This window comes from Zalophus californianus, chromosome 9 (assembly GCF_009762305.2).
Source record: "Zalophus californianus isolate mZalCal1 chromosome 9, mZalCal1.pri.v2, whole genome shotgun sequence".
In the NCBI taxonomy this organism is placed as follows: domain Eukaryota; kingdom Metazoa; phylum Chordata; class Mammalia; order Carnivora; family Otariidae; genus Zalophus; species Zalophus californianus.
In genome coordinates, this window is record NC_045603.1 from 102,462,994 (window position 1) to 102,564,135 (window position 101,142).

At 37.4% G+C, this 101,142-nt stretch overlaps 1 protein-coding gene across 1 annotated transcript; it reads right to left on the reverse strand.

Moving 5' to 3' along the window:
• Nucleotides 1-1,549: 1,549 nt before the first annotated feature.
• Nucleotides 1,550-96,277, reverse strand: KDM5A (lysine demethylase 5A). The gene is made up of 28 exons (XM_027592596.2): nucleotides 96,113-96,277; nucleotides 93,548-93,625; nucleotides 92,050-92,172; nucleotides 83,718-83,888; nucleotides 81,572-81,706; nucleotides 76,280-76,385; nucleotides 75,014-75,105; nucleotides 74,256-74,414; nucleotides 72,421-72,540; nucleotides 71,576-71,734; nucleotides 63,457-63,638; nucleotides 61,808-61,970; nucleotides 60,273-60,392; nucleotides 55,621-55,815; nucleotides 41,295-41,476; nucleotides 40,810-40,934; nucleotides 40,173-40,323; nucleotides 38,730-38,844; nucleotides 36,053-36,408; nucleotides 31,431-31,569; nucleotides 28,412-28,591; nucleotides 27,668-27,829; nucleotides 24,927-25,478; nucleotides 24,414-24,557; nucleotides 17,760-17,919; nucleotides 16,223-16,443; nucleotides 13,663-14,073; nucleotides 1,550-7,397 (listed from the first exon to the last, which is right to left on the reverse strand). The coding sequence occupies exons 1-28, from the start codon at nucleotides 96,275-96,277 to the stop codon at nucleotides 7,191-7,193; spliced, it is 5,073 nt and encodes a 1,690-aa protein (XP_027448397.1). The 3' UTR covers nucleotides 1,550-7,190.
• Nucleotides 96,278-101,142: the final 4,865 nt, after the last annotated feature.

The following is a 101,142-nucleotide window of genomic DNA, read 5'->3' on the forward strand; positions in this document are numbered from 1 at the left end:
TCTATAATGCATACTTACTTATTTAGGTAATAATCTTTCCACCCATCCTGGGGTTTGAACTCACAACCCCAAGAGAGCCACATGCTCTACCAACTGAGCCAGCCAGGTGCCCCTCTATAATGCAAGAAATTGGAAGAAAGGGCAGCAATGGGACCATGAATTGGGGACAGTAGGTAACAGCAATGAAATACAAGAGAGGACTGATGACTGGATGGGCTATCATTTATTTTCTTTCTTCCTTTGCTTTTTCTTTTACTATAAGTAGGCTCCACACCCAACATGGGGCTTGCACTTACAACCCTGAGATCAACACTTGAGCTGAGATCAAGAGTCGGACACTTAACCGACTGAGCCACCCAGGCACCCCCCTGGACATCTATTTTAGATGGCAGCAATGAATCACTGGGATGGGAAGCCAAGTGTATTAAACCGGCCTTAATGTTCCAACTGGAACTCTGAAGTAATGTGTCTATAACAAAATAAATAGAAGCACTGAGCACTGCCCAAGACTAGGTGTGCTTGAACTGTTGTTCTGGGTTCCAAAGAGTATTAGTAATTATTCATTTTGTGTCTCGACAGAGCTTAGCCCCCAACTCGAGAGGATGGCAAGGTTAGGCCAAAAAGAAAACTAGCCTACTAAGACTAGGGATCAGTGAGTGACATACTGGTTTCAGCACAGTGCAGCCTAGTGTGGAGAGGGAGGGAGCCTTTGCTTTGAATGGTAGGAAAATATTACTAAGGCCAAATACCAATTCAGGAGGAGGGAGTGGTACAGTTAGGTCCATCAAAATGTGTCTGATACTATCACCTTACTTCCACAGAGTTGGGCACTGGATAGAATGGTGAGATGTCAGTCTTGGGGCATACATAAAAGCGCTTGAACTCTGCAAAATTCAGACCCAAGTGAAGACTATGGGTAAGCTCTAATATGTAAGTGATTAATATTTACATTTTCTAAAAATAGAATATTCACTATAGTCTGTATATTCCTTCATCAGAAGTACTGAATAGATCTATCATTAAATAGGGATTTGGACTACATGTCCAAAATCCCTCTACTATCTTCCTCTCGAAATTCTATAAAAGTTTTATTAGGAAACATCCTTAAAAATCATCATCTGGGGCGCCTGGGTGGCTCAGTCAGTTAGGGCGACTGCCTTCGGTGGAGTCCTGGGATCAAGTCCCGCATCGGGCTCCCTGCTCGGCGAGGAGCCTGCTTCTCCCTCTGACCCTCCCCCCTCTCATGTACTCTCTCTCTCTCTCAGAATAAATAAATAAATCTTTAAAAAAAAAATCATCTGTCTCACCTTCTCTCAAGGGAAGGGGCTATGACTTAATGTCTTTCTATCCACCTGAACCCACACATGGTAGGAAACTTAAGTCTCAAAGAAACTAATATAAGGTCATATACAGAGCTAAAACCCATTATTTATTTGATTCCTAAATCTATGTTCTTTACTTTATGTAATCCTAAAGTCCTCTTTTTGAAGTTTTTGTTCGTTTGTTTTTGTAAGCTACAAACAATTCTGACTTCATCCCAATATTCCGGGGGAACTCATCAGGGTTCCTTAATACAAGGTTTACCAGCTGGATCCATTAAGCCATTTTCTAGACTTTGTGTGGTGCCTTCTTTCCCATTAATAATATACTCAACCTAGCGCCAAAGACAAGGTTAGGGAAAATCTTTGGTAAAGAAATTTCATGGAACTTTACTAGATGGAAATGTGAATTACATCTTTCTTCCTCCTAAAAGTAGTGTAGAAATATACTTTAAAGAACAAGTAGGTAAAAAGAATCAAGAAATTCCAAAATCATTCTAAGTTTATTCATATAATATAGTATTTTTCTGTGTTTTGTTTTCTCTCCTTGTATCATGTGTTGACTTCCCAATTAATGGCTAATGGCCAAGATTCTGGATCTTCAGTTTATTCATAAAATCAACCACAATGGCAAGGCCCCATGAAATACTTGCTTAACTGGGAGGATCCCACATAATTTTTAAACAAAATCTGTCACTGTACGGAATTTCAGGGGTCTTTTTTTGTTGGTAAGAAAAATATTTTCCAATTTAATAACTAGATTTTTTTCCCTCCTTCTTCCTACCATTTTTTCTCACCAACACACATATATACACAGTCACATACTTCATATTTGAGGCCAATTTCATTGAAAGCAGAAACTTAACATTTTCAGCAATGACCGCAAGACCTGGTAATTTTGGCAATAAGTAAAAAATGCTATCTTTGAAGTAAGCTGCAGTTTGAACTAATTTAAGCATTAGGAGGCCAAAATTAAAGTTTTTTCTCGTTTTCCCTATTACTGGTTTGCTGCAAGGAATAAACTGCTCAAGAATCAAAGGTGGGGGGGCACCTGGGTGGCTCAGTCGTTAGGCGTCTGCCTTCGGCTCAGGTCATGATCCCGGTGTCCTGGGATCGAGCCCCGTATCGGGCTCCCTGCTCGGTGGGAGGTCTGCTTCTCCCTCTCCCACTCCCCCTGCTTGTGTTCCTGCTCTTGCTCTGTCAAATAAACAAATAAAATCTTAAAAAAAAAAAAAAAATCAAAGGTGGGGAAATGTCTGCTGGTCATCACTGGATTCTTGCTGAAAATAGAGGACAAGTGAAATCTTCGAGAATCACTTCTTCCACGTCACACTTTCTGAAAACACTATGCTCAGGAATAGGCTAAACACACCACTGAAAATTATTTGAGGCCAGTATTTTATTTTATAGAGAGCAATTGCAATATTAGAAACTGCTTTGGCACAGGTTAAAAGTGGCTCTCATATACTTGCCAGTTTTCCCCAGGATCATCAATACTCATTACCAAAATTGACCTTTATGTGGTTACCATTTAGAGTTGCCACCAATGTAATGACAGAGTAGGGGGGATCCTGAGCACACACACAAAACTTTTATTTTTCAGATGTAATGCAAATAACCATATCTAATATTCTTTCAGAAAACAAATGAAAAACATGCTCAAAAAAAACAAGAAATCAAGTTATACTTTTCATAAGGCACCACAAAAACCCTGGTAAATTAGAGTCCATATTATATTTAAGTGTCTCACTAACAGGTAAATAAATATGTAAGAGAATAATCAATAGAGGGTCTTGAGGTTTACAAAAGACATTCCTGTTCAGACATCTTGGAGTATTGCAAAAGTAAGAATAAGCAGGGTTATATCTGAACCCGGCATCTCCTTTCCCAGGGCACATCATTTGTTGCATAGTGGTGACTGGATATGATCCAGGCCAAGAGAAGACTGCAATTCCAAAATATATTCACATCCCATTCTTTCCTTCTCATGTTGTGAATATCACTTGGCACATCCATATCCAAAGAAGTAATGATATGCTTTAATTTTAAAAGGGGAGGGGTTCAAAATGTAAAAGACAAATCAGTTGCCTGCTTTTTAAAATTAATACTTAACAGACCTACTGCAAAAGCAACTTTCTACACACATATGAAGCTAATTCCATATGTAAACCTTTATTGAACCTGGTTATATGTGGGACTTTAACAGCTTAAATTCTTCCACAATTTACAGTTTTTAAATCCCACTCCAAATTGTCACTTTCTCCTTTAAAAAGTAGATAGTCCCACCGTTTGAAAGAAGAGGCTTCTCAATTTCTCCTTTCATCCTCCTATTTTAAGTACTGGCTGATATTCACACAAATGTACTACAGAATTAAAATATTGACAAGCAGGGAGTTTCTTTTATGTGCACTGAACTGCATCCAGAATCTTAAAATTAAGAAAAACAAATAAACTGACATTTTTTGGACACCAAAGACAAAAGCAGAGAAGAACAGAAGTGAAGCACAGGTAAAATTATTCTACTCTTACAGGTCTGCTAGCCTTTGCTAAGATTTTGATTATTAAATAAGTACATGGTGGGCAATCACAGATTTAATGCTTATCTTTTCAATTATTCAAAGTATGACATACAGTAATTTGTAATTTTACTGAGGCACAAATTTGAATCATGCAGTGCAAAGGTGGTTTGCAGCAACTCAGGAAGGGAGTCTTAGCATCTAAATCTCAACATGGCTTTGTTGCAATAATTATCTGTAAGTAAAATAAACATTTGTGGGAAGAAAATGTCCCCTCTTCTGCCAACAAGAAAGCGAACTACTAATGCTATAGTTGTAAACTTGGGGATTTGCATAGTTCCAATGACCTACCCACTTTGAAAATACTAAAGACCTACATAGCATTTTTTCATTTTTCTTTCTATAACCTTCCCCAACATAGTTATAATGAAGGTAGTAAGAAACACCTTTGATAGAATTCACATAGAAGTTAAAATACCAATGGTGAAAATTTGCAACTTTGGAGAGAAGGGTAAAGGAACATTTTAAATCAGGTTTTGATATGAAATGTTACAACGTTGAAGAATGGAATAAATTGTAAGTAATTTCCTCTAACTGAAAACAATGTTTTATATTATGACACCGGCATGTCTTTAAATAGATGAATCTTAGTTCATTATTTCCACAATTACAGACTTGTATATGTTCATTTTTCTTCCCCCCGCCCGCCTTTTTTTATTTTTTTAAACTACTTTCTCTTATCTGTTCTTCTCAGCCTTGGTCTAAATCTACGGTCAAGTCAGACCAAATCCTCTGTGACTTTCAAATAAATACAGAAAAGCTCATAGTATCAACTAAATCATATATTTAAGTTTCAGAATACCAGAAAGTAAACAGGGAGCTACTCATGGTTGGAGACTGCCTTGCATCCCTTTCTCATGTCTCCAGCAGGTAAATACCGTATTAAGGACATAAATTATTCCCTAAACAGCCACCTACATCCATCCACCATATTCCAGGAAGCAGAGCACCTTAGTCATCTTTCTCAGCATCTTCATGCCCCTCCACTGATGGCTGAGTAAGGTTAATAGGTGACTAGGAAGAAAAATGAAATATTTTTAAATGTATTCCACCCAGGCAGCCATCATTTAAAACTGCATTCAATTTTTTACTCACAAGTATTTGAAGATCTTTACAGAGAAAAGGCAAAAAAATATTGTGCTTTCTTTTACAACATCAACCAGATGAAATTTTTTAACTAAATAATACCTTTATATAGATTGGCAAAATGAAAACTTGTGAAACTGGTTAATAGTTACCTTGAATATCCACTGAAATCTTAAATCATATACACACTTAAGATCATGCACAGTGACACGTATGAACCTCTTAACAGGTCAAAACACTAAAAATACTATATAATATTAAGGGAAGAATGATCAAAAATTAGGTAGTATGAACCATAGAGAATGCATTTACAGAAACTGGGTTTTACAGGAAAGCTTTTGCTTTTTTGTAGTAAGATGCCTTTTGAGTTAAATCTCATACCCACTCAAACTGTAACTGGACAGTACATTTCACTTCTAGTTACTAGAAGACATTTCTTTAAGAGATTGGGGCCAAAAGGGAAAAGCTGTTCTCTAGGCTCACCCTGCTCCTCCCTTTTAAAAAGAAAACTGATGGATTAAGTCAAACCACAGATTTTTAACCAAAATAAAGGGACACAGGATAGTGAAGACCAAACACTACTTTTAGGTTTTTTTGGTTGGTTGTTGTTTTTTTTGTCCTTTAAAAAAAAGAGTCCCCTTCTAATAAACGTTTCCATATAGCTTACCTAACACCTTAACAAGAATAGAGAACACAACAGGGGGAAAGAGGACACAGCACCATAGTTTCAAACATTCACATACGAAAACAAAACAGCCACCACAGATAGAAACACCAAGTTTCCCAACAGACAGGGACAAGTTCCAACACACAAAGGAAATGTAATTATCTATTTGAACAAAAACAACATGGAAAATCTGGTCAGGCTAGGACGGAGAAGGAAGTGCTAACTCCTTGTACTACAAGGAAGGAATGGGGTTGATTAAAAAGCAAAAAAGAGAAAGCAAGCCCCCAAATGGATTTTTGATGCTGAAACTCTGTCATATGCTGCTGGTAACAGTAAATATATATATTTATATATTCATATATGTATATTAAAAAAGGAAAAATAATCTATTTATAGAACAGTCAGTAGTCAGAGACATTTAGAAAAAAGTAAAAACAAGTCCTTTTTTTCTTTTTTTAAAAATGGATTTACTAAAACAACTTTATCACCCAGAGGTGCTACAACCCCACATTCTCTGATGAAGCCATGGTGTTATTCAACAGCATCTGCTGTGGGCCACAATCAGAAATTGCCAGTGTTGGAAACAGCAGACATTGGGGTCAGGGCTGCAAGGCAAAAAGCTGTTATTTGCTGGTCTTGCTCATGGCCATGCCTGAAGCCTGGTGGTATCTGGTATACTTGTGAATGAAGGTTTCCCCGAAAAGCATGCATCACTGTGTCTCAGTAAAACATTCTGACTTGTCTTCTCTTCTTTTGCAGGAGGCTGGATCCATGTACCTGCTTGTCTCTAAAATGCAGACCCAAGACAGCAAGACTTCTCAAAGCCAAAAAAGGCTCCTTGACTTGAAATAAGAAAAACTCTTCTTCCCAGAATCCAATCTAGTCAGACTTCTCAACTAGAGGACATACTCCTCTCCTTAGGAAAATAAGGGGATCTGCCTCTCACTTGGGGTTTTCTTCTTGGTACAAACACACACAAGTAGCTGGGATCTAGACTCTGGCTACTATCCCATGACTAACAGGAGTAACTTTGGCCCTGTTGCTCCCATAGTTGTATCTGTAGGGCATTATATGCCAGGTAACAGTATAAGGAGAGTGGTACTCTCACTCCTCTCCAATTGTCCTAAGGAGTGCCAAGTCATCAGCACCTCCAGATGGTGCTGCCCCCAGGCTGTACACCACTAACTAATATCGACTGGCCATAAGCCACAGCCTACATGCCCCGCTAGCATACCAATGTATTAATGCCAACCAGCATTCTAGAGCTCAATCACATGTCTGGCTGTAAAGTAACAAACCATACTCAGAGGAGACATAAATTGAAATACTGGCTGCTGTACCAAAGACACCCTCTGCATAGATGTGTTGAAGAGAATGTAGGTCACACAGTCCATGCAAAGAGGAAGTCAGCTAAGAGGACTTTCTCTGAAGGCCATTCGTCTTTGGAAGCAACATTCTGAGTGGATCTACACCACTCTACTTGATGACTAAGGTCTCAATGTGGTCCATTTCTCCCCATGTCCCAAACTAACCCAGCAATTGCTAACTGGTCTCCTTAAGATCCTCCATTGGTAGTTTGTAGCTCATTATGAAGGAAGGAGGTGGTGCTTGACCTGGGCTATCTGGCCCTTGCTTCTTTGCACAGTTTATACAGATGTAATCTTCATTTTCAGCCATTTCTGGAGATACACCCACACAAACTTGATGAAACCACTCATCACAGCCACCATCACATTGTACCCAGTCTACCTGTAGGAGACAAGATTGGGGAATGTTTAGGTTACATAAACATTAAGCCTAGGAAAAAAAAAACAAAAAAACAAAGAGCTTTCTTGGCTTAAATGATAGCAAATTAACTGGGATGTCCAGAGATAACTTCTTATGGGGCTACTTTTTAAAGACAGAAATTGGGAAGTTAATACATCCCCAAATTCTATTTTACCATAATATGTCCACAAAATTGGGCCTCTTAGGTACTCCATTACCTCATAATTACCCGGGGCTCCTTTTGAGGCAGAAACATGTTTGAGAAAAACTTGACAAAAAAGGAACATCTAATAGAGCAGCCAAGTAGTTTTAGCTAATATTAACAATTTCTAGGCTCTAAGACAATGCAATTATCTTAGATCAAGAAAGGAAGAGTACAACAATGTGAAGGCAATCCTGTGTATTAGCTTTATTTCAAAGAGATAAGCCAAAGTACTAAGAGCATTAAATACCTTTTTAGAAAAGCAGTCACATAGGCCACTTTTAAAACTAATATTTTTTATTCTTCTCTTCTTCCGTTACAAATACAACTCCCTATAAAAAGTTAGCAAATATCAGAGGTCAAATCTTACAAATTAACCAATTAAAACAGTCAAAGTCACAGGTCAATAGATCACCCTGGGGTTTCAAATTAAAGTCATTTGTAAAATAGGTCAGTGGCAGATACTAGGCAAACTTGGACCCTCCAGAGAATATCGTGATTATAGGAGGCTAGAGAGCAACTGTAGTTTGGTGACTTTAAGCCTTGGGCCTAGGGTTAACAATAAGGTGATCTGGGGCTTTGTATCTGGAGGGTGACTGTTGGTACTTTTTATAGCTGACGTCACAGCAGATGAGAACCTTTAAGATTACAAATGAGCTACTCTTCCTCTCCCCAGCACAAAGTGGATCTGGATCATCTCACTGGCAACTTTCAAAGCCACTTAAAACACTGAGCTCTGCCAGATTTCAGAGCCAAGAGGCATGAAAGGATCAAATAGGTACCTCAGTGCAGCTTAGGAGAAAGAACAGAGGAAGGAGGTTTTGGCTAGGTAAATGAGTTTCAGAGAAAGGGAGTAGTTTCCAAAATTAGTTTCCAAGTACTATAAGTAAGAATCATCAAAATGATGATACTCATGTTAGTGGTTTTATGGTTGTGATACAGCGTGGGAAAAATCATTTGTCAAAATAATCTTTCTATTCCAGAGTTCTAGATCTTAAGAGATGGTGCTGTGCAAAATGAAGATTACTGAATTCAGTCACAAGTTCTGAGTTCTGATACGTATAATTTGAGGCCAATAACTTAATCTCATTAAGGCTCAATTTCTTCATTTGTAAAATGGAGATAACATCTTGTTTACAGGATTATTTAGAGGAACAAATGAAATAATGTATGGCAAAACAGTTCACTGCCTAGGATACTAGACGTGTTTTTTAAGATCACAGATTCACGGCTCTACTCATTATTTTATCTTATACGAAAATCATTTTGCACCTTGAAATAACTGCTGCAGCACTGTTTCTCAAAACGTGTAGACCACTTACATAGAATTACCTGTTGTGTTTGTTAAAAGTGTAGCTGAGACCCACCCCAAACCTACAGCCTCAGAATATCTTGGGGGTATAAACTAGAAGCCTATATTTTCAGTCAGATTCTAGGTAATTCTTGTATATTCTAAATTTGATCATCCCTGGCACTCTGTGATACTGCTTGCTAGTAAATTCAGAGCCATTTTACAATTCGTTCCTAAAACAAATTCTGTTTTTGTTCTGTAATTGTTTATGTAATATTTAGCTTCTGAAGTCTGTGTAGTGAAGAAAATTGATCAAAATGTTCCTACTGCAGCTAGTAAACTAGTACCTGAAAGACAGACAGGGGCAGATAAATGACTTCTGGGCAACAAACTAAAAATATAGGTACCGCAGCTATGGAGATTTATGAAGTGCCAATCTGATGGTGAGTGCTTTGGCTCTCTGGAGCTGGTAAAAAGAACTGGGAAGATGATCTGTTTCTTTGAGCTGCCCAAATCTGAGATATTACCCTCTTTATAATGCCACCCTGAACCAAGAGACAACTCTACTCCTACCTCCAACCCTCTTAATCCAGTCCAGTCCTCAGTCATGCTAATCCACAGGATAAGAAAGTTCCTAATTTATCAGTATTTGCTGCCAAGAAAAGTGGTTCCATGTTTCTTAAAATCTAATTCTGCACTATACTCACTGGCTTCCAGGTTTCCTCAAATTAAATCTATCAATCTCTCTCAAGTAAGTAAGAAACGTTCTCTTTTGTGATTTTGGCTACAGGTCCATTCCTAAGCCTAGCTCTCCCACCATTCCAAAAAAGTATAAACTTTTCTTGAGATATTCATCAGTACACAGATTCTATCCCAGTCTATAGATTATATAAAAATTCACCCCAATTATCTAGCAGGGAAAAAATTAGTCCTTCCCTTACTAGCATCTTTTTATCACATTCATGTACTAACAATCCAACTCCAGTGCTACTTTTGTTTGAAAAGGCCCGCTGGATCATAAAGCAAACTAACGTTTGGAATGTCAACTCAATCCACTGATGATTTTGACACAGGGCAACAGACTATGTAGTGGCCTGAAGACTCAAGAAGACAGAATGTGGTTAACTGCGTATTAAGTGCTAAAAGTCACTTCCCCTTTCATTATTTTTGAGAGATCTACTTATCAAATCACAAAAATAATTATTAAAAAACTTCACAGCTATGAGCTGTTCAAATATTAATGGATAAGAGGTTTAGAAGTATAGTACAAATAGGTTACCAGTTGGATTTGGGGAAATTTTAAGAGAAATATGTTAAATACAAGAAATAATGTTAATTTGGTATTTCATGTTTTGCTATAGGTTTCATATTTACACTTAAAAATATTTGGCATATTTCATCTTGTTCACTTCATAGAGCATATTACTGCAATGGGGAAAAAGGAAGGCCTGGAGATTTAGTGATATTCTTAGCTTAGTTCCCCCACGGAGCTTTTGTTATTTTGGCATTCAATCTCTACTGCACCAAGATTCCTTGCAAAAACCAGATATGAAAAATTAAAACAATCTACTCAGTGAAGTACACTTTAACAATGTTCAGAATCCTTGTATTTTTTGGTGCTCTCAACATTAAGTGACCAACCTTCCTAGCCAGCCCAAGATTGGTATTTCCCAAGACACAGGAATTTCAGTGCTAAAATTAGGAAAGTCCAGGCAAATTGGAACAGTTGGTTAGCCTATCTCCACATGGCTGAGACATCACATCACCATGACAATCTTTTAAAATCAGAATGACTAACAAATAATAAAAGTGAGAGACATAGGTTTATAAACTTAATCTCTACATCCCAAACTTCTTATGGAAATAGTAATGGGTAAGGAAAAGGCCCAGAGGAAGGGGGGGGAGGAGTCTATTTTCCTAAATAAGAGGATTATTTATTCTAATACAGAGGAAAAAAAATGTTACTTAAATGTTAGCTTGAAAGAATTTGCTCCTTCAAGTTAACTTGTTTTATTCTTGGTAACTGTATGATTGAATGAAAGGGACAGACCTCAGGGTGAAAAAGATTCTGAACCTTAAAACTAGTTTTTTGAAAACAGTTCTTAATATTTTATTTTTTCATTATTTTTTAAATTAATTTCACCTTGAAGGTAATTTGATAATGATGGAAGAGACAGTTTTTTTTTTAACCCCTTACAACATTATTCTGATAATATTTTTCTTTTCTCTTTCTAAAACATCCTGAAATTGAGCCTAGGTATGTTTAGGTAGCCCTTCAAAGTTTTCTCAATCTGCATGTTTTGGGGGAAAAGTAATAGTAATTACTGGTTAGAAAAATGGTAAATGTACATTTACCTAAATATGAAGGAATCCTAGAAGTTATTCTTTGCTGCATGTTTTAAGAACACAGACTTCTCTAAAAACATTATCATCATTTTGTTCTGAAGATATGTGTCATGCATCAATTGGTTTTCTTAGAGAAATACCATACTTCAAATTGAGAAAGTTGTAAAATTCTTTTACAAAGCAGTTAAAGAAATATACCTTTTCTTTAGTAAAACTAGTGCTGAGAACAAACTTGGAGAACCTTAAATATTGCAAAACAGCAACGATGGGCAAAATGTTTACAATCTGGAATAATTTCTGTTTAAAAATTAAACACATTATAGAAATACAACATTTACCAAGTTTCTTTTATGTAGGACGATGACAGGTTAAGGCACACCTTCCTCACTTTTGTATATGTTTTAATAGTTTGAAACAGACATTTTCTCTGAATGTTCAGCTAAGTCTCCCTTTGTTCTATTAAGACAACTTTGCAGATTTTAAAAAAATACCTTTAATGTTAGGAGCAAATCTTAGGGCTCACTTAAAAATAACCATCACATTTTAACACTGCATTTTGTTAGCAAATGCTTTCATATAGATTATCTCCTCTTATTCTCACAACCCCGAGAGTAGGCAGGGTATGTGTTAATTTAACAATTTTACAACAGATGAGGAAAAAAAAACTGCCTATAGTGTTTATATGCTACAGGAAGATAACAGATGACCTGAGCGATATTTAAAAATGCTGAGCAAAGGGGAGGGGAAAGATTAAGTGAAAAGGTGAAAAAAGAGAAAGCAAAAGGTTCATGATGGATATAAACATTGTAGAGGAAGGATAGGAAAGCTTGAAAAAGAACCACTACTTCTTGCTGCCAGTCTGAAACTACCATAAAATCAGTTAAAAAAGAAACAAAGGGAGAAGGTTCTGCCAACACTAAGTTGCCAATACTTCAGTACCCAAAGAGAAACAGTTAACCTTTCATCAACCTCTTTAATGAACAAATTCAGATGAGAATAAATTCAAAATGAAAGAAAAATACACACACATATATATAAGGTAGCTACTAAAATACTTTAAAATGTTTGTAAAATAGAAACATATTTAATCAATAAAGATACAAAAGTGAGTAGATAGTATGACATGATATAAAATTATATGGAAAAAGGACTAGAAGGAAACACACTAAAACATGTATAGGTATTGTCCTTGGAAGGTTAGACTATGGGGATATGTGTCTTACCAAAATATATTCATTTTCCAAAAATGAGTGGAAAACATTTAGTAAGTATAATTTAAATATAAGTGTCATTTAGTTTTGGAATGTGTTTTTGTACTTACATCTTAATTATCAGTGGGGTGGGGATATTAGTGGTGAAAACCTGGTCTGGGAGCCAGGAAACCATGGTTCTACTTTTGGCTTTGCACTACTTAGCACTGTGACTTTGGTCACATCATTTATCTTCACTGAGTCCTGGTTTCATCATTTGTAAAATGAAGAGCCTGGACAAGGTTAGACCTCTTCAAGCTCTAAGAAGTATTTGACTGAGGAGGGAAGTGAGGGAATAATGATGCAGTATATTTATTCTGTTCATATATTCAAATTGAGGAGGTATTAAAATTTTAAATATCAAGTGGTATAATGAGCATAATAAAATTAAAACTATGAATTTACTAATAATCTTGATGGGAACCATAACAGACATCTCCAGTCACTGAATGAACTGGGATTTTTCATAAAGTCTATCCATCTTTCTCAGAAGTTCATAATGTCAGTATTACCTAAAGAACGGCCATCATATAATTACTATACTTAAAATTTAGGGCTAAAACTTTTAAAATAAATCTTCAAAGGTTTTAATTATTTTTTGCAAGGTATTTGAAAAAAATCTTACTCCATTTAGAAGAGTGCACATAGGCCTGAGTGTGGGTAAGGCACAGACCAAAAGGTAAGATTTAACCCCTTAGTTTTAGGTCTTTAGAACAAAAATCGTAATGCAATTTGCCACAGCTCTTAAAATACTGGCTCAGAACATTTTGAGGCCACTGTGACTAACTAACTGACAAGGTATTTAGTTCTCTGAGTCACCATACAGGGAAGGCAGAAGGACTAAAATACTACACTGCACCCAGCTATGCTAACAGCACATGAAATGCACTGCCACCCAGGGTTATCACACAGCTTCTCTCTGCTCTGGTCTCGTTACGTTCACGAAGTCCATGATTTTGAAAGCACGACATTTCTTCCATTAAGCACACTGACCTAAGAGCCTCATAATTCAAAACAGTTTATAGAAACTGTAGAAAACATATTCTGCTGGAAGCCCAAATCCTGGAATCAAAACCAGATTCTCATGACATCAGGCCTCTGTCTCGCGCCTGCTGCTGCTTGGCCGCTCTCCCAGGGGTGTACACGGTTAGAGCTCACCTTGTCCTTGCAGGGCCGCTGGCAGTTCTGTGCGGCGCACACAGCATTTTCGTCATCGGACTCCTCTGCTCCAGACCAGTCGTACTTTGAGGGGATGTCCAGCACCTTTTTCTCTCTCTTCTTCTCAGTAGTCTCTTTCACAAGGTCAGCTTTGGCTGCAGCAGCCTTCTCCTTCTTTTTCTTTCTCTCTTCTTCTTTTGCCAATTTCTTGGCCAGTTTATTCAGCTCCTTTGATTTTTCTGCACTTAGTTTTAATTTCTTCTTTTTAGGTTTATCCATTTTCTTTAACTCCTTGGACTTCTGTTTTCCTTCTCCAAAAAGCTGTTCTACTTTTTCTAGCTTCCGTTTCCGCTTCTTCTCTGAAGAGTCTTTTCCTTTTATTTTCAATGGTTTCTCTTCCATGCTGTCATCCTTCAACAATATAAAAGTAGAAAGAATTTTAAAGCAAGACATTTAAAAAAAGTTTTATTCTCTTGCAGGAGGTACCTTGAATAGACAACTTCATAGAGACAGGAAGGAGAACAGTGGTTACTGGGGGCTGACGTAAGGAGAAAATGGGACTTACTATTTAATGAGTACAGAGGTTCTGTTTGGGATAATTGAGAAGTTCTGGAAATGGACAGTGGCAATACTTGTGTAACACTGTAAATGCCATTAATACAAGTGAATTTTATACTTAAAATGGATTAAAATGGTAAATTTTATGTTGGGTACATTATACCACAATAAATGTTCTAAAGATATTTTAAAGACATTTTAAGAAAGCAAATATTCAATGAAAATAGAAAATAATGGCAAGCCTATAGAAAACATCTGACTTTAGCTTACTAGGGAAAAAAGATCATTGTCAGCCTATATTAGTATAGTACTGTAGCATGTCTAATTGAGATAAAACATACATATAAAGCTAAAAGTACTAAATGTACACTGAATTATGTAATAACTTTCTTGGTCTTCATTTACCACTACTAGAGTTCTTTATTAACTCACAATTAATAAATTCCTGATGGCTAAGAAGTGATTAAAATTGTTGGTAAAACAAAAAAATTATATCCATGATCTCATTACAAAACACATGTAGTGACTTTGGCAAGGGCTAGAGAATAGCTGATGTGACAAAGCAAAAAAAACCCTTATTTTTCAATTTTCTAATATTGTTCCAATTTCTACTATATGTCAATGTAATAAACATTAAAAAAATTTAATTTTTTAAAAGATTTTATTTATTTATTTATTGGGGGGGGAGAGAGAGAGAGGGCATGCATACGAATGGGGGGAGGGGTAGAGAGATAGAATCCCAAGCAGACTCCCTGCTGAGCACGGAGCCCAGTGCAGTGCTGGATCCCACAACCCTGAGATCACAACCTGAGCTGAAAATAAGAGTCAGGATGCTTAACCTACTGAGACACCCAGGTGCCCCAGCATTAAAAATTTTTAATAGTAAAAGTATGTCTAGCAACAGGAAGAACAAGGAGGAGGTAGAAAAAGAAATACTGAAAAACATAAGCTTGATAATTACTTAAGAAATACCACCTGAGAATTCATTTTGTGACATATTTGAGACTGAAAAATCTTTGACAGGAACCTAAGAAACTGCAGAATGCAGCAGAACACTGCATTATAAATGTCCTAAGTCTATCACATCTCGAACTATGTATCTACCTTCTCAATAGTTTGTGTTTGCTTATGTGTAAAATAAAGAGGATCAGATGAGATAATGGATGTGAAGAAAACCTTTTGTATTTTGGAAAACACTATCTAAATCAGGCTAACTTTGATCTGAATTCCAAACCAAAAGCTAACTATCATCTGCCCAGTGTAGTATCAACTGTCAGTGACACTGTATCATTCCACTGCATCAAAATAAGTAATGGAAAAGAATAATGTAAAAAATACTAGGAGTCAAATGCCAGAGTTGGAATCCAGTTCTCTCTGTTTTTACCAAATGTCTGACCTAGGGAAGTTTCCACCTCTCTGACCCTTAATTTTTTCATATGTAGAAATAGGTCTATCCTTTCCTCTCTTCCATTCAGGATTATTTATGCTGAGGACTGAGTGAGATCATGGATATAAAAACACTGTATAAACTACAAACTGCTATTTAAGTATTAATATATGAATGTAGTAGACGCTCTCTCCCACCCCAATCTGCTTTCTATTTAACCCTTCCCTCTTGTTGCCCCCCTCCTCCCCTACTTAGCCCTTCCCTTGCTTCTTTTTTTTTTAACCGCTGTATTTTCTTGAGCCTTCTTTTTTGGGCCTTTCAACAGTGGGAATATGGGCTAAGGAAGCTGTTCCTTCCTTAAGAGAAAAACTGGGGAGTTTTCAGTACCCTCCTTTCTTTTTAGTGGAAATGGTGTTTGGTTTTTTTTCCCCAAAATATTACATAAAATCGCAGTAAGACCATAGAGCAGAATTACATTTGGCTTAATGGAAAAGGAGGACAGCCACAGTACTACCCACTCAGCCATCCCCATCCTGGCATTTGTGGCACCTCCAAAGAACCAAGGCATTCTAAAATGTTAAAACCACTGTTTAAGTAAGCTTTTTAAATCCTTGCCTCCATGATATGCAGGAATCTGTCTTCAGAAGGTGGATGTGTGGCCTGCAAAATCCGCCATATGTGTTGAGTCTCATCCAGAGATACTTCTAGGAGATCTCCAACCATCATAAGTTCTTCCAGCTGGGCTTTAGCTCCAGGTGACAACTCTAACACTGGAGGTTCCAAACTTCGGGGCACCAAAGGGCTCTTCCGAGGTTGTTTCCTTGGGGTGCTAGAACCTTTCCAATAAAATATAAGACAAAACAAAAAAATGAAAACTATGGAAAAAATGTAATGTTTCCAAAATAAATATTTAAGGGAATGGTCCCTCCTCCTCCAATACTGACTTTAGATATCTGAAATCACTGTATCCATATGAAAGTGAAAAGGAAATCTTCAAAAAATACAAAACAAAAAGATCTAGAATTCTAATGCCCACTCTAAAAAATTGGTTAGAGTAAAACCCTGGTTTCTCATTGATTTTTTATTCTGTGACTGAACAGTGGAAGGAGAATGGGAAAGAATCTCTTAATCTATTCTCTCTCCATTTTAGAGGGGACCCCAAAAGATTAAGCACATGAGCTGCCTATAATAAACTAGCAACAGTAATTTGCTAGTCCATAAGATCCTGAATTTTACTATGAAAAGAGAAACACCCCTTACTTCCCAGACGTGTGACCTACCGCAGTGTGATGTATTTTCACTAGGGAAAAGCAAAGTAGACATATGAGGGCAATTATCTACCAAGGGAAGGAAGAAGTTCTAGCACTTAAAACTTTCTAAAACAATGAATATTCTCAAAAAGCAGCAAGTTCAACAACTGGTAATGAACAAACAGAGGCCTATCAGAGATTTTATATAGAGATGGGACTAGAGGGCCTCTAAAGTTCTTATTAGGATTCAATAATTCCATATAAGTTTTTTTTAGGTTACCACTTAGTAACATAAAATGCATATAGAGACTTAGCTTTTCCTAATCAAAATTGCATTTTTAGGTTTTACTAGCATTTCATGGCCAGGATGTACATTTAAAGAGGGATTCATAGTCTGGGGCACCTGGGTGGCACAGCTGGTTAAGCATCTGACTCTTGGTTTTGGCTCAGGTCATGATCTCAGGGTCGTGAGATCGAGCCCCGTGTCAGGCTCTGCCCTTGGCATGAGGTCTGCTTGAGATTCTCGCTCCGTCTCCCTCTGGCCCCTCCCCCTCTAAAATAAATAATCTTTAATAATAATAATAATACATTTTAAAAAGAGGGATTCATAGCCTTGATTAATACAACGTTTTTCGTCACTGGTTTCAGGTATATCTTCTTCACACTGTTTTTTTTTTTTTTTTTTTTTTAAAGATTTTATTTATTTATTAGAGAGGGAGAATGAGAGATAGAGAGCATGAGAGGGAAGAGGGTCAGAGGGAGAAGCAGACTCCCCGCCGAGCAGGGAGCCCGATGTGGGACTCGATCCCGGGACTCCAGGATCATGACCTGAGCCGAAGGCAGTTGCTTAACCAACTGAGCCACCCAGGCTCCCTTCTTCACACTGTTTTAAAGGGTAATACCTTGAGAACAACTCTTAGAAGCAGAAGAATAAGCATGTTCTGCACAGAATGAAGGCGCTGTCCACATGTGAGTGACCACCTCTTCAGACTTGATGGGAATTTCTTCATCACAAAAAAGATTGGGTTCCAAACTACTAGAGGACTTCACACTGGCTGTGTCCTGCGGAAGAAACCAAGAAGGGTATTCAGGATTAGAACCACTTCATTTACCGTGACAAGGATTTAAATGCAGGCTTTCAAGTTAAAGCTTGCAATATACTAAAAATATGACCTTAATGGAATACTATTCAGTCATCAAAAAAACTGAAATTTTGCCATTTGCAACAACATGGATGGAACCAGAGGGTATTATGCTAAGCGAAATAAGTCAATCAGAGAAAGACAATTATCATATGATATCACTCATATGTGGAATTTAAGAAACAAAAGAGAGGATCATAGGGGAAGAGAAGAAAAAAAAAATGACAAAATCAGAGAGGGAGACAAACCATAAGAGACTCTTATCATAAAAAACAAACAGGGTAGCTGGAGGAGAGGAGGGTGGGGGGATGGGGTATGTGGGTGATGGGCATTGAGGGCACGTGATGCAATGAGCACTGGGTATTATGTAAGACTGATGAATCACTGAACTCCACCTCTGAAACCAATAATAAATTATATGTTAAGTAACTGAATTTAAATTAAAAAATAAATAAAAATATGACCTTAAAATTAAATAAGACAGAAAATGCCCACAATGGGGGGGGGGGGGAGGGGGACAGTAATGACTACAGTTTTAAGCCAAAAGGGAAAGAGTAAACCTCAAAAACAATCAACAGAGATAAAAAACCTACAAGAAAATTACTATTAAATAATCTACCTTCTTCAGTCTACAACTCATAAAAACTCCTATACCCACAAGCTGGAGAACCTTGAAACTTAAAATGGACTTAGGAAGGGAAGAAAAGTTTAGATGTGACATCAAAAGGACACAAATCATTTAGTTCTCTCTAAAGGTTTTCAAACCTAGAAGCTTATCAATTGCTCTTCCTTACCGATTGTTCTTACTTAATACAATGAAGAGCCTGACAATATTCAAATTATACACTTCTGACAGCTCTAATTAGTTCTAAGATGATTCTCCCCTGCAGTTAGTTTCCAGAAGCTCATATGTACAGCTTTAATGGTAGCATGCAATCAGGAAGGCAGAAATCACAGGCATTTCAACAAGGATAATTTAATTAAGTGAACTGATTAGATGTACGTTAAAGGCCTGAAAAGACAAAACAGAAACACCGAGCTAACACCAAGAAAGAGTTGTCAACCCTAGAGTTTAAGGTAGGAAAGGGAGGAAGTGGGGTTATTAGAACCTACAAGCTCAGAGAAGGGGCCCTGCAGAGGTGGGAGCCAGACCTCTGAGAAGGAAGTGCTGGCCAGTTAGTTCTGCTCTCTCTAATGGAACGTGATGTGGTTGGTTTCGGGGATGTGAAAAAACAGCTACAAACTAGACCCAGGTCCCACTGCCCGAGTAAAAAAAAGCAAAAGGAAAAAAAAAAAAAAAACGGGGTGCCTGGGTGGCTCAGTTGGTTAAGCATCTGCCTACGGCTCAGGTCATCATCTCAGGGTCCTGGAATTGAGCCCCGCATCAGGCCCCCTGCTCCACGGGAAGCCTGCTTCTCCTTTCCCACTCCCCCCTGCTTGTGTTCCCTCTCTCGCTGTGTCTCTCTCTGTCAAATAAATAAATAAAATCTAAAAAAATTAAAAAAAAAACAAAAGCATGCAGTTCAGATAATGATACACACAGAAAACAAAACAAGGGAAAGATCATGTCCCTTCTCACTGTCCAGGCCTTTTAATATTTCCTAATGTCCTCTATTGGCAGAAGGAAGGCAGCAGGCGGGGAACAAATATGTAGAGCAGGAGTTGGTTGGCATACTGCGACCCAGTTGGCAGCTCATTTTTTGTATGGAGTATGAGGTAAGAATAGTCTATGTTTTTAAGGAGTTGTGGGGAAAAAAAGAATATGCACTAGGGATCATATGTGGCTTACAAAACCTAAAATATTTACTAAGCTTTACGTGTGTATGTGTCTGTGTGTGAATACACATGCACATATGTATACACTATTAACATATATTATTGCATATTAATGTGTATTGACATATATACATTACTTTACAGAACAAGTTTACCAGCCCCTAGTGTAGAGCCCAAGGCCCAGTATCACAAAGCAGAGTACGGAAGTGTGAGTTAGGAGAGGAGCCAACAGCTTCATGACTAACGTGATACCTGATTCTCTTGGTGGGGTACACGAGAAGATCTACTATTATCATGAGATAATCCTTAAATAGGATACTTAAAAGGTTTTGTAAGAGGATTCTGGAAACAATGCCACTCACTGAGAATTTAGGAATAGCAGTTCATAGTCTTCTTCCCTATTCAAGAATTTAAGCCCTAAAAAGCAAGAGATTGAAGAGTACTTTAGTTCTCTCCTACTTTCGTTCCCATATGCTTTTTCTCATAGACCAGAATTGTCTTTTCTGACTTTGACTCTACTCATTTCATTGTTACTCATACAGGGAACTTTCTGTTAAATTTCCAAAATGGAAAGCACAGTGATCAAAAAATAATGACGGAAAATAATGATAGCTAAAAAGAGATTTGTAAAAAAAAAAAAAAAAAAAAAAAAAAATTACTTCCCCCAAGGTGAAGCATGAAAAGTGAACACATACAATACTGACTTTGATAAGTTAAAGACACATTGTTAATCCTGGAACAATCCCTGAAAATACATAAACAAACAAAAAGAGGTATAAGGCAAGAAGTCAATAAAGGAAATAAAATCAAACATTAAAATTTTTTTTCAATTAACCCAAAGAAGGCAGGAAAAGAGCAACAAAGAAAATACAAGAGATTAAAAATTAATAGCAAGATGATCAACTTAAACACAACCATGTCAACAACTACATTAAATGAAAATGGACTAAACACCCACAATTAAAAGACAGAGATTGTAATACTACTTAAAAAATAAAACACAAAAAACAAGACTCAACAGTATTTTACAAATACATACAGATGCAGAATTACAGTCCAGAAAGGACCCTACTATATATGCTATCCTCAAGAGACACATTTTAAATGTAAAGAAAGAGATAGGCTGAAAGTAAAAGAACTGACAAGCTTAAACAAACTACTCTCCCTAAGGAGGAAAATTATAGTTCAGTCCCATTAATGGCAAATATACAGGAAAGGCAGAATGTCTTCTCTGTGAGAAATGTGTTTTATATACAGATCTGTCACTCCATCTTATCTGGTTATCATGCTGGACTAAACTCTCAGACAAAACCGACTCAATTTCCACCAAAGCTCAAGCCGTCCAAGCATTAAAAAGGGTGGAGATGAAAACCTAAAAGAATCTAAGTGTTTTACTTGCCTTTCTCATTTTTAAAATAAGCAATTACTGGGCTGCAAAGAAGAACTTCCCGGAAGATAACAGCTACTACTGTTGTATATCCTCCTTTATGATGTGCAATTCTGCACATACACGCATTTGCAAAATATAAACTGTGATATGGATAGACAGTTTCTGTAAAGGGAAACAATATGCCTTAAAAGGAAATGATCATATGAGTATATGAAAGGTTATGCCACGCACACAGGCAAAAGATCCATGACAGACTTCGCTTCATTAAACATATATTTTCCTAAGTAATGATTTTCCTGAATTGCTGCTCAGTGATTCAGTGGTGATTACAAGATATTACATGCAAATGAAGTAATCCAACAACGCAAAGCACAAATTAAATGCTATGATAACTAAGATCAAATGACTGATTTTATTTTTCTATGTAATTACCTACTCTTCTTCCTAAACTGGTAAGGGGCTCTCTCTCAAGCCAAGATACTACTAAATTCAACTATTTTAAAGATGAATTCATGGTCACCATCAGGGAACATCATATAAAGGGAAAAATCACCAAACTAACTAACTAAATCAAACAAATAAAATTTTAATTATGCAGTAAGTGCTTATCTATGGGAAAATACTCAAGAGTTTAATTTTTTAAAATATTTTTAACCTACATTAAGGTAAATGTGACCCTGAATTACCTTTTTTAAAAAAATTTAAATTCAATTAGCCAATATATAGTACATCATCAGTTCCAGATGCAGAGTTCAATAATTCATCAGCTGCCTATAACACTGAGTGCTCATCATCACATCATGGGCCCTCCTTAATGCCCACCACTCAATTACCCCATTCTCCCACCCCCTTCCCCTCCAGCAACCCTCAGTTTGTTTCCTATAGTTAAGAGTCTCTCATGGTTTTTCTCCCTCTCTGATAACTTCTCATTCAGTTTTCCCTCCCCTCCCATGATCCTCTGTACTGTTTCTTATATTCTACTTATGAGTGAAACCATAGAACTGTCTTTCTCAACTGACTTATTTCACTCGGCATAATACCCTCCAGTTCCATCCACATAGATGTAAATGCTAGTATTCATTGTTTCTGATGACCAAGTAATATTCCATTGTGTGTATATACCACATCTTCTTTATCCATTCATCTGTCAATGGACATCTCAGCTCTTTCCACAGTTTGGCTATTGTGGACATTGCTGTTAAAAACACTTTGGGTCACTACACTTGTATCTTTGGGGTAAATACCTAGCATTGCAATTGATGGGTTGTAGGGTAGCTCTATTTTTAACTTCTTGAGGAACCTCCATACAGTTTTCCAGAGTGGCTGTACTAGCTTGCATTCCCACCAACAGTGTAAGAGGGTCCCCCTTTTTCCGCATCCTCACCAACATTTGTTGTTTCCTGATTTGTCAAGAATTACCCTAAGTCTTGCACCTACCATTCTTCTATTCTTCTAAGCTGTCAAATATATTGCTAACACTATAAATTTCTAATTCATATTATAAAGTGCCCCCTACCAAAGGAGAGCCCATAAGCTAACAAAGCTATATAAATTTTATAAAAAAAAGACAACTCTATACAACCGTATCAAACCAGTTTTGGTCCCTAGCCCTAAAATCATGTAATACTTGTGATATTTTGTTTTCATAGGTTTCCAAAATGCTTCCAAACAAAGTCCATCCCATTTAGCAATTCTAGAGTACTGGCTGATACTTACTGTGCTAGAAAGAGAACAACCCAGGCAACCCAGGTATCAAAGGCCTCTAAGCATAGTAAACCAGCAATTCTAGTATTAGCTAACTAACTTATATGTGGCATGGGCTGCATTCCTGTTCCGCTGCTCCTTTAGACCTTTACCTTGGTTTCAACTTTGCTCAAGTCTTTAATTCATAAAACTAAAAATACCCTCATTAAAACATTCCCCCGAGATCAATTTTTATCTTGAGAAAAATATTTTACAGCAGATAATTTATAAGCATCTATGATGGATGGTTTTAATTTTATATTCGTTGAGTTTTTCTTTCAAGATTTTATTTATTTATTTGACAGACACACAGCGAGAGAAGGAACACAAGCAGGGGGAGTGGGAGAGGGAGAAGCAGGCTTCCCCGCGGAGCAGGGAGCCGGATGCGGGGCTCGATCCCAGGACCCTGGGATCATGACCTGAGCCAAAGGCAGATGCTTAACGACTAAGCCACCCAGGTGCCCCTATCCGTTTTTTAATGCTGATGATATTCATGCTCTAAGAATGAGCTTACCTACCTGATTTGCACACTGAAAGGACAAAGGAAAAGGTAGTTGAAGAGTAGGGGGAAAAAATGCACCCTCATTTTTTCACATATCAGAGTATGAACTCTCTGATTACAGACACAAATTCTACAGTTCAACAAAGACTAATATAAAACAGATCAATGAATTAACTGTAACCTGGCAGAGTTTCTGCCTAGATCACGTTATTACTAGGTAAAAGACAAAGGGCTTGGGCCTGACACAAAATAATAAAAGGCCAATAGGATCCAACACAAAACAAACTTGCCAAAACCAGTGCAGTGTCATTATCAAAAGACCACATGGGGGGGGGGGGGCGCGCCTGGGTGGCTCAGTCGTTAAGCGTCTGCCCTCAGCTCAGGTCATGATCCCAAGGTCCTGGGATGGAGCCCCACATCAGGGCCTGCTTCTCCCACTCCCACTCCCCCTGCTTGTATTCCCTCTCTCACTGTGTCTCAGTCAAAGAAATAAAATCTTAAAAAAAAAAAAAAAGAATCATATTGAGGGTAATTTGTTCTAGCTGCAGCTGTAACTCTGCAAATCTGAACCACGGGCCCAAGTATAACTCATCTCTGAATAGGACATTCTATCTAGCACCATCCAGGTGAGAGATCAGAGCAAAAGAATCGAAACACAGCTAGAATGGGTTCTTAAAACGTAACTATACAGATTTGAACAACTCAAAGGAAACGAAATACTGAAATAAGCCACGAAAGCTTTCAGTAATCTAAATGCCTAATTTTTCCAGTCCCTTTAGGTCATAAGGAGTTACAAGGTGAAGAAAATAAACACAGATTTTTTAAAAATTCCATCCTTTAAAAAAAATTGTTTTATCTATATTTTGGGGGGCTTAGAAAAAAATGCTATCACCATAAACCCAGGATAAATCGATTAGCTTTCTCTTCTACTTCCAGGCTTCAAACATCAGTGTTCAATAGTTTTAACAAGCCCAGTGATCAGGTACGCCTGTCCATTAATTACCTTCATGTCATAGCCATATGTCTCCCGGATATCTTCATCAGAATCTGTTTCTTCATCATCATAGTCCATCGTTTGTCGAGGGGAAGAAGATACACTGCTCACCACCCGGTTAAAAGCAGATTGCTGGAAACTAGGTAAGTGTCCCTAAACAACAAACAATTCCAAGATGAACAGAGGGACATACTAAATAAACAAGGGTAATGAATGTGCACTTAAGACCACCTAAATGTAATGAACTTGCAAAGTGGCCAACAAAATTCAACAGTTAGTACCGATCAAATTATTTGGTTATGATGCCAAGGTCCATCTCAATGATATTTCCAGGTAATGGTTCACTAAAATGACCTAGGTATATACCCAAAAAAATCCTATAGGTGTATCCAGAAAGATGTTATGGATAACACAGCTGCTGGCAACTTGCTGTTGTTTTCCTAATCAGCTGATAAGATATGTTTGATTTACTATTTACACACATAATCCCATGAAATAAAAAAAAGAAAACCCTAAACTTGCCTGCAAGTCTGGATTAGCAGCTGCTTTCTGGAGTTCTGCACTGATGATCTTCTCAGTCTTTTCTCGAGCTGCCTGCTCCACCATGCGCTGGCTCAACACAGACAGTTTGGCTAGGGCAGAGGACAGTTCATCTGTGGCTAGGGCCTGCCGTGCTCTATCTTGCCAACTCATAGCTCGTTCTGTCAAACACTGCAGGGCCTCTCCTTCGGGCAAACGTACAGGCAACTTCTGAAGGGATACCAGGAGTGAGAGAATAGTCTCTAACCTTGGCCTTCGAGACCGCATACAAAGAGGGCAAAGGAATTTTACTTCTTTAGCCTGCCAGCTAGACCCTTTTTTTTGGGAACCTGATTTAGGAAGGGGAACACAGCTGTTATGGAACCAGTCTTTGCAGAGCTCACACTGTAGCATAAACCCACTGGCTGTCTTGCGGCAAATGCAAAATTTTACTTCTTCTATGCGGTCTACCATTGTCATCTTGGCTAGGTTGGCTGCTCTGAGGGAATGCATGGCTTCAATCTCTTTTTGCTCCCGTTCTTTGAAAACCGCCACCTGTATACAACAAACATTTAATTAAAAAGAGTCACTGCAAAATATTCCAAAAATGCCAAATCCTCAGAGCTGAGGGATCATCTCCACGTTGTGCCCTCATTGTAACAAATTATTGTCCTTAAAAACAAACATTTATCAATCATTTCCTGTAATTTGGGTGCAAACATTCCTCATCTGTGAAATGGGCAAAGTGCTACCATATTTGGACAATTTATATCAGTAGGGTACTTTGAACTCTTCTGTAGGGTGCAGTAGAAAGATAATATGCCTTGGAGTCAAGCAACCTGAGCAAAAAGCCTGGTGCTTGTACTTAGAAATGGATGATCTGGCGCACAAGTTTTCTGAATCTGTTTTCTGAAAAATGAGGATACCAACCAACCTCATTTTGTTGTTTTGAGGATTAAATAACACATGAAAGTGCCTAACTTGGTGCCTCACACAAGGTAAACATCCAATAAATATTACTTCCCTATCCCCTTGTAATTCCTTCCCTGGGGGTGACTTCTATACAGTCAATTCTTTTTTCTTTTTTTTTTTTTAAGATAAGCTTTTATTTTTTTTTAAAGATTTTATTTATTTATTTGAGAGAGAGAGAATGAGAGACAGAGAGCACGAGAGGGAAGAGGGTCAGAGGGAGAAGCAGACTCCCCGCTGAGCAGGGAGCCCGATGCGGGACTCGATCCCGGGACTCCAGGATCCTGAGCCGAAGGCAGTCGCTTAACCAACCGAGCCACCCAGGTGCCCAATTCTTATTTCTTTCTAAACAGCCTCTCCAACTCATGTAGAAGTAGAATAACAAAGTCTGATGGCCAATTATAACAAGGTTTTATGTAATTCATTTCAAAAAAATAAATAAAAGTAAACAATTTAATTATCAGGAACACTGTCAGTATATTTTCTTTTTCAAACTGTGGTAACTCTGAAACAATTTTGAAATAATTTCCAGTTCTATTCATCTGGCAAGACTGACCTGTTAGGTAGGCTCGCTAATAAATCATTTCTACTGGCCTCAAAACAGGATCATTTGGGGGCGCCTGGGTGGCTAAGTCAGTTTAGCATCCAGCTCTTGGTTTCAGCTAAGGTTGTGGTCTTGGGGTCAGGGGATTGAACCCTGCATCAGGCTCCCCCCTGTGTGGAGAGTCGGCTTCCCTCCACTCTCTCCTTCTATCCCTCCCTGCCCCGCTCATGCATTTGTGTGCTCTCTCTCAAATAAATACATCTTAAAACAAAACAAAACAAAACAAAAAAACCCAGGATCATTTGTAGGCAGAAACATCTGTTATCAAGTGACTTAATGTATGTAATTCCCTACTGTTACATACAGTCCAAACTCATTTTTTATTTCTCTTTACATCCTCAGGCTCGTAGTCATCTTCACACATTCCTCCTCCTCTCCAAAACACCCATCATTCTAATGAGTTACAAGTATTTTCCTGAGCACTCAGTATATTATGAATGAGACTAAGAAGAGAAAGGAGATATTTTAAATAGCAGCTGGTATCATTAAACGGATATAATTCCTTTTAAAAGCACAGGATTAAATGTCACAAAATGCTATTAAATTCTAACCCAGTAATCACATTCCTAAGAGCCAAGTATAGGAAAATAATTTGAAAAAAGTTAAAGACTTTATAAAGAAGTTCACGTTATATTATCCATAATAGCAAACATTAGTAATAATGAAAATATTTGATGTATCAGAAAAGTGTTAAATTATGGACAATTTGATGGAATATTAGACAACTATTAAAACAATAATAAAGAACAGAGATATGGAGGGGTGCCTGGGTGGCTCAGTTGGTTGGGCAACTGCCTTTGGCTCAGGTCATGATCCTGGAGTCCCGGGATCGAGTCCTGCATCAGGCTCCCTGCTCGGCAGGGAGTCTGCTTCTCCCTCTGACCCTCCTCCCTCTCATGCTCTCTGCCTCTCATTCTCTCTCTCGCAAAAAAAAAAAAAAAAAAAAACAACTTAAAAAAAAAAGAACAGAGATTATGGAAAAGACAATTTTAGGGAGAGAGCAGACTAATAAACTTCGATTACAAATACAAAAAATGAAATATTTTACTATAAAGCCAAAGTATACACAAATAAAAATAGTTAAGAACATTAAAACCAGTGCATCTGCTAATATCCTCATAGAATTTTGTATTCACGAAGTAGACTCAAAATGCATTACATAATTTCTTACCACCATAGCTGTATCTCTGGTTTCCTCCAATCCTTCCTCCAGATCACTCAGAGGTTCAAGGTCCAGATCCTTTTCTTTTTCTTTTTCTATTAGTTCTTTTACTTTTTTCCTTCTGTTTTTACCACTCCCGTATATACCAATGTCAGTCCGGGGACTTAGCACCTACAAAAATAAAACCAAACACTGAGTTCTAGTTTTAAAAAAAAAATCTTAAAACTGAAAACAATAAAAAGGAACCATTTACTGACCACTCATCTTGTCTGAGGCACTTTCTTATGTACCTTCTACACACACCTAACTCAAACCTTAAAACAACCCTCTGTAGTAGGTGTATCATCTGTATTTCACAAACCAGGGAACTAAGGCTCAGAAAGAAAACAACTTACCCAAGGACACAGGCTTAGCAATTAGAGAGCCAGTGCTCAACATGAAAGTACCTTACTCCAAAGCCTATGCCCTTTAACTACTAGGATGTTCAACTGCTCAAGATGAAAAGGGTAAGGAGTATAAAATATTTCAAGGACAGAATCCATTAGTAACAGAGATAAGATCCAGGCTGATTACTTTATCTGGACACAGTACAAGATGAACTGGAGATAAGTCTGCCTAAGGCTCCAGATTTCCAGTCAACATTTGATATCACTTAATAGGAATCACTTATATAACCATGACCAGATAAACTGAAAACAACCCTCACCAATAAAACCCCTACCTACAGGTATTAAATTACCAACTGTTCTTTACCTGCAACAAGGTATGGCTAGAATTCTTCTTAAGAAAGGTCCGCCCGGTCCGTTCTCTCCATGCCCGTGCAGCTGCTACTTGTGATTCTACCTGGGGCAACGCATCCAGGCGCACAGGGATAGGTCGCCCTTTAGCAGATAAGCTCTCCAACTGCTCCAAGTAAGCATAGTTGCTGCCACTCTGAAAAACAAAAGTGCATTCTCACACAACTTGCACTTTCTTATGGAGTCTATCTAGTGATATTGGTTGGAAGATCTTACAAAGAGTTTAATGTTAAGTTTTTTATTAAGTGTTATTCTTTAAACTTAACTGTATCTCTTGAACTAATAGAGCTTCCAATGTCCTTTTTAAAAATTCTGTAAGTTCATACCGTCAAAGATTTTTATTAATTAATGAGGGAACCAGTTAAGACGTAAAAATCAGTTCAAAAGAATCTAAAGAACAGACATATAGGGGCACCTGGGTGGCTCAGTCGGTTGAGCGTCCGACTCTTGGTTTCAGCTCAGGTCATGATCTCCTGGTTAGGAGATCAAGTCCAGTGTCCAGCTCCCTGCTCAGCGGGGAGTCTGCTTCCCTTCTCCTACTCCCCTGCCCCTCTCCTGTTCACACACACACTCTCTCTAAAATGAATAAATAAATCTTAAAAAAAAAAAAAAGAACAGACATATATAAATACAATCAGGAATGAGAAGAAATTTGCTAATAGATGGAAACAGATATTTAATATCATATGGGACAATTCAATCATCTTTTCTACCATGGGGAAATAAATTGTTCTGTTATAGATAAATTTAATTTTCTATGGACATAATTCATTTGTATTACTATCATTTTTTAATAATTGACAGAGTTGTAAAATAGCCTGGTCAAAGAAAATCTACAGCACACACTCCTAGAATGAGATAATCCTGGAGAGTTCACCAGACAATATCCAGTACTCCACAAAAAGGACATCCGGTAATTTCTTTTGCCTATTTCAAAGTCTTTCAAACTTTTCCAACAATTACAAAGCAGTATTTTAGTTCTGATAACCACCTCCATTTTATGTTACATAAATACAGATGAGAACAGATATTTGCCTAAGTCACAATGGTTCAGTATTTCCATGTAATGAAGTCTTTAGAACTATTACTGCTGTAAATTTACTAAATAAATCATTATATGAGGTGAGAGGGTTAGTAAGTAATCCATTCCAGGGATTTGGCAAGAACAGCTGAAGTGGGTTGGCAGCCAACAGGCAGTAATTCAGATAGCTTAGATTGGATGAATCTCCAGGCAGACAGAACACATAACCATTCCTGTAAGAAACTGTATATATGTCCTTAACATTCACTGTTACTCAGAGGCCCTGAATGAGGGAAAGGCATAGTTACATGCTATAAATAGACATTCCAATAAAAGGTTATTTCCTATGTTAACTGACTCATTTGCCTATAAATTCATTTTGAAAGTTATACTGAAACATGTGGAAAAATAAAGGCAAAAAACTTAAGTGATTTTTTTTTTTAAAGTAGGCTCCACACCCAATTTGGGGCTTGAACTCACAACCCCGAGATCAAGGGTCACACACTCCAATGAGTGAGCCAACCAGGTACCCCAACTTAAGTGAAATTTTAATAATAATAATAATAATAATAATGGGAAGGTTCTAGCCCTAAGAGATATTATAATGGTATAATTAAATCACTGTGGTATTAGGATTAAAGAATAGTGAAATGGAAGAGAAAAGAAAACTCAAACAGATACAGTTGAGAAATACCATGTTTACTGCTACTCCTTCTTGTACCCAACTATAGCTGTTTGACTAGGAAAGACCTCCTGGCTAAGACTTGACTAACCCTGCTCCCAAGCGCTGTATCTTAAAGAAGAGTCTGCCTGTCAACAGAAGTTATCCACTTACTTAGAAACTACGAGTCAGTCTCCCCACTGAAGGGAGGGCTTGGCAGAGGGCAAGTCCTTCAAAATTATAGAGGAAACACAAGACAGCCATCTATACTTGTAGACTTGGTCTTGTGGTCATAAATTAACAGCCAACCAAGGGTTATCAAACATTTGAGGACAACCAACCTCCTCAAATAGGTTAAAGATGAAACAGAGGAGCTGTCCTGATGAAAACAGAGATAATTTTTTTTCTTCCAATATTTTATTTAAATTCAAGTTAGTTAACATATAGTGTAGTACTGGTTTCAGGAACAGAATTTAGTGATTTATCACTGAGAGAGAACACCCAGTGCTCATCACAACCCATGCCCTCCTTAATGCCCATCATTCATTTAGCCTATCCTCCCACCCACCCACCACCCCTCCAGCAATCCTCAGTTTGGAAAACAGAGATAATTTTTTAAATAGCATAGAAATATGCAGCTAAGAAGCTCCCAGAAAAAGTTAACTGAAAACAAACTAAAACAGAAGTCATTAGAACTTGACACCTAGAATATGTTCTTCTCTTGGGACAGCCGAGAGTTGGTTTCATTTTCTTTGGATATAATTCTACAATAAAGAGTAGGTACATCCTCAATACTGAAAATGCTGCAAGGTTTTTGTAATTCAGGAGGAATATTATATATTGTTTTAAATTAAAATATATAATACATGTCTTTCTGAGGGCCAGGTACTGTCTTTATACCCTTCCCTCACATTTCTACTCCCAAACAACTAGAATACCTACCATGAATGTTACGGTGTTCAGTAATATTAATTTCATTTTCTTTTTTCTGCCTCTTATTTTAAAATTTATTTGCACACATGGCAAAGATTCAAAGAATACAGCAGGGAATAAATTCCCTATTGCTAAGAGTTAAATAAATAGCTAATTCTGTCATCTTTCATAGCAGGGAGTCAACAGAAACAAGTAACATTTAAATAGGTAATATTTATTTTGAATGCAAAATCAGAAAGAACTGAATTTTAAGCACTATTATTTATTATGGTTATTCTACTCTAAAGAATTAAAGGCTTAAAGGATTCATCTGTAAGAGAGCATCACCCAAATGGTGGGATACTTCAAGAGGCTCCTTACCTGAATAGCTTCCACTTTAGCCGTCCATTCTCGAGCCTTTTGTAATGCTTCTTTCAGGGACAACACATTGGGTAGAAAGGCTGGAATGTTCTTGGCTTCATTCACTATGCTTTCTAAACTTGCCACGCTGTGCCGTGGTCTTAAAAAAAAAAACACAAAGATAGGGCAGATACATGAGGAAAAGTCAAACTGCTACCAACATTTAAATAACATTTTAGAATGTGCATAGAAATTTCATATACATGATTTCATTTAGTTCTTACCACATCCTATAAGGGAGGTAAAGCAGCTATTACCTTTATTCCCAATTTACAAATAAGAAAACCTTAACTCAAAAATCAATTATTTTCCCAAAGTCATTTAATACAATGAATGGCACAGCTGAAATACTGATTCAGAATGAGTCTCAGATCCCTTGCTCTTTTCACTACACTAAACTGGATCTATTTTAGTTCTCCACAATATCTGAAATTGTCAGAGACACGTATCAGCAGTGTGGAAAGCAATAGTCTAGAAGTCCAGTAATGTTGACCATATACATTTAATTCAACTACGTTCAATACCACCCAGTTAAAAGATGAGTAAGATAGACCTTATCCTCAACAAATCAGAATAAAAGATAAGAATTAAACATGTACTGGGGACGAAGAGCAAATCACTACAGGCTCACCACTATGGGAAGTTGTGATTAATTCTGCTTAGAGGAGCTGAGGCTTTGAGCTGAGGCTTAAGAAAGTGTGACTTTCTCAAGTGAAAGGTTAAGGAAAAAAACCCAGGAATATAATGAACAAAGACATGAAGAAACATTTAAAAATAAGTTAGAGGTCCTGGAGCACCCGGCTGGCTCAGTGGGTAGAGCATGTAGCTCTTGATCTCAGGGTCAAGAGTTCGAGCCCCACTTGAGGGTAGAGATTATATATATTTTTTTAATTTAAAAATTAAATCTTAAGTGGTGGGGGGTGGGAGGGATAGGGTGGCTGGGTGATAGACATTGGGGAGGGTATGTGCTATGGTGAGCGCTGTGAATTGTGCAAGACTGTTGAAGCACAGATCTGTACTTCTGAAACAAATAATTCAACATATGTTAAGAAAAAAGAAAAAGAAGAAGATAGCAGGAGGGGAAGAATGAAGGGGAGTAAGTCAGAGGGGGAGACGAACCATGAGAGACGATGGACTCTGAAAAACAAACTGGGGGTTCTGGAGGGGAGGGGGGTGGGGGGATGGGTTAGCCTGGTGATGGGTATTAAGGAGGGCACGTTCTGCGTGGAGCACTGGGTGTTATGCACAAACAATGAATCATGGAACACTACATCAAGAACTAATGATGAATGTGTGGTGATTAACATAACAAAAAAAATTTTTTTTAATTAAATCTTAAAAAAAATTAGTAGTCCAGTTTAAGATGGGAGCTGGTGTGAGGTAGGAGTTAAGAGCAAGAAGTGGGGAATTTGACAGGAAAGAAAGATGCAAAAAGATGTAAGAGGTCTCGAGAGCCATGAATTTTGCCATGGAAGCAACAGGAAGCTGAGGGTGGGAACAGTTTCATTATCCATGAATCCTACTATGTGCTAGGCATTGTGGTAGGTCCTGGAGATTATTAATATACAGGAGTAATAGAGCCCTTGCCTCATGAAACGTTTTAATCTTGTGGTGGTAGAGGGGGATTATTCATAGCACTGTAAGACGCTATCAAAATATACAGCAGGAGGACCCTAAACTAACTCAGCAGGTGATGGAAGGATTCCCACAAGTGACTTCTAAGCTTTCTTATCCTTTTTGAATAGGAGTGAGTCAGGAAAGCTGGGACCAGAGGCTGGGTAGTGGTACACCATAGGGGATGGGCAGAAGGGAAGAGTGTTCCAGAGGAGAATAAAATGAGCATGTGCGAAGGTCCAGAGACAAGAAAGAACATGACATATCTGAGGAAAGCAGGGGGATCACTATGCTTGGAACACAGAATGCAAAGGAAGAATGGCAAGGGATGAGGCTAGATCCTTAAGCCCTTGCTTAAGGGCTAAATTACAGATGGTCTTATGAATCAGATGAAGGACTCTAAATGTCATCCCCAGGGGAATGGGAAACAGTGAAGGGCTCTAACCAAGGGAGTGAAAAAGCCACACCTGTATTTTAGGAAAATACTAGTTGCAGTGTAGAGAATGTGAGAGAGCAGGGTGAGGTCACGGAGCCTATGATTTAGGCCAACGATGACAGCACCCCAAAGAAGAATGGAAGTGATAAACATTGAGGGAGTATAATCAACATGACTTGGTAGTTAACTGAGGTTGAAGGTATGTAAATGGAAAGGAAAGGTCAAAGTTAATTTCCAAAGCTTGTTTAAAGGAGGGGGGAAAAAGGTGTAATTCAAAGAAAAAAGGAGGAAAGGAAGAGATGATGGGAAAGAGTTAATGAATCCAATTCTGGATATGGGGAATTTGAGGTACCAAAAGGACATCCGATGGAACTACCTAATGGGCAGATGGTATCTATGAAAACTATGTTATAGATGAGAATTTGGAGTTAATGAGTATAAAGATGGCCAATGGAGCCACAAAATATATTAGATGAAATTTCCAGGGAGATGTACAGAGTGAAAAAAGAAGTGGTCTAGGCCAGAATCTTGAGGAAAGGCATTATTTGAGAGGCAGGGAGAGAAGGCCAAAAGCAAAGAAGGAGGATATTGAGAAAATAGTGGTCATGTGTTAACCAATGCTAAGAGGCCAAGAACATTGTAGATGTGTTTCAGAAAGCTAACTTTGACAGAAGTTAGAAAACAAAAGATTCTACTTTCCACTATCCCCACCAAACCCTATCACCCTCTGTATCTTCACTAATTTTATTTTCTTCATGACACTTAATTATCTGAAATTCATTCATCCATTTGTTCATTCACTTATTCACCTCTCCCTCCCCACTAGAATGTTGGCTCTATTTTACAGCAGGAACTTTGTGGGTCTTTTCCCCTACTATCTCTATTGCACTTAGAAATAGTGCCTGGCATGTAGTAGGTACTCCATAAATACGGAATTGCAAAGATTAAGGGAAAACACAAGAGCACCATAACTAAGTCAGCAACAATGGAATTGAAAAAGACAGATATGAAAGACATTTTGGAGGCAAACTCATTAAAACTTAGTGATTGATTAAATGTGGAAAAATGAGAGAAAGTAAGTTTTCAAATATTACTACCAATAAAATCTCATTCTGTAGACTACAATAAGTTGCATCAAGTATATCAAATCATGATTTTGCATTCCAAAGTTATTTAACTTTTCCCATTTAATATGCTCCTGGAACTGTCATGAATCTGAAGACACAGAGTAATTTGACGGTTTCAAACAAAAAGCTATGGATACATTTTAGTATGTATTCTCCATGACAACTAGAGAGCAAAATATCCAGCAAAAATATATGCAGCCTTTTCTTGATTAAAGAGAACTGTGTTCACTGAATTATCTAAGGCTTCTCCTATCAACTGAACCAAAATAAGTGGCTGGCAAAGTAGTTAAGTACATGAAGACTTTGGAATGAAGTGGAAGACCTTGGAATGAAGTGGAAAAGGCTTTAAATTTGAGCTGTGTTGGGGCACCTGGGTGGCTCAGTCAGTTAAGCGTCTGCCTTTGGCTCAGGTCATGATCCCAGGGTCCTGGGATCGAGCCCCACATCGGGCTCCCTGCTCAGCGGGAAGCCTGCTTCTCCCTCTCCCATTCCTCCTGCTTGTGTTCCCTCTCTCGCTGTGTCTCTATCAAGTAAATAAATAAAGTCTTAAAAAAAAAAGTTAGTTGTAATACATCCAGAGAGACACTTATAAATAAATAAATAATCGATCAATCAATCTGACCTGTGTATTTAATAACTATGGACTCTAAGTATGCCAGGTTCTTCATCCTCACAAGAGAAGTTATAGATCTTAATTTTAGCTAAAGAAATACTTTCATAGAGAACATTACAGTCTAATTAGTTGATATACAGTCAAGTATGGTGAATGCTTTACTGAAATCTCAAAAATCCAATGGGAGTGCCAATGCTAATACAACTGCATAATGTTCTCCTTTCTTGCTTCTTCTTTCCCACTACTTTCCTACATAAATCCTCCACTCCAAGAAAGCCCATTTAACTTTTGTCACCTAACCCTATATATATATATATATATTCCTTAAACTTAGCTTGATCTTTCTCTCACGCCCCTTCCACTTCAATCTCACTCATGCTTCAAAGCTCTACCTAAAGTTCTTTCTTTTCTCTCAAGCTTCTCTTCTGACCACCAAAGGTAACAATGACCTCCCCTCCTCTGAATTCCTATAGCATTTTTCTGTACCTCTCAGTTAATAACATATTGCAGTGAGCTTTACATTTCTTAGCTCTGAACTATAGTATAGGTAATGGGAAGGTTCTAAACAAAATAACTACTTTGTTTCACTTAAAGTACCTAGCAAAGTACTCTGCACTAGCGTGCACACAATATCTGAAACTGTTTATATGCAGACCTATTTGATAATTAAGTGGCTGCTCAGGGAAGGCATAAAACATCTAACTAAATATTTAATGAAACAGAGCCTTATGTTCCTCCTTCGGTTCTACCCTTAGTTGTTAAAGACGCAACAGTCACCAATATATGTGTTCACCTTGCCTGTAGGCAGACCTTAGCCTTTTCTTCCCATCGCTCAGAGACTGTAAGGAGCTCCTGTAGTTCAGCCATTGCCTTCTCCACAGCATGGTGGGGTGCTAATCCCACCCCAGAGTCTATCAGTTTCTTCATGACATCCAAAGTGACCTGTTGTGGATCTGACAGGGTCAGTCTTACTTCATCCAACCATCGAGCCTGCTGTAGCTCTTGCTTTAGTCGGGCCAGTTCAGGTAGCTCCACATAGAGACTAGAGCCCATGTCTATCAACATTTGGAGTTTGGAAGAATCTGGGGTTTCATCCATCATGGCCTCTTGAGCACGTTCATGAAACTCTTCCACATCATCCAGCAGATTCTGAAAAAGTCAAAAGAATAAAAATAAAAAACAAATTTAAAAGATACAAAATGAGTTTGGAATAGACACAGTTCAGGCAAACTATCAGATTCTAGACTATCCAATAATCTCACCATTATAGCACCAGATATGATAGTTAAGAACATAATTATGCTTCTTTGTAGTTACTTACACAGACTTACTTTAAAACATGATTAATTCATTCAAACAATATTTAATGACTACGGACTTAGAGCAGCCACTGTTATAAGCACTAAAACATACAAAGTCCTTATCTTTAAGGAATGTATTTTATTTTTTTTAAGTTTGTGGGGTTTTTTTTTTGACAGAGACACAGCGAGAGAAGGAACACAAGCAGGGGGAGAGGGAGAGGGAGAAGCAGGCTTCCCACCGAAGCAGGCTTCCTGCCGAGCAGGGAGCCCGATGTGGGACTCGATCCCAGGAACCTGAGATCATGACCTGAACCAAAGGCAGACGCTTAATGACTGAGCCACCCAGGCGCCCAAGGAACATATTTTAATATAAATAGTCACACTGAATATATGAATAAAATGTTCCAGTTAGTTTTAAGTGCTGTGAAAATAAAACAGGGCAACACAATAGAGAATGACCAGAAGGGGTGGGCATATTACTTTGCAATGGTGGTCACAGAAAACAGATGAACTGAAACTAAAACGAGGAGTTAGAGGTGGGAACTATATGAAGATCTGGAGGAAGAGCAGTTCAGGCACAGCGGATAGTAACTGCAAAAGCCTTTACAGAGAAATGTCTTGCTCTAAAGTGGATGATGGGGAGCAAAGTGGAGAAATGCAGTTAAAAAATAAGCAGAGGTCAGATTACATAGTGCCACATAGATGAGAAGTTTAGATTTCATTCTAATGGCTTTGGGGAAGCACTGGAGAATTTTAACCACACAGAAGTGATATGATTTGATTTATAATTTACATGGTCACACTGGCTACCGAATAAAAATAAACTGTCAGGGACAAGAGAAGAAGAAGGGAGACGAGGTAAGAGCCTATTACAGTGATCTCAGGGGCAGAACTTAGAGGTTTGGAGCACAGTGTAAACAATGGAGATGATGGCAAATGGTTCACTTTGGGAAACATTCTGAAGATAACGGTAGCACTTGTTTAGAGACTGGATATGGGGTATAAGGGAAATAAAGGAATCAAGGATTTTTGATTCATTAAAAGGCTTTTAAGATGCCTTTTAGTCTGCCATGGGATACACAGAGTATGCAACTGTACGTACAAGCCTGTAGGAGAGAGCAAAGGCATTGAGAGTTGATGATCTGGGGATCAACAGGATACAGGTAATACTTAATGTCACTAAACCAATAAGATGTCAGGACCTAAAGAAAGAGCTGAGACTCTTAATACACTCCAACACTTAGAAGTCAAGCCAAGGAGAAAACAAACAGCCAAGAACACCGAAGAGAAGGAGCTGTGAATGAGTGAAGAAAACTAGAGCGTGTGATGTCACAGATGTTCAGAGAATAAAGTCTCTCAGGAAGAAAGAGCAGTCAACTACCAAAATGCTTCTACGACATGGAATTAACAGCAGAAACACAACCGATACTAGATTTCACAAGCTGACAACCTTTTTTTTTTCTTAAAGATTTTCTTTCTTTCTTTTGACAGAGAGTGAACACACAAGCAGGGGGAGTGGCAGGCAGAGAGAAAGGGAGAAACAGGCTCCCCACTGAGCAGGGAGGCCGGGTGATGTGGGACTCAATCCCAGGATGCTGGGATCATGACCTGTGCCAAAGGCAGACGCTTAGCCGATTGAGCCACCCAGCCACCTCAAGCTGATAACCTTGATAAAAACCATTTTAGATACCCTGCCCATGGCCAAATCACAAAACACACCACAAACTATCAGAGGATTAAAACTATGCTGATTAATATATTTGATAGACACTTTTTGAGACTGTGTACAAATTCAAGAAACCATCAGGGATCTAGTAATTTCAGAGCTCACATTTTTAAAAGCTCATGAACTAATAACTTACTGATACATTCAGGTTCTTTTAACTATTTTCTTGCATTTCAATTACATCTATGCTAAATGGGGATTCTGATCTAGATTAATGCAGAAAAAAATTCTAAACTAACTACCCTTGGTTCCAGAATTTTAAAAGGAGAATTAAAGGCTAAGAACGAAACCAGGGGATTCTTACTGCCTACTGAAAAACTTCAAACAGCAGCACTTATGTGACAAACAAACAGAATAAAAAGCTAGTCTAGACACACTGTTTACCCAAAACAGAAACCCAAACTACAAAGGATATTACCCAAGAAAAGAATGTAATACTCCACCTTTACTTGTCGAGCTTGGTTGATGACACATGGAAGACTAAAAAGTTGTTGGACAAAGGCCTTCAATTCTTCCACTGTCAGTTTGGTCCGAGTCCTCCCACTATCTGGGCTCTGCCTGATGTGAAATAATATCGAGACATAAGTAAGAAAAATCCATAGTCATCTGATATCAAAGGGGCTTCTAGTCTCTCTAGAATTCTAACCCAAGCTATCCCAGAATGTGAGTGTTTGAGAGGTTCCACTGTAATGGTGATCACTTCCAAATTAGGTTTTTACCTCATTAGTTAATGACTCAAAGATTCAACTCTCCAAGTTATAGTTCCTCCAATCTTGTAAGTATTGAGCATTTGAAACAGTCAATAAATTCCTCAGAGTAAAATAGTATGTTTGTTAATAGAACTAAATCTTCCACTTCAAAAAGCTTAAAATGTGGAACAAGGGCCTTTAACTTGGCTGGGGGCTAATAAGCCCCTCTGAAACGGATTCAGAATTGTATATGTATGTGCATTTTTCTAAGAAAAGGGTCCCTACACTTTTGCCAGATTCTTCAAGGGGGTTAGTGACCCAATGACAGGTGAAAATTCCCTGATCAATGCTTCAAAGAAAGGTTCTCTAATCAAATGTACAAATAAAAAACGTACAAAGTAATTTAAAACCCAATGTGAAGGGCCACAGCAAAAGCCGTTCAGATACCAGGAAATCGTTGGCATGAATACGAAACAATACCACAGAAAATTTAACACGTGAATTCCATTAAATTAAGGGCACATACTTCTACACGTAATAACACAGCCTCTCCAGCATCCCTCAAGGTTACTCTTTGCTGCCACCTGCCTTCAGCGTGTAGTATCATTTATTTATTTACAAATATTTATTGCACATCCAGTATCTGCCAGATACTGTTCTAAGCACAAGAAATAGAGCAACGAGAAAAGGATAAAAAAATCTCCAACATTCTAGTCTAGCAGGTGTCTAGTGGGACTGGGAAAGAAAGAAAGGATAATAAATAAATTAGTATGTCAGGAAGTGACAGGGCTAGGAGAAAAACAGAGCAGGAAAGAAGAATAAAAAGGCTGCAATTTTATAAAGGGTTGTCAGAGAAGGCCTCTTCAAGAATGTGTCAGCTATCTGAAAAAGACCTGAAAGAAGTGAGGGAACAAGCCACCTAGATATCAGGGAAGAGCACTCAAAGAGCGAAGAATTAAGAAGGCCCTAAGCAGAACCGAGCCTGCCGTGTATGAAAAGCACAAAGGGGAAGAGGACTGCAGAGTGGAGCAAGAAAGAAGGGACAGTAGTAGGAGAGAAGATTGGGACATGATTGGAGGGAGGGTGGGAGGGGAATGGCCATGACAAGAGCTCAAAGATAATATAGGGAGGGGCCAGCAAATAAACAAAACCAAAAAACCCCACAGGAAACCACTGGAGAACTCTCCTTAGTCTTACCTGTGTTTCTGCTTTTTGCTCAGAAGCAGCTGAGCCACAGAAGCGCAAGTCTCAGCTTCTTTCACAGCATCTCTGAGTTTTCTAAAGAGATCATTCTCTGGGTATTTCCTATCCTCAGCATCTTCCAGCATTACTCGTAATTCAATCAAATCTGTAAAAACAAAGCTATATACTATGACCACAGACATAAAAAGTCATTTAAAAATACTCACCAACCTCTCTCAAGTTAGTCATCAATCTATTAGTGGAAACACTGCAGCTCTAAAAATCTCACCACTGCAATAAAAGCTTAAGAGCAGGTGCTCATTCCTAATCCTTACGGACAATTTCTCTCCAGGAAGGTAATTCCTTTTTCTTAATTAACCTTCAGTGGCAGTCCACTGGTAATAATGGCTCCCCAAAATACGTATCTACTGCCAAGTTAGCTATCTGTCCCATTTTATATTAACTTTTTATGTAAAAGAGAATTCTCAAATAGAAAACTAAATCTATAGTCAGTCAACCAACCCATTAGTCGCAAATCGCATATGAAGCCTACAATTTTTCCTTAATGGAGGAAAAGCACATAAAACAAAACAAAGCCTCTTTCAATGTGACAATAATTTCAGTATATGCATACAAAAGGAGGAAACTTAACCTTTCTTGTGGTTGAAGTTGGCAGATAATGCTTCTGTAACACGGCTGACCCACGTGTCATAGGATTGTGCCCTGACCTTCACACCATACAGAAGAGAAGGGAGGTCCTCTAATGGGTAACGGTACCTAAAAACAAAGAAAAACAAACAAAAAACACAGAAATTTAAAACTTTGCAAAAAACCAACAACTTGAAATAAATTTTAAGTACAATCAGCTTAATACAATGACCAAGGAAATAGGGTCTTAAATCAAAGCCACCCACAGAGTTTTAATGCAGGGAGAGACAGGGAACATGTGAAATCAATTGATTAAAAAAACTAACATTTGTTGTCAAGTTTAGGGCCAACTTTAAAGGACTCGTCCTCGGCAGGGAGGCAGAGAGACAAGGAAAAGTTACCAGTGCACACATGGGGAAGGGGAATTACAAAGAACAGTGCATTTGGTTTTAAAAGAAGTAACAAGTTTTACAAGAAACGTAAGGATACCTAAGACATTTCTTCTGCATCGGGCAGGGGCACAGATCAGTTGGATGGTAGAGACACACAAGGCGCTCAGGATTACAGGAACATGTGAGAGCAGAGAGAAAACATGTGGTTCTGCAAGCTGAACACTGTCGCTCATCATCAGGAACAAGTTCAAATACTTCTTCTTCTGACATTAGGACACCCTGAAATACAATTCACATCACTACATCAAGTCTTTCTAGGCTCTCAAGCATCAAAGAACTTAAAGTTACTAAATTTTTTTCTACAGGTAAATCTGACTTAAGATATATACACGGGAGGTAAAATGACACATCAAAACACTTTCTAAAATTAATCATTCTTAATTTTTTTAAAGTGGGAAAGACTAAACCTTGGTGTGGAAGAATACACATCTGACTGAAACAACTATTTTTTAAATGCAAGGAACTTACTACTACAAATGTCAAATCAGTCATTGTTGAGGGGAAGGAGGGAAATTGTAATTGGGAGGTACTTTTGGGGTGGCTAACAAAGTTCTATTTCTTGACCAGAATTGTGATGACAACAAAGTTTACTATATAACAATTCATGAAGCTATATATTGTTTCATATGATTTTGTCTTCTCCTTAAAACAAGAAAAAAATTAAAAAATTTTTTTTGTCCCAGGGATAATACACCCCTGAATCCTGAATACAGATATATTAGTTATCAAAGATCCAAAAAATAACACTAATAAATACAGATGCAAAGATAAAGTAGTAAAAATTAAACTATGCAAATCAAAATAGAATCTACTTCAGCAAGACATCAAAAAGGTTAATTAAATTCAATCTGCCAGCTTAGTAAGAGCATTTGAGTGCATTTTATAAAGACTTCCATTTAATACACAAGAAAGCAAACTTTTTTCACTTACCCAAGGTAAAACCCCGAAAATTTATTCACTGGCAGACACAATTCAATTCTTGCAACACAGATTTTGTTTTTGATACTGGTTTTAATCTACATGTCTCTTAACTATGCTCTCATATCTTCCCATTTCTCATATTAGCATTTAATATTTGCTTTAAAAATTATTTCATGTAAAAATGGTTCCAAAATGCACTGCAGGTATTTCTTAGCTTACAAGAATTTACACAGTGTCAGAACAGCTGGCAAACAGGACATTAATACATCGAGATCTGGGGCACCTGGATGGCTCAGTCAGTTAAATCGGCGTGGGATTCTCCCTCTCTCTCTGCCCCTCCCCCCCACGCTCGCTTTCTTTCTCTCTCTCTCGGTCTCAAATAAATTTTACACCAAATCCTATATGCTTCAGGAACCCTTAGCCCTAGAAGATACTCTGCAAAAAACTTAGTCTACGGGGAAATGCTATGTATTACTATATCCCCCACAATTTAAGAGATTATCAATGAACACCAGCACGTCATAGAAGTTTTACAGTAAAGAATCATTTATTATTTCTTTATCCCCAGTTGATTTTTTTCTTAATCTACCATGTCCTAAGCTTTGCTATCACAGAACAATTTTTCCTTGTAATGCTTTCTAACATTACAGCTCAGAAAATTATAAATTATTAGGAGGAAGTGGAGAGAAGAAAAAAGAGATACAAATTAAAAGGCTGTTTGAAATAACCAAGGTGAGAAAATTAAGGAATGGAACTAAACAGTAGCAGTAAAGAAAAAAAGGGGGGGGAGTAGAAGTGATGAGAGACATTGCAAAATAAACAAATAAAAACTTCAAACTAGATAGCAGATGACTATCAAATAGACAGATGAGTCAAGGATCACATTAATTTTTTAAATAATTATCCTGATATTTACCAGCAATTAATAAAGTGGTCTGTGAAAGGAAGATGGAGAGGAGATGATATTCTATGTCAGATGCTGAAAGTGAGATTACAAAAAGCTAAACAGAAATGTACAGTAATCCCAAGGAGACCCGGATTACAAATGGGTGACGGGACATGACACGTCTTTCAGAGTGACAATAATTCCTGTGTTTGCACAAACTAGGAGGAAATATCAAGACCTGAGAAATGAAACCACAAGGTAATAGCTGAAAGAGAGGTAAAATCCTAAGAAAGGCTAAGAACTCCTTGAAAAGTAGCACAAAAGAAAAACAATAAAACATCAAAGGCTGCACCCTGCAAACACTGGCAATTGAGGAAGATGAGGAAAATGATTAAAAGTGACTGGCAAGGGGCGCCTTGGTGGCTCACTTGGTTGAGAGGCCGACTCTTGGTTTCAACTCAGGTCATGATCTCTGGGTCCTGGGATGCAGCCCCAAGTCAGGCTCCATGCTCAGCAGGGAGTCCGCTTGTGGATTCCCTCTCTCCCTCTCCCTGTCCCTCCCCCAGCTCGCTCGTTCTCTCTCTCTCTAAAATAAATAAATAAATATATCTTTTATTAAAAAGTGACTGGCAGGGGTGCCTGGGTGGCTCAGTTAAGCGTCTGCCTTCAGCTCGGGTCATGATCCCAGGGTCCTGGTATCGAGTCCCATATCAGGCTCCCTGCTCGGCGGGAGGCCTGCTTGTCCCTCTTCCACTCCCCCTGCTTGTGTTCCTGCTCTCGTGCTCTCTCTCTCTGTCAAATAAATAAATAAAATCTTTAAAAATAAAAAAAATTTAAAAAAGTGACTGGCAAGTATTATCAGATGCTGAAGAAACAGGAGAGCGAGTGTTAGGAAAAGGAACAAAAGCAAAATATAGTGCAACAAAGAGGTCATGGGATAAAAGACAAAGAAACAACTACACTTGGCAATAAAGTCACCAGCAAATTCTGAGTTTCAGAATGACAGTGACAATTAAGGGATAAAAAGGAAATAAGGGCAGTGACCACAGAAAAACCACTCAAGAAGTTTTCTGGAAGGAAAAAAATGAAAACTTTTTCAAGATAGGAAAGACAATATGCAAAGAAAGGGTAGAGATTAGTGTCTCAGGGGCACAAGAAGTTTATAAGAAAAGAGTCCCTAGAGAAATGTGATCAAAGGATAAATAAAATGATCAAGAGATGTGATATTCAAATTATTGCACAAAAAGGAAAAACAATGCCCCATTAATAACACAAGTTAAACCCGAAATAAGACTATACCATAAAACTGACTTCATGAGTCTCTACCAATGTACAAGCAGACCCGGAGATATTGCGGGTTTGGTTCCAGACCACAACAATAAAACGAATATCATAATAAAACAAGTCCAATGAACTTTCTGTTTCTCAGCACATATAAAAGTTCTATTTCCCCTATACTGTAGCCTATTAAATGTGCAATAGTATTATGTCTAAAAAAGCAATATATATACCTTAATTTAAAAATATTGCTAAAAAAATGCTCAACATCATCTGAGATTTTCACTGGTGGAGGGTCTTGTCTCCATGTTTATCATGCTGCTGACTGATCAGGGTGCTGGTTGCTGAAGGTTGGGGGTGGCTGTAGCAATTTCTTAAAATAAAACAATGGAGTCTGGGGCACCTGGGTGGCTCTGTTGGTAGAGCACATGACTCTTGATCTCAGAGCCATGAGTTCAAGCTCCACAGGGGGCGTGGAGCCTACTTAAAACAACAACAACGGAGTCTGCCACATCAATTGTCTCTTTCTCTCACATGTGACTTCTCAAGCATACAATGCTGTTTGACAGCATTTTACCCACAGTTAGAATTTCTTTCAAAACTGGAGTCAATCCTCTAAAACCCTGCCACTGCTTTATCCACTAAGTTTATGTAATATTCTAAATTCTTTGTCGTTGTTTAAATAATCTTCACAGCATCTTCACCAGCAGATTTCATCTCAAGAAACCACTTTCTTGGGGCACCTGAGTGGCTCAGTCATTAAGCATCTGCCTTTGGTTCAGGTTATGATCCCAGGGTCATGGGGATAATGATAATAAAAATATGATATGATGTATGATATGATATGATAATGTTAAATAAAAAAAATCTTTAAAAAAAAAAGAAACCACTTTCTTTGCTTATCCGTAAGAAGCAACTTTTCATCTGCTCAAATTTTATCATGAGATTATAGCAATTCAGTCCCATCTTCAGGCTCTACTTCTAATTCTAGTTCTGCTATTTCCACCCCATCTGCATTTACTTCCTCCACTCAAATCTTGAACACCTCAGTCATCCATGCCAAGATTGCAATCAACTTCTAAACTCCTGTTCATGTTGATATTTGGATCTTGTTCCATCTATCACGGATTTTTTTTTTAAGATTTTATTTATTGATTTGACAAAGAGAGACAGCGAGAGCAGGAACACAAGCAGGGGGAGTGGGAGAGGGAGAAGCAGGCCTCCCATGGAGCAGGGAGCCCGATGCGGGGCTCGATCCCAGGACCCCGGGATCATGACCTGAGCCGAAGGCAGACGCCTAACCATCTAAGGCACCCAGGCGCCCCGCCCCTATCATGGATGTTCTTAATGGAATCTAGGATAGTGAACCTTTTTTCCAGAAAGTTTTCAATTTACTCTGCCTAGATCCTTCAGAAGAATCACTATCCATGGCAGCTATAGCCTTACAAAATATAGTTCTTAACTAGTAAGACTTGAAAGTCAAATGACTCCTTGATCCACGGGCTGCAGAACAGATTTTTTTTTTTTTAAAGACTTTATTTATTTATTGACAGAGAGAGACACACAGCGAGAGAGGGAACACAAGCAGGGCGAGTGGGAGAGAAGCAGGCTTCCCGTGGAGCAGAGAGCCCGATGCAGGGCTCGATCCGAGGATCATGACCTGAGCCAAAGCAGACGCTTAACGACTGAACCACCCAGGCGCCCCTGCGGAACAGATGTTCTGTTTGCCGCATGAAAACAACATTCGTTTTGCTGGACATCTCCATCAGAGCTCTGAGGTGACCAGGTGCACTGCTAACAAGCAGTCATATTTTGAAACCATCTTTTTCTCTGCAGAGTAGGTCCAAACCATTTGTAAACAGATGTGCTGTCATCCAGGCTTTGTTGTTCCAGTTATAGAATACAGAGTAGATTTAGCATAATCCTTAAGGACCCTGCTTTTCAGAATGGTAAATGAGCACTGGCTTCAACTTAAAGTCATCAGCTGTATTAGCCCCTAACAAGAGAGTCAGCCTCTCCTTTGAAACTTTGAAGCAAGGCATTAACTTCTTTCTAGGTACAAAAGTCCTAGACGGCATCTTCTTCCAACAGAAGGCAGTTTCGTCTACAATGAAAATCTGTACTTAGTGTAGCTACCTTCACTGATGATTTTAGCAAGATCTTCTGGATAACCTGTTGCAGCTTCTACATCAGCACTTGCTGCTTCACCTTGCATTTCTGTAGTATGGAGATGACTTCTTTCCTTAAACCTCATGAACCAACGTCTGTTAGCTTCAAACCTCTGCAACTTCCTTACCACTCTCGGCCTACATAAAACTGAGGAGTTAGGGCCTTGCTATGGATTAGGCCTTGGCATAAGGAAATGTTATGGCTGGTTCCATCTTTTATCTCAGATCACTAGAACTTTCACCATATCAGCAATAAGGCTCTTTTGGTTTCTTATTGTTCATGCGTTCACTAGAGTAGTACTTTTAATTTCCTTCAAGAACTTTTCCTTTGCATTTGCAACCTGGCTAACTCTTTGGCACAAGAAGCCCAGCTTTTGAACCATCTAGTCTTTCCACATGCCTTCCTCACTAAGCTCAATCATTTCCAGTTTCTGATCTGAAGTAACAGACATGTGACTCTTCCTTCTGCTTGAACTTAAAAGGACGTTGTAGGGTTATTAATTGGCCTAATTTCAATATTGTTGTGTCTCAAAGAACAAAGAAGACTGACAATCAGACAAAGAGATACGAGAAAAGAGCCAGTTGGTAGAGCAGGCAGAATATACACAACATTTACCTACTAAGTTCACTGTTACATAAGCACAGGTTGTGGCACCCAAAAAAATGACAACGGTAACATCAAAGATCACTCATCAAAATGACCATAACAAATATAATAATGAAAAAGTCTGATCAAGTAAAAATTGGGCAGGGGTGCCTGGGTGGCTTAGTCGGTTAAGCGTCCAACTCTTGATCTCAGCTCAGGTCTTGATCTCAGGATCGTGAGTTCAAGCGTACTTAAAACAAAACAAAACAAAACAAAACAAAACAAAACGAAAAAAACCAAAGGGCAGAAGACATAAACAGACATTTCTCCAAAGACATACAGATGGCGAAGAGACACATGAAAAGATGCTCAACATCACTCATCAGAGAAATGCAAATCAAAACCACAATGAGATATCATTCCACACCTATCAGAATGATTAAAATAAAAAACGCAAGAAACAAGTGTTGGCAAGGATGTGGAGAAAAAGGAACCATCATGCACTGTTAGTGGGAAGGAAAACTGGTGCAGCCATTGTGGAAAACATACGGAGGTTCCTCAAAAAATTAAAGATAGAATCACCACATGATCTAGTAACTGCGCTACTGGGTATTTACCCAAAGAATACGAAAACACTAACTGGAAAAGATATATGCACCCCTATGTTTATTACAGCATTATTTACAATAGCCAAATTATGAAAGCAACTCAAGTTGAATGGATAAAGAAGATGTGATATACATACAGTGGAATATAAAAAGAATGAAAACTTGCCATCTGCAACAATATGGAAGGACCTAGAAGAGATAATGCTAAGTAATATAAATCAAAGACAAATACCATCTGATTTCATTCATACGTGGAATTTAAGAAACAAAACAAAGAAAAAGAAACAAACAAAAAAACCCCTGAGACTCTATTAAGAGTATTCCACTTTCTTTTTCTAAGTAAGCTTTCCACCCAACATGGGGCTCAAACTCATGACCCTGAGATGAAGAGTCACCAACTGAGTCAGCCAGATGCCCCAGATCCTATTAAATACAGAGAATAAACTGGTGGTTACCAGAAGGGAGGTGGATGGGGAGATGGGTAAAACAGGTGAAGGGGATTAAGAGTACACTTATTGTGATGAGCACTGAGTAATGTACAGAATTGCTGAATCACTATATTGTACACCTGAAACTAATATAACACCGTGTGTGTGTGTGTGTGTGTGTGTGTGTGTGTGTGTGTGTGTGTGTATAATTTTTAAAGATTTTATTTGTTTGTCACAGAGAGAGAGAGCAAGTACAAGCAGGGGGAGAGGAAGAGGGAGAAGCAGACTCCCCACTGAGTAGGGAGCCTGATGTGGGGCTCGATCCCAGGACCCCGGGATCATGACCTGAACCAAAGGCAGACACTTAACCGACTGAACCACCCAGGTGTCCCTATAATGCTGTATATTATACGACAATGAAAAATGAACAGAGTAAATAAATGAAATAAAATAAAAAGTCTGAAATATTGTGAGAATTACCAAATGTGAGAGAGACACAAAGTGAGCAAATACTGTTGGAAAAATGGGGCTAATAAACCTGCTCAATGCGAGGTTGCCACAAACCTTCAATTTGTAAAAAACACAGTATTTATGAAGCACAAGAAAGCAAAGGCACATTAAAATGAAGTGTACCTATGCTTAAATTACAAGCTTCAAAAGACAGACACCAAGCAATGGGAAAGGAATTCCTTTTTTTTTTTTAAGATTTTATTTTTAAGTAATCTCTACACCCAACATGGGGCTCGAATTCACAACCCCAAAATCAAGAGTCACATTCTACTAAGGAGTTCCATTTCAAATAAACATATATAAAATGAATAACCTAAGTTTCCACTTTAGGAAACTAGACAAAGAAGACCAAATTAAATCCAAAGAAAGCAGAAGAGGGGCATGGTGCCTGGGCGGCTCAGTTGGTTAAGCATCCAACTCCTGATTTTCGCTCAGGTCATGATCTCAGGATCATGAGATCAAGCCCTGCATTGAGCTTCATGCTCAGTGCATAGTCTGCTTAAGATTCTCTCTCTCCCTCTCCCTCTGCCCCTCCCTCCACTTACTCGCTCTCTCTCTCTAAAATAAATAAATAGGGCACCTGGGTGGCTCAGTCGGTTAAGCGTCTGCCTTCGGCTCAGGTCATGATCCTGGGGTTCTGGGATCGAGTCCCACATCAGGGTCCCTGCTCAGCGGGAAACCTGCTTCTCCCTCTGTCTCTCATGAATAAATAAAATCTTAAAAAAATAAAATAAAATAAATACGTAAAATCTTTTTTAAAAAAAGAGTTAGAGGGCTGCCTGGGTGGCTCAGTTGTTAAGCGTCTGCCTTTGGCTCGGGTCATGGTCCCAGGGTCCTGGGATCAAGCCCTGCATTGGGCTGGCTCCCTGCTTGGCGGGAAGCCTGCTTTTCCCTCTCCCACTCCCCTTGCTTATGCTTGCTCTCTCTCTGTCAAATAAAAAAAATAGTATCTTTTAAAAAATAAATAAATTTTTAAAAAAAGGAATTAGAGCAGAAATCAGTAAAATTAAAAAAAGGAAATCAATAGAGAAAAATCAATAAAACCAAAAGCTGGTCCTAAGAGAAGTTCAATGATATTGATACGCCTCTAGCTGAGCTAACTAAAAAACAAAAAGACACAAATTACTAAAATCAGAAATGAAAAAGGAGACATCACTAAAGATCCCATGGATATTGAAAGTATAATGCAAGAATACTATAAACAACTCTATGCCCACAACTTTCATGACCAGGTGAAATGGACCAATTCCTGGAAAGACAACCTGTCAAAATTCACACACACACACACACAATCTGAATAGCTCTATACTTCTATTGAGGAAATCAAATCAATAATTAAAAACCTTCCAAAACAAAAAGCACCAGACCCAAATGGGTTCATTGGTGAATTCTACCAAACACTTATGGAAGAAATTATACCAGTTCTCTATAATCTCTCTCAGAGGATAGAAGCACCGGAAACACTTAACTCATTCTATGAGGCCAACATTACCCTGCTACCAAAAACCACTACAGGCCAATATCTCTCATGAACATAGGTGCAAAAATCTTCAATAAAATTAGCAAGTTGAATCCAACAATATACAATATGATTACATGACAAAATCAAGTGGAATTTATCCCAAGTATGCAACAATTAGAACTTCTTTCAAAACTGGAGTCAATCCTCTCAAACCCTGCCAGATGATTCTATCAATAAATGCAGAAAAAGCATTTGACACCCATTCCTGACAAATTTTTCTACTATGATCAGGTATAAGACAACAATGTCCCCTCCCACCACTCCTTTTCAGCAGGAAGGCCTAGCTAATACAATAAGAAAAGAACAGGAAATAAAAAGGATACAGTTTGGGAAGGAAGAAACCAAACCATCTTTGTTCATGGATCATAAGATCATCCATGAAGAAAATCTGAAAAAACTGACAAAAACACTCCTGGAACTAATAAGCAATAATAGCACAGTTCTTTCCTATATGCCAGTAATAAACAAGTGGATTTTGAAATTAAAAACAAATTACTATTTATATTAGCACCCTCCAAAAACGAAATACGTAGGTTTCTAACAAAACATGTATAAGAAAGAAAACTACAGAACTCCTATGAACAAATTCAAAGAAGAGCTAAATAAATGGAGAGGTGTTCCATGTTCATGGATAGAGGTGTTCCATGTTCAGTGTTGTCAAGATGTCAGTTCTTCCCAACTTAATCTATAAATCTAAAAAAAAAATTATTTTTTTAAAAGATTTTATTTATTTGAGAGAGAGAATGAGATAGAGAGAGAGAGCATGAGGGGGGGAGGGTCAGAGGAAGAAGCAGACTCACTGCTGAGCAGGGAGCCCAATGCGGGACTCAGTCCCAGGACTCCAGGATCATGACCTGAGCCGAAGGCTTCGCTTAACCAACTGAGCCACCCAGGCGCCCCCAGCAAGTTATTTTATGGATATTGACAAAGTATTCTAAAGTTTATATGAAAAGGTAAAAGACTCATAATAGCTCAATACTGCAGAAGAACAAAGTCAGAAGACTAACACTATTTCACTTCAAGACTTACTATAAATAGTACACCTGAAACTAAATCGTGTGTTAACTATATCAAATAAAAAATAAATAGAACTTTTAAAACACTACAAAGCTACACTAGTAATGAAGACTATGTGGTATTACAAAATAATAGACAAATCAATCAATGGGACACAAGAGAGGATGTAGAAACAGTCAACTGATCTTTCACAAAGAAGGCAACACAATGGAGCAAAGATAGTCTTTTCAATAAATCATGCTGGAACTGGACAGTCACATGAAAAAATGAAAGGCAATCTGAAAAGACCACACACTGTATGATTTCAACCATATGACATAAAGGCAAAACTACAGAGATAGTAAAAAGATCAGTATTTGCCAGTGGAAGGGCAGGTAGAGATGAATAGGTGAAACACAGTGAAATTTTAGTGAAGTGAAAATATTCTGTATGATACTATAATGATGGATACATGTCATTATATATTCATCCAAACACACAGAATATACACCAAGAGTGAACCATAATATAAACTATGGGCTTTGGGTGATTATGATGTGTCAATGCAGGTTTATCAACTGTAACAAATGTTACCACTCTGGTAGGACACGTTGATAATGTAGAAGGCATTGCATGTGTGGGGATGTAAGATATATGGGAAATCTCTGTACCCTACCCTTTCCCTCATTTTGCTGTGAACTTTCAACTACTCAAAAAAGAGTCTTTTTTTTTTTTTTTTTTTTAAGATTCTATTTGTTTATTTGACAGAGAGAACAAGAAAGCACAAGCGGGGGAGCAGGAGAAGGAGAGGGAGAAGCATGCTCCCTGCTGAGAAGGGAACCTGATGTGGGGCTAGATCCCAGGACCCTGGGATCATGACCTGAGCCAAACGCAGACGCTTAACCATCTGAGCCACCCAGGAGCCCCTAAAAGACAGTTTTATTTAAAAAATAATAATTGGGGCACCTGGGTGGCTCAGTTGTTAAACATCTGCCTTCGTTGGCTCAAGTCATGATCCCAGGGTCCTGGGATCAAGCCCCGAGTCGGGCTCCCTGCTCAGTGGGAAGCCTCCTTCTCCCTCTCCCACTCCCCCTGCTTGTGTTCCCTCTCTCGCTGTCTCTGTCAAATAAATTTTAAAAATCTTTAAAAAAAAAAATAAGAGGGACGCCAAGGTGGCTCAGTCATTAAGCGTCTGCCTTCGACTCAGGTCATGGTCCCAAGGTCCTGGGATCGAGCCCCACATTGCGCACCCTGCTCAGTGGGAAGCCTGCTTCTCCCTCTCCCACTCCCCCTGCTTGTGTTCCCTCTCTCGCTGTGTCTCTCTCTGTCAAATGAATAAATAAATAAAATCTTTAAAAAATAGTAATAAATAAAAATAAAAAATAAAAGAGACTAATAAAAAGCAATCAAGAAAACTTTTAAGAATATAGGCATAACATGAGAATATTAATTATATCAGTCATCCATTCACTTACCTCAAAAGATTTTTTTAAAAAAACAAAAACAAGATTCACTTGTATCTTGTTCTTCCTTTTTTTTTTTTTTTTAAGATTTTATTTATTTGAGAGAGAGAGAGAGCATGAGCAGGGCAGAGGGACAGAGGGACAGGGAGAAGCAGACTCCCCACTTAGCAGGGAGCCCACCAAGGGTCTTAATCCCAGAACCCTGAGATCATGACCTGAACTGAAGGCAGACACCTAACTGACTGAACCACCCAGGTGCCCTTCTTGTTTCTTATCACAGGTAATTCAAACTAGAAAAAGAAATCTATTTAGTAAAAATTCTTATTTTCAAGTTAACTTAAATTCTTAAAAATAATTAGCTTACAATAATAATATTTACATCATTTGTAATATGTATAGCTTTATACAGCTTTATATATAGCTATACATGGCTTTTGTTTAAAGATTTTTTTCCCCATTTATGCCCATAAAAAGAGTGGTGAAATCGATTTCTCTTTTACTTTTCAGATCCAAATCGCTATCCACTACAATAGTTTTCTTCAGCTTAAACCTATATTCATTTTCTTAAAACTCTTCAAATCTAACAATATGTATAGAGAGAGCCCAATATTTGAAATTCTTTCAAAATAGAAACAAAGTCCTTAATTTTGTGATTATATAAACTTTTCTAACTGAAAATGCTGTTTTCAAGAAAATTCTGATTTTATTGAGAGGAAACAAGGCTTCTGTTACATTCTACCACCTTGGGATATGTCAAAAAATAAAGTGCCTTCTCAACCTACCAATTGTTCTTGTTATTCTTGGTTACTTGGTTATTAAGCCAAAACAGGAGATCTCAAATTAGTAATCTTATAAGTGGGCGTGAAAACATAAGTGACATATGCAAGAAAATAAACTTGGATCCATAACTCATTCCACATACAAAAATTAATTTGAAATAGAGGCATACACATAAATGTATGAGCTAAAACTAAAAAAATTCTGGGAAACATAGGAGAAAATCTGTGATCTTGAGTTAAGCAAAGATTTCTTAGATATAGCCTTTTGGCTATGCCAAAAGCCATAAAAGCCATAAAAGAAAAAATTGATAAACCAAAGAAACTCCTGTTCTTCAAAACAATACTATTAAGAAAAGGAAAAGACAAGCCACAGACTGGAAGATAATATTTCCAAATCACCTATCTGGTAAAGAATCTGTATATAGATTATATAAAGAACTTTCAAAATTCAGTAACAATCCAAGTTTTAAAAGTTGGGCAAAAGATTTGAACAGAATCTTCCCTCAAAGATACATAGACAGCAAATAAGCACCTAGAAGATACTCATCATCATTAGTCATTAAAATTAAAGCCATGATGAACTACTACGACAAACCTATTAGAATTCTAGTTGGGGAAGCCTGGGTGGCTCAGTCGGTTAAATGTCTGCCTCCTGCTCAGGTCATGATCCCGGGGTCCTGGGATCGAGTCCTGCATTGGGCTCCCTGCTCAGCAGGGAGTCTGCTTCTTTCCCTCTGCCTCTCCCCCAGCTTGTGCACTCTCTCTTGCTCACTCACTCTCTCTGTCCAATAAGTGAATAAAATCTTTAAAAAGAAAAAAAAAAAAAGAGTACCTAAAGTTAAAATTCCAAATATCAGTGAGATTGCAGGACAGGTGGAACTCTCATATTCCTCACAGAACTATAAAAACTGTTTTTGGAATACAGTTTGGCAGTTTTCAGAAAAAATTAAACACACACATGTCATATGACCCAGCCATTCCAGTCCTAGTATTTATCCAAGAGAAATGAAAGTATATGTCAACATAGAAATTTGTTCAGAAATGTTCACAGCAGCTTAATTAACTCATAACAGGCAAAAGTTAAAAACAATTAAAATGTCCATTCTTAAATGAAGAGATAAACTGTGGTCCATACAATAAATAATACTTGGCAAATAAAAAGAATAAACAATACATAAATAAAATAACATAAATTAATCTCAACCACTATTATGTTAAGTGAAAGAAACTAAACAAAAACTATAAACTGTGTGATTCAATTTAAATAATACACTTTTTTAAAAGGCACACTAAAGAAAGCAGATTGGTGTTTTCCTAGAAGGGGGTGGAGTGGGAGTAGTGAAGAGGGGCAATGGGACAAAAGGGAATGATCATAAAGGGGCATAAGAAAAATTTGAAGGTGATATGTTCATTATCTTGATTGTGACAAAGGTTTAGTTTATTCTAAGTATTCAAAATCCCAACACTTGTGGGGAGGGTATGGCCACCCCACTGCCCAGCCACCACCATTATAAAGAACTCCACCAGAAATCCAACTGGCTTCCAAACTGGAGGGAAAAAAAGAAAAAAAAAAATCCTAACACTTGGTTATTCAGTACTTCCTACTCATTAAATTACTTAGAAAGAGGAAAAAATAAAACCAAACCACCAATCAATGCACCCCAGTTGGAATCACAGAAACACAACTTTTATTCAATTTCAAAGCTCAAAGAAAAGGATTTGAACTTTCTCATTTAAAGAAATAATACTGTATGCAGAAGGCTTAAAAAAATATATACCTAAGAAATTCTACATGACAAGATTCCATTTTTTAAAATCTAGAAGTGAAATAAAGATTTCTAAAACTTTTCAATTTGTAGAACCCAAAAGAGCAAATATAAAAATATACCTTTCTCCAGGGTGCCTGGGTGGCAGTTGGTTAAGTGCCCAACTCTTGATTTCGGCTCAGGACTTGATCTCCTGAGATAAGCCCCATGCTCAGCAGCAGAGTGTACTTGAGATTCTCTCTCCCTCTCCCTCTGCCCCTCCCCATTGTGTGCGTGCTCTCTCTCTCAAATAAATAAATCTTTAAACACACACACACACCCCTCCAAACTTGTGATTTTTGTATTCAACTTCTAAAGGAATCAAAGATGAAAATGGATTCTTTCTACAAGTTCAATTTTTAGTGTATTCCATGAGCAGTATCAAATACAGAAAATGTGCTCCACAAACTCACCATTTGTACAACAGACTCCCTTAATCTTGTCTCTTCTTCAGTCATGAGAGTCAATTCTTTGCACACCATGGCAGCCAGCCCCACGTCTAAGCATTCTGGATCTGCTGCCATCTTGAAAATGAGTTCTTCATGTGAAAAGACACAATGGCGCCTCAGCCTTCGGTAATGATTGACACACTGACGTCCAATGGGCAACTGTAAACAAGATTGTTAAATTAAATTACTTGCTTATAACACCTTCCAGAACAAAACCACTATTTAGCCTACAGATCCTCTGTTTTATTATAAAAAAGGCAGAATATCAAACTCCATTTGAACATAAGAGGAAATGTAAATATTAAATCTTTATGGCCCAGCAGGACTTTCAAAGGCCTTCCCACAGAAAATTTCCATAATTTGAGATGCTAAGCTTCTAGCCTAAGCTATTAATTTTCTAGTCATTATGTACAAGTACAAGTTCCTTGATATTTAAATGAAGCAGCAAACTCTTTTAGACCACTTTAACATAAGCTGCCTTTAAAGACAAAAGGAAAAACATTTAGGTAATAAAGGGTTAAGTGGACATATTCAGCATGGAGGTTTCCACAGACCAAAAAGCAAAGATGTTATTAAAAGTTAAAAAAAAAAAAGAAGAAGAAAAAGGGAGGAAAAAAGCACTACTTCAGCAATTCACATTAACTGACTTTTATTATAAGAACCAAAGCAAAAGATGATTTACATTTTAGCATCTAAAAATTCTTTTAAAAACATCAGTCTGGCCTAAAGAGAATCCAAGTGAAATCATGAGATTATACACTTTATTCTCCCTAAGTGAATAAACAAGTCACTAGATGATCACTTTTCATAAATCATCAGATACACCCTTCAAGATAAATTCTGAAAATTATTTACCCATCAAGCTTTAAGCCCAGTTATGATACTAGTTATACTATATAGGCATACCTTGGAGATACTGTGGGTTCAGTTCCAGACCACCGTAAATAAAGTATCACAATAAAGTGAGTAAAATGAGTGATTTGGTTTTCCAGTGCATATAAAAGTTATGTTTACATTATACTATAGTCTATTCAGTGTGCAATAGCATTGTGTCTAAAAAAAAACAATGTACACAACTTAATTCAAAAATACTTTCTTGCTAAAAAATGCTAACCATCAGCAGAGCTTCAACAAGTCATAATTACTAATCACAGATCACCATAACAAATAATAATGAAAAAGTATGAAATATTGCCAGAATTCACAAAATGTAACACAGAGACATGAAATGAATAAATGCTATTGGAAAAATGGTGCCAAAAGACTTGCTGTCTTGACACAGGGTGGCCACAAGCCCTCAATTTGTAAAAAATGCAGTATGTGTGGAGTACAATAAAGCAAAGTGCAGTAAAACAAGGTATGCCTGTACACAAAAACACACACATATATACACACACATTTCTTCCATCCCTCCTCCCTCCTCTCTATCTTTCCCCAACTTCTATCCTCCTGCCCAGTGGAAAAACTTGGGTAATTTAAATGGGAGTTTTAGTTTATATTTGAAAACTATGATAGAGAAAAAATAAGAAAATGGATCTTTAAGAACCTTTAAGAATTCACATTTTGAGAAAGGCAGAAGACAATCACAGGAAACACATTTTGAGAATATAAGACTATCTCTAAATCAAGCAGTATTCTCATACTTTTTTTTTTTAAGTAGGCTCCACGCCCAGTGTGGAGCCCAATGTGGGGCTTGAACTCATGACCCTGAGGATCATGACCTGGGCCGAGATCAAGAGTCGGATGCTTAATCAACTGAGCCACCCAGGCGCCCCTACATACTCCTTTAAAGAAACAATCTTTCCAAAGAAAATAACAATACTGAACTTATGATTAGGGATTATCTTGTCTATTAACAATATACTCTTTCATTTACTAATTCATAAATATTTACTTGTTAAACATTTTTCATATAGCTTATTAACAATGGCAAGAAAATATGCAGATCTTAATTATTACAATCTATGAAGAAGCCATCTAAAATAGAACTGATTATCCAATGTAGCTTATAAAACTTAGTACCATCACTATATTCTAAATCTAAAGCTGCTATAACTCTTCATTTCTATCACACCCTTCTTCTAAAGAGTTTCAAGGACTTCTACATATATCATCTCACTTGTTTGAGGTTATTAAGCGAATCTTAGTATCTTCATATACAGGGTAAAAAACTTAGGCTCAGTGAAATTAAAAGAGCTGCCCAAGGCCACACATCAATAATAGTGAACACATTACAGGCAGAAATTATCTCTAATTCATTTCTGAATTATCTCTACTTCCTACCCTACATCTAGCCAAGAAGCAAGTAAATCATAAACATTTTAATAAATGTTAGTTGAATTTTAAAAAATAGACCTCAAACCCAAGGGAAAGTCCTAAGCTCAGTCTTCCTCCTACTGCTTCCTAAGCCTAATAATGTTTTAAATTACTAGATCAAATAAGGTTACTCAACATGTCATTCATTAACCAAGGAAACAAAAATTGTGAAATCATGAATCATGAAATTTAATATATTAATGTGCCTATAGAAAACATAAGACCCAGTACTACTAAAAATATCTCCCCCTTGGAGCGTTTGGGTGGCTCAGTCAGTTGGCATCTCTTGATTTTGCTCAGGTTGTGATCTCAGGGTCCTGACCTTAATGAGATCAAGCCACATGTCAGGCTCTGTGCTCAGCATGGAACCTGATAAAATTCTCTCTCTCCCTCTGGGTGCTCTCTCTCTCTCAATCAATCGATAAATAGATAAATAAATAAATATCTCCCCAAGTGTTGAGAGACCAAAAATAGAGCATCACTAAAGGAAAAATAAAGTCAAAGAATGTATCATAAATTTGCAGTCTTTTCCCAACATGACATAATCATAAATAGTTACTTTTTGATATCTACCTCATACAAAAAAGCAAAATAGCAATCACTGGCATTATCATTTACTTTATTTTTTAAAAGATTTTATTTATTTGAGAGAGAACAAGCAAGACAGCATGAGCAGGGGGGAGGGGTAACGGGAGAGGGAGAAGCAGATTCCCTGCTGAGCAGGAAGCCCAATGCAGGACTTGATCCCAGGACTCCGGGATCATGACCTGAGCTCAGTCAGATGCTTAACCGACTGAGCCACCCAAGCACCCCTGGCATTATCATTTAAACAAAAGTATATCCCACAGAGATCTCAATACTATAGTTATTCTCTAAAATAAGTTTTTTTGGGCGCCTGGGTGGCTCAGTTGGTTAAGCGACTGCCTTCGGCTCAGGTCATGATCCTGGAGTCCCGGGATCGAGTCCCACATCGGGCTCCCTGCTCAGCAGGGAGTCTGCTTCTCCCTCTGACCCTCTTCCCTCTCGTGCTCTCTCTCTCATTCTCTCTCTCTCAAATAAATAAATAAAATCTTAAAAAAAAAATAAAAAATAAAATAAGTTTTTTTAAAAGAAATACAAAAAAACCCAAAATGATAGGAAGAATAAAATCATCTAATTGTCTATAAGAAGGAAAGTAATAAAGGGATTATTTTAAAATAAAAATCTGAGTTAGATATTTGAAAATATGTTGTCAAAAAAAAAAAAAGATCAGCAGCAATGTCCACAATAGCCAAACTGTGGAAAGAGCCAAGATGTCCATCGACAGATGAATGGATAAAGAAGATGTGGTATATATACACAATGGAATATTATGCAGCCATCAAAAGGAATGACATCTTGCCATTTGCAACGACGTGGATGGAACTGGAGGGTGTTATGCTGAGTGAAATAAGTCAATCAGAGAAAGACATGTATCATATGACCTCACTGATATGAGGAATTCTTAATCTCAGGAAACAAACTGAGGGTTGCTGGAGTGGTGGGGGTGTGGGAGGGATGGGGTGGCTGGGTGATAGACACTGGGGAGGGTATGTGCTACGGTGAGCGCTGTGACTTGTGCAAGACTGTTGAATCACAGATCTGTACCTCTGAAACAAATAATGCAATATATGTTAAGAAAAAAAAAGAAGATAGCAGGAGGGGAAGAATGAAGGGGAGTAAATCGGAGGGGGAGACGAACCATGAGAGACGATGGACTCTGAAAAACAAACTGAGGTTTCTAGATGGGAGGGGGGTGGGGGGATGGGTTAGCCTGGTGATGGGTATTAAAGAGGGCACGTTCTGCGTGGAGCACTGGGTGTTATGCACAAACAATGAATCATGGAACACTACATCAAAAACTAATGATGTAATGTATGGTGATTAACATAACAATAAAAATTTTTTTTAAAAATGATTACAAAAAGGTAAAAAAAAAAAGATCTAGTCATTATAAAATCCTTAAGTTGCTCAGAGAAAGCAAAGACTAGAGGAACGACAGTCTCTCAAAAAAGAAAGATTTAAAAACTATCGAGTGCTCATTTAAAATTCAAACAGAATGAGGAAAAGAATGAATGGATGAGAAGTAAAGAACTATAAAATCTTCCAAATAAAAACTGTAATGGAAACTCTAACCAAACTTTCTAAATTACAATAGCCATTCCAGTCTCTACTGAAATATTCATGAATCCTCCCCTCCCCAACTAAGTAAATATGGCCACTAAGACACATTGTCCAGGAGTGTTAGTAGACGTACAACAGCTACTTGCTATAGAACAGACCCAGTCAGCAGTACAGAAGTTCACAGCTTCAGCAAAGTTGTAGCCCTGGTTAAATCCAGAATGATAGGCACGAGGAAATGTCACAACAAACTCGCCAGCACACTGATTGGTCCTGTACACCTAAATGCAAAGTGGGAACAGGGATACAAAACAAAACAAAATAAAAACAACAAAAAAGAGGAAGAGATTTTATCAGTCACTTTCAGAAGCATTTTCTAAAATTAAAAACAGTAAAGCATTCACCTACACATACCAGAAAATAATACCAGGGTTTAAGAAGCAGCCTGAACTCTTCTTACCTTCTTAAAATAGTCAATGATAACAAAATACAGTAATTCACAACAAGAAGTAGCAGACAAATTCTCAAAGAGAAAACGTTACTCTCACCGAGCTACTAGTTTCTGAAACTTGATAAAATTTTTACAATTAAGTGACTTTTTCTTTTATTCCTTTTATCCTTGTGTCAATAACATTAAAGAATGGAATTTCCTCCTACTCTTATGTAATTTTTTGGAAATTAATTAATTAGATATGTTATATGGAGATAGCCCCAAAATCAGTTTTCCTGGATCCCACTTATTTTTATAATTATTACATCTTTACTTATTTTAGAGAGTGTGCGTGCCACCCAGCCACCCGAATACTATGTGTCTTTAGAAAAATCCCAGATTCTAGTATGAATTCACTCTGCTTTCAGCTCAGGTCATGTTCCCAGGGTTCTGGGACTGAGCCCTACATTGGGCTCCCTGCTCAGTGGGGAGTCGGCTTCTCACTCTGCCCCTCCCCCTGGCTCAGTGGGCATGTGCATCGGGGCACGCGCTCTCTCTCCCAAATAAATAAATAAAATCTTTAAAGACAAACTAACACTGGATGCCTGAGTGGCTCAGTCAGTTAAGCATCCGACTCTTGATTTCGGCTCAGGTCATGATCTCAGGATCGTTGAGATCCAGCCGCACATCAGGTTCCATGCTCAGCACAGAGTCTGCCTAAGATTCTTTCTCTCCCTCTACCTCTGCCCCTCCCCCCATTCATGCTTGCATGCTCTCACTCTCTCTAAAATAAATAAATAAAATCTTTTAAAAAAAGTAAAAAAGATATTCATAGTATTTCATTATCGCATATAAAAAGAAAGCTGTGAAATCTTTAATGAAATATGATCTCCAAAGGATAAGTATTAATTACTACAACTATCACTTAAAATACTTACACTCTGGTTAAACAAAGATAATACAGATAATAAATAATATGGAGTATTATTATATACACTAGATAATAAAGAATTTGTCAAAACCAGTATATAATGGTTTACTGAAAACAGAACGCTATTTTAATAGGCAGCTATACATAAAGTATGATTAATATTTAAAACACCTCTTTCTTACCAAAGAAATGCTGTTCCCTTCAGAATATAAATTCTAATCTGGCTAGAAGATGAAATAATCTTTTGCTTCCAGTTATAAAAGATATGTTGTGTTCCTAATGAAAAGCTAACATAACCTTAAAATAAAAACACTAAAAGACACAGTAAGACTCACAGGCACACCATGCTCCATCAGTACATTGGGGTTCATGATGGTGACTAACTGATGCAGGAGATCAGGCTGGGATTCAAATAACTCAGGAGCCAGCTCCCTCATCACCTCCTCCAGTTGTTCGGCAGCATGAGATGGCACACCATACCATGTCTTTGGCTCCCCCCTAGCAAAAAGAAATAACTGTTTAGCTAGGTGAGCATGGTACCAATGAGGCCAGGGTCTCTCATTCGAATCCTGTAAACTATAATTAATTTTATCTTGTTCCATGGTCACAGATTATATACCCCGAATCTTGGCAAATCAACTCATAAATCTGTTCATAACAGGAGGTAAGGCAAAGTATATAAATAGGTAAATACATACTTATCACTATTATTAGAATTAATTCAATTCTAAATCAATTAATTTAATTAATTCAATTAATGCAATTCAAAGCACATGAACTCTTTAAGGTGGATCACTAAATAGTTTCTTCAAAACGGAAAGACACTATATGAAAAATAAGCATCATTCCAAAGAATACTGACATACTACCTTGTTTCCCAAGTCTACTGGACATTCAATTATCCCCACAATGCTCAAAGTTGAAGTCAACACTCTGTAGAATACCTTTTCATTAAATTCATTAAGTTGGATTTTACTATCCAAAAAACTAAGGCAAGGATAGAAATTGTTGAAACCTTGAAAAGAGTTCTATCTACAAATCCTAAGGACCAAAAACTTGACATCATTAATGCACTAGACTTTAGTGGACTAGAGTTCATTTATGATACTAAGTTGTACTCCTAGGAAATGGATTTAGTGAGTCATGCTATTTATAAAATAGCTGAATTCCCTAATCCAAATACAATCCACTGCTGTATCCAACAGAACTTACTGCAACAATGAGAATGCTCTATGTCTGTGCTGGCCAAGACATAGGGCCCTAGTCACCAGTGACCATAAATCACTTGAAATGTTTCCTGTAACCGGGGAAGTACATTTTTAATTTTACTTAATCTTAACTAATTTAAATAACCAAATGTAGCTAGTATTACACAGCACAGTGATGAAGCAGAGAAATAAAATCACTATAGTTTTCCAGTACTACATAGTGTGATTTGAATAGTATCATCCAAATGGAGAAATATCATTTAATTGATATTATAATAATGGACAAGGAACTGGGCAAGTAAATAAAAGCTGTGGGGGAGACACAAAAAAAATTCAAACAAAGAATTTAATGAATATGCATATAACAGGCATTTTTAGGGAAAATGTTATTAAAAAGAAAAAAATCATTTAATAATTTCCAACTTCCAATTTCTAAACCTAAAGGTTTAGTCAGATCTTAATTATACATACTTTTTAAAATTATACATCCTTTAAAATCCTACCTTGCATATCAAAAGATGTATCAAAGTAATTTTCATGTATACCAAATTAAGTATCATTTGGTCTAAAACTCCAGGCTCCACTGCATGTTGCATGCACATACTTTAAAACGGAAGGTGTCTGAGATGTATATACCCTCAGGACCTTCTATACTTCTCAATATATTATCCTACTTTGGGTAGGAAATACTTTTAAATTCAGTTCTTGCTAATATATCACCTAGTATCATTATAACTTTAAAAGGTTCCTAAGCATGTAACAAAGATCATACATACCAGTGTAAGTAGTTGATGGAATAACTCCAGTGATCTTCAATGTGCCAGCAGAAAGAAGAGAAACACATTCCTACATAGAGCCATGGCACTTTCATACCAGAGATGTCTACATTAATATGTGCAAGAACAGACTGCTCTAGGACAGGCATATTATTCAAATTCCAACCAGAAAGCGCATATTCCTATCAAGAAAAAAAAAGATGTAAATGCAAGATCAGAAATCACAAGTGCCCAAGAGAAATTTCAAGGGAGTCTTAAAAAAACAAGTAAAAATTGTATATATTTAAAATAATCTAGTCCATCTGTGCTCTTTGCAACACATAACTCATATACCTATTTAATCCTATCTCCTGTGTAAGTGGTATTCATATTTCCCTTTAATTATTTCAGATACCTCTGGTTTATTCTGAAGCATATAAGCATTTTTACACTACTCCTCCCTAGCTTACTAGTAAAATGTGAGACTCATTTTAATAGGTCAGTATTATATTTCTATTTTACCCTCAGTAGTGTAACTTCCCAAAATGTTTACCACTTATTTACAGAATGGTGTCAGATACTATGATAACAAAAAATAGTAAGACACATAATCCTGCATTTATGTCAACACCAAAGACTAAGATGATGCAGAAAGTCACCACTACCACCCTCACTACAAACACATCTAGAAATATTAAATTATAATAATAAAAACATGTTTCATAGATGAACTCAAAAGAAAAAACAATTTCCAGTTTCCAGAAACAAAGAAAGGAACGAAAGGCAGAATGAAAAAGGAAAGCTATTGTCTTGAGTTTTCACTGAGGTTTCTAACTGGTTGTTAAGAACCAAGTTGCAAAGGGCGCCTGGGTGGCTCAGTTGGTTAAGCGACTGCCTTCGGCTCAGCTCATGATCCTGGGGTCCCGGGATTGAGTCCCGCATCGGGCTCCCTGCTCAGCGGGGAGTCTGCTTCTCCCTCTGACCCTCTTCCCTCTCGTGCTCTCTCTCATTCTCTCTCTCTCTCTCAAATAAATAAAATCTTAAAAAAAAAAAAAAAAGAACCAAGTTGCAAAAACCTACCCCTGAAGCCATATGAAGTAAAGCCTTAAAGTGCTTATCATCCTTCTGAAGAGCAGTTCTCAAAGTGGAGTCTAGGAAACCTAAGACTATTTCAGGGAATCTGCAAAGTCAAACTATTTTCATAATAACTGTAAGATGTTATTTGCCTTTTTTACTCTCGTTCTTGCAGGTACATAGTGTGAGTTTTCCAGAGGATACAGGATATGTGACATCACAACAGACTGACAACAGACTGAATGCAGAAACAGATAAAAGAATCCAACTGCCTTCTATTAGGAGGTTGGTAACTGCTGAACCTGGATGCCAGGTACTGAGGGAAGGAGGGAGATTCCTTATTATGTATACTTTTATACATTTGAAACTTTCTATAATACAGAGTTTAAAAAATAAAACCTGCAAAGTAAGGGGTTTAACAGCCAACAGCAAAGCTGAAGAGAGAATGTGTCAACTAGAATTCAGATTTGAAAGTATCATCCATAATGTAGCACAAAAAAAATGAAAACTCTATGTGTGATTAAGAGTCACAGAGGATAGAATAGGAAAGTCCAGCAGAGGTTTAAGTAAGAATTCCATTAAGAAATAAAGACACATGATTCATACCCTCAATAGGCTTTTTAAAAATAAGGCTTTCAGGGGTGCCTGGGTGGCTCAGTCAGTTAAATGTCTGCCTTCAGCTTAGGTCATGATCTCGGGGTCCTGGGATTGAGCCCCACATCGGGCCCCCTGCTCAGAGGGGTCTGCATCTCCCTCTCCCTCTGCCTCTCCCCCTGCTTGTGCTCTTTTACTTTCTCTCTCAAATAAATAAAATCTTTTAAAAAATAAAAAAATAAAAGACTTTCAGTTGTTTTATATTTTAAGATTTTATTATTTGAGAGAAAGATAGAGCGAGCGAGAGAGTGCTCATGAGCAGGGGAAGGGGCAGAAGGAGCAGCAGACTCCCCACAGAGCACAGAACCTGACTCAGGGCTCAATCCCAGGACCCTGAGATCATGACCTGATCCGAAGTCAGACACTTAACCAACTGAGCCACCCAGGTGCCCCAAAAGGCTTTCAAAAATTACTACTCAATATGTTTTTTAGTTGGTCAGCTGGTTGTCTGAAAACATAATGAGCCAGTTGAAGAGATAAGGCCTACATACAAAAAGTTTCAAGACAAGGCTGTATAGGGGCGCCTGAATGGTTCAGTTGGTTAAGCATCTGCCTTCAGCTCAGGTCATGATCTCAGGGTCCTGGGCCCCTGCTCAGCCGGGGGTCTACTTCTTCCTCTTCCTCTGCCCCTTGCCATGCTTGTGCTCTGTCTCCTGCTTTCTCTCTCTCTCAAATGAATAAATAAAATCTTAAAAAAAAAAAAAAGACAAAGCTGCATATATTAACCTCCAGATACAGATAAAAGAGCAATCTCTTTAGTTCTTCAGGATGGGTTTGCATCATTAACAAAACTTCATAGAAAAGGAAGAACCCCAGTACAGCTTGGAAAAAACAGATTAAGCTCTGACAGTAAATAACAGAGACACCAAAAATATACTGTTCTGTCTGGTGAAGGGGAAGAGTAGAATAGTCACACTCAGAAATACAGGAAATAAGATTAGAAAAGAAGAATCTTGGACCTTTAATCTTACATTTCAAACTAAGAAGCTTGGATTTTATCCTATACTCAGAAGGGAAATAAAACAGAATTTGAAAAATGGAGTAATATAAACATAGTATCTTAAGTATTTTTAAACTTTTGATTATGAAAAATTTCAAACATAAACAAGTAGACAGAACTGCATACTGAACTCCCAAAGACCTTTCAACCTTAACACTTTAAATAAAGGAATATATAAAAAAGACTACAGAGAAAAGCAGTACGAAAATGGTTAACATAACAGGCCTAAGATTGCAAAAAGTCTGCTCAAAGTTCTGTCAGCTGGCATATGCAAACTTAACATGATAACAGTTCCCTACACTAATACAGAGTGATTCACAATGCCTAGGATGTACAATGTGGTTTATATACACTTGTTTTCCTTCTGGGAGTCTGGGATTTTAGTAATGTGTTAAGTAGAGGATGCCTATGTCACCAGCCTCCAATAAAAACCTTGAGCCTCTAATGAGCTTCCCTGGTAGGCAATACTTCATACATATTGTCAATTTGATACTAATGCATCCTGTGTAACTCCACTGGGAGAGGACTCTTGGAAGCTTCTACCTGGTTTTCTCTGGACTTGGACCATGGATCTTTTCCCTTTGCTGATTTTGCTTTGCATTCTCTTTCACTATAATAAATCATAGCCATGAGTCCTCCCAGAAAAATCACTGAACCTGGAGATGGTCTTAGGGACTCCCAACACAAGTGGTCATTATGTAAGACCATGGCAAGCATCCCAACATGATGTGATAGGACCTAGACAAGGATGGTAGCAGTGGGTATGAAAAATAAGGCAATCCTACAGAAAAATAATGAAAAGTGAATTAACAGGATTTAGTCAAGGATTTAATATGGAGCAAAGACAAGAAGAAAAAAAAATGTTCCCAAGGTTTCAAGTCCTATGCCTCTTTTTATTTCTCAGAAGCCCTGTTGGTAGACCACACTGTACTCATAAGACTATATACATTAACTTCGGAAGTACTTTTCCAGTTAACTACGATACCAGAGAAATATGCTATCAGATATCAAGAGCTAACCCATACAGAAGTTCAATATAAATGTACAACTCCTGGTGAAAAGCTAGCAGTTATCTGCTATTCTAATACAGTAACTTTCAGAGAGGAGTAATGAACTGATATAAATATATTTAAAAAGTCTGAAGGCTTTTTTTTTTTTTTAAAGATTTATTTGAGAGAGAAAGAGAATATGTGGGGGAGGGGAGGCAGAGAGAGAATCCTTAAGCCGACAGTCCGCTGGGCACAGAGCACAACTCACGAGTTGATCTCACCACCCGGAGATCATGACCCAAGCTGAAACCAAGATTCAGCTGCTCAACTGAATAAGTCACCCAGGCGCCCCTAAAAAGTCTGAAAGTTTTATACACATTGTCTAATTAGTCCTTAAAATCCCTTTATAATAAACAGGTTCTCTCATTCCATCTTACAATACAAAAACAATATCCTGAGAAAAACATTATTGCTTAGAAAATGAAGAGCAAATCCATGACCCAATCTAGAAAAAAAGGCTGTATCACCTGTCTCTGCATACTATAGTTTGTTACAATCCAGCATTTCTCCACATCCTTACAAGAAGGTGAACTGAGCAAAAGCAGAAGTAGATAAATGAATATTCATTCAAAACTCAAACATGGAGGCTTATTTATATTATTAATATTAATCACTTAGGTTTGACACTGAAAATAATCTTTAAAAACTCTATGACCTTGTCTCTAAGATTAGAAGATATAAATACCCATTCAAGAACAACTTAAAAATTCAAAACAGAGGGGCGCCTGGGTGGCTCAGTCGTTAAGCGTCTGCCTTCGGCTCAGGTCATGATACCGGGGTCCTGGGATCCAGCCCCGTGTCGGGCTCCCTGCTCTGCGGGAGCCTGCTTCCCCCTCCCGGAGTCCCCCTGCTTGTGTTCCCTCTCTCACTGTGTCTCTCTCTGTCAAATAAATAAATAAAATCTTAAAAAAAATTCAAAACAAGTAAAATTCAGAAAAAGGCAAGAGCTATATAATGAAATCTCTTCCCAATAATTTGATAACTGCCTACCATTTGGCAATGGAAAGGTATAAAGAAACTCAGACTGATGCACCTCTTTATACTTATATAAACCAGCTTTAATTCAGTGAAACAAACCATCCCTATATAATTTATGTTCACTATCTATTGTAATCATTCTTTCTCCCTTAGTAAAACCCAGTACGTATTCTCTAATCTATATTATCCTAACCTGATTATCGTAACCTGTACTCCATCTTCACATAAAGAAAAAAGTCAATTAACGAGGCTAAAATAATAAAAAACCCAAAAGACACTCACAACTTTTGATCATAAAAACAAACCAAAATGAAAATTTCACTCCGCACATATTAAGTGCTCAGTTATTGGTTGGAATAATACACAGTGAGATGGTACTGTGAATAAACTGGGTAGGTAATGCTATAAGGAATTAGAATGGACTGGATAGGGCCTGAAGGGATTCAAAAACAAAAAACAAAAAAGGTTAAGTCAGGTACAGACCACGTATGTAGTATATTCCATTTCTGTTTAAAAGGAATATGTAAGGGACACCTGGGTGGCTCAGTCAGTTAAGTGTCCAACTCTTGATTTCAGCTCAGGTCATGATCTCAGGGTTGTGAGATGGAGCCCCCCATCAGGCTCCATGCACAGCAGGCAGTCTGCTTGAGATTCTCTCCCTCTGTCCCTTCCCTCTCCGTGCACTCTCTAAATAAATAAGTCTTTTAAAAAAATAAAAAAACAAGTAAATAAAGAAGAGTATGTAATTTTGTATGTGTGATATATAAATGCTTGTATAGATATACTATATCTGGAAGGATGCACTAGAAAGTAAAATAGGGTCTTCCTCTGTCACACTAGAGATTTGGGTAGGAGGGAGACTTTTTTTTAAGATTTTTTAATTAAGTATTTGAGAGAGAGAGAGTGCAAGCAGTGGGGTGGGGGAAGGGCAGAGGGAGAGGGAGCTGAGCAGGGAGCCCGACGCAAGGCTCAATCCCAGAACCCCAAGATCATGACCTGAGCCAAAGGCAGATGCTTAACTTAACCAAATGAGCCACCCAGATGCGCCAGAAGGGAGACTTTTAATCGTAAAGAATTTCCAGCAGTGGTAATATGAAGAGGTTGGGCAATTCCTCCACAGAAAACAAAGATAAATCTGGACAAAATTACCAAAACAACCATTTCAAGGCACTAGAAATCAACAAAAGGAAAAAAAAATTGAGAAGCATTTACTGCTGAAAGACTAAACGAAGGCTGAATAAAAAACATTCCCAAATAAGCAAAGACTGAAAGAACTCATTGCTTAGGAGATCCACACTACAGATAAAAGCAGTCCTCCAGGGTGAAAGAAACGAACACAAAAGGTAACTCGGATCCCACAGGAATAAATGAAGAGCATCAGAAATGATAAACTTGTGAGTAAAAATGTAACAGGGTATATGTGTGTTTTTTTCTTTTCTCTTAATGTTTTTTAAAAGTAAAATGGTTTAAAGTAATAATTATATTGCTATGTTGTAATTATACAACATGTAAATACAATATATAAGGATAGACAAAAAAGAAAGCAGGAAATAAAGAGACACTGTTTCAAAGTTGTTACAGTCACCAGAATTAAGTCAATATTAACATGAAAAAGACTGCACAGAGATGTACACTGTCAATAAAACCATTTAAAAAAAAGATGCATATTATAATTCATAAAACCACTAAATAACTAAAAAAATATACAGCCAAACAAAAAAATCTGGAAAAATTAAAATGGTATTATGAAAAATATCTGTTTAACACCAAAAAAAGGCCACAAAGGAGAGTTGGAGGAACAAAACATACGAGACATAACAAAAATCACAAAATGACAGACATAAGTCAACGATATCAATAATATTAAATGTAAATGGACTAAATAACTCCAATCAAAAGGCAACCCTCAGACGAGATTTTAAAAAAGCAAATCCAATCATATGCTGCCTACAAAAGACATACTTTACATCCTAAGATACAAACAACTTCAAATTAAAAGAATGGAAAAAGATATACCTTACAAACAGTTACCTTAAGAGAACTGGAGTGGCTGGCTATACTTTTAACTGTATATCCTATCGCACTATGTAACCTTTTCTTCTGTTTTTAACCATGTGTTGGTTAAACCTTTTTGAAGGTTTTATTTATTTATTTGAGAGAGAGAGAGAGTGTGAGAAAGAGCATAAGAGAGAGAGATCACGAGCATGGGGAAGGATAGAGGGAGAAGCAGACTCCCTGCGGAGCAGGGAGCTCGATGCAGGACTTGATCCCAGGACCCTGGCAGATGCTTAACCAACTGAGCCACCCAGGCGCCCTCATGTGTAACTCCTTTCATAGGAAATAAATTTTTTTTAAGATTTTATTTATTTACTTGAAAGAGAGAGAATGAGAGAGAGAGAGAACACATGGGGGGGGTCAGAGGGAGCAGCAGACTCCCTGCTGAGCAGGGAGCCTGATGTGGGACTCAATCCCGGGACTCCAGGATCATGACCTGAGCTGAAGGCAGTCGCCTAACCAACTGAGCCACCCAGGCACCCAGGAAATAAAACTCTTAATCATTGCCAATTATAGAGGAAAAGAAAAAGTAAAAAGGACCAAAATAATGAGAAAAAGAAATGAATGATCATCTTAATTCAGCTTTGTAAATAGAGGCCATCTCCAATGTGACAGGACTTCATTGTATGTTACAGTTTAAACATATTTGAGGGGCGCCTGGGTGGCTCAGTCGTTAAGCGTCTGCCTTCGGCTCAGGTCATGATCCCAGGGTCCTGGGATCGAGCCCCGCATCGGGTCCCTGCTCCGCGGGAGGCCTGCCTCTCCCTCTCCCACTCCCCCTGCTTGTGTTCCCTCTCTCGCTATATCTCTCTCTGTCAAATAAATAAAATCTTTAAAAAATAAATAAATAAATAAATAAACATATGTGAAAACCTACCTGCTCAGTTACTGAAAGAAACTTAATTTTGGACCTATCAATGAAATGTAATTTTTTTTAAAAATTCTTAAATCACCTTATAGATTCTCAAACAGAAAGAGCTAGGCAAAATTCTTTTAACTGGAATAATAGTTTTAAACTAATTAAATTGGTTTTAAAATGCAAAGTTAAATTTAAAAAAAAAATTTTTTTATAAAAGCAAAGTTTGAGTGATAGTACAAAGCTCCCAAAGAAAGAGGCGACCCAAAAGGGTTGCCCTAAAGTTAAATTTTTTAGATACTTTGAATATATTGTTTTTAAAACTGAAAATTATTTATAACATCCAAATCCTATATATTTAATATTTTAAATGAAAGTAAACCCTTAAGATTAGATTATAGAAAGGTAGCTTTCTACTAAGCAAAGGCTAAATCAACTTGAAGTAAGTTTCAAGTACTACTATCTGCTCTGCACCTCTTCTTCTGGCAGCATCTTTCTCCGACCATCCTTTACAGGAAATCCACTTCCAAAGTCTTTTGAGGAGATATCAGCTCCATACTCTACAATAACATCTTCTTCAATGCTGCTCACCAGCCGCCAGAATTCCTTTTCTACTAGTTCTGTAGGAACCATCTATACAGGGAAAACAAAGATTACAGATTACTCACTATAACCATAAACTTCTAAAACATAATATGCAGGTCAAGTGAACACAAACCCATGATAAAATGAAAAAATCTTATTTCCAGAGCTGAAAAGACCAGGGTCCACTATGCTTTTCCCACTAAGGCTAGGGAAAAGCTAAAGACAAACTAGATGTTTAGAAAAACATAATAAACTTGCACTGCCTTTTTGTGTAAGCTATTTCCTAGCTAAGAAATGTACACATGACCCGTCAAGCACATCAAAGAGAAAAAGGAAATGCAAAAATTCAAGGCTACATTTTAACAGGTCCGGCAAATTTTTTGGATAGGGATTTTTAAAAAGCCCAAGATCCCCTAGGAAAAGAAGCAAACTTCATATTACAAATAACAAAAGGAGCAACTGCCACATACTTCATGCTTTTCTATAAAAGATTACTCACGCAAGGCTAATAAACAATTCAAAGATCAAAGGAAATTTCTCAACAGAAGAGTACACACTGCCACATTAGTGAGTGAAAGATACAGAAACAGATACCAGGCCCCTCAATCTTTAATATTCTATCATCTTTTTCATGCTGTCCCTGTTTTCCACAAAATGATGAAAGCAAACCAAAAGCTTTAGACTCAGATAAATCTTCATACCTCCCCAAACTGACCTAAATGACAGATACTCACATGAACTGGCATATTGAAGTAATCAGACTTAAAATTATCTGCCATCTCTCCAAAGCTCTGAAGTGTATACTCTCGTACAGCTTGTTCAAATCCAAAGGCCTCTCGAGGTTTATTACATTCCTAAGAAGAAGAAATACCTAAGATTAATTCACTGAAAATGAACTAACAAAATATTAAAGCTCTTGGTATTACCTTCTTTGATCATTTCCCTAGGTGAAGCAAATCCAATCAATCTTAGACAGCAAAACAAGTATTAACTACTTGCAATATAGAATCAGGAAATAATGTTCTAGAACCTCAACTACATTTTCACAGCCTTCCATAAGGAAGGTGGTAATGAGACGGCTTCAGACTCTGGAGTTGACATTAAGCTCTGGCACCAAGACAAACACCAGGAGAACTATTGACATGCAATCAAGCCTAGCGATGCCTATCATTCTGTTTCTCAGTGGATTTAGCTAGAGAGAAAATAAATGTTCATGGAAGAAGGAAATATAATAGATAAAGGAATATCCACTGGATTGCAAGAATATCTAGCCACAGGAATGGTTGTTTCACACCATCAATCACCCTGACCAGTATTTTAACACAAATCCTCAGAGCAGAACTGCTTCTGAATCATCTCACCTTGAGAATAATAATAACTCAAAGCTCTGAATACACCTATACACAGCCCAGCCAAGTCGTTCCCTTCCATGTCCTATCACAGTATTTTGTTAAAATAAACAAACAGGGGTGCCTGGCTCAGTCGTTAAGCATCTGCCTTCGGCTCAGGTCATGATCCCAGCATCCTGGGATCGAGTCCCACAACGGGCTCCCTGCTGGGCAGGAAGCCTGCTTCTCCCTCTCCCACTCCCCCTGCTTGTGTTCCTGCTGTCACTATCTCTGTCTCTGTCAAATAAATAAATCTTTAAAAAATAAAAAAAAATTTAAAAAATAAAATAAGTAAACAGATTAGGTATTTCAGGCCAATAATGTCTTTGTAATCTTTCAATAAGAATAATCCAGTATAATCAAGTAAAAATTAAACAAGCTAGATACCATCAGTTTATCTGGTAACATGAAAACTGGATGCATAAATCCTAAGTTCTAGAGCTTCACATCTTTTACATTTCTTTTAATTTTAAAAAGACAAATAACCTACAGTTTTTCTTCATTTTTCTTATTTTCCAAGAATACTAACGTTCTGAATAAAAGTATCATTCATCTTCAGCAATAAACAGAATTATCTAACCCATAGTCAAAAAAAGAACTTTTGAAAGGTAAGCTGCCACAATACAATTACTATATTTTCATTCAATATTGCTCTTAAACAAATCCCAGAGGTTTTTTTTAAGATTTTATTTATTTTTTATTTTTATTTATTTATTTTTTTAAGATTTTATTTATTTATTCATGAGAGACAGAGAGAGAGAGAGAAGCAGAGGGAGAAGCAGGCTCCCAAGGAGCAGGGAGCCCGATGCGGGACTTGATCCCAGGACCCCGGGATTATGACCTGAGCCGAAGGCAGACGCTTAACCATCTGAGCCACCCAGGCGCCCTTTTATTTATTTTTTTATAGAGAGAGACACAGTGAGAGAGGGAACACAAGCAGGAGGAGTGTGAGAGGGAGAAGCAGGCTTCCCGCTGAGCAGGGAGCCGGACATGGGGCTCGATCCCCCTGGGATCATGACCTGGCTCAGCTTAACGACTGAGCCACCCAGGCGCCCCAATCCCAGAGATTTTAAACATTGAAGAACAAAGCCAAGAGCTTTTGAGAATGGGTTTACTGTATGTGTGTATGTGAACATCACTGCTGTTAATTAAATAAGGATCTGTAAAGGTTAGGCTTGTACCTCAGCAACACATTTAGGACACCTCCAGTCTCCTTTGGGCACATCAGGTAGTGGGGGAATTAAACAGAATGTATGATAGCTGTCATCACATCCATCACACAAAAGCAATTTATCTTCATTATTTCCCCGACCACAAAACATACAAACATAGAGATCAACCTGTTAGAAAACAAACAAGATAAAATAAAAGTCTATTTTCTATAATAATAATATTAAATTTTTACCAGGAACTCCTTAATTGAAACAAAATAATGTACACTAAAAGTACACATAACTTAAATCCTGATTTTTTAAATGATTGTATTTAGACAAGTTTTCATAAAACTTCCTCAATTTCCTCAGTGCTTCTACAGGCAAGTTAATAAAAGCATATCAAGTTATCAGAATAAAGAAAGACCACAAATCCAGGTTACTTGAAAGTCAATTATATAAATAAAATACACCATGTCATCCTTCCTACACACACCTCTTTGACAGAGAATGAATACTGAGCACTGTCCACATTACAGCTCAAGAATTTATAGATTCATATTCATTCTCTCACTCACAAGGTACATGTGAGGATAACTCAGGGAAAGAGTCAATGTAAACAGACAAAGCAAGGTTCACATTACATAAATGAAAGCTGCAACTTTAGATTTACCATCTAGTCTTCTAACCAAACGAACTAACTAAACGGCATACCAATATATAGCGAGATAAAAAGTGCAAAACTAAAAATAAATCCTTTCCCTCCTGACACATCTCAGAACACTTACAAAGTTAACAGAGAGAGTTCCTTTCCGTTGTCTCATTTGCATGTTAAATGCGTCTGACCTGTTGGTAACTTTTCGTCTTCGGGAGACCTCATCTTGAAATAAAAATAGTTATATAATAATAGTAAAAACTAATGTTGAGAGCTTACTATGGACCAGACACTATTTAAAATAATTTAAATTAAATCTCAAAACACTATGAGGTAGATATGCTATTATCCCCATTGAAGATAAAGAATCTAAGGTATAGAGAAGTTAGATAACTTGCCCAAAATCACACAGCCAGTCAGTGGCAGATTTGGAAATCTAATCCAGGCAATCAAGCTCCAGAGAGCTTAACTACTAATTCTATACTGCCTGTATGTAGTGCTTCTCAGGGACTAATTGAGACGAGTTTTAAGATCACTACCAGCGAATGCAGTAAGTACAAGAATGAAAAAGATAAAGTGCTTAATTCTTAGAAGGGTGATAATAAACATCATAATGTATTTAGTAGGTCCTATCACACTGAATGTTTTTAAGAGTGATGGGACAATATCATCTGACCCTCCAGAGTTCTCGTCCACAATCTGAATTGTGACTTAATTTCTCATATCATGAAAAGGGTAATAATATGACTTGTGATTACAACATTTCATTAAATTCAAATACACCAAAAACAAATCCAACACAATCTTTGTAGAGTTTTAAAACTGACAGGTACATAGAGAGAATAGTGGAACTTGATCTTTGCATTAGCAATTTTACTCAGAAAGTTTCAAACATTTACTAAGCTGAGAGTACAAGGCTTTCTTCAAACACGGAATTTAAATGAAGTGTCATAATATATCAAGGCAATTATGGAAAAATAACAAAATCAGAATTAGAATTTTAGTCATAAGCTCTCCACAGTACATTTTGTTACTAAAGGTCAGAGAATCCTTTCTTTGAATTTAGAGGTTATAAGCTATGGACTACTTGGTAAGAACCATTCATTTCACCATTCTCTCCTAAACTAGCCTTTAGAAACTATAAATTTCTGCGTAACATATTAGAAATGGAAAAGGAAAATTTCTCTCTTCCAAATATTACAAAAATTCAATAAAATATGGTTCCTCAAGCCTTAAATTTAAGATTATATGCCATAGAAGGTGATCCGTCTAGGAACCACATTCCAATGTTTATACTCATAAGAAAATCCCAAGGCAAAATGCAATTCAAATATTTAAATCTTATTAGAACCATATGGCTATACATTATTTCTTTTCATGACCGAATAAGAGATTTTACCTTCTTTATCTTTTGCTCCCATTGCTAGGCCCACGACCTTAGGCCCAGCCCCAAAAATTCGAAGTTTCTTCAGTTCCGTGTTTCTGTTTACTTCTCCAGATTCTGACTAAAAAAATAAATAAATAAACAAAACTCACATTATCTAATCATTCTGATTCATACATTTATTTTCTTACCTGAGGAAAGTTTCAAGATCCTCTTCAATATGAAGAAAAACATATTTTATTTCTTCTCTCTAAATCCACTCACTGCCTCATTACAAGAGCTGAATAGTCATCCAAACACTATGCAACACCCAGCTTCCTTTCCACAAAGAATCTATCTTTATTAAAAGCACAATTGTCAATTAGGTTCTGTCCAGAGACAAATGCCACTGGTTATAACCAGTATAATACTGGCAATAATAGAAATCCTCACTCTTACTTTGCTAATGGACACCCATCTTGATCAGAAGGCAATATGCCCATCCTATTAGATGACTAATGATTATCCTAAGCCAATCATGCCATTTCTCTTTGTTAGTGATGACCTAGCTAGGGGAGGAAATGTTATCCTGGTCTAGACCTATGAGACATAGAGAACATCTACTAGAAGCCTCGGGAAAGATTTTCATCGTCTAATAAAAGAGAAAGCTTCTTAAAGAGTAATAAGACTTTTACCCCAACTTCTTTCCCCATTGTTAGGAGATTCAGCCTGGTGAAAGCATTGCGCTGGACTCTAACAACCACACTGCAATTAGGAAGAGACATACTACCCACACACTGAAGAAAGCAAGGTAGAAAGATGGAAAGAGCCTGGCCCTTCATGGCGATGTGCAGTTGCTGCATCAATCCTAGAACTACCCATTTCTGGAAATCTTATGTGAAAACTGTGTCCTTATGTGAAAATTGTGTTGTTAATGTTTAAGCTGATGTCAATTGGCACTCCAGTACTTGAAGATGAGAGCTTCCTGATAGATGCAAATGTTATACCATGAATTCAGATGGACCATACACACTGAATGTACACTAAGTAAATAACTAAAACTTATTAAAAATACAGTCAATAAGAATAAAAATAAATCAGGATAAAATACAGACTTTATAAGTCTATGATCATATAAGAACCAAACCAACTAAAATGGCATTTTAATATATATAAACTTTAGTAGATTGATTTAATTATACTAATCAACCTCTACAGTCAGTCCAATGATAAACACGACACTATACATTCTTCATCACTATTAATGCACAGTACATAATAAGAAAACCTAACATACACTAAGTAGATACTATGTGCCATATAAAAGTATTTTAATCAATTAATCCTCACAACAACCGTTTCAGACAGGCAATAAAGTTCCAAAAATTACAAATAATAAAACATTATCTGATCTTAATAGAATAAACACTAGAAGTAACAAAATAAAAAATAAAAAGACCTGTTAGAAATCTTTAACTTCCTATTAAAAATGCTAACAACAACAAAAAAGACTATACATCAGAATCTCCAGAATAAATTAAAGCAGTGATCACAGGAAGTTTTATAGTCTTAAACATCTCAGTCAAAACAGAAGAATGGAAATAAATTAAGTTTCCAACTCAAAAAGCTAGGAAAAGAGCTACAACATAAACCAAAAGAACTCTGTGATGCTAGATTAGAACTGGAATTATCAGTCCATTTCTGAAAATATAAACTCATAATGTTTTAAATTTTATTTCCCAGCCCTAACCACTAAAAGGGCCTACCAAAAGCAATGGCATCCCAGTAGGAACAAGCACACCTTGTGCTCAGATCTGGGTTTCTAAGTATCATTTCACACTAAAATGAACCAGAATTCTGTGGAAAAATGGCTGATTCCAGGTCTAAAGCAAGGCAAGAAGACAATGAGCCTTTTTGTGCTAAATAAGTGCTCAAAAAGGATGGAGACATGTCAAAAGAGTATCATGAACCAGCTTGAAGGGGTTCCCATCAGCCAAATTTGGAACAATAGGATTACCAAAAAGGAATAAGAGCTTGTAATAAACTACATTATATTTTTAAAAAATCATGATCTATAGTTATACTAAGAAGGAGCAGGGGTCAGTCATGGTCCCACTGGTACACACATTCATCAAAATTCACCAAACTGTACACTTAAGATATAAACATTTTACTGTATGAAAAAAATACCTCAAGAAAGTGTGGGAGAAGAGTTCTCCTTTAAAGAAAAATGTTAACAAATGTAGAAAATGACAGAGCTAGAAAATCACCCAGCCTGCAACCACCAACATAACAACTAACTCAGGTAAGATCATCAGTGAATGTGCAAACCACTGGGTAAGACTTAACTGGAAGACAGGTTATTCACACTATTTTATAGTTTACCCTGATTACTTTTATTACAAAGAGCATAAGTATGATGGAGAAACCTGACTCAAACTTAGTGTCACCAATAATGAGATACACTGGCATTATGGGCTTCATTCTAATGTATAAATGTGTTAAGGGTCTAATAACCCTTCATACAGACAAACTGTGAATCCAGCTTTCAAAAAGCTCACAAGTGAGGTCACGGATGAAAAAACAATCATAGCAGGGGTGCCTGAGTGGATCAGTCGGTTAAGTGTCCGACTCTTGACCTTGGCTCAGGTCATGATCTCAGGGTTGTGAGATAGAGCTCCATCAGGCTCTGTGCTCAACAGAGAGTCTGCTTGAGATTTCCTCTCCCTCTGCCCCTCCCCCCACTTGCATGTACTTTCATTCCCTCTCTTTCTCTAAAATAAATATTATTTATCTATTCTTTAAAAAAAAAGAATAAAAACAATCAAAGAAGAGTAAAGCAAGGGGGGGATGTGATAGAAGAAAGGGGAGTAGGATAACTTTCATAATTTCTGTTTCTTGTTTAAGAGACTAGTAGATGGCTGTGCTTGTCATGGACATTAAGCTAGAAAATAACAAAGGAAAAACAGATTTCGAGAAGGTGGTAATGTTTGAGATACACTGAATTCAGCATACCTGCTGTGGCCACCAGTATGCATACAGGGGTATACACATACTGTATGCACACACACATCCCTGGTAAACCGAAAAGAAACATGGGTGCCAAGACATATTTAGGAGCCCTGAGTGTATAGGTAGTAATCGAAATCATAGGGGAGGTAAGATAGCTAGGGAGAACAAAGCCGGGAAAAGACTTAGAACACCACGTAAAGGGCAATGGTAAGAGAGAACAAAGATGACTGAGGAGAGGTCAGAGTGAAGAGGATAACCAAGAGACAGGCATCACAGAAGCCAAAGAAAAATCAAGTTAACTGAATTTCAAGGGGAGGAGTCAACACCCATATTAAATGTATATATGACCAGAGATGAAGAAGAAATAAAAAAATGTCCTCAGCTTTTGACAATTATTAACTCGGTGGTAACTGGGGTGGTGCAGTTTCAATAAAATGATTTAGCTCAATGTCAGATTACACAGTACAAAAGCTAGACAGATACTAAGGAAACTGAAACAACATCGACCATTTTTTAAGAAACTTCATGAAAAGAGGCAAGGAGCAAGGCACAATCTAGGAAGGGAGATTTTGTTCTAAGATGACAGAGACTTTAAACACGTTTACATTGGGGGTAGGAGGAGATCCAGCAGACAGAGGTAAGAGAGATTTCATAAGTGATATATTAAAATCCCTAAAGAAGCCAGAAAGGACAGATGTGGGAAGATTATCCTTAGAGACGAAGGTACCCTATGCTCACAGAGATTGGCAGAAATTAAGAAAGAATACCAACAAGTCTGTGTATGGGGCAAGAAGTCGAAGGAGTTCTACCAGAAAGCCTTTCTCTTCTTTCTGAAATTGAAGACTAGGAATGAGGCAGACTAGGCAATATAGTAATTAAGGACAAACTGTGAGTTGAACGAATTCTTCATTGAAAAGCCTACAATGGTTCTAGTTTCTACCTGGTACCAACCAATATGACTACAATGACAATTATTACAATGGGTAAAAACATTCTATGTGGTCCTTTTCATATATATAGGCAATGAGCAGCCGCGCTTTTTCATGGTTTCAAAAGGAACATTCAGAGAAATTTCATCACAAGCTGTCAACTGATTAGAGGAGCAGGGCTACCTGGGGCAACTCTTCAAAAGTGAGTCACCAAGTCAGAGACTAGTCTTCAAGTGTTTCGGGTGGTGAAATAGAATCATCACTATACACCCAAAGATGATTAGAACTTTTGAGATCAACCACAGTACTAAAAATCACTTAATGACTAAACCAGAGTTTACTAATTTGTAATGGTTTATAAATAAGAATTCTCATTATGCTAAATATAAATTATAATTATACTATGATGCAATAAAATAATTTAATTATGAATTACAAAACAATTTATAGTACATATTGGTAATTTACTAATAAATGAACATAAGTTTGTAATTCACTTTCCAGTGATTTTCCATTGAATTCACATTCTCAATCCAAGATACCTACCTTTTTCTTATCAAAGTACCTAAGAAGCTAAATTATTATTCAAGATGTTATTTAAGGAGCATAAATTCAGAGCAAGAAAAGCAGCATCTTACTGTCCTAACCTATGGACCTGTCACCTTTAAAAACACACTTTGAGGGGGCACCTAGGTGGCTCAGTCAGTTAAGCGTCTGCCTTCAGCTCAGGTCATGATCCCAGCATCCTGGGATTCAGCCCCACATCAGGCTCCCTGCTCAGCGGTGAGTCTCCTTCTCCTTCTCCCTCTGCCCTCTCACCCTTGCTTGAGCTCTCTCTCAAAAAATAAATAAAATCTTTAAAGAAACAAAAACAAAAACACACTCTGAGGACCACAAATGAGAATGGGGAAAGGAGGACAGATGCAGACAAGAAGAAATTAGGGCATTTTTCTTCTGATGAAATTATTTTAGGCTACAAGAACACTATAAAAGTTAACACTGGAATGGTTCAAACACTAAAACTTATACTCTAGCTTTTAAAGGAATGAATGAAAAATAAAACCACCCTTTCCTACTCCTCTCATTTTTGCTAACCACAAAAATAAAATAAACTACAGTTCATCGGCATGTCTATAACACTGGCCCTACAGTACCCAGAGTCACCCTCTGATTTGTCCTCCTTGTCAAAACTGTTCAAAATTAACAAAAAACTTTCTAAATGAGACTGAATTTTACAATTTCTTCCTTGTTCATCTTAAAGGTAAATGAAAGACAGGTCTCTTCACGTTCTAAAAAATAGTACGTGAATGACTCCAATAACCACATAATTGTTCTGCAGTCAATACACTTAAAACTCCTGTTAAAAATGATCCATGGAAGTTGATACCTGAGACTTGACACGCCTTGTTCTCTTCGGCAGAATGTTCATTCTTGTGCCTGGCTCTGGGGAAGTTTGGACATCAGTGCCAAGAACCTCAGGCTCTACTTTTTCCTTAAGATCTAAATTAGGCATCTGTACACCCTAAAGAATCAGAGCACAGAAAGAGAACAGGTTCACTGATAAGAAATCAGACTGGAGAATGAGGGGAGAAATAATAAATTTCCAATAAATCCCCAAAACTACATGAAACCAGATGACAAGTCTACCCACCAAACTGATCTATAGATTCAAGACAATCCCTATCAAAATCCTAGCAGGCTTTTGTTGTAGAAATTGAGAAGTGAATTTCTAAAATTTATGTGGAAATGCAAATTCTTTGGATATTCTGAAAAAAGAAGAACCAAGTTGGAAGACTAACACTATTGGATATCAAAACTTACTATAAGGCTACAGTACTCGAGACAGTATAGTATTGGTGTTAGGGTGAATATACGGACCAAAAAACAAAACAGAGACCAGAAATAAACCCACATTTGTAGTCAACTGATTTTCAACAAAAGTGCCCACCAGGCAAATCAACAGGAAAAGGGTAGTAGTCTTTTAAACATGACACTGGTACAACTGAATATTCATATACATATACATTTCCCCTCCCTCCCCCAAAATGAAATACTTCTACCTCATACTATACACATACAAAAAAAAAAAAAACTCAAAATGATCTCAGACCTAAATATAAAAGCTAAAACTATAAAACTTCTGGATGACAACAAAAAAAGAGTATCTTTGGGGCCTTGGGTTAGGAAAAGATTTCTTAGATATGACAACAGAAGCACAATCCATAGAAGGGGGAAGGAAATTAATAAACTACTCTTCAAACAGACACCATTATAAAAATGAAAAGATAAACCACAGACTAGCAGAAAGTATTTGTAAAATCATATACCTGATAAAAGACTTGTATCCAGATTATATAGCAAACTCTTAAAACAAGTGTAAGATGACAAACAATCCAATAAAAAAAAGATCAGAACAGACACTTCATCAAGGAAGAAATACAAATGGCTAATATGCACATGAAAAGATGCACAACACCATTGGTCATTAGGGAAATGAAAATTAAAACCACAATGAGATACCACTACACACCCACTAGAATGGCTATAAGCAAAAAAACTGACAATACCAAGTGTTGCCAAAGACGTGAAGGAACTGGAAGCCTCTACATTACTGGTGGGAATGTAAAATGGTTCAGCCACTTTGATAAACAGTTTGGCAGTTTCTTAAAAAGTTAAACATAAACTTACCATATAACCCAGCAATTCCACTCCTAGGTATCTACCCAAGAGAAATGAAAACATAGGTCCACACAAAGACTTATACATGAATATTCATAGCATTTATTCATAATAGCCATAAACTGGAAACAATCCAACTGTCCACCAACTGGTAAATGGATAAACAAATATGGTATATCCATACAATGGACTATTATTCAGCCATAAAAGGAATGAAGTACTAATACAGGCTAAAACATAGATGAACCTTGAAAACATTAGGCTAAGTGAAAGAAGCCAGACACAAAATTATATTGTATAATTCCATCTATGTGAAATTTCTACAAAGGCAAAAAACTACAGAGCCAGAAAGCAAATCAGGTGTTTATCTGGGTTTGGGGGTACGAACAGGAACCAACTACAACCAAACACAAAGGAACTTTCTGGGCTGATGGAAATATTCTAAAACTGAGCTGTGGTGATCACTGCATAAATGTGTAATTTATTAAAGCTTATTGACTGTGTATCTACAATGACTGAATTCTACAGTATGCAAATTATAACTTCAAAAAGCTGTTAAAAAAATACATGAAACCAAAAGGAGGAATTTTTCAAAAAGCTTAAGTAATGAGAATTTATTTTAAATAAATAAGAAAACATCCTTCATTCCCATTAGCCTCTATCTTGTAAACCACCAAAACTAGCTGCAATTTTTAAACCACACCTTGCTACCCCAAATATTGATACCTGGAGAAATCTTTTTAACTTGCTATGCTTAGTGAACTGCTAACTTGTTACGGTGAACACAGTCTAACATTCATATCTGGCAGACTGGATTTATCCACTCCTAAAAAAAAAAAAATGATGCATCTCACCATAAGGCTGACACCAGATTGGAAAAGTTCATATGGGTAGAGAATTCTTTCATAATGTGACTTCAAGAGAGACCCAGTTCCTTTTCCCGGCAGATATCCCAAGCGACTACCCACTTTAGACCATTTCTTCTCTTTTGTGACCATTTCAAAACCTCCTTTGCTGGCAACAATCTGAAAAGAAAGTAAAAACTATTTAGAGAAAGAAGGCAGATTCATGTATTCTGAATCTGTATCTTGCCTGCTAAATAGAAAAATTACTCTGAGCTTAGATTTCTAATTTCCTTTCCATAAATATCTGACAAAATTGAAAACTGTCAACATTTAAAGTATGAAATGGATGATTTTCGGAAGTTTTGAACTCTACTATTTAACTAATGTTAATGTGCCCATTTTCACATTCAAATACATTTAATGAATTTACACTTTGTACATTATACACCTTGAGAAAACTAAACAGATTATGTACTCGATATCCACAAGGAACTCAAAATATAAAATAAAAATTAAAAAAACAAACATAAGCATAAATGTAAGTTATGTTGTACAAAATGAACATAAATCCTGAAATTGGGAAATTACCAAATAACTTACAGAATTTTAACAAAAATGTCAAGGAAAAAGTGGATTCAAAGGCTATTTTGGAAAAGGCTGTAATTTTTCAAAAGGAGTTTTACATGGAAGATTATGAAGGAACGATGGGGAAAGATCAGATTACAGTGGTAGACTTACTAGAAAATATAGTACAGAATGTATTAATGTAGGAAGAGTTAAGATAAATTGGACAATTTTGCTGAATGCTCACATCAAACCAGGCACTATATAGAATATACATATATCAAGGTTCCCTCTTCCAGAAATTGATACTGTATATCTCTCACACTCCAAAATATAGGCAGTCTTCAGTTGACTGATAATAAAATAAAAAGGACTATGACATGGTTATTTGAGCTCAAAAAAATCTCCTTGAGTGTACACTACTGTTATTTCTCTGTATCAAAAAGCCTGGCTGACTCAGTCAGTGGAGCATGTAACTTGATCTCAGGGATGTGAGTTCAAGCCCCACATTGGGCGTAAAGCTTACTTAAAAAAAAAAAAAAAAAGTTGGGATGCCTGGGTGGCTCAGTCGTTAAGCGTCTGCCTTCGGCTCAGGTCATGATCCCAGGATCCTGGGATCGAGTCCCGCATCGGGCTCCTTGCTCAGCAGGGAGCCTGCTTCTCTCTCTGCCTGCCACTGCTTGTGCTCTCTCCCTCTCTCTGACAAATAAATAAAATCTTTTAAAAATTTTTTTCTAAAAAGTTAAAAGAAAAATTAAACATAAAATTACATGATTCAACAATTCCACCCAAAAAAAGTGAAAACAGGGATTTAAATAGATACTTGCAAACCAATGTTCACAGCAGCATGACTCACAAGAGTCAAATGGTGGAAACAACCCAAAGGTCCATCAAGAGATGAATGAATAAACAAAATCTGATATATACATATAATGGAATATTATTCATCCTTAAAAAGGAATGAAACTGATGCATGTGACAACATGGATCCTTGGAAACATGATCAAACACAAAACGATGAATATTATATGATTCCACTTACATGAAATACCTAGAATAAACAAATTTACAGAGAAAGGAAGTAGAATAGAGGTTTTACACCAGGGGCCCGAAGGGAGAGGGGAAGTTCTGGAGTGATGGTTGTACAACATTTTGAATGTACTTAATGCCATTAAATTATACACTTAAAAAAAATGGTAACTGTTATGTTATGCATATTTTACCACAATTTTGTATAAAAAGGTTAAGAACATGGACTGTGGAGCCAGACTGCCAGAGTTCAAATCAACTCCACTACTCAGTAACTGTGTGACCTTGGGCAAGTTATGTCATAATTTGCACTTCGGAGTCCTATTATTAAAATATTAATAATTTAACAGCACTTACACTTTATTATGAGGCGGGTGTGAAGACAAATGAAATAAAACATGAAAAGCACCAGGACAAAATAAGCACTGTGTAAATGTTAGCAGTATTATAATATCTGTGTGTGTGTGGGCAAGTGGGGGGTGTGAATGCTATAAATAAATGAACGTTTTGAGCTCTTATACCCTACAATGCTCTTATAGACAAAGATGAACCTATACCAAAGCAAAATTTCCCTCTACTGAAAATGTGAAAGCTTGGTGGCAACATATAAGTTCACATGCACAGGAGTTGAACACATCTCTAATTCTTTAGCTTCTTTTAGCACATACTCAGAGAAGCCAGCTCTCTTAAAAAAGGCTAGCCAGGGGAAAATTATAATGAGAAAAAAGTTTATTTTTCCAATGTTGTAGTGTAGAGGAAAACATGAGGGTGTTTTAGAAGGCTGTCTGGAAGCAAGTGCATGAATCAGGATGCCTTTCATTCACACCTTTCCAGTGCTTCTATAGAGTCAGGTACTGTTCTGGGTGCTTGAGATACATCTGTGAATAAAACAAAGATCTTTGCCCTCATGGTGCTTACATTCTAGCAGGAAAAACAGGCCGTAAACATAGTATGTAAATTTTAAAGTGATAAATCCCATAGAAGAAACTTTAAAAAGCAGTTAAAAGACCTCACAAGCAGCAAAGTAAGGGTTTAACTTAAGTATTAAACGGTCACAAAAAACTTCATTATAAAGGTGAAATTTGAGCAAAGACTCCTTCAAGGTGAAGCAGTTACCCAAGCAGATATACAGGAAATAGAGCAGAAGCCCCATGTTAGAAGCATACCTCAAATGTCCGAGGAACAATAAGGAAGCCAATGTGGTTGAAGCAAGTGGAGAGGAGTCCGAAAGGAAACAGAAACTCTCTTAGTAATCTTCATTATACCATACATTTATCACCATTACATACTACTCTAGTTTGTATGCAAAGCACTTTAAGTTAAATTTCCATTAGTAACGATATATCTGCATGGATCCAGTCAGGCTGTCCCATCCAGTTAAGATGCTTACTGGCATGCAGTTGTGAAAATGACAGCCAGCACAGAGTATGGCTAAGAAATAAGATAAAACTATCTCACAAAGAAATCAACACTATGACTTTGGCTTCGTGCATACAAACACTCTAACAATCTAACAGGGCCTGATACTATAAAAACACACAAAACTTTAGCACGTTTCTCTTCAGCTGACAGATTCAAGAATTATTATGTATAATTTCAAAATATAATGCAGTCATTAAAAAAAAAATGAAATCGGGGTGCCTGGGTGGCTCAGTCGGTTAAGTGTCCACCTTCGGCTCAGGTCATGATCGGATCGAGCCCCACATCAGCCTCCCTGCTCGGTGGGAAGCCTGCTTCTCCCTCTCCCTCTGCTGCTCCCGCTGCTTGTGTTCCGGCTCTCGCTAACTCTCTCTAATAAATAAATAAAATCTTTAAAAAAAAATGAAATCTTGCCATTTGCAATGACATGGATGGAACCAGAGGGTATTATGCTAAGCAAAATAAGTCAATCAGAGAAAGATAATTATCATATGATCTTACTGATAGGTGGAATTTGAGAAACAAGGCAGAGGATCACAGGGGAAGAGAGGAAAAAAATGAAACAAGACGAAACCTGAGAGGGAGAAAAACCATGAGACTCTTAATCTCAGGAAACAAACTGAAGGTTGCTGGAGTGGAGTGGGGTGGGAGGGATGGGGTGGCTGGTGATGGACATTGGGGAGGGTATGTGCTATGGTGAGCGCTGTGAATTGTAAGACTGACGAATCACAGACCTGTACCCCTGAACAAATAATACATTATATGTTAATAATAAAAAATAATAAAAAAATAAAATAAAAATAAATTTCAAAAATTTCAAAATAGGGGCGCCTGGGTGGCTCAGTCATTAAGCGTCTGCCTTCTGCTCAGGTCATGATCCCAGGGTCCTGGGATTGAGCCCCGCATCGGGCTTCCTGCTCAGCGGGAAGCCTGCTTCCCCCTCCGTACTCCCCATGCTGTGTTCCCTCTCTCACTGTGTCTCTCTCTGTCAAATAAATAAAATCTTAAAAAAATTTTTTTTCAAAATATAAAACCATTTACTCCATTTTGTCATGAACTGTATCACACCATTATCACTAGAAAAATATCACTTATAAGCCATGCCCTATAAAAAGATACATGACAGGGGCGCCTGGGTGGCTCAGTTGGTTAAGTGACTGCCTTCGGCTCAGGTCATGATCCTAGAGTCCCGGGATCGAGTCCCACATCGGGCTCCCTGCTCAGCAGGGAGTCTGCTTCTCCCTCTGACCCTCTTCCCTCTCGTGCTCTCTCTCATTCTCTCTCTCAAATAAATAAAATCTTTAAAAAATAAAATAAAATAAAAAAGATACATGACATGCAAAGACAAACTGAACAAAATGGAAACAAGCCCTTAATACTTGACCAAAGAACAATGTCAATCGAGGCCAAAATTTCCATCCAATGTAAAACTAAGTCTGCCCAGTAGAAGACAATCTTAACAGACATAGAGTAGCAGTACTTTTCGACTTAAAAGTTCCCTCTCAAGCCTCCACTGAAAAGACAGTAAAGGAACAAAAAGGCATAGGACCAAGAGAAAGCAGATACACAAGTGATAATCTAGCAGACAATATCAAAAACCAACCAAGCACCTTCAACAGAAGAAAGCCAAGGAGAAGCTTTTCCAATACAGAGCCTAGAAAGGCCTAAGAAATGGAAACAACAGTCCCTTTAAAATTAGAGATGGCGGGGCGCCTCGGTGGCTCAGTCGGTTAAGCGTCTGCCTTCGGCTTAGGTCATGATCCCAGGGGCCTGGGATCGAGCCCCGAGTTGGGCTCCCTGCTCAGTGGGGAGCCTGTTTCTCCCTCTTCCTCTGCCTGCCACTCCTCCTTGCTTGGGCTCTCTCTTTCTCTATCCCTCTGCCAAGTAAATAAATAAAATCTTAAAAAAATAAAATAAAATAAAACCAGAGATGGCAATAAATAGAGAACAGGACTGGCTGAAAACCTGTATGAAAGCAATTAGACCTCCTCCAGTCAGCACAGCCAGGCAACTATTGCTCTCCAATCCCAGGACAAGACTAGAGATTTACTCTCAGGAGAGTTTGAAAAGCAGGGACTCTAACCTAAGAGAAATAGGTAAGCAAACTAGAGGATCAGTCTAAACTCTAATAGTCTAACATCAAGTTATTAGTCTAACATCCAACTAATAAAAGTTCAGAAAGAGAGAAAAGATAAGTGGAAGAAATTATCAGACTACAGAAATACAAGAAAAGTTTTAAGACCTCAAAGACATGAGTTCAGATAAGAAAAGTTATCAAGTGGGGAGGGGGTGGGAGGATGGGGTGGCTGGGTGATGGACACTGTGGAGGGTATGTGTTGTAGTGAGCGCTGGGTGTCGTGTAAGAGTGATGAATCACAGACCTGTACCCCTGAAACAAATAATACATTATATGTTACTTAAAAAAAAAGAATTAAACGTACATGCCCGAGTGCCTATATCAAGTTTAAAAAAAAAAAGAAAAGTTATCAAGTGCAATAAAAGTATTAAATGAGATAGTGGACATTCTCTCCTCAGAAGTGGTTTCATAGAGAAGGGTATCAGGAAGCCTATGAAGAAGGCAGTAGTTTGGGTATAAATGGAGGAAGACAATATGGTACATCACATGGAGCTAAAATTGGATCCGAGATCAAGGGCTACTAAAATTTTGCTTTTGCTTGTAGAGGTCTCCTGCATAGTTGTGCCACTGAGAAAGACAGCAAAAAGATGAAAGTCTTAGAATCACTGACTGGAATGATTCACCAATTCCCTTATGATGACCTGACTTACAATAAACTTCATGAAGACTTAGACAAAAATAAAAGGTAAATTTAAAAGCTTTGTTCATTGTTAAATGTTCAAGTGGACTTAAAATTAGTGCTGAAGATTCTAGACTTTCATTTTAAGGATGACAGATGAACAAAGATGAAACATCAAGGAATAGATGTCCATCTATTAAGTGTTTAAAAATGTGATAAAAAGCAAAACAATAAATAAGTAAATAAACACGTATGTATACAATGAAAATAAACACATACCAACGCATTCAGCACTGTGAAATCTCAAGGCACTGGAAATAAAGATTAGATTCTACATCTTCAAGAAAAAGAAAGCCACATACGAAGGAAAAAGAATTAACATAGCATCCGTCTCTCAACAGTAACACTGAAAGCTGAAAGATTATGGAGTAAAGCTTTCAAAATACTAAAGGAAAACAATTTACAACTTAGACTTCTAAACCTCACCAAACTACCACTAAAGTATAAGTGTAGAACACTTTTAAATAAGCAAAAAATTTACATTCCATTTATCCTCTTGTTCAAGAAACTAACAGAAGAAATGCTTCACCAAAATAGGAGGAAACCAAATAATATGAAGACTTGAAATAAGGGAAGAGGCAAAGGGAATTCCCAGAATGATAAAAGCAATAGGCGGTTCCAAGGTGACAGCTGACCTTAAAAAACAAGGAATCTGGATTAGAGCAGAAAAAAGAACTCCAGAGAAATGGCTCCAAGAAAAAATGGAACTGACAGATTACCTGACAGGTAAAGATTTATACTGCTGCTGGAAAATCTGAAAATAAATTTTTGATGGTTGCAAAGAAAACTTAAAAAATAAAAACAGGGAGGGGGATTATTAACTCCAAGGAAAATAAAAATTGGTATAAGGGAAACAATCATAGCACACTATAAGGCTCAGATACAAATATTTGTATTTATAGTCATAGTAATAACTTTTGATTAATAAAAAATTGATCTAGGACACTTGGCTGGCTCAGTTCATGGAGCATGAAACTTTTGATCTGGGGGTTGTAAGTTGGAGCCCCATGCTGGGGGTAGAGATTACTTAAAAATAAAATCTTAAAAAAAAAAAAAATTTGATCTAACTATACCAGAATGGAACAGGGGAAGTATGTAAGGATTTAAGTTTCTTACACCCACTCTCCATCTCTAATAGTAGAAAATCAGTGTATAATATTTAAAACCGAAAAGTGAAGAACTAGCATGAGCACATTATTTGGAAATACAAAGATCTAAATCAGAAACAGCTAAAAGAATTGAAAGTAATTAGTTCTGAGGACTGGGAATGGGAATGGAGAGGTGGAGAGGAAGAATGCTGGTTTTCATTTTAAGCCTTATATTTTAAAAAGTATTACACTGAGGGAAAAAAGTTTTTAAGGGCTAGAATGAATGTTCCTTGCTGCACTGATTATAAAAGTAATTGTTAATGTAAAACTCCATTAAATTACAGACATTCCAAGTAACACTTTTTATTATTAAAAATAATAAAACAAAGTGATAATTTAATCAACACAGGAAACCATCAAAATGAGAAATTAATGACTAAGACCTGATTAACTGAAAATTTGCTTCCCATTATAAACTAGTGGAAAGCAAAGTGTTTCAAAATCATGTCTATAATAACACAACCTCCAGAGATGCTCACCAGCTGTCAGCCAAATATATTTTTTTTAGTTTTAGTATAAAATTTAATATAAAATTTTTAGAGCATTCTGGCCTGACACTAAATTTAAAATGTATTACAAAAAGTAACTTAAATATGTTTGTCTTATTTTTCCTTGAAAGTGAAATCTCCAAAATTCATTCTATAATTTGAGTAACATCTTATTTCAAAACAGTTTATCAATCAGAGGATATGAAAGGCCACACAGAAAAAGATATTTTGCAAAAGTTCCTCAGATAATCAAGCTATCTTCACTCACAAGTCAGAAGGATCATAAATTTTTATTATTGTATTAACAAAACATGTTTTGAAGGTAATTTAAATGCTGTTGTAGGTCAGTTAGTTCTTTTCACATTAGGAACAAAGTTAACAAGTTTAGGCAAAAATTAATCTAAACTCTTCACCCTTAAGTTTTCAAACTCTTATTCATTCTGGAAAATGCTGGCTTCAGTTAACCATTAGCACTACTTACAGATATTGATACATATCACACATGAGAATGGTGAGTAACATAAATCTCTTTTAATATAACAAATTTTCGATTAAGAAGTAGAAAAAAGATGACAAGGTCAACATAAAACATTATACACTCAACACCAAGATAATATTAATAGATTGGTGTCATTTCTTTTGCATATTGTTTATCACAGAGCCCACTAATCTGTCATTAAATATGTTAAGTCTTACAATATAAAATAATTTTAAAGATAACTTCAAAATCTGTCATTTACATTTACTCATGCTTACATTTCATTGTCAAACAAATCCTGCACAGGAAACGGTATTTTCCATCAAGTTTATTGGAAATTCCTCATTTCATAAATTCACTAGCCTCTGCTCCAATTTCTAAACCAAGTACAAGCCTCACCTTGCTCAAAGCATACAGATCCAGGATTTTTCTCTCCACCACTGGAATCTTCAAAGTAGATCCTTGGAGTTCCCAAAATTTTGCTAATTGATCCAAGAAGTCCAGTCTCACTCTGGTCATTGCCTAAGATTATTAAAAAACAGAAATCAGAAATAGGAATTAAGTTATGATTGAAAATAAATGAGTTTTACTTAACAAAGTTACTCATTTCTCTAAAGAAATCCAAAGACTTCATTATTGCTTAGTCTAATCCTGTAAAATAAGGCAATAATAAACAAAATACTTCTAATAAACTTTATTCACTAAGGCAAAAAAGTCAATCTCTAATATATTAGAAATGTTCTTATATTTAATCAACCAAAGCAATTTTTTTGTAAAAGTTGGCTTAACTTTAAGCTAACCAGAAAATTTAGTATATCGGATTATTCTGTTTCTAAGCATTCTATCACTTCATCCATAGAAAATATGCCTACCTCAGGTACACCAATTCTCCACCCTACTGATATTAAGATCCTTCATGTATCTAATTACAAGAAACTAAAGGGAAAAAAGATTTAAAATCTCAGAAAATAAATGTTTCAGAAACATCAAGGGGGAAAAAAAAAACTTCACTATGACATATTAAGCCTCAGCTAGCTAAGATTTCTCTTTTGTACTCTGAAACACTTTTCTACCACACTGAAGTATCTTCCGATAACCCAGCAGAGAGGAAAAACAGCAATATTTAAATAGACTTCAATCTAGAAAATTTAAGAGACTAGTAATATTTAAAGAGAGAGTTAATAAATCAGATTAACAGTCCTGGAAAAGTTCTGTTAAAGTTAAAAATAACCTTTGAAAACCTCTGATAAAATATTAAAGCCTACTTTTCAAAGACCCCCAAGAGACAGAATCTCCCAACATTAACATAAAATTTCAGTAGAATAATAAGTGCTGAAGAAGTAGAACTTAGAATTTCAGGTCTCAAAATGAAAAAAAAAGAATTTCAGGTCTCTGCAGGTAAGCAATGGATATTTCCACTATGAAAAACATAGCTAGAGATAGTTTCCCATAGTCCCAGTTAAGCGGAAAAACTGTTAACAACTACTTTTTACAATTTTTTTTTTTTTTTAATCAGAAACTTCCATTCAGGCGCACCCGGGTGGCTCAGTCAGTTAAGCAGCCAACTCTTGATCTCAGCCCAGGTCTTGATCTCAAAGTTGTGGGTTCAAGCCCCGTGTAGGGCTCACCCCCCAAAGTGGATCCTACTTAATAGAAAGAAGAAAGAAAAGAAAGAAAGAAAGAAAGAAAGAAAGAGAGAGAGAGAGAGAGAGAGAAAAAGAAAGAAAGAAAGAAAGAAAGAAAGAAAGAAAGAAAGAAGAAAGAAAAAAAAACTTCCTTCCATTCAATCCCAACTAACATTAATTCTAAGCCCCAGTACATGAGTTGCTCAAAGTTCTCTACTAGAGCCCTGACATTTAAATGAATCAGGAGGCAGAAATCCTGATACAACACTCACCTCAAGTTCATTCAGGCGCTGGACTCTGGGAGTGAAACGAAAACTTTTTACTTCACATGCAAATGGAGGCTGCCAATCCTAAATAGAAATATATATATATATATATATCTTTTTAAACACACTGATGTACAAGCAAAGAATGCATTATTCATTCCCTTAAGAGATGAACAGCCATAAATCATAATGAAAACAAGTCTTTTTCATTGTAGAAACAGAAAGAGTAATATTTTTAGATGAGATATTTTTAATATTACTTATCTCCAATCATTCATCTCTCATATCCTATTATTAAAATTATTTTATCTATAAATCCTCCTCAAACTTCACCAGTCCCATTATTTATAAGCCACAATTACGCTTTCCCCAATTACTCAAGTGGAATGCAGTGAACTCATGTATCATAACACAATGTCTAATAAACACCTAAGTTTACCAAATTATAAACAGAATTTGAAAGAAACTAAAAAAGGTAAAATTGAAGATTAAAAAGTGATTTTTTAAAGTACTTATATAATTGGTTAATATCTTTTTTTATTCATGTCTAATGTGACACAGCACTTTACAGTCTATGTTACATAAATGTTTTGTTCAAAGCCTGGTATTTCAGCACCCAAATATTAAAAAAAAAAAAAAAAAAGTAAGGAAATCCACAGAAGAGAGGCAATTTCCAGATTGGAGTTGTGGTATAACTGAAATGAGATAGCACAGTTCAAGCAGGGTTCTAGAAAACATATTTTGCTTTGGCCTAAATAATAGTAAATCTACTTAAACATGTGAGAAGTAGTCAAAAAAATTCTTTTATCTTGGAAACTAAAGAACTTCATCAATATTGAAATTAAATTCTGCTTATAAACAAATTTATTTTTAATAATAATATAACATACAAAGAGAAGCTACATTATTTCAATCTTTTTTTAGTAATAAAAGGCATACATATACTTCTTTTTTTACCTAAAGGAACCGTGAATACACTTCCTAATTCATAAAGACAACAGAGTAGATGAAAATATGGTTTAAGAAAAACTTCAGTGCTTAAAGTTTTGCCAGTATTAGAGGTAATTTTGATAGCTAAACAGTTAAATGAAACTTTAGGAGGATGGCAATGCATATACCATCACTCATCATAGCAATCAGCTTTTAATCTTTTGCCTGTGATTAATAGTTTATAAATCTTAATCAAATTCATTAAGCACCAACAGGTTTAGCAGCATGTCTGGGTTTTGGAATCAAATAGATTGATCTAGGTTCAAAATACACTTTGCCACACACCCAAGATCATACATTTGATAAGTTATATAACTTATTCAAACTTGTCTCATCTGTAAAATGAGATGTTATTTACCCACTAGGGCTTCAAAGAATATTAAGTGAAATAATCTGTAGGTGCTAAATTAGCTCCTCCTCCTCCCTCCTACCTTAAGCTCTTTTTATTCTCTATGGTGCACACCACTGTGGTAGTGTGTGGTGAGAGTGGACGCTTCTTAAAATGCAATATGGAGAACAGTACTTCACCATTTATTCTTATAACTGGTAAACAAAACACAAAGCAAGGAGTCCGTTTAAGAAGCACTGAAGGCAACAGTTCACAAACGTTAATGTGCATTTAGCTTCATCTGAGAGTACGTGCTAGAAAAGCACATTCTAGAACTTCCACATCTAGAAATTTATCCTAGTCTGAAAAGGGGCTTAGAGATCTGCATTTTAGCCTGCATCTGGTTGAGCCTTGTGCAAGTGGACCAGGAACAGCATTTGGAAACGTGGGTCTTATGGGTAAAGAAAAAAAACCTTTTGACCTTGGGCAAATCACTCAACCTCTTGGGGCACTAATTCCCCCAAAGGAGCAGTTTCTGCTTTCCTTGCCTTAACGATGGAGGATTATAAAAAACCTACAGGCAAACAGTTATCTGCAATTGCAATTCATAAATCTTTGAACCTTGGTTTCTTATGTCAAGAGTAAACGTTTTCTTCCACCTCTATTGTTGACTAATTCCTCTTAAACCACCAAATTCTAAAATAAATGCTGCTCCTCTTCCCCTGGGAAGACTTTTCCATTGCAGCAACAAAGTCTAGGATTCTTACTTTGTAATAACATTCTACGGGGCAACTGGATCTCAGATTACCGTTTAAGAAACCTTACCCTTGAGATGAGGCCCGCAAATATTTAATAAATTAAGCATTAACAGAACTTGGATAAAAAAAAATAGTCAATGCAAGGGCAGTTTTTACTATAGCACCATAATGAGAGAGCGCCATACATGAGGTAAGACATGTCCTGTCCTAACACTTCAAACACCTTCTCGGCCAACGAAAGGTCTTTTGTTACCCTCGCCTACAATCAAAGGAGAAGAAAAGTACCAGCTCTCAAGTTCTAGGCGGAAAGGCTCTTGGGACACCGCTCTCGCGTTCAGACGTGCCTACCACATAAGGCTGCGAAAGAAACCAAGGCAAGAACATCCAGAAACTTAGCTTCTCGTTGTTGAGAAGCAAGAGAGTAAATACGAAAGCGCAGAAGAACCGGAAAAGTAAAGCTAAAGCACTCTCCCCTCTCTCCTCGGACTCCGGTACCTTGGGCGGTCGGATTTTGCAGATGCCGGTTTTCTCCGCCAGAGGCCGGATGCGGCCGATAAAGCTGAGAGGGTCCGTGAACTCCTCCCAGCTGGGCTCAAAGACTGGACACTCGGGAGGTGGCACGAACTCCGCCGCGTAGCCCCCCGGCCCCACGCCTGCCATGGCAATACCCGGGAGGCCCCCGGGGGAGGGGGGGGAACAGGTGGAGAAAGGCTGGCTGAGGCCCACCGAACCCTCTCACGTCTCCTGACAGGGGCCGAAACTCATCTTCTCGGACAAGAACCGCTCAACACAGGAACCCCACAATCGCTTCCTCTTCTCGTTTGTTATTGTTTCCTTCAGGGTTTTTCCTCTCTGGGTCAGGACGTTTCCGGAAGTTAACGTACTGTCAAATCCCTCCGCCACCACTGAAACAGAATCCCTCCGCAGCAACGCGACGCCTCGTCGTAGGGCCTTCCTTCTTCCACCCTTTGCCGGCAGCTGGGTGTGGTTCCTAGACTCCTTGCCTGCGAAAGTTCTGCGCTGTCCAAAGACTACAAGCGGCACAGCCCGGAGGGCCCACAAGCTCTCCTTTAGGAAAGAGCTCTGAGAGGAAAGCAGCCTGGGCTCAGGGGGAACGCACTCTTCCGGCGCGGAGGAATGTGTAATGCCCCAGAGGGCAGAGGTTCTACTTCCGGTGAGGAGGGTTCTGTACCCCTTTGTGTATAAAAACACGAAAACAAACTCGGCCAGCCTTAGGTGGTACTATCTCGCTTAGTGGGTACCGCGGTTTGTTTTAACCTGTCTTTTTCCACGTAACTAACTTTTTCGGCCTCTGTCTCTTTATTTAGTCTTTTGACTGTTAGTATCCCTTCTAAATACTCTCACTCGGCCACTTTATAGCCGCCTCATCTCCATGACAACAGGTTAGGATCTAATATAACCCCCAAATCCTGCCGCCGGCCTTAACCACCATCTAGGAATTGCTTTTCGTGCACGTGGAAGCAACCGCTCTTGGCCTTGCTTTTCCAGCAATTAACCCCAAGTCATCTCAACAGCAAGCACTTTACTCTGCTACCCCAGGCTCCGTAAACCTTTCTCAGTATGCTGTAAAAGCTATTACAACCTCCTGATCCTACTTGTCAAAAATTTCTATGCCAGTGTACATCTCCACTTACTACAAATTGTGGCAAATAACGTAGAAAGAACTAAAGAAGAAACCGTGAAAATGTAGTTCCAGTATTAAATATTTATTGGAAGTAAGACTTCCTTTCAAAGGACTCCCTGTGCAACCTCAGCTACCCCAGGGCCTAAATTGCCAACTATGGATGATGATTCCCAAAAACTGCATTTCCAGCCAAGATTTTTCTTTCGAGTTACCAGTACATCTAGCTACCTACTAGATCTCCCACTTGCTTAATTCAAGTACCCTCTCTTTTTTCTGTGTTTCCAGTTTCCACGAATGACTTCATCCACCTACTCAGCCTGAGGCAGAAATCCTTGACTCCTCCCTTACTATGTATAATCAAATGTCAAGTCTAGAGATTGTGTCCCCTAAAAATTTTAAATTCACTCATGCCTCTTCATTCTTATTATCACTATCCTTATTTAAGTTCTCTCCCGCCTGAACTATGATAGCTCAGTTCTTATCCCCTCTCAAATCCCATTCTACTCCGTTGTCAGATTGCTTTGTCTAAAATCTATCTTACTCCCAAGCTTCATCTGTTATGCTTCTCTATATACCACACCCAGAGTTTTGTGATGGCTTTGATGCACCATACTTTCTCTCATCTTTGAGCCTTCACAGATAATGTTTCCTCTGTCTGGAATATGTTTTACTGTCCTGATCCCACCCCAGAGTTTCATATATCCCCTTTCTGACCTACTCTTTTCTTTTTTTTTTTTTTAAGATTTTGTTTATTTGAGAGAGAGAGAGCATGAGCAGGGGTGAGGGGCAGAGGGAGAGGGAGATGCAGACTCCCTGCTGAACAGGGAGGCCAATGTGGGGCTCGATCCCAGGATGCTGGGATCATGACTCAAGCAGAACGCAGATGCTTGACTGACTGAGCCATCCAGGCACCCCACACAAACACTTGTTTCAGTTAGTCTTTGTTACGTAACAAACCACTTCAAAACTTAATGGCTAAAAGAACTTAGTGGCTAAAAATGAAAACTATTACTGCAGTTCTGTGGGTTGGTAATCTGGTGTTCTCGTGGTTTCCCCTGGGATCACTCATGCAGCTACAGACGTCTGACAGCTTAACTGGAGTTGGAGGATCCAATGTGGGCCTCATCACCTGTCTGGCAGTTGGTGCTGGCTGTTGACTGGGAAACCTCAGTTCTCCACATGACTTCTCATCCTTGGTAGGATAGACTGTGCTTTTTCACAGGATGGTGAAACATTCTAAGTATGAGAGTGGACTTAGGCCTAGGCTCCAAAATATACAAGATCACTTCTGTCACATTCTGTTGGTCAAAGCAAGTCATAAGGCTAGCCCATATTCAATAGAGTGGTGAAACAGACTACATATCTTGAAGGGAAGAACAATAATATCACATTGCAAAGGGGCGGAGAGAAAGAAAAGTATAATTCATTACATACAATCATAATGATTCATAACAAAGTGAGATTTTGTACTATTTAAATCTGAAAACCCATATGATTCACAAAAAAAGAAATAATGAAATTCTAAGTAAAGCAAGTAACATTGAAATAATCATTAAATATGTAATTAATTAAAGCATAATAGTTTTGCTTTCATATTATTAATAGAGCAGCAAAGCCCTGATTGACCCTCCGAATAAGCACAAACTCCTAAAAGCTTTGTTTCTGTTTATTTCCTTTTAGTCTTTCGAGTTATACTTACCAAGTACTTTATTTTATTTATTTTTTTTATTTTTTTAAAGATTTATTTATTTGAGAGAGCGAGAATGAGAGAGAGAGAGAGTACATGAGAGGGGAGAGGGTCAGAGGGAGAAGCAGGCTCCTCGCCGAACAGGGAGCCTGATGCGGGACTCGATCCCGGGACTCCAGGATCATGACCTGAGCCGAAGGCAGTCGCTTAACCAACTGAGCCACCCAGGCGCCCAAGTACTTTATTTTAAACTGTCTCCCTAGAATATAAAATCACAGAGTAATTATCCCCAAGCATGTCTTTGCTTTGATATGCCCAAGAAATCTGTAGCAGTCACTTAAGCAGTGAGTCTGTAGGAGAAGGGCAGTGAATATCTCCGCTGGGATGGAAAAAAGTTCTCCAGTTTCACCCACATGAGATTCTGATGCTCCCTCAGGAAGGATAGGTGAAGCCACTCTCACCCTTCATGCCCATCCCTTTGAAGATTTTATTTATTTATTCATGAGAGACAGAGAGAGAGAGGCAGAGGGAGAAGCAGGCTCCCAAGGAGCAGGGAGCCCAATGCGGGACTCGATTCCAGGACCCTGGGATCATGACCTGAGCCGAAGGCAGACGCTTACCATCTGAGCCACCCAGGCACCCCTCATGCCCATCCCTTTGAACATCACTATTGTAAAGATCCAAAACTTGTGTTTAATCAGCTCGTATGAGGGCTTTCTGCAAACAGACTGTTAAATTGACCGTCAGTAGTATTTGGGTCTCTGGGCAGAAAGAACAGTTAGGTTTAGCTGGAGTTTAAAAGTGCTGTTTGCATTATTTAAACAGTTCCTAAAAACTTTTGAGAAAAAAATTAAATAATATTAAAGTATTAGGTTTTATCCAAAATTTGCTGTCCTTGGTGTTAAGAATAGGATAAAATGAATACCCAACTCTGATAATCATTTAGCTAGGCTGTGATCTCTGAATTTTCTTAAAAAAACATAACAAAAGTTCATAAATTCAGACTAATTGAGGGAAGGCTAATTTCAGAGAGCCAACAGTCAAAATTACTGAATTTTTAAGGAAAAGCTATTTGGTTTTAAATATAGTTTTTACCAGTGGTTCTCAAACTTTTTGGTCCAACTTTCGGTCTCAGGACCACTTTTATTAAACCTCTTGTTTATATGGATTATATATGGATATTTACTATATTAGAAATTAAAACTAAGAAATGTTTAAAATATTTACTCATTTAAAAATAAAAATAATAAACTCATTACATGTTGTATTGGTCAGCTTTCTCCAGAGAAACATGACCAATAGGATGTGTGTATATGGAGAGAAATTTAGTAGGAGGAATTAACTCACAGTTATGGAGGCTAGCAAGTCCAAAATCTGCAATGTGGGCTGGCAGGCTGGAGTCCCAGGAAAGCTGATTATCATAGAGATGGATTCTGATGGCACTCTGCAGGAGAATTCCGTCTTGCTTGGTGAAGCTGGATTTTTGTTCTATTCAAGCCTTCAGCTGATTAGATGAGGTCCACTCACATTATGAAGAGCAATCTGCTTTACTCCAAGTTCACAGATTAAACATTAATCTTATCCAAAAACCATCACATATGTTAATATAAATATATTTTATACATAATAACAGTATTTTCCAAAAGGAATTTAGTGACAGTGGGTTTGGTTTACATTTTTTGAAAAACTTTTTAATGTTTGGCTTGTGGGATCAAGCTCGAGTCTTATATCTGTTTCTGCATTCAATCTTCTGTGATACGTTGTTTGGGTTGAAATATACGAAAAAATGCAACATCACATAGATATGTAATTGGAAAAGAAATAGTATTTTTTCAATATTGAGCCTTTTCAGATAACTAATTTCTTTTTTTTAAGATTTTATTTATTTATTTGAGAGAGAGAGAATGAGAAATAGCACAAGAGGGAAGAGGGTCAGAGGGGGAAGCAGACTCCCCACTGAGCAGGAAGCGCGATGCGGGACTCCAACCCGGGACTCCAGGATCATGACCCGAGCTGAAGGCAGTCGCTTAACCAATAATTGTAATTTCTTAAAAGCTAACAATGTGGAATCTAAAACTTTATCAATGAACTTTTTGACTCCGTTACATTAAAATTGGCAATCAACATTGTCCTTGAATGGATTTTTTACTCAATCATGATTTAGTGACATCGTGCATTGATCATTTCGAAAAT

Coding starts and splice junctions, on each gene's coding strand:
- KDM5A (XM_027592596.2), bottom strand. CDS start 96,277: ATGGCAGGCGTGGGGCCGGGGGGCTACGCGGCGGAGTTCGTGCCACCT. Junction 28,592..31,430: donor CTAAAGTGGAAGCTATTCAG/GTAAGGAGCCTC, acceptor TTTGTTTTTCAG/AGTGGCAGCAACTATGCTTA. Junction 14,074..16,222: donor GATTCCTGCATATCATGGAG/GCAAGGATTTAA, acceptor ATATTGTTGAAG/GATGACAGCATGGAAGAGAA.